Genomic DNA, 130,928 nt, shown 5'->3' with positions numbered 1-130,928 from the left:
CTTGTACCATCGGGGTTGCTCTACTCCTACTCCAACAGTGACCACCCTGGAAGAGCCTAGCAGTGGAAACGACACAAATGTCCAATACAAGAACAATATGGAAGCACTCACAATACAATGTAGCAGTAACTATAACAAGCAAATATAGCAAGTAAAGTAATAACAAGAACACGTCGAGATTTTAACGTGGAAAACCCTCTCAATGTGAGAGGTAAAAACCGCGGGTCGTCCAGACCAATGAAATAGCTCCACTATAATCAAATGAGGTACAAGAGAGTCTCAAACAAAGCACAAAAATGTGCAAATAACCAGCCAAAACATCAAAGCACCAAAGCTCACAAATAAGAAGCAAGAAGATGAAATATACCCAAAAAACAGAGCTGATGTCAAAGCCAATTTCTCCCTCTGCAGACCTCCAATTAAAATCTCCACCGTTCAAAATGAAGAAAAAGATGTGAAGAATCTATAGTTTAAATTTCACGTTGATCTAACGGTGAAATAATTAGAAATTGCCGTTCCAAGATTGCTGCTCTGTGTAAAAACGGAAAACCGAATTTCTCTCTTGCGAAGTCAATTTCTCCTACTGCAAACCTCCAATCAACATCTCCACCGACCAGAATAAAGAACAAGATGATAGAAATATGCAATTTAAATTTCAAGCCGATCCAACAATGAACAATTGAGAAGCTGCCATTTGAAATTTACTGCTTTGGGCAAAAACGGAAATTCTGTTTTCTCCCTTCTTTCTCTCTTTTGGTAGCTACTCTCTTTCTCTCAAAAAACCTCAAAAAACTGAATTAGGGTTGTAGCACTAGGGTGCAAGAATACACCCCTAAAATGTTGGGCTTGGGCCTCACAAAGGAGAGAAAAAACCCAACAAATCTCCCCCTTCTCGACTAGGTGGAGGCCCTCGCCATACCGGCGATCAAACAACATGTTTCAAACTTTTCTCTTGACAATGCTTTTGTCATCATATCAGCACCATTGTCATCAGTGTGAACTTTCTCAAGTTCCAGCAACTTGGAATCTAACACATCCCGTATCCAGTGATACCTAATATCAATATGTTTAGATCTTGGATGAAAAGTAAAATTTTTGGCAAGATGAATAGCACTTTGGCTATCACACAACAACACATAACGGTCTTGCTTGAAACCAAGTGCTGCAAGAAACTTCTTCATCCACAACAACTCTTTACATGCTTCAGTTGCTGCAATAAACTCTGCCTCTGTGGTAGAAAGTGCAATACACTTCTGTAGCCTTGACTGCCATGAAATAGCTCCCCCTGCAAACTTGACCAAATAACCTAAAGTATACTTTCGAGAAACAATATCTCCTGCCATGTTTGCATCAGTAAAGCCAACTAGCAAAGGTTTCTCACAACCAAAACTCAAACTCAAGTTAGTTGTACCTTTGAGATATCTCATAATCCATTTAACAACATTCCAATGTAATTTACCTGGATTAGAGAGAAAACGACTCACTGTACCAACCGCATGAGCAATGTCTGGTCTAGTACACACCATAGCATACATCAAGCTTCCAACAACTGAGGCATAAGGAATTTCATCCATTGCTTGTTTCTCCTCATCAGTGGTTGGACACTGCTTGGTACTAAACTTAAAATGAGGAGCAAAAGAACTAGCAACACATTTGGCATCATTCATGCCAAACCTTTGAAGCACCTTCTTTATGTACTTCTCCTGTGACAAATAAAGCTTCTTGGAATCTCTATAACGAGTAATAGTCATGTCCAAAATCTGTTTGGCAGGACCCAAGTCCTTCATAACAAAGAACCTGCTCAACTGTTTCTTCAACTCATTAATCCTCAAAGCATTTTTGCCCACAATCAAAATATCATCCACATAAAGCAAAAGAATGATAAAATCATCATCAGAAAATTTTTGCACAAATACACAATGATCTAAAGTTGTCTTACGGTAACCATGCTCCCACAACAGATTCAAACTTCTTGTACCACTGTCTTGGAGCTTGCTTCAACCCATAAAGACTCTTCTTAAACTTGCACACAAAATCTTCCTTTCCTTTAACAACAAAGCCCTCCGGTTGCTCCATGTAGATCTCCTTATCTAAATCACCATGAAGAAAAGCTGTCTTCACATCCATTTGCTCAATCTCCAAATCAAGAGATGCTGCTAATCCAAGCACAGCACGAATGGATGACATCCTCACAACAGGAGAAAAAATCTCCTCATAATCAACACCTTTTCTCTGGCTAAAGCCTCTAACAACCAATCTAGCCTTATACCGAGGCTTAAAATTGTGTTCTTCATTCTTGATTCTGAATACCCATTTGTTCTTCAAAATTCGTATACCCTTCGGTAGCTTCACCAACTCATAGGTATCATTCTCAAGCAAGGACTTCATTTCTTCATGCATAGCTTCAAGCCACTGAGCTTTGCTTTCATCTTCAACAGCCTCTCCAAAGCATTTAGGTTCTCACCCATCAGTCAACAAAACAAACTCATGTGGAGAATACCTTGACGAAGGCTTCCTCTCTCTTGTAGACCTTCTGAGTGCATTTGCAGGAATTTCCAAAGTTGGTTCTTCATCTTGATCATCATCACCAACTTCATCAAGTATCGGATCAACTGTTCCATCTTCACCTACACCTGTATCATGCTCATTATTTTTAGCTTCAACTCTACCATCTTCTACCATAGTCATAGAGGGAGTAATATCCAAGTCTGAAAAATCATTACTAGGCTGAACCATTGGCTTCTCTGCATGATCAACATCCTTTAATGTTTGGTCTTCAACAAAGACAACATCTCTACTTCGAATCACCTTCTTGCAAGCAGGATCATAAAACCTGTAACCAAACTCATCCATGCCATAGCCAATAAAAATACACTGCCTAGTCTTTACATCAAGCTTAGATCTCTCATTTTTGGGAATATGAACAAAAGCTTTACATCCAAAGACTCTTAAATGATCATAGGAAACATCTTTACCTGACCATACCTTCTCTGGCACTTCAAATTGCAAGGGAACACATGGTGTCCGGTTCAAGACATGAACAACAGTGCTCAAAGCTTCACCCCAAAAGGATTTTGCCAATCCAGATTATGACAACAAACACCTAACTCTTTCAACCAGTGTTTTGTTCATCCTTTCAGCCAAGCCATTCAACTGAGGAGTCTTTGGAGGAGTCTTCTGATGTCTTATACCATGCTCTTTATAATAAACATCAAATGGACCTGAGTACTCACTACCATTATCAGTACGAATGCATTTTAACTTCTTCTCAATTTCTCTTTCAACAGAAGCTTGAAATTGCTTGAACACATTCAAAACTTGATCTTTGGTCTTCAAATTGTAAACCCATAATTTCCTAGAATGATCATCAATAAAGGTTACAAAGTAGATAGACCCTCCAAGTGTTCTTGTCTTCATCGGCCCACATACATCAGAATGCACCAAATCAAGTATATCCGGCTTCCTTGAAGGTGGATGGCTCTTGAAAGAAACCCTGTTTTGTTTTCCAACAAAGCAATGGTTGCACTTTTGCAAAGCAACCTTACAACCAGATAAAAGATTCTTCTTGGATAACATATTCATGTCCTTCTCACTCATATGACATAATCTCTTATGCCATAAATCAGTTTCATCAACAAACTCAGCAGCATTAACAACATCTTTCACAATCTCTGCTTGAGTTAAATAAAGAGTAGAGTGTCTTGTACCTCTAGCAACAACCATGGAACCCTTGGTGAGCTTCCAACTATCACGAGAAAATGAACTATCCAAGTCTTCATCACACAACTTACCAACAGAAAGTAAGTTCAACCGAATATCTGGAACATGCTTCACACGCTTCAAAGTCAACTTGGTACCGTTGGAGGTTTCTAAGCAAACCTGTCCAACATCGGCACATTTTGCAACACCTTGATGAGCCATTTTCACATCACCAAAATCACCAGGAGTATAAGATGTAAACAAATCCCCCCTAGATGTAACATGAATAGAAGCACCACTATCAATCACCCAACTAGTGCTATTATCAACAAGGTTAACAGATTCAAACTCCTCAACAACAAAAAAATCATCATGAGTTACACTAACCTTGTCTTCCTTGCTACCATCATCTTTATTTGTGCTCTTGACTTTACTTGCCTTGGCTTTCTCCTTCTTTAGCTGCCAACAAAATCTCTTCACATGTCCCTTTTGACCACAATGATGACACTCAATATTCTTATACTTTCCTCGAGACTTGCTTCTGCTTTGATCTCTACCTTTAGGACCTCGACTTTTGCTTCTCCCTCTAGACTCAGAAACAAGAACATCTGAATGTGTAGTCGATGTACCTTGTGACTTTCTTCTCATCTCTTCATTCAAAACACTGCTCTTGGCAAGATCCATAGAGATTATACCATCAGGAGCAGAATTGGACAATGACATTCTGAGAATTTCCCACGAGTCTGGTAAGGAGCCAAGAAGTAACAATCCTTGAACCTCTTCATCAAACTTGATGCCCATGGAAGATAACTGATTCATAATTTCTTGGAAATTATTCAAGTGATCTGTCATTGATGTCCCATCTGTATACTTCAAAGCCAACAACTGCTTGATCAAAAACATCTTGTTATTCCAATTTTTCGAGCATACAACTGTTCAAGTTTAATCCAAAGGGTCCTAGCATGTGTCTCTCTAATAATATGGTTCAATACATTATCATCAACCCACTGCCTAATATATCCACAGACTTGTCTATGCAACAAAGTCCAATCATCATCAGATTTATCATTAGGCTTCTCTGTACCAAAAACTGGTTGATGAAAATTTTTGACATAAAGCAAATCTTCCATATTTGACTTCCACAAATCATAATTAGGACCATTAAGAGTGATCATCCTACTAGTATTAGTATTAGCTTCCATTGTTCACAAAATCACAAGCCTAGAAAAATACCAACAAGCTCTGATGCCAGTATGAAAGAGCCTAGCAGCAAAAACGACACAAATGTCCAATACAAGAACAATATGGAAGCACTCACAACACAATATGGCAGCAACTATAACAAGCAAATATAGCAAGTAAAGCAATAACAAGAACACACCGAGATTTTAACGTGGAAAACCCTCTCAATGTGAGAGGTAAAACCACGGGTCGTCCAAACCAATAAAATAGCTCCACTATAATCAAATGAGGTACAAGAGAGTCTCAAACAAAGTACAAAAATGTGCAAATAACCAGCCAAAACATCAAAGCACTAAAGCTCATAAATAAGAAGCAAGAAGATGAAATATACCCAAAAAACAGAGCTGATGTCGAAGTCAATTTCTCCCTCTGCAGAACTTCAATTAAAATCTCCACCATTCAAAATTAAGAACAAGATGTGAAGAATCTACAGTTTAAATTTCACATCAATCCAACGGTGAAATAATGAGAAATTGCCGTTCCAAGATTGCTGCTATGTGTAAAAATGGAAAACCTAATTTCTCTCTTGCGAAGTCAATTTTTCCTACTACAAACTTCCAATCAACATCTTCACCAACTAGAATAAAGAACAAGATGATAGAAATATGCAGTTTAAATTTCAAGTCGATCCAACGGTGAACAACTGAGAAACTGCCATTTGAAATTTACTGCTTTAGGCAAAAACGAAAATTCTGTTTTCTCCCTTCTTTCTCTCTTTTGGTGGCTACTCTCTTTCTCTCAAAAAATCTCAAAAAACTGAATTAGGGTTGTAGCACTAGGGTGCAAGAATATACCCTTAAAATGTTGGGTTTGGGCCTCACAAAGGAGAGAAAAAACCTAACACACCCTCCACCGCCTTTCCACCCTTCTAAGCTTTCATTCCAACCCCATTTCTCCATTTCTCTCTCCATCATTATCAACTGACTTCACACAACAGAACAAAGCAACGTATCCAACCCATTACAGTATTTCCTGGGTTCCGATTCTTACTAATGAAATCAAATGGTGAATCAAACGGTAAAGAACCAGCACCTGATTTGTCCACAACTGGGTTCTCTCAGTCTCCTGTTGGAGTTTGGTTCTCATTTGTCAACCATTCTCCTTAGCCTTTGTTGACTCTTTTTTCTTTATTTTCAATTGGAAGGTTTAACGCTGCATGAACTGAGTTTGGGGAATTGGTGGCAGGGGTCTAGGAATACAGTCAACAGTTACAATTGGTTGCAAGGGCTTAGTCAGCAAAATGTGAGCAACTAAAATCTTTACATGTATTTCCATCCGTAACGAACCCCACACTATAAAAACCCCTCTTTTCATCTCATGTGGTGCATTCATCTCACCAAATATCTCGCTCTCCATATCTACCACTAAATTTCTATAAGGATCTTTGTGCTTCACAGTTTTTATCATTTTAATCTTTTAATTCAAAATTTATTGCACTAATTCTCGAGATCTAATTTTTGGGCACTATATTAGTCTCTAGACTCATTCAGATATTGAATAAGTGGATATAGTGTTGAGTTGGCTCTAATTCATCGTGTTGGACACATGACTAAACGACGTTATTTCATTTTGATGGTTAAACAGGTAAAATGAGGGTGTTTTAGAAAATGATAAAAGATAAAACAGTTTGCATATTATATAAACTCTTTTTTATTTTTTTAGTTTTCTTTATTTAAGCGTTAGAATGAAACAACACCATTTATTCCTGTGTCAAGTGTGGCAAATCAGAGTATGCTGACCATTTGAGAGATTTAGTCCTATATCTACTCTCATTTTTCATTTTTTTTTGTTATGATAACTAAAACAGTTTTGCTTGATAGACAATGATTTTTGTAAACAATGTGAACAATAGGCTCTATAATTAACCTAATAAAGTAAAAAAATACTTCATTTCTCAAATTACCTCCTAAACCTTAACGTTAAGATAATCATCTGCACATCTAGTGAATTGAACATCCAGTCATTGTTAACTGTGCATGAGTAAATCAAATCAAAAGAAATAATCATCCAATTAAAAAAAATGAACATAATCATCTGCATACTTATTGAATTGAACATCTGACATATTTATTATTCACATTGTTTAATATTCTCATTGTCTACCTATACTTTTCCTAACTAAAATCATCTCAAATACCACTCTTATCAATTGATTACAATAGAAAAATGATAAGAGATCAAAATGGATCTAATATATTTAATTATTCTCAAATAATATTTATATATATCTTCTTACTGAAATTTGTTGCTTAATAAGTTTGAAAAACACGCAATTAACAAGATACGAAACAATCGAAAAAAATTCACTACAAAAATCCCACATAAGTTAATGATACTTTTTAATATAAAATGTATTATATTAAAATCTTTGTTAAATTTTTTATTAGGGTTTAATATTATATTAAATTAAAATATAAATATTATTTTTTTATATAATTATTTGTTAAGAAATGATCATGATGTTAAGCTGGTATTTACACGTTTGAGTTTCTTGAATGCTTTATTTCTATGTTTAGCAACTTTTTTATTCTCTAATGCGATGCGAGAGTGATTTTACTTCTAAACACACGACGTGGAACTAAAAATTATAACTACTTTCAGGTTTGCGTTTTAGCTTCTTACCGTTGAGAAATTAAATGAAAAAATTTATTTCTTTTCTACTAACAATCTACGGTAGTTTGTAATTTTTATATACTATATTTATTATTAAAATTTTGTATAATATGAATTATGATTCTATTATAATTATTAGACATTATCAATTATATATATATATATATATTTAATATTATGTGTAATTTATTATATGCATATAATATTTAAGATAATATTTTATATAATAATATGTTCTAATTTAAAATTCTGTAATATAAAAATTATTAAAATAATAATATTAAAAGTTTAATCTAATATTTATGCTTTTGGTAATTTTACATTTAAATTAATTTTGGTTATTGTTATTCAAATAATATTTTATCTATTATAATTATTTTTTAATCAAAGTATTTAAATATAAATCAAGTTGAAACAAACACAATTCTAATATAATCAAATTGAACTCAACTCCAATTTTAAACTGAACCAAACACACACTGAATCTCTCAAATTCATAAATCTTATTAAGTGAGACGTAGAGGGTTTCTTTTGCAGTTTGCTTTTAGGATTTTTTGGTCATGCTTTTCAATTAGTTAAAAAAGTCCGTTAGAACAGTTACAGCCCAACCCTACTAAAAAGACTATTGCCCGTTGGTTTTCTATTGGTCTCTTTTTTTTTTTGGACAAGGGTTTTCTATTGGTGTCTTATTTTGTAGGATGTTACTAAATTGGTCCCATTTTAAGTACCATTTTTGGTGCAGCCCATTTTTACTTTATAGGTTATTTTAGTATTGTCTGAACTCTGAAACAAAATAAAAGAGCTCTTCATCTGAACTTTTCAAAAGAGGAGTCGTTCACTTGTTCCGTGGGTGGGTCAGGATCTTTGTTCCGGTGCGGGTTGGGTTTTCTGCCCAAGCCTGAGCCTAAAAGCTTTAAAAAAAAAACTTCATTTTCAAAATAAAATAGCAATATTATATACTAAAATACGTTTTTTTAAAGAGAATAAATCAGAAAAATGGTTAGAAGTTAGAATTTCAGAGACGGTGTGATGAACAGAATAAGTGAATCCTTAAATGGGATATTTATATTCGAATTTGGGCATATTCAAACATATATTTGTGCTATTTGATTGGTTACTAACACCAACATCTAAAGAATTTTCTTCTATCACATTCTTTAGGAAATAAATAACTCCAACATATAACTTACTAGAATGCTAGCGAAATACTTTTTTATATTAAAAAGTATCATTAACTTATATGGGTTATTTGTAGTAAAGTTTTTTTCAATTATTTCATATTTTATTGATTGCATGTTTCTTAAATTTATTAAGCAATAAACTTTAATGGAAATATACATAAATATTATTTGAGAACAACTAAATATAATAGATCGATTTCGATTTCTTATCATTTTTAGGGATAAATTGTTTTGGTCCCTAAAATTTAGGATTAAAATAAAAATTATTTCTAATCTTATTTTCTATTCGAAATCGTCCCAATATTTTATTTAGTATTAAAATAATTTTTTAATATTTTTTAGATAAAAATATTTCTCACTGACAGTGAGACTAGAGTTTTAATTTCTCTTTCTCTCTTCTCAACACTCATGTGGTTCTTTTTTCCTTCTCCAATTTTTGATTCATTTATTCAATTTCCTATGGCTCCTGCTGCCACGTCACTGGCGCGGTTGGCCAAGAAGCTTATCGACTTCATTTATTGAATTGTCTTTCTCTGTCTTACGGCGTGGTCTTTCTTTGCCTCTTGTTCTCTTGTCTTTCTCTCCAGCAACGGTAACGACTTTTTCGTAAGCGGGAGCCGTGCTATCATTCTCCTCCTTTTCTTCTTTCTTCTTTTTTTTTCTTCTCCGTCATTCATTCATCTCTTTTATCTCTTTTTTATCTGTCCTAATTTTTTCTTTTTTTTTAAAAAAGTAAATAAATATTGTGCGTTGAATTTGATGTTGTTGTTGTTGAATTTGGATGATGTATTATTGTCAGTAATTCATAAAATTGATAATTATTTGAATTTAAATATTCAATTATTATTGTTGAATGTTGTGTTCTTGAATTTAATTTTTGATATTTAGTGAGAGTAAGGGGGTGATAATGTATTAATGTTGCAAGTGTGAGGAGTGCATAAAGTTAGTCGCACGTCAAAGAAAGTAAGGAAGAGTGAGAAATTTATAAGATGAGAAATTCATTAACTTTGACACCTTAAAATTTTGAGTTGGATGTGATGCCTCCTTATCTTATGTTCTCTCGTTTGATTCCTCTCCGATGATTGAGAGCTTCCCACGGCGGCCAAATATACATCATTATATTTGTTTACTTCTTCAGGCATTTTTTCCACTTTCTTATATGAAATATTTTTAAAAAAAATTCTATAAATACTAAAATTCAGATACTATATATTTATGTATATTTATATCTATTTTATATTTTTTACAAAAGAACAATTAACTACAAAGTTGATCAAATTTTTTACACAAAATGACAAAACATTTTCACAAATAAATAATTAAAATTTCAACTAGAATAATCAAAATTTTAAATCGACATGGAACTACATCCAGTAAATCTAGTCGTTCTCCAACTTGGCCAACAAGTGACAACCGAAAAAATGAGTGTTTTAGAAAAAAAATATTCAGAAATTAAAAAATATAATAGTTAATTGGTAGTTGATTTGTGATGTATTGTTGGCTTTTTTATTTAGGTGAATATTACAATGAAAACTTTATAATTGTCTTTATATAAAAATTTTTTTTTTGACCTTTAGATGATGGATTGAATGGTTAGATTTTGATATTTATAAAAGTGTTGTCTTTGTTTAAAGTGTAGCTAAATAAATAAATAACACTTTTTAATAAAACATCTTCATAAAAAGATGTTTTTGTCATCTTCGTTTGAGTAATTGCCTTTTATTAATTGGTCACTTTTTTCAAAATTTAATAACAGTGTCTCTCATTTGAAATCAATTACTAAGATACTATCTTTTTTATATTACTCTAACCAATCATAATTAAAAATAACATAGTAAATCAATTACCATTTTAGCAAAAAAAAATGACATTTAGGTAACTAATTTAAAAAGAGTGATAGTTTAATAATAAATTTTAAAAAGATAGCACATTAGTAAAAAAAAAAAGTCTATATATTCATATAGAACTATCTATGTTTTTAATTTTTTATTTTTTACAATATTTCTCACTTCAGTAAATTAAAAATTAATTCGTTGCTGAATTCTATTATAGAGTTTATTGTTGGCAAATAAAATTTATATTATTATTTGTCTATGCACAAATCAAATTAATTTTTTCTGAGCCTTGTATAACTATAAATCTTAATTAGTTTACGTTTTTTTTTATTTCATTAAATGTAAAACGAAAAATATATATAAAAACTTACTTTCAAGAACTTCAACTAAAAAACTGAAATAAAAATTAATCTTGCTCTATGTTAAATTAAGATGTCTGCTGTTTAGGGTGAATGCACATGTATATACATATAGCATTCTTATACACATACATATATGAATTAATGAACATGAACATATACGTATATATATATATCATGATGAGTCTGTGACTCAGTGTCTTTTCTCTTCAAACAATCAGCAAAACGTAAACAAAATCCAAGCACACTGAAAAGCTTGCTTGTAAGTAGTAACTTTACAGAGAGGGAAAAAAAGTTAGACATATTATTTCCCTTCAAAATTTTGGAAGCTGGCGATGAGATGTCTTTGCTTCACTTCCAGCTGGAGATTTGAGGGAACCCAACCACTTTCGTACTTAATTGCCCCTAACTTTTGGTAGTAGGTGCATAGCTCGTCCTACCACATTGTCTTTCTAGCCACCTACATACTCTATAACATATTTAAATCTTTTTACATTAACGGTTTAATTCAAAACTGGCCATGCACATTTATTTATAATTTTGGTTAATTTAATTATTACATATGTCACACAGATTACATACTTTAAGAATTTCTGATTCTGGTTAAAGAAATATTAGGGTTAGTTGCATCACATCTTATAAAGATATTGGTGGAGGACTTATTGATGAAATCACCAAAATAAGGCATGTAACATGTGTTGGAGATTCACACCTACCAATTTGTAGCCTAATTTCGTTCTATTTCTTGTGGTTTAAATTGTTTGTGGGCCAAAATAATATAGGTATTTGCTCGCTCTATTATTAAAGAAAAAATAATAACTTTAATTTTTCAAGCATATATATAGTCATCATACTTTGTTTTCAATTATTGGTCTTTTATTTAAATAACTTGGGTCTTCCTTAAAGTCAAGATATGCCTCTAACTATGCTGCACCGGCCACCATCTTCGTTTGTAAATTTTATTCATTGATAAAGTTATATTATTTCATTTATATTGAGAATATATATAAAATTATGTAGTCAATCAAGTATATGATTATTACATTACAAATAATAGTGGTAAATTTGTCATAAACATCTCTTCTAAGATTTTTAATGTGGATTATGCATAAGTATACATTTCTTCTTATATTAAAATTCTCTCTTATTTTGAACAATAATGTAGGGTAAAACATATTGAACCCTATGAATGATACATGTTTAATAAATTAACCATATTATTTTTCTTTAAAAAAATTTAAATATACATAGTTAATAATGTGATTAAATATACATAGTTAAAGAATTTAACTAATATATACTCTAAGAACACATGTTAAAATTATAAATTAAAAAAAGATTTTGTAGAAAATATACAAAAAAAATTAATGATGTACTTATTAAAATAATAACTTTATAATACGTATCAAATAAATCCTAAAATTAAAATATCTATCTGGTGCAAAATTTATGATGCATAGAAAAAAGATGTATAATGAAAGTGAAGGGAAAGGGAATGGCGTCCTTTATTTTTGTTGATAAAGGGTCCCATTTTGTTGAAAATAAATATGAATAGAGTTAAAGTAGAGATACTCCCTCGAGGTTTTGACCATGAAAAAATAGGGTAAAGGATCTTTCCTTGCACTTGCATATTTTTTTTCTTTCTAGTTTCTACTATCTTCCTCTTCTAGATAGATGTGAGTGACTTAATTGAAGGCATTTTGGTCCTTCATGCCTTATGCAATTTACGTTTGTGAACTTCAAAGTCCAACCTAAACTTACGGCATTAATTTATGAAAACCATAATAAGTAGTACTTCACACTGGATTCATTTATTTTAGTTTGGTTCATATTGGTGCAGCACAAAGTGCCCACTAATAAATAACATTTAATAAAATACTAAAATAGTAATGGTGAATGTTTATAAATATTATATATATGAATAATGTTGGTTTTAGAGGTTTTTTTAATATTTTCAATGTTTAATAAAAGTACTGACACGTTTGATAATATGAGTCGTTTCTTTAAAATTTCAACTTGCCGCGTGATACTAAACAGTTTACATGAATATTTTACAAAAATTAATGTAATTTACAATTATCTCCACCGTCGAATTAAAACTCATATTTTACTTATTAATATTAGGATCATAGTTGATAATTAATAATAAAATTAAAATTTATATAAAAGTTTAAAAGTAAAATAAAAATACTTTTAAAATCATTATAAAAACGAAATAAAAAAAAGAAAAATAAAAGTGGTTGTTTTTGCAAACTAAAGACCTAGAAGAATGACTTTCTATTTTGATGGTGTAGTGACGTCAGCATATTTGACCAGAGTACTTCTGCATAGACACACCCGTGTCGCCAGCGCGGACTGGGTCCTACCAAGATCTCACACATGCCGTACCCTTTCCTTTTACGAAATAATAATATTTTTTTAATAAAAATTCTTGTGTAGTTTTTTTTGGGAAATTAATAGTTAATTATTAAGTGAAAACCCATGTGTAGTGGACTTCGTGTGAAATTGATACTTGAAAACCGTTAGATAATTTGACTAATTTGACTAAATTTTTATCTAACGAACTTTCAATTATCAACTTTACGTGAAATTGACTTCACTTGAGTTTATAAATAATAATTTAGTTAAATTTATTAAATTATTTAATAATTATAAATTATTAATTTTACACAAAAACAACTATATTGAATTTTTACAGTTTTTTTGTGTCTTTGTTTTATTATTTTTTTAATTAAAAATAGAAATTTAATTCTACAAATTTTTAAATAAATATAAAAAAAATTATATCATTTAAAGTATAATTTATTGACTTTATTTCATTACTTTAATTCAATATTTTACGAAACATTTTATATATTTTTTAATGTTTTTGGGTCAATTTATTGTTCATAGCACACGCAATCGTGACCCGCAGCCTCGTATCTTAACGCCTCCAAGTACATTTTATGATTTTAAATATAAGCATGCGTCCAATTCCTTAACTATATGTATGTTGGTATTGTCATTATATGATAGGAAACATTTCAAGTGCTCCAAGGAGCACCGGTGTATCAGTTGTTTTAACCGTTGATTTTAATTAATATATATTATATATATTTTTTATAATTCAGATCAACGGTTAAAACAATTGGTACACCGGTACTCCCGGTGCACTTGAAATGCTTCCTATATGATAATAAAATTCTTGTTTTCCATCACATTACCGTTTGACTAATCAATGTCACATTTTCCTATTTAAAAAAAAAAAAAAGTCCCCCTCACATTTCTTTTGCGTGTATTCGTTTGTTAACCTGTTAAGAGGATACAAAATACTAAAAATAAAATACAAAAAATAAAAATATAAAAATTAATATTTTTATGTTTTATTTTGATAATAAATTTAAAATAAATTAAATTTATACTTTTTAATATTTTTATATTTTTTTATTAGAATACAAAATATACTAATTTAATATTTTTAAATATAATATCTCTATTTATATTTTTATTTTTTTAATTGGTACTTTTGTTAGTGATTTGATAATCTAAAGGTAATTTTGTTGGTTTTTTTCATTATCAAATATAGGAAGATTTGAACTTGCAACTTCTTAAATGAGTATGGAAAGACTATGTCATTTGAGTTATAATTCATTGACAGATAATTTTGTTGGTTTACTCTTTTATTTAATTCCAAGTGTGTAGACATCATGACTCATTTCTTAATTATTTGAATATAAGTTCAAATTTTATTTTCTAAAAAAGTATAATTTTAGGAGACAATTTTATAAAGTATCTTAATTAGGAATATCCTTTCATTTCTGAGACATTTTCAAATTTGATTTAATGCTTAATGTCAAACTCATTAGTGATTTGAATAAGTTATTATAATTTCTTTATAATTTAGTACTAGCTAGCTAGAATCCTAAGATGCACGCCAGTTTGAAATCATAGCAGTAGTGCATGTTGGAGCAAGCATTAGGATCATTAATGAGAACAAAAGCAAAATTAAAAGAAAGTAACATTTAAGACATGAACACTAAAGTTGATATATTATTGATGTAGATTAAACTAAAGTAAAACGCAATTTGCATACTAAAATAATTTATCCCGCATAATTAAGAAAATAGCACTGGCTCAGTGAATATGCAGAATGAAGCTAATAAGCACAACTTGCACAAATTTGTTTTGAATGTGTAGACAGACGTATATATGTATTTATTGATACGGACAAGATTGAAGAAACAAATATGATTATTGTATTGACTAAATATGTGACACAATAATTGTTGTTTTCTTGCAAATTGATATTTTTGTCGATATATATCTATATAAGATGGATCCATGTACACTTTTTTCTGCTATTAATTTTGCTTTGATAAACTAAGATCGTATCAATGTGTAAAAAGAAAAGGGTGAAAAAGATGGTAAAAAGCTATACATTTATTGATTAGTCATTTTGCTCTAATAACAAACAAGGTGTCTATCATGAACAAATAGTGATTCGTTTAGAAAAAAATTAACTTAATTAATAATTATATTGTATTTATTATTTTAGTTGAACTTATTATTTTAATTAACGAGTACAAAAAATTTAAACTTGAAATATTTTATATTTATTTGTAAATTCGACACCAAAAAAAAAAAAAAACATAAGAAAATTGAGCTTATTATTGGTGGCAAAAGGATTCACTATCTGGATTTCATATGTTCTGATTTGTATTAGTTTAACGCACTATTATTCCTCTTTAATTTGTATCATGCAATAATAGCGGGACATTCAAACATGCACCTTAATTAGGTAGTTAGCTACAGGGATCAAATTTAAAGTAAGTATATATAGCAGAGTATGAATTTAACAAAATTAACCATCTCAGTTTATTGAGCTCATAATAAATTCGAATTAAAATTAACTCACAATTGATTTGACTTATTTCTAGTCTTATGAAACCAGCATTGATTAATCAAACAATTATTGCAAACAATACAGCTACCGCAAAAATTTATGATTATGCATATTTCATAAAATAATAAAATTGATGTGTGTGTACATACATAATAAACCGCTTATCTAGAGATGGTACATGATCAAATTATTTCATTAACTAATTTTAATTAAGTTAGTCTAATAATTAAAAAAACAAAAAATAAATAAAAATGTTAGAAACAAGAGACCAAATTAAAGAAAATGTTTTGTGTATATTCAATCTAATCAAAAGTACAATATATAAGAGGTATTTATAGGTGCTAAATGAATCAAAGTAATAAAGGCATAGAATCCTATAATTAATATATAGATATGCTATATAAATATAAACGATACTAATTGATCTAAATTGATTCTAATGATTCTCTAACATCTCCCCTCAAACTCAAGTGGGAGTTAAGGATACCAACTTGAGTTTGGATAACAAAGTTCGGAAACGAGTCGAGTGATGAGCTTTCGTGAAGATATCAGCAGTCTGATCTAGTGTTTCAACAGCAATGAGACAAACAACATCAATAAGGATACGTTGCCGAACAAAGTGACAATCAATCTCAATGTGTTTGGTACGTTCATGAAACACATCATTATGGGAGATCTGAATAGACTGCGGTTATCACAAAAAAACATTAGTAGGGGACGACTGAGGAGCACCCAGATCTTCGAGAAGCCAACGAACCGAGATAACTTCAGCAGTGGTGTCAGCGAGGGCACGGTACTCAGCTTCTGTGCTTGAGCGAGCAGTGAACGTTTGCTTCTTAGCACGCCAAGAAATGAGAGCGTCGCCAAGAAACAAATAGTAACCAGTAGTAGAACGACGATCAGTGGGATCACCAGCCTAATCAGCATCGGAGTAAGCCTGAAGAGAGAAAGAGGAATGGGCAGAAAAATAAAGGCCATGAAATAGAGTGCCTTTGATGTAGCAAAGAATGCGAAGAACTGTCGCATAGTGAGTAGTACGAGGAGCTGACAAGAACTGGCTAAGTACATAAACCGGATAGGCGATGTCTGGTCGAGTGACAGTCAAGTAGATGAGACCGCTAACTAACTGTCGATAGAGAGTCAGATTATCCAAAACAGTGCCATCCATAGGGGTAAAGCGAACATTAGGCTCAAGAGGAGTAGACTCAGTGCGACTATCTATAATCCCAACGCGAGTAAGAAGATCTGAAACATACTTAGCCTGGGAGAGATAGATGCCATCATCGGTGGAGATGACCTCGAGACCAAGAAAATAGCTGAGAGAACCAAGATCTTTCATCTCAAAGGTACGGTGAAGTGAGGCCTTGAGATTAGATATACCATCAATATCATCCCTAGTAATGATCATGTCATCAACATACAAAAGTAGAAGAACAACTCCACGTTCGCTTTTACGAATGAAGAGGGCATTCTCATGAGGGCTAGAAGTAAAACCAAGACTGCATATAGTAGTGTTGAACTTGTCAAACCGTTCACGGGGAGCTTGCTTAAGTCCATAAAGTGCCTTGCGAAGGAGACAAACCTTATTAGAAGGACAAGGATATCCCGGAGGTGGTTTCATATAGACTTTCATTTTCAAATCCCCATTAAGAAATACATTCTTCACATCCATCTGACAGAGAGACCATTTTTTAACCGCGACAATGGCAAGAAGACCTCGAACAGATGTAAGACGAGCGACAGGAGCAAAAGTCTCTTCATAATCAATACCATACTCTTGCGTACAGCCTTGAGCAACCAAGCGGGTGTTATAACGGTCAATAGAGCCATCAGAGCAAGTCTTGATCTTGTATACCCATCTACTACCTACAACTTTCTGATTAGAAGAAGGATCAACTAAATTCTAAGTGTGTGCTTTTTCAAGTGCCTGTATTTCTTCCTGCATTGCTTGTTACCAATTTGGGTTTGAGGAGGCTTCTCTGAATGTCTTAGGTTCATGTTAATGAAGAATAGTAGAAAAGCAATGGTAATCAAGAAGATGAGGAGGTGGATTCCTTATCCTAGAAGAACGAGCGAGAGGAGGAGGCATGATGGTAGGAGCAGGATCATCGTCCGGTCTGGAATCATCAGGAGATGGAGAAGGCGGAAGAACAGGAGGCTGTGGAGGGTCACTCAAGATAGAATCTGTAGAATCATCACTAGGAAAAAGATCAACATTGGGGGGATCATCGTCGGTCTGGAATCATCAGGAGATGGAGAAGGCGGAAGAACAGGAGGCTGTGGAGGGTCACTCAAGATAGAATCTGTAGAATCATCACTAGGAAAAAGATCAACATTGGGGTTAGTAAACAAATGTGACTGAGTAGTAGGAATGGACTCAAAGGATGAGAATTGAGAAAACATGTGGTGCTCCCAGAAGACAACATGACGAGATACATGAATACATTTAGAGAGAGGATCCCAACAACGATAACCCTTGTGTTCAGTTCCATAACCAAGGAAACAACACATACGAGCCCGAGGTTCAAGTTTACTATGTTCATGAGATTGAAAAAGAACAAAACATACACAACCGAAAACTCAAAGAGAACTATAATCTGGAGGGGTATGATAAAGACGCTCAAAGGGAGTAACATTACTAAGAATAGACAAAGGGAGTTTATTGATAACATGAACAGCAGTAAGAACAGCTTCACCCCAAGTACGCTCAGGACACGAAGAAGAAAGAAGCATTGCACGGATGGATTCAAGAATCTGACGGTGTTTGCGTTCAACTCTACCATTTTGTTGAGAGGTACCAGGACAAGAAAACTCAGACAAAGTACCATGTTCTGCAAGAAAGGCTAAGAGTTTGGAATCACGGTATTCCATAGCATTATCACGTCGGAAAACCTTAATGACCTTGAAAAATTGAGTTTTAATCATAGTAGCAAAGTTGATATAGATCTGAGGTAACTCATGGCGATTAGTCATCAAATAAACCCAAGTAAAACGGAAATAATCATAAATGAAAATGACAAAGTATCGAGCTCCGCCCATAGAGGCAGTGGGAGCGGGGCCCCAAACATTAGAGTGAATGCGATCAAAAGGAGAGCAAGCAAGAGATGAATTATTGTGAAAAGATAAAGCAGGTTGTTTGGCAGTTTGGCAAGAAATGTAATCAAAAGATTCATTTGGAACTTGACCTAAAACACCCTGAGATACAAGAGGATGCAATTTTCCTAAGGAGGTGTGGGTAAGACGTTGATGCCATAAGTGGAAGGTAGAGGGAGAAGAAGTAGCACAAAGATTTGGTACAGGAGGAGACGCTGAAGAAGAGATGCAACATCAGATAGAGAGACAGGAGACGGGTTGAGTGGATCAGAACGTGGTGGGCGAATAGGGCAGGCAGTAATTAAATGTCCAAAGAGCTTGTAGTAACGGCAGAACAGCTGTGAATAATGGTAGCTAATATGACCTTTTTGGTAGCATATGTGACATTCAATAAAAGGACAGTCGGAGAAGAGGTGCCCAGAACGGTTACAGTTTCGATAGAATTTACCTTTTCTGTCTGTGGCAGCAAAAATATCTGACTTTTCCATAGTAGTCACAGAGGTCAAGGAGAGGAAAGAAAACTGCAATTTTGGAGCAGAAAATGAGAAAACGGATGACAAAATCGGAAAGAGCTTACCAAAAAACCTTAGGGAGGGTCCCACTGTTTGACACGTCAGCTGCCACGTCATATTCCACGTCAGCAGCCATGTCAGCAAGAAAGGTGGCACGTGGCGACACCTGAGTGGAGAAGAGAAGCATCGTCAGCGCTGAGTCTAGGGGTGGCAATGGGTAGGGTAGGGTAGGGTTTGAACCCAACCCTAACCCTACCCGCGGGTTGAGTTTTTAACTAACACTCAACCCTACCCTACCCGCGGGTTGAGAAATACCCAACCCTAACCCTACCCGCGCTCAACCCGCGGGTATCCGACCCTACCCGCGGGTTGACAAAAAGAAACATTATAATGACACAAATATCTCATAAATAACACAAGTATGTTTGGTTCAGTGGTTGGGAACCTTTGTCACATGCTCAAGGTCCTTGGTTCAACTCTCATATATAGCATTTTTAAACATATATAACACATATTATGGGGGGTGCGGGTATGGCGGGTAGGGTTGAGGCTCAACCCGCACCCTACCCGCTCCGCAAGCCAACCCGCTCCGTGTCCAACCCTACCCGCAGCGGATCGGGTTGGCAACCCTATCCGACCGGGTTGGGTCGGGTTGGGTACCCGCGGATAGGGTTCATGCTGCCAGGCCTAGCTGAGTCAGCGGGTGCGGTGCGCGGGTCGCGAAGCGGTCCGATTCGGGCCGGATGCAGGCGCGGGTTGCTGAAGGCGTTGACATGTCGCGCGCGCTGAACGGGTGGATCGTTGCTGAAGATCGAACGGTGCTGGGTGGGCAAGCAGAGGCGCGACACATGGGAGCCACGGAATCGTTGATCAAATGCGCAATCTAACGGTCTGAAAAGAATCTGGAGAGGAGAAGAAGCTGGTGATGGCAGCGACTTCCGGCGGCACGTGGCGGCGCGTGTGGAAGCTTCTGGCGACGTTTCGGGACTCGTTGAACTTGTGACGACGAGATGAAGACGATGGTATGGGTGGTGACGAACCAAAGCGTCGAGAAGAAACGAAAAATCAAGGACAAAGAAGGCTGCTGGAAGAGAAAACAAAAGGATTATGGACCAATTGTGGCTGAAAAAAAATAATATAACCTAAGCTCTGATACCATGTTAGAAACAAGAGACCAAACTAAAGAAAGTGTTTTGTGTATATTCAGTCTAATCAAAAGTACAATATAGAAGGGGTATTTATAGGTGCTAAATGAATCAAAGTAATAAAGGCATAGAATCCTATAATTAATATACAGATATGTTATATAAATATAAACGATACTAATTGATCTAAATTGATTCTAATGATTCTCTAACAAAAAAAAAAAAGATTTAGTTACAAAATAATTTATTTATTTAATATTTTTAACACAATTATTCACAAAGAATTTAACTTAATTTATATTCATAAAATATTAATTTTATTTAACAAAAATATTCGAACATTAAAATTGTGTTAACTTTGTTAATAAATTAACTAATGTAATATATTAAATTTTCAATTTTTTCTACCATGTTTAATCTTTTATTTTCTTTTTTTCTACCTTTTGTAATTAATATCGTCATTGTCACTATGGCTGGAAAAAAAATCAAATGCATTTCAAAATGTATCTCCGATCCCAATGATATTATTAAAAAAGAGAGATGATATCAAATTTTTAAGTGAAGATAAAGACAGCACAAATTAATTAATGTGATATGTTAAATTTTTAAATTTTTCTTTCTACCATGTTTAACTTTTTATTTTTTTTTCCTATCTTTTGTAATTGACATCTTCATTGTTATTATAGCTAAAAAAAAAGCAAATACATCCTAAAATGTATCCCTCAATGATATTATTGAAAAAGAGAGATGAAAGGTATTAGATTCTCAAGTGAAGATAAGGAGAGAGAAAGAGAGTACAATTAATGTGGATGTTTATATAGGTGTGTGATTAAGCTATTGCTTTAACAGCTTCTGTTACATATGTCAGCTAACTATAACTAATTTATAATTAATCATAACTAACTTCTCTAACATACATTGATTTTTGTAATACCCTTTCATTTCCCTTCAAACTCAGGGTGGTGTTGTCTTCTCAGCCTGAGTTTGTCTCTAAATGCGAAAAACTTTGATGAAGAAATGGCTTTGGTCATTATATTAGTTAGTTGAACATCACCTGGAATATGACTGATTTGTAACCTCCCTTAGCAATGTGGTCTCAAAAAATTGTAGATCAGTTCATAGTGCTTAGACCTAGCATGTTGAACTAGATTGGTAGACATGAAGACAACCCCTTGATTATTACAATACATCATAGCACTATTAAAATAATGGAAAGCTCAAGTAACATTTGTTGGATAACAAGCAACTCCATTGCAAGGTTGCAAATCCCTTTGTATTCAGCTTCTATACTCGATCTAGAGACATGTGTCTATTTTTTTGAGGACCATGAGATGAGGTTAGGACCCATGTAGACACAAAAACCAGCAGTGGACTTTCTATCATCGGGGTCAGATGTCCAATCAGAATTATTATATCCGGTTATCTTTAAATTGGACGATTTCTGGAGATGTAACCCAAGGGTGCTGCTCCCCTAAAGGTAACGAAGAATTCATTTGATAGCTTTCCAGTGATGCTCTCGTGGGGATTGCATAAATTGGCATACCTTGTTCACTGAATAAGCGAACTCAGGTCGAGTCACAGTCAGGTACTGCAAACTTCCAACAATAGAGCAATAGAGCATGGGATTCGCGAAGAGCTCACCTTCATTAGCAAGTAACTTTAGGTTGGAAGTCATTGGTGTGGGTAGGGATTTGCAATTGTCAAGGCCTACTTTCTTCAGTAAATCCATGATATATTTGGTTTGAGTGAGTAACAAATCATTTGCAACTGGTATGACTTTAATTCCTAAAAAGAAATGCAAGCCATTCAAGTCCTTAAGAGCAAAGTTATCATTCAAACTTTTCACAACTTTAGAGATAGTAGTTGCTGAGGTACCAGTCACAATGATGTCATCAACATAGATAAGTAGAAATACTATGGCAGAAACATTTGATCTATAGAGTAGAGATACATCAGATTTAGTTGCTGCAAATCCCATTTTTGCTAGAGTGCTAGTGATATTCATGAACCAAGTCCTTGGGGCATGTTTAAGGCCATATAGAGACCTAGTTAGTTTGCAAACCATGCTGGTGTTGCTATTAGTTTCAAAACTAGGTTGTCTCATGCATACTTTTTCTTTGTGGTCACTGTTAAGAAAAGTGTTGTTCACATCACCTTGCTTGATTGGCCATCCCTTGGAGAGGGTAAGAGTCAGGAGAATTCTGATGGCTGGCCTTACCACTAGGCTGCAGGTTTTTTTATAATCAAAACCAGATCGTTGGTAAAAATCTTGTGCAATTAAGCGAGCTTTGTACTTGTTGATAGAGCCATTAGGATGATATTTGAGTTGAAAAACCCTCTTATTTCCTATGGTAGTTATGTTTGGTGGTAATTCAACAATTTCCCATGTGTGATTTTGCATTAGTGTAGTATATTCTTTATCCGTGGCTTGCTTCCAATGAGGGATGATCAAAGATTCTTTTGCTGATTTGGGTTTTAATGGTTGTTTCTGTTGAAAAGAGTTTTGGCTTTCTAATGCCATTATTGGCCCTAGTTGTCATTTGGTGGTTATTGTGAGGGATATGGGGCTGTATGAAATGAGGTTTGATAGGGGCCTGGTGATTTTCAGGAGTGCTATTAGTAGAGGATGACTGGGTGATGAATTGAATAGGTTCTTATAGGGGAAGTTGCTGTCGTGATTGGTGAGTGTAAGATTTTGAGGTTGGGGTGGTTTTGGAAATAATGGGATAGTTGTCATTGAAAGTTGAGGTACTAGTAATGCGGAGGGATCTTAGGATCCAGCTATGACAAAGCCAAACTTGCCTTCCTTAAAGAGAAATGTGCTCTCAACAAAAATAACGTTCCTGGTTACAACAATTTTGTCTGAGTTGAGCAAGCTTAAAACCTTTATGATGTGGGGAGGGTCCAAGGTAGACACATGGTTCTAATCAATACTGCAACTTGTATTTGTTGTAGGGTCCTGTGTGGATAACACAAACATCCGAATACCTTCAGTGTATCCATTTTCTAAGATTTTCCAAACAGTTTTTGAGCTGGGGAGCTGAAGTTGAGAGTTAGCGTCGGCAGCAAGTTAATCAGTTGAGTGGCATTCACAAATGCATCACCCCAGTATTTTATAAGAAGACCAGCCTCTGCTAACAGTGTTAGTCCCATTATAGTTATATGCCGATGCTTCCATTCGATTGTGTCGTTTTGTTTATGGACATAGGGACATGAGAACCTGTGTTTAGTGTTTTCATTGCTTAGAAAATTAGTTATCACAGTATATTCCTTGGCATTATCAAACTACAGCATCTTAATTTTCATCCCTAATTGTAGCTATAGCATTTTTTTAAATTGCAAAAATATTGTTTGTACTTGGGACTTGTGGTGCAAGAGATAAATCCATATAAATTTAGTCCAAGCATCAATAAAATACAAGTAATAGTGAGCCCCATTTATTGCTGCAATTGAGGAGGGACCTCAGATATCAGTATATACAAGCTCTAATGGACTATTATATGTTGTAAAAGAACTAGAAAAAGGAAGTTGTTAAGACTTTCCTAAACAACAAGAGACACAAACTGAATTGAAAACTTGAAAAGGAATATTGCAGTACTTCAAGACTATAGAAAAAATTTTTGAGGACGGGTGCGCTAGTCTTAAATGTAAAGCTTGTAATTGATTCCATTCTTGACTGAGGAGGTCAGTCCAGTTGGGGAATCTTTACTTTTATTGTTGGGGCCAAAGGAATATAGCCCATGTTTAACTGACCCTTAAAGAAGAGTTTTTTTGGTATATTGACATTTAACAAGACATTTGTCAGCATGAAATTCAATCCAGACGTGATTGTCACACATAAAGATGTGTATACTTAACAACTTATTTGTAACTTCATGGACATGCATAAGATTTTGCATTTTAAAAGAGTTCACGGATGAAAATAGTTTAAAAGGTGAGCTATTAATATTACAGATGTTGTAAACCCTGTTAAATTAGTAAATAATTAGCCAGTAAATTAATTTCTAATAAAGAAAATTAGAAATGTAAATATTATATCAAATTAGGATAGAGCTCATCGAAATAAGAATTTTGACACTAGTTTCAAAGAAAACGGTCCAAGATTGGACCGAACGGGACAAATCGGACCCAAAATGGGCCCGTGGGCCCAACCAGACCAACCTTTAAATGAACCAAAGCCCCTTCTCTTCCTCATTTCAGCTGAAGCAACGCTGAAAGCTCCAGGAAAGAAAAGAATGCCGAAACCCTTACAGCAAAATTCAACTCGCCGTAACTCCTCCGTCCGAGCTCCGATCGCCACACCGTTTGAGGCCACGCGACTACTGCGTCAAGCTCTACGTTTCTACCGGAACAATTTCATAGGTAACTCACTTTATTATTCTCAGCCACTTCTTCCCCCAATTTTCAAAAATTGAGTGGAGGTATTAAATTTCTTTGCTCTTTGATGTTTTAGGATCCAATTAGTTTGAGAAAAACGTTCACTCTTGCTTATGTGAAGCTTGGGTAAGGTGAGGATACCATAAATTTGATTTAAATTATTGAATTTATGTTTTAAGTATTAAATTGGGTATATGTGTGTTATGAATGTGTATTAGATTGTAAAAATATAATTGGAGCTTGAAATTGTGGACGTTGAATTTTTTGTGGAGGCTGGACATTAGTATTTTGTTGAGTTTTGGGGCTGTGTTTGTGTTGGGAGAATTGCTTTGGTCGCTACGTGGGAATCGGCCAAGGTATGGTTTAGGTTTCTTGCATTTAATATATAATGTTCTGTGAAAACTTAGGTTAGATGACCATAGAATAGGTTGGAATGTATGTGCATGTATATTATTAAGTATCTAGCTAATAAATATGTTTGATTGGTTTTGTTGGTTGGTTGATGAATTAGTGAATTATTGATTAGTTATTTGAGGCCACAAACACATAAGTTTAGGATTTGTAAACTATGGTTTTGGTTGTTGAATTTGAGAAGTGTTTGTGTAATTATTGCTGGTATGAGACATAATTGCTATAATGATTGAGTGTTAATGAAGGAGGACATGTTGTGTTGAAAAGTGTAGGTTGAATGATTAATAGCATAAGATTTATTTGATTGGAAATGAAGTTTAAAAGTTTGCAAAAGTTGGTTTTTGGGCCGAACTTCGGCTGGCTATAACTTAGCTTTCGAATCCTCAATTTGTTTCCAATTTGTTTTAAAATAAAAAGTGGGTTTGTGATGTTTATGCCATTCGAAGAACGGATGAAAAATATTTTAAATCGAAGAAGTTATGGGTGTTAGAAAATTTAGACTCAAAACTGATTTTCCTTCTCTCAATTCTGCAGCTTGCTACTGAATCTGTTTTTTTTTTAAAGAATGTACGTCTACGCGTACGCGTGGCATGGATTTTTCTTGGCGAAACGTACGCGATTGATTATACGCATACGCGTAAGGAGCTAGCAAGCATGTCCACGCGTACGCATGACCCACACGTACGCGTGACATGAGGTACTCACTTACGCGTACGCGTGACAAGGGGACACGCGCGCGAGCTGCATTTTTACATTTCCATGCGTGCTCACGCATACGCGTGGCCCCTATTTTAGCAAACATAGTTTTCAGAATTTTTAACCGCATTTCAAGCTTCTAAACCTCTATTTTCATTCCTTTAGTCATTAATAATAGTATTAAACTTGATAATCAGATGAAGTTAGGAAACGGGAATAGCTTTGAGATGAAGTAAAGTTGAAAAGTGATGAATTGATTATGAAATGTTATGGATGATCATGTATGATACTTGGCTTGATAATTAAATGAATGATCATGTTTGATACTTGGCCTAAATGATTAAAATGTTCTAAGATACGATATTCCCTGGATAGAGTACCGTGGCTTGCCACCACGTGTACTAGGTTAAAAACTGGATACTCTGTTGACCCTACAACGTAAGGGTGAGTGGGCACTTATAAATTCCTAGGAATGGTACCCCCATTGAGCGATTTGATATATATATGAGAAAAAGCTATGCACAGACTCATGGGGATGCACGTCGAGGGACAATCCAATAGTTTAACAAACCGAATTTGTCGGGTTGGCTGTATAACCAACAGATAAGCTCATTAGCCATAGGACAGGCATGCATCATGTGCATATTACTTGAATTACTTGTTTGTGCTCTAAATGAATTTGCCTAAGTGCATTTACTGTGTTAAGTGTATACCTTCTACCTGTAGTACTTGTAACCTTCTTGTGCTTGCCTTTATCTATTTATTTGACTGTGAAATGCTGACGGAGATGGAGGTATGGAGGAATGACAGTGCAGGACTTAGATTTAAGATTAAGTTAAGTTAGGTTTAGATACTCTTAGTAAACCACCTTTTATGGCTTCTGTTTAATACTTTAAGCTTTATAATCTGAGTGTCGGCATTCTAGGATTGCCTTTGGCATTCCCAGGACCTTATATCTTATGTGTGTGGCACCTTTAGCATACTGAGAACCTCTGGTTCTCACCCCATACTATGTTGTTGTTTTTCAGATGCAGGTCGAGAGGCATCTTGTTAGGTGTCTGGACTCCTGAAGCGAAGTGGTTACTGGGTTATCTTGTTGTACAGTGATGTATATATATGTACTTAGCTTTCTCTTTGCATAACTTGTTCTTTTTTATCCTCTTAGAGGTTTATGGAGATACATGATTTTGTTTATGTACATTTGCGTTTTGGATATGTATATATATACGTGTAAATATTCTCCGGCCAGCCTTGATTTTGCGGGCTGAGTTAGGAGCTTGTTATTTTGTATCTTTGGCACTCTATTCCTACTGTTATTATCTTATGTTTGATAGTTATAGTTTTCTTAGCACGCAAGTTAACTTGTTTCTTGAGCGTTGCGCTTTTATTTTGCGATTTTTATTTCATCTATTCTTCAAGGCTCCTAGTATATTATAATCCTTCTGCTATTATATGTATACATTATATTGTAGAGGTCGTAATACCACACCACCTTTATTTTACAACTTAAGCGTAAAGCTCAGTGTGGTAGGGTGTTACAGATGTAGAGGGAGTTACCATTACCAGTATTTGGACTTTTTTAGTTCCATGATATGGTGCATACTCTGAAAATTGAGATGCACCTGGCGTCATATGATGAGTTGCACCCAAATTGAGGTACCAATTTGGGTCATAAACTGTTGCATATGCTACAAATGCTTCAGTGGTAGTTGAGTTGGCTTGAGATCTGTACTGCGAATTATTAGGACTAGCAAAATCTAATAACTCTTTATTGAAACTGTGCCAGCAATCTAATGCAGAATGACCATATTTGTTGCAAACTTGACAGGTCATTCTTGCCTCTCCCTCTTGACAGACTATATCCACGACCTCAATTTCTTGCAAAATTCCCATTTCCTTGTCCAAAGAAATTGCTGCCACATCTGTTGTAGCTTTCATACTGGTGCCTTTATAGACTTTTGTCATTATTGTGCTTTCTCTGAGTTATATTCTCTTGTATAATTTGGGAGTCTGACTTTGAGAATTTCTCAATCCAAGATTCTAGTACTAAAAGTAAAGACTCTAGTGTTGCTACTGAAATTGGTGTCTCTCTAGCATTAATTACATCAATGAAAGAACTATAGTCTTCTGATAAACCTCCTAAGATTACATTGACATTTGTAACTTCATTCATTTCAACTCCTATAAAAATTAGGGTTTTGTTGATTTCAAGTAAGTAGTCTGTCATAGTTCCCTCTTTCTTTGTATTGTTCAACTTATTTTTTAATTGATTCTCTTTAGCTCTTGTTTGTGAAGCAAATAAAGTTTTTAACCTATTCCTCTTCTATATCTGACAAGAGAAGGTGTAACCAACTATACTTGTGGTAAAAGAATCTGACATTGAAGCTATAAGCCAGGATTTGAGGAGTGCATCTTACCTTTTTCAGATCTTGTATTTAGGTGTGATTCTTCTATTCATTCGATCTTCATATGAATTGAGTTGGTATATTAACTTAAAGAACATGCTCCATTAATTCATGACCTTTGATAGTGAATTCTGCTTGATCTCTCTAGGGTAGATAGTTTGATTCCAATTGGATTCAAAAAGCTACGAATTCCAGCTCCAACATTTGATTTAGCAGCTGCATTTGCCATGATTTAGGATCTTGTGATCTGATACCATAAAAGGTATTAGACTCCCAAGTGAAGATGAGTAGAAAGAAGAATAAGAGAGAATGAGATTATGGTTAATGTGCAGCAAATTAGAGTGTTTATATAGATGTGTGACTAAGCTATTGCTCTAACCGTTTCTGTTATACACGTCAGCTAACTATAACTAATATGTAATTAATCATAACTAACTTTTCTAACATACATTAACTTGTTATACCTTTTTAAGAGAGGAAAAAAAATTAAAGATGATAAAAGGAATAATTTTAGAATTTATCTCATTATACTGGCAAAATTTTTTATAAAATTAACATAAATTTAATGTTTATATTTATTTTTATCAAATAAAATTCATCTTTTATAGATATAAATAAGTTTATTAACTTAATTTTGAGTAATTTTATGTTAGTATTGTTATTTTTTAGAGTAAAAATAATAATTTATTCTAATGTTTTAATAAAAAAAGTTGCATATCTTTTTTTTTCTGTAATTTAATTAATTATTATAGAATTTAATTAAAAAGTACATTTCTTCTTATTAAAGTTTTCGAAACATTGTTAAGTAGTATTTTTGTTTACAAGACACAACTATTCTCGTGTACGCATAATTCACTTAAATCTACAAATATGTCAAACACACTGAATTAATTTAATTTGATTTGTACATTTTTATGATAAATAAAAGAAAATTTTTTCATTAATTTTTTTAGCTTCACCAGATTTTAGATCCATTGATAGAGACCATACACTAAATTGAAGCCTATGGAGCAACGGAAATGATTAGGAGTGTGTTTAAACCTTTAAGAAAATGGACAATATATTTTATCCTAAAATTTTTCATCAACCACTCAATATAAAACATTTCTCCCACTCTCATATAAGTACCTTACATATTACTTATGAAATTTAAATTTTTTTAAATAAAAAATTGATAAAACAAGATATTAATTATTATTAATTTTATAATTTTTAAAATATATATTATATTATCTTAACTTAAGAGTAATTAACCATTTTTTTATTATTTTACAAATTTTTTTTATTTTAGAGAATCATGATCTGTTACTTTCAACCATAGAATTAAAATATTTACTATTTTCACCCATTTTGCAATATTCTATTTGTTATATCATTTTATATCTATGTGTGTTTTCTTGTATATTTAGTATAGGTAATTACAATTAAAAAATAAATTAAATGTATGAAATATTTAAATGGTACTCTCTTCTTTTTTGTTTATATAATATACCATGTATACTCTGTACTCATATATTATTCTCTAAGATTAAAATATACATTATTTTAATCTATTTAATCAAAATATCTTTCAATAATTATTATAATATATATTAAATGATAATTATTTAATTGATTAAAATAATAATATATTATTAAAATAAATTTTGGTTATAAAAAGATATTTTAGTATAATAGACTAAAATTTATGTTTGTCAATTTAAAAAATATATCATTTTATAAATTAAAAAGAAAAATTTCATTTATATATTTATAGAAAAATATCATTTTCTCTGACATTAAACATAATATAATGAGGTAAAGTTGAACTTTCCATATCATAAAGATTCTCAAATCCTTAAGTTCAAACTTGAATTTTCAATTCTTACATAAATGGTAAATGTTTGCATGTCCCTCTCATTCAAACTTTCCAAATATTGCACTATTACTCTTAAGAAATTAATAATATTATTCCCTTAGTTTTAAAATAGAGAAAACTCATATTAAAAAATATAAAATAAAAATAATAATAAAAAGGTAAGCAGAATTATACACGCTAATTACTTTGTAACTGACGTTTTGGTTTTACTTACCACAGAATACAATTACAAATTACAATTTAACTGTTTCTTAATGGCATTAACTACCAAATTAAACTAAACTCAGTTAAGTAAACATATTTACCTAAGAAGAAATATTAAACATACTGTGACGAAAATGATGAAAAAATACGTAGATGGTTCCATATAAAATAATAAAAAACGGAATAATAACTTCATTTAATGTTGATTTATGTTTGACGCATGCTGAAATGTACTCAAATTATTTTAAAAAGATTATGTATTAAAATAATAAAAGTCTCCATCAATGAATAGACTTGTTCAGAAATACTAGAAGTACAAGCATTTTTTTAAATTAAATTTTTAACCAAGTTCACATGTATTTTTTTTCTTATTCTTCTACTGCTTCTTCAATTATTTTTTTATATTTTTTCTTTTTTTTATTATGGTCTTTATCATCATTATTTATTTTTTTTTTGTATTTTTTTAATGTTGTTATCATCATCGCTACTGGCATTGTTATTATTGCTGTCATTTATTTGACGTTGTTATTATTATTTAATTTCTTCTTTTCTTTTTCCGTTTTTCATCCTCTTTTATTATTATCATTGTCTTCGTCGTATTCCTCTTTTTTCTTCTATAAATATTCAAAAAAGTATATCACAAAAATTTTAATACACAATACAAAAATTTTAGAAAAAAGGACAAATAAGTCCTTGACCTTTTGTCTTATGGACATTTTTGTCCTTGACCATTGAAAAATACTTTTAAGTCTCTAACCTTCACAAAATTTAGACAGATCAGTCTCTCTGTCCAAATATCTCCGTCAGGGACTGTTCCGTCCAAATGCCTCTGTCAGGGACTAATTCGTCTAAATTTTGTGAAAGTCAGGAATTTAAAAGTATTTTTTAATGGTCAAAAACGAAAATATCAGCAGGTCAAAAGATTAGGAACCTATTTATTCTTTTCTCAAAATAATATACAACATACAATTTTTAGTTTCTTTGAAATATGGATTTTTCCTCCTTTACTTGTTATTATGCATTCTAATTGCCTACTTGAAAACAAGAGGAAAACATAATGGTGAAGGATTAAGTGTTAAAACTCAAAAATAGGGAAAAAGTCTCGAGGATGAACTCTATGTCTGAAATCGTGAGATTAGACACAAATATTTAAGTTTTTGTTTATTGTTCTTCTATATAAAAAATAATTGGAGAAAAAATAAATGCTTGTCAAGTTACTAACTTTTTGTTGGATTTTTTTTTTGAGGTTTAAGTTTAATTTTTTGGAGGTATATTCTTACATCTTTATGTCTCTATTCTAATCAAATATTTTTTGGAGTCTTTTGAGAGTATGAGAGAGTAGCCACAAAGTGAGAGAAAAGAGAAAAAATAGAATTTCCATTTACATGCAAAGCAGCAAATTTCAAATAGCAGTTTCTCATTTGTTCATCGTTGGATCAGTGTGAAATTCAAACAAAATGTATCTCTCATCTTGTTCTTCATTATGGACGGTGGAAATGTTAATTGAACGTCTGCAGTATGAGAAATTGGCTTCGCAAGAGAGAAAATAGGTTTTTCCGTTTTTACACAGAACAGCAATTTTTGAACAACAGTTTCTCCTTATTTCACCGTTGGATAGACGTGAAATTTGGAATACAGCTTCTTCTCATCTTTTTCTTCATTCTAAATGGTGAAGATTTTAATTAAAGATTTGAAGAGAGAGAAATAGGCTTCGAACAACAGCTCTATTTTTGAGTATTTTTTTTTATCTTACTTCTTATTTGTAAGTTTTGATATTATGATGTTTTGGCTGGTTATATGTACGTTTTTGTACTTTGTTTAAGACTTTCTTGTACCTTATTTAATTATAGTAGAACTATTTCATTGTTCTGGATCTCTCACATTAAAATTTTGATGTGTTTTTGTTATTATTTTATTTACTATATTTGTTTGTTCACAATTACTACCATATTGTGTTGTAAATACTTTTATATTATTCTTGTATTGAATATTTGTGTTATTTTTGTTGCTGGCTCTTTCATTTCTTTCTCCTTAAATTCTTCTATTTTACGGTTTCATAATTACCTTGCATGTTAATATCATATAGAGCTCAAATGAACCTATTTTGATGCAGTGATCATATTTTCTTTGATTTTCTATTTTTATACAGTGATCATATTTTCTTTCATTTTAAGGCTTTGATTTTTTTATAAGTTACATGTAAAATGAAAATGTCTTTATAATTTTTTATAGTTAATCTATTTATTTTTATCTTTTATTTGATTAACATTCACTTTTCATGAACGTGTTTAATATCCAGAGTTATTTACTTATTTATGAATATGGGGTTATATTATTTTTTTTATAATAAAAGGGGCCACAGACCCAACGACAAAAAGAAAGCTAAACAACAACTACTCTTGAAAATTTAATTCCCCTAATATCTGTAAGAAGATGCATCATCAACAGTGATGGGAGATGCCTAAAAACGGTGACTCCTTCTTCCATTATGTGTCTGAGCTTCGTCATTAAATCAGCACAAAAGTTTGATTCTTTATAGACATGGCTGATTTTTACCTTTTCCAACCTGGTTTCAAGTTCCTTGATCGAACGAGCCAGAGACGAGTTCGCGTGAGCTTCAACTGAAGGCACCCCAACAATGGTGATACCGTAGTGAGAGTCCGATTCCACCTTCAGGTTGGGGATATCCATCTCAACTGCAAGCTTGATCCCAAGATACATCCGCAAAGTTTCGCCATTGTTATGCTGTAGCAGCCTATATTCATGCAAAATCCTGCAATGAAATCTCCATTCAGGTCTCTAAGCACACCACCACACGCTCCTCTACTTCCTGGCTGGTACACAGATCTGTCGACGTTCAGCTTGACCCACTCTTCCTCTGGAGGTGTCCGCCCAACTTGAATTTCCTTTGTAAGTCTCGTATTATTAATTGAACCCTCTGTATTGCCAAAGACTGAGACATAATTTTCTGATAATCTAGTGATTAAATGACAAAGTTGATTACTTTGTATGTTCTGGTTGTCAAAGATAAGCTCATTCCTGCACCTCCATAGAGTATTGCAGGTTGTAACAAAGTGGATGGTCCAAGAAGTCCCATTTTATATATGAGAGATTAAATTCAGGTTTGTTCATAACCATTCCTTAAAGTTCTGGTTAAAGAAAAAACTCTGATAATCTCTATTTACCATGCTCTTCCAAATACTATAAGCAAAAGGACAGTCTCGTAATATATGGAGCAACGTCTCCTCCTCTCTATGACACCTCGGGCATCTGTCATTCTCGGTAAGGCCTCTTTTCTTTCTATTTGAATTTGTCAGAAGCACCTCATGGCTAAGTAACCAGGTAAAGGCTTTTAGCCTCTGAGGTAGTTTAATTTTTCACAACTGTTTGTATGAGAAATTCGTTTTCTCGTTGCCATTGTAGTAGAACTCGTAGGCTGATTTTATAGTGAAAACTCTATTAGGGGTCTATAGCCACCCTGTTGTGTCACCCCCAATCCTATCAGTGGGTGCTTTATTTATTCGAATATGGTCTATGATTTCTTCTGGTAACACACTTCGAATTGCCTCTCAGTTCCATTCCCTTTGGCTAGTAGCATAGTCTGTAACCTTCTGTCGTAGTTGTTCCTCACTAGGATTATTTAGAGCAACCTCTTCTAACCTGTGTATCCCTGGAATCCAGTGATTCTTCCAAAAAGATATCTTCTTATCATCTCCTATTCGCTAAATTAAGTTCTGTTGAAAGTTCTTCTTTCAGACTCTTGCAATTCCAGACTCTCTTTATATTATGATTTTATTTATTTTCTTCTTCTTACTTTCTATCTTTCTTTATTTATATATTTATTTTTGGTGATATTGAATATCAATAATTCGCTATTCTAGTGTTGTTTATGAGAAAACTTTTCTATTATACTATAATATGAACATTAGTGAAAGATTTTCAGTCATGCTAAGAAATATGTTTGATTATAAAGTAGCTATAATTTGTATTGTGTTTATGTTGACGATTTTTCTTTTAATCTATAGGCAACAGTGTCGGTAGATAGCAAAAATTGAAATGAGCCAGTGCTTTTATTTATGAATGATGAGATGTCCTAAGTTGGGCTTTTTTATTTATATAAATATTAAAAATGTTTTAATTTCCTAAATGTAAACTCTGATTAATTAGTAGATAATTAGTTAACAAATTAATTTTTAATAAAAAAAATAGAAATGCGAATATTATATTAAATTAGGATAGAACTTATCGAAACGAGAATTTTGATGCTAATTTCAAAGAAAACGGTTCAAAATTGGATCGAACGGACCGAACCGATTAAATCAGACCCGGATCGGACTGTCGGTCCAACCGGACCAGTCCTTTTAAGTGAACCCAAGCCTTCATCCCCTTCATTCCAACAGAAACGAAACTGAAGTGCATTTAGGGGAGAAGAGAAATGAACTTTACTGAAACCCTTATGGTAACCTTCCGATCCTCATAACTTCTCCGTTCGAGGTTCAATCGCCGCACCGTTTGTGGCCACGCGTTCACCGCGTCGAGCTTTATGTTTATACCAGAACAATTTCATAGGTAACTTGTTATTTTACCCCAGTCTCTTCTTTTTCCCAATTTTCAAAATTTGAGAAGGGATGTTGAATTTCGTTGATTTTTGATGTTTTAGGATCCAATTAGCTTGAGAAAAACGTTCACTCTTACTTACGTGAAGTTTGGGTAAGGTGAAGATACGATAATTCTATTTTAATTTCATCGAATTTGAGCTTTGAGTATTAAATTGGATATACATGTGTTATGAATGTGTATTAGGTTGAAAATAAATAATTGGAGCTTAAAATTGTGGACGTTGAAATTTTTTGTGGAGGCTGGGCTTAGTATTTTGTTGGGTTTGGAGTTGTGTTTGTTGTGAGAGAATTGATTTGGTCGCTGCGTGAAAATCGGCGAAGGTATGGTTTAGGTTTCTTGCATTTAATATATAATGTTCGGTGAAAACTTAGGCTAGATGACCATAGGATAAGCTGAATTGCACAGAATGGTACAATGCTTAGTATATTTGATACGGTTTGATTGTGGAATAGAGATGGTTGTTATGTGGACATTCCTATGAGGTATGAGTAATTAGATATGGCTAAGTTGATGATTTTATAGGTTATATGCTTAATGATTGAAGGCTTGATGGTTTTGTTGATTTATATATTATTGATGGTTGATGGTTGATAAATGGAGTAATGTTGTGTTGAGTTGTGTTATTGATATATGCTGTTAGATTTGGCATAATTAGTAAGGAATGGAATGGGGTTTAATTGAAAAATTGAGGTTTGAATATTCTTTGTAACAGTTAGTTTTGGCTGAACTTCAGTGAGGCATAACTTGGCTTCTGGATCTTCAATTTGCTTCCAATTTGTTTTAAAATGAAAATTTGGTTCGTAATGGTTATGCTACTCGAAGAACGGATGAAGAATATTGTAAAACAAAGAAGTTATAAGGATTGGAAGGTTATATCTATAAACTGTCCTGTTTTTAGGTTCCTACCACTGCTGCATCACTACTGCATCTGCCTCTGGTTTTTTAAAAGAACGCACGCCCATGCGCACGCGTGGCGTGGATTTTCGGCGATGCGTACGCGATGAATCCCATGCGTGCGCGTAAGGAGTAAACAAGCCTGTTCTCGCGTATGCGTGACTCACGCGCACACGTGACATGAAGTTTATACTCATGCGTACGCATGATAAAAGGACGCGCGCGCGAGCTGCAGTTTTACATTTCCATGCGCACGCGTGAGTCACGCGTGCGCGTTGATCCCATTTCAGCAAGCATGATTTTTAAAGTTTTAAACTAAATTTCAAACCTCTAAACCTCTATTTTCATTCATTTAGTCATGAATATTAGTGTTAAACTTGATAATCAGATGAAGCTATAAAATAAGGATAACTTGGAGGTGAAGTAAAGTTGAAAAGTGATGAATTGATTATGAGATGTTATGGATGAGTCATATATGATACTTGATTGGATGTTCTAATAAAAGATTATGTATGAAATTTGGCTTGAATGATTTGATGATATGAGATACGAGGTTCCCTGGATAAAGTGCTGTGGCTTGCCACCACATGTACCAGGTTGAAAATTCGATACTTTGTTGACCCTATGACGTAAGTGTGACCGGGCACTATATAAATTCCCGGGAATGTTACCCCCACTGAGCAATATTGATTATTTAAGATAAAGCTATGCATAGACTCCTGGGGATGCACGTCGGGAGACAGTTTAAGTACAATTCAGACTTGTCGGGTTGGCTGGATAACCGACAGATGAGCCTTATCAGCCATAAAACAGGCATGCATCATATGCATATTACTTGAACTACTTACTTGTGCTTTAATTGGGTGTGCCTATATGTACTTGTCATGTTAAATGTGTATTTGTTACCTGCAGTAATTGTAACCTTCTTGTGCTTGCCTTTATCTGTCTATTTGTCTGTGAAAATGCGTGATGGAGTTGGAGGTATGGAGGAATAGAAGTATGAGACTTAGATTTAAGGTTAAGTTAAGTTAGGTTTAAATATTCCTAGAAAACCACCTTTTATGGCTTATGTTTAATACTTTAAGATCTATAATCTAAATGTCGGCATTGTAGGATTGCCTCTGGCATTCCCAAGACCTTATATATTATGTGTGTGACACCTTTACCATACTGAGAACCTCCGGTTCTCATTCCATACTATGTTGTTATTTTTTTCAGATGCAGGTCGAGAGGCATCTTGTTAGGCGTCTGAACTCTTGAAGCGGAGTAGTTACTAGGTTGTTTTGTTATGCTATGATGTATATATATATATGTACTTGGTGTTCTCTCCGCATAACTTGTTCTTTTTTATCCTCTTAGAGGTTTATGGAGAGGCAGGATAGTGTATACGTATTTTTGGGATTTGGATATGTATGTATATATGTGTAAATATTCTACGACCAGTCTTGACTTCGCAGGCTGAGTTAGGAACTTGTTATTTTGTATCTTTGCCACTCTATTACTACTTCTATTATCTTATGTTTAATTGTTATGATTTTTCTTAGCACGCAAGTTAACTCGTTCATTGAGCGTTGCAGTTTTATTTCGCGATTTTTATTTCCCCTATTCTTCAAGGTTCCTAGCATATTATAATTCTTCTGCTATTAAATGTATTCATTTTATTTTAGAGGTCGTAATACCACACTACCTCTATTTTACGACTTAAGCGTAAAATTTAGTGTGGTAGGGTGTTACACTAAATATGGACAATAGAAAAATATTGTCAAAGTATGCATAGTCAATTTACGTAAAAACATTTGCAAAATCGATTTTGCTATCATTTCATACGTAGTGCTCGCGAAATAGATCCGATGTGTCAGAGCCATTTTTAATGTTTCGTCCACGAAATAGGAGGGTCACATTTTTGCTTTGTTGTCCGCGCAATAGAGAATGCCATTTTTGTTTCATCACCTGCAAAATAGGTGAAGCAAAAGAGCATAATAAACAAGAGTAAAAATATGAAAAAAGTTAGAGTAAAAAAATAAAAAATAAAATAAAGAAAAATAGAATAAATGAGATCAATTTTTTCTTTTTATGACAAACATGTATAACATGAATCTTAATTTAAAGAGAAAAAAATACATCTTAAAGAAGAAATGAAGAATAATTAGCGCTAGAAGAGAAAGAAGAAAAAAGAAAAAAAAAAAACTAGAACAACACATAATATAATGAGTTGTCATATATTAAATTAAATTAGACGCAATAAAAAATAGCTCTGACACGTCTAGATCTATTTCGCAGGTATTACGTATAAAATAATAACAAAATATATTTTACAAATATTTTCCGTAAATTGGTTATACGTACATTGACAATATTTTTCCATGATGTGTATTTAGAGAATTAAAACATTTTTAATATTTATATAAATAAAAAAGCGTCCTAAGTTGGACCCTTCACATTGGGGTCTATTAGAGAAGTGGTGGTACTTCTAAGACTCCAAATTTCTAATGTCTAAATTAACTTTAAATTGAAGTAATTAAACGAAGGATAAATTTAAACCTTGTTCACGTTGGCAAGATCTAGGTTCGAACCTTGGCTCATTATGGACTTACAGTTACAGATGGGAGATGGCAAACTAGGCCTTATTGAACTAGGTAGTATTAATAGAGTTAGGCGTATCTACATCGTAATACATTTAATGCAACCGATCAATCTCCATAACCAGTTTTCTTTTCATTGTTTAATTTAAAAAAAATTAAAAATTATTTGTTAGTATATAAAGAGTTTAATTTTGATGTATTAATAGTATAAAATATTTTACACATTCATACAATTATAATTATTTTTTAAAAGATTATTCACGCAGTTAATATAAAAGATAATAATTTTTACTAATATAACGATATGTGATTGAATACACGTATAAAATAGTTTTAATTAAATTTTTTTAATTTTTTCTTTTAAAAGTAATACTTTTTTCGATTTTGATCATTTATCAAAAAATTTTGCTATGCTAGGTAACTAATAAAAATTTAGCCAACAATAAGTCAATAAGTATTTTTAAATTGTACTTTATATTAATTAATTATTATTAATTAATAATTATTAAAAACTTTTTAAATATAAAATTAATAATTATTAATTACAATTGTTTAAATTTTTTTGTTAGTAATTATTTACCTATACTTTTTTTAATCTAAATGACAAATTTTTTTCTCATAATTCAAAATTTTTTATTGATTTTCAATTATTAAAAATAATGATGGTGTTACAACTTCATAAAGTAGAACTTTTTTCTTTTTGAAAAGAATTTAAAAATAATCTTAAATAGAACTATTCTTTATTTAAATCGTTTCTTTATTTTTTATTTTGTTTTTTTCTTATGTTTAACTTATTTAAGTTACAACAAAAAAAATTGGCTCCTAACATATCAATAGGTTATAGAGATTACTTAGATCAATTATTTAAATAATTAAAAATTAATTAAAAAATTTAAATCATAAAAAAAATGTTCTTGGAAAAATAGTGAGAAACCATAAAGAACAATTTCTCTCCTTTTAATATTTGCTCTACTTTTTTTAATCGGTTGATAGTTGGTTAAAAAAAAATAGCTTTTAGATAAAAAAAATATTCCTCTTATTACCCCATGTCATAATATATAAAATTTAACATGTTACATAATATGATTCATAATAATCTGTACATTTATAGAAAGAAATGTTAGGTACTTCAATTAGTATGTTTCATCCCTAGTTAATATAAAAGAATTTAACATCTTGATTAATCTTTCGGTAATTACTAGTTTATACATTAACAAAAACATAAATAAAATGCTATGAAAGCTACATACATGGATTGGATTTGAAGTTTAACAAGATTATTGAACCTCAAAATTTCTACTGTACCTGTTACTCTACGCAGATCTACGTGTCTGTTTGTTGGTTGGCCGGGACAATATGGGGTCATGGTCATGCATGAAGGCCCATCCCCATGCGGCCATGCCACTTCACCTCATCATGAGGCCATCATTCGTTACAGTGGACCCCACACTCCCTGACACGTGGGACCATCCTACAGGCCCTCCACGACAATCGCCACCGTCACCGACGACTACCACTCGTTCGCCCCCGTTCTCTTCCTCCCACCCTAATAAAACGACATACGTGGTGGGCCCCATCCCACAACGTGGCCACGTCGACATCGCCTCACATACACGTGTCCCTACGCGCTTCGCCGCCAACTCGCTCCGCCACGTGTCTCTCTGGCCCCACGCCCTTTCCAATGTGCCTTCGGTCGTTGATTCAATGCGCAAACCAATGAAATCAAATCTTTGCCCTTCGGATATTCAGTTATCAGTTACACGGTTACCACTATCCCTCTCCCACGCGCCGTGCGATACAACACGCGCCGTCGCCTTCGTTCTTTGGAATTGAAGCTCACGCGCTGGAAATCGAGATTGAGTTTCTGTATCGTTTTATTGTAATTTTATTGGTGGGGTGGTGGTGTTTCCTAATTCAACAACCGACGAAGGTTTCCTTGTAAAGCACGTTTCGTGAGGGTCGAAACGCTATAAATACGCCTTTCTGATTTAGCAGTGTTTTTCTCTCCTCTCTCTCTTCTTTTCTTTTCTATCTCTCTCTCTCATTCTGTTACGTTCTCTCTTTTTTAATTTAACACTTTCGCTTCTCTCGCCGCTTAAAAGCACACCGTTTTTCAGTACCACTCCATTATATAGCTTCGTTCTTGAACCCTAATTCTTCGTTCTTGTCTAGGGTTTGTTTGGTTTCGGTCTGTTATAATCATTAATCGTATTTTCAGGTAAATTTCTCTTTATTCTGCTTAACACATTGCCTTCCCCACTGTCTCTTTGTTTGGCTGCCGAGAATTTCTCTCCAAAAAGGGGGATTCTAGCTGATATTTTTTGCGCCGAACAAAGGTGTGGGTTTTGTGGTTTGTGTGGGTTTTCGGGGGAGGGGGGGTGTTCTTTCTGATTTATATTCGCTCTGTTTTGTTGGCTGCCAAACTCTGAATACTGGTGGTTCATTTTTTTTTGTTCCTTTTTAAAATTATCTTTCCCTTTTTTTTTCTTCTTCCAGCTAGATATCTGCATTATTATGAAAGAAGATTAATGAGAAACCTTGCTTCGTTGTTCGCGTGGTTGGAGCTCGTTTATTAGGTAAGCTTCTTCTTCGTCATCTTCATCTTCTTCTTCACTCTATATTCATGAGAAAAGGGTGTTAGCTTTCTGAAGGAAAACAAAAGGGTCTAACTTTTTTAACAAAGCTCTTACCGAAACCCAGATTCTGAAAGTTGGCTCCTTTTTGTGAGAAAGTTTCCTCTGTTTTTTTATTAATGTATATATATATATATATATATATATATATATATATATATATTTTTAAAAATGGTGATTGGGGGTAGTTGCTTGACATTCAAGAGGGTCGGTGGCATTTTGACTCGTGATTATTTCGCGTTACCTTCGCTTTTAATGATTATTATTATTATTAATAATAATCTAATATTTAGAAGATTTGGGAGCTAGTCAAAATCTACGACACCCCTCTTTTTTTATTAATATATTTAATATTGTTAGAAGAAACTTTTCTTCCTCCCCTATTAATTTCTTCCAGCAAACCATCGTTTACTTTGACTGATCGTTGCATGATTGGTTAATTCAGTTTTTTTCGGTTTTCTCCCGACCGGGAGATGGGTACTGTCGACTATTAATTCTGATTTGTCTCTGCCTTTAGAGCTGTTCTTGATTAAGCTGATGTGATGTTATTTGTTTCCACCTTTTTTTTCCTCTCTATTTTTTCTAATTGCTTTGTTGTGCTTCTCATTTAAACTGTTATGAACTATTTTAAAATGGATATTAAATATAATGGAAAAAATTTAAGCAAAAAGTCAAAATTTGAAGTAGATGCCGGTCCATATTCAGTTAAAGTGTTTAACCATTCATGGGTTGTTTCGTTCCTTCTGAGTATTTTTCTTTTGCACAGTGAGGAAATTACTTGTACACCAGAATTTACACACATTTTGTGGACTTTTTTTTTAATTATTATTGTTAGTTAGCAATTTTTATTTATATTCCATGTCAGTTTGTCTATTTCTTTGCAGAATCTTTATTTATTGGGACCCTTGTATTATTGACTGCCATGCTTTGTAGGGCCATTATGTGTGGTTGCATATGGTATTGTTTTGATGTTTTCTTTCCCATCCACTTGGTGGGGTAGTAGGGCACTACATTATGCACAAATCAGCATCTGATTAATTTGTTTCTATTAGCACAGTTCACCTGTTTATACTTTCTATTTTCCTCCGCTTCATATTGGTGGTTGGATTTTCTTTTCCTTTTCTTTCTTGTATTTGTTTTTTCTCCTGATATTTAGTGCAGTTCTCATTTGTTCTGATATTTTTCTCTGCATCGTGTACTAGTCATTCTTCCTGGTGATTTTTGCTGTGCTCAGTAAGTTTCTTGATGATTATGTTATGAAACCATAGCAGTTATTGTTATTAGCTTGTTCTTCTGAAATCAATATCAAGAATTGTTGTGTTGAATTCCCTTTGGTCAATATCTTTAAAGCAGCATCTTATGTCACTAACCATCGAATTGCTTTTCATGTTTTAATTCTTCTAAACTAAGTTTTTTATCTCTGAAAATTGGTAAAACTGATTTTTTTTTTTTGGGTAATACTTCACTCTGTATGAGTCTGCCCTGTGTTTGATATGTAGCATCTTTTTGTTAGAATGAATTTTTTGTTTTCTTTTTAATTTTTAAAGATGGAACTGTTGATAGTCAATGAGGAATGATGAGAAAACTGCACTAATACTTGGGTTTTTGTCAGCAGCTCCTGTTGTAAGCAATAATTGAGAATAAACCCACAAGTTGTTAACTTTTCCTCATCCCTTTATCTTCTATTACAAAATCATGCTAGAATGTTTGACTTTGATGAACTTGCAATAGATGCTTTTTCTTATGATATAAATACATGAATTTATATGATCCTATTGAATTACTTCGCCATGACTCATGGTCAGCCTCAGCGGTCAATAATGCAAATTTGGCAACTAATGCCAAGTTGTGCCTTGTGTATTTCACATCATTAGTTCACTAAAAGGAGGATGGGGTCTTTACTGTCTTTGGATTTTTGTGAACTGCAATTTTGGGCCAATCATTAATTGGAAGAGTCCTTCTAAATATGAATAAATAAATGAAAAGGAAGAATCAGCGTCAATTCATTGTTTTTCGCTTTCTTCTTTGTTTTTTTTTTCCTTTTATTCTAAAGATTTTATTTCTTCTTTACACGGATTGTAAAAGTTAAAGCTATATAATTAGGCTAGTGCTAAAAATAGTTTCTAAAACTGTCTCCTTTACCTCAACCTCCCTCCTCCCCTGCTTTGCTTGCTGGTTGCTTCATGTGACTGTTTAATATTCTAGACATCTCAAGATCTTTGTTATTTATTGATTTAGCATTGACCAAAGCGTTTTCACGTGCACTGTTTTACCTCATAGATGTCAGACCTGCAAGTAGTTTTTCCATTTCTATTGTAGGCTGCACACTGTTTTGAGTTTACACATTTACCATTTTTGGAACCCATGTTTGCTGTTTCAAATGGAAAAATCTCCTTCACTTTCTTTTAAAGGGTTGATAGTGAAAAGGTGGGCTCAAACATGGGTGCCGTTTATTTCAATTTATCTGTCACTTGATAATGACATCAATCTAAGGCAATTCATATTATCATTATTTTCAGGAGCTCAGCAGTTGATGGACTGTTACCCCAAGAGCAGTGACAAGATAACATTGAAGAGGTGGTTTTTCATTGATAAGAGAGTTGGGTAAAGTGGAAATCTGATACATAGATAATAATAGTTCAATTGGTGCTCGATACTCCTTAAATTTTCACACATTGTTGCCGTAATATCAAGTGGTTCACAAACCTGGATCCCATGGACTTGAAATCAAATCACACCCCTGTTCTTGCTGATGCTGCACCCATAACAAAGTCAAGACTGGGTGTGCATTCAAGTTTATTGCCTTACTCCCCAACCGGGGCGACCTTTCCACATGGTATGCTTTTGACTATCCCAAGGAAGAAAACTGGACTTCTTGAGGATGTTCGTTCTAGTAGTTGGTTGGATGCCATGAAATCATCTTCTCCTCCCCCCAGGAAGATAACGAAGGATGTTAGTCATGGCTTTGCGTCACATGAATCTGATGCTGCTTATTTTAACTGGCTGGTATTGCATACTTTCCTAGAAGTTAAATTCCAGACATTACAAATTGTGGAGGTTACTTATGCTATTTCTCTCTTTCATTTTGTTAATTTCACAGCTAAAGTATCCCTCAGCTCTTACATCTTTTGAGCAAATTACAAACTATGCAAAAGGGAAGAGAATAGCCTTGTTTCTGGATTATGATGGAACTCTTTCCCCGATCGTCGATAATCCTGACTGTGCTTTCATGTCTGACAATGTATGTAATGTTATCTGGAACTTGAATCGAAAAGTTATCCTTTTCTCATTCGTCACTTTCTGATTTCTGATCATACAAATTCTGCAGATGCGAGATGCTGTTAAAAAGGTGGCTGAATATTTCCCTACTGCTATTATCAGTGGAAGAAGTCGTGACAAGGTAGCTTAACAGCTGAAATATAAGAAAAGATTTTCTTCCTCATCAAAATATTTCTTGATATGTTGGTATTGATTCTAACTTTTATTTCACCCTATTGGCTCAGGTATATGAATTTATAGGACTAACAGAACTCTATTATGCTGGTAGTCATGGTATGGACATCATTGGTCCTGTCAGGCAGGCTGTACCTGATAACCACCCTAATTGCACCATTAGGTCTACTGACAAGCAGGTAATGGGGGTTTGTAGTCCATATGTATAGTCTCATTTTTCTTCTCAAGCTTTCTTCTAAACAGTTTTCATGATTATCTTTAACATGACAGGGTAAGGAAGTTAATTTATTCCAACCTGCTGCTGAGTTCTTGCCCCTGATTGACGAGGTAGGCATATTTCAAAAATACCATCATTATGTGCATTTTGTTTTTTTTTTTTTTTTTTCACTTTGTTAGGATGCCATATGCTGATTGGATTTTGTTTTGACAGGTGTTTGAGTCTCTTGTTGAGAGTACAAAAGATATTAAAGGAGCAAAAGTTGAAAACAATAAATTTTGTGTGTCTGTACATTACCGCAATGTAGATGATAAGGTACAGTCTCTCGTCCTCTAATGAGATAAACCACAGTTAGCAGTATCATTACATGATAATGGAGTAGCTTTTCTGCTTAATTATTTTGCTCTTCCAGAGAGTTGTTAATAATTTTCTTCTCTCAATTTAATATGCAGAGTTGGGATTTGGTGGGGCAGATTGTCCATGATATTCTGAAGGGCTATCCACGTTTGCGACTAACTCATGGGCGCAAGGTATATCTTTGGGTGAATCTTTCTACTCTTGCTTAGGGGGATTTAACTGTGACGGATCTTTGGCATGGAGTTTTCTTTGTCGTAATCTCTGCTTCACTATTTTTCAGGTCTTAGAGGTCCGCCCAGTGATTGACTGGGATAAGGGAAAAGCAGTCACGTTTTTGCTCGAGTCACTTGGTGAGTTCTATCCCCTTTCTTGAAAATCAGAGTTCTTTGTTTTCGCATTAATGACTGATAAAAATTTATCATTTTTCAGGGCTTAGCAATTGTGATGATGTGCTTCCTATATATATTGGAGATGACAGAACAGATGAAGATGCATTTAAGGTAATAATGAGCGCTTTCATGTCCACCTTTCTTTTCCATTTACTCTGGTGGTTTGGTTGGATAGTGATCTCAAATGAATTCATTTTTGTTCTAACAGGTTCTGAGGGAGGGAAATAAAGGTTATGGGATCTTAGTGTCCTCAGCGCCAAAAGAAAGCAATGCAGTTTACTCTCTCCGTGATCCATCAGAGGTACTTCTTATATTCTTCGTGATGTTCTGCTGCTGCACTTGTTTTGCTTGCAAATGCTGTCTTGGATCATGAGTTGTGATTCATTTGTTGTGTGTTTGCAGGTGATGGAGTTTCTCAAGTCTCTTGTGGTATGGAAGTCAAGCCCCCTAAAAAGCCTTATATAGTGTATAGAGTTGAATTATACTCTAATATATACTATAAACTATATAATATCATCATCATGGTAGTGATAATAAAGACAGCCTTATGTTTTCGATTTTGGGTTTTCTAGGAAACATGCCAAGAGGTTTCCTGCAGCAGGTTTGCGCACAGAAGACCTCTTATGGTAGCTACAACCTTGTCGCTACCTTGTTGTTTTGTTCAAACTTCAAATCTCCTTTGGCAATTGTAAATTAGCCACTCATGTTTATGTCTCTCAAAAGGATTAAAGAAAAATATGCAGAGAAATTTTTTCTTTCTTTGTTATTCTTTCTTTCTTTCAAGTCCAAAGAGTGTTTATATTTTTAGTTTTTACTCACTGGTGCCTCCAGTTTTGGTTACTGTATCTTAACCACTTAAAAGGGAGTTACATATGCAATTATTATTAATTTATTCTTTTTTTTTTTAATGTTCATTATTATTTTGGAACGGAATATACATGTATTTATGGCTGTCATGGCCTTTGCCATTTGCCAATACTATATCATTGATTATGAATGTTATTTTTCCGGTGTCCAAAAATCTGGAAGCGAATTCCATCATGGGTCGATGTCTTTTGAGGTCCAATAATTCAAACTTGTGATAGAAATAGAAAGCAAGCAATAAAGCTTTCTGGTATTTGTCGTTGTCTGTATGGCTATTTCCCGTCACATAAATATGATATGATTGGTAAAACCCAACAGGAAGCATTTATCACTATCAATATTTAATATAAGCTACAAATGCTAGCTTGGTTCATAAATATTGTGGAATGTGGAGTGTTGATCAAAACAATTGAAGCATAAACAATCAACTCGATGCTTGCTGCACATACTTTGATAAATGATAATAGTGAAAAACACAAACGCATAAGTAAATCCAAAAGCTCTTATTACAACCCAAGACGACAGAGTTCAAAGATCACACCATTGATTCAACTTTTAGTTGTTTTCTCAATAGGGTTTTTAAAATTCAAAGTTCAGTTTTTTTTTTTCCTTTTCTGGGTCTGAGGCCAGGTTTTTTTGGTTGTGTAATTTGTTTTTATTTCTCACAGTATCTCTTAGTCTGACTAATGAGTTGCTTAAATAGACTAGTGAGTTAACTATTAAACCAACTCACTTTAAACCAACTCAATTTAGTTGTCGTGCAGGTTCATACATACACAGATTCATTTCTGAATGTAGGTTCAAGGACCCAATACATTTGGAGTAGAGCCCAATGGAAAATATTCATTCTCCCTCTTCTCGAATGAAAGGATTTTGGACCTTTGAATCAAACTTTCATTTGAGGTGTCAGAACCATGTGAATTGTATAGAACTATACACGAAGAGTTATGCAGAGGCCCATATCAGATGGCAAATTAATTGCCTCTTAAAGCGTTGCACTTCTAGTCCAAAAAATAAAAAATAAAAGCACACGTCACACTCCGGTTCAATTTTCAGCTAAGACTACTTTGTGATTTGAGAATTCTATAGTGTGTGTACTTGGGGGCGTGAATAGTGTAGTAACGAATAAAAAAAAGACTAAGAGCAATAGGTTAGAATTTAAATTCTTATGAAGTTAGTAAAGCAATAAAATAAAGGTTAATTATACTTAAATTAATATTAAATTATATAATCTTGATTTATGAGAAATAAAAAGAAAAGATTATTAAAAAATTATTAAAATTTATTATTTTTTATTATTAATTAGTGATTAATATTTAAAAGTATGAATATATTGTTAAATTATTAAATTAAAAAAATTAAATTAATAATTAAAAAAATAAAAAAATAAATATTCTCTAAGATTTCTTACAATAAAAAATAACATGGTGATACCAATAAAATGAAATAAAATATGTGATTTAACAACTAGCAAAATGACAGCGGACAGACAAAAAAAGAGTAGTGCAACAGATTTGAATTGGAAAGAAAACTTCTAGAAATTATATGAGCAAGCATACTTATCAACAAAAATTGAAAGAAAGAGATAAAACATTGAACAAACACGTGTTTTGTGGGAGTCATTCTTCCTCTTTTTCACAATTAAGTTATTATTGCATATCTGACTATTATGTCATAGATTATTCTTGAGTCATATCTTAGATTATTTGGTTCTTTCTCATTTTTGTAAAAGAATGAAACTAGTATATCATATGAGAGAAATTAAGAGATTAGGAAGAAAAGTCACGGATTTATTTTCCGTTATATCTTGGTTTTTAGTACAACATTGGTTTAGAGTTAACTCAGCGTTTTAGGAAGCTCAAGTAAAGAGCTTCATTTCTCTTGGCGTGGAAATCAGGTTTTGGTTCCATTGTTTTTTTTTTTGATTGGTTAATGTATTCTAGATATATATTTAGTAAAATTTCACCATTATTAAAGTAGACACTAGATATAAATATATATTTACAAATGGAGGTTGAATAAGAATATATATTGGTGTCACATTCTTCCTTTTTCTATTATGTGTTTTTTTTAGTTTAAATTATTTTTGAGACAGAATAAAAAAATCTCCAATCTCAAAAAACCTACATTGTCGTTGAACTTAAAAAATGAGCTTGATCCAAATTTTCGTTTTCAAATTGATGGTTTTAGTGGCTAAGAGAAGGGGGGTTGAATCTTAGCCCCCTTTTTAATGCTGGCACTATTTGCTGACCTTCAGAAGAGACTTTTCTGTTTTTGCTCGTCACTTGACACGAGCAACTCAGTTTTGTCTCGTCCCTTGCCACGAGACTTTTTGTTTTGTCTCGTCACTTGGCACGGGATAATTCTGGCTTTTGCTCCTGTGTAATTGAAAACAGAATTGGAGTAGAAGGAGAAGAAGATTGCACCAAGATGTATCCTGGTTCGGCTACTAAGTGCAGTGCAGCCTACATCCAGTCTCCATCACAAACATGATGGAATTTCACTATAATCAATCTGATTACAACTTGTAAAGTGCTAACCCAACTTACAAGGGGATTCCCACAGAATCATGATACACAACAAAGATGTACAAAGGAACTCTAAGACATCAATGGCTTTTCTTTTAATTTTGCACTCTCTGCCTTTTTCCGCTCTATGGCTTTTTCATTACAAACCTCACTTGTTTGCCATTTACCATGAGACTCAAGACATGACAAAATTAAACAGAAAATTACAAAACAGAGAACATTGAAGGAGAAGAGAAAACTGTTAGCTCAGGTAGCTCTGAGAACTCTGTGCCTTGCACTCTCAAATTTTCTCCTTGCTTCAAACAGTGGTTGTTCCCCCTTTTTAAAGAAGAGGAAAGCCTCCACACTTGAAGCCAAAACCGAACCAACTTTCTTCCTCCTTCAACTAACACAGTACCGGTTCGGCCACTCAGAGAGAGAAGAGATAACCATGCATTAACCAACATGCAATTACCTCTAGTCCTTTCTTGATCATCAACCTTCATCAATCCGGGCTCTCCATCCTTGGCTTCCTCTCCAAGATGGATTTCTGGCCCTTGATGCCTCATGATGATGATGACTTCATCTGCTTCAATCCCTGCCTTCAACCATCACTTCGCCACTCTAGCTACTCCCTGTGGTGGTTGAGCAGAATCAAAGACAAGCCATGCTTCAAGAATCTCCTCTAGCTGGCCGAATCTTCTTCTTTCATTTTTGAGCATGAAAGGCTCAAGATAGCTTCACCAAATCTAACCACATTTGGTAAGCATCTTAGCCACAGCTCATCTTTCTTTTGGTATGTTTTCTTGCCATCATTAGCTTGATGGTCTTGATGCATGCAACTCTTTCTTTTTCTTCGTTGAAGAGCACGGCGTCCATGGTTTACTGGACAAAGACCAAAGAGAAAAGAAGAAAGAGATGAGAGAGAAATAGAGAATCTGAAGAAAAGCAATGTAGAGTGGTTAAACACATTAATTTGAAATAGCTTGCTTTTACTTCCCTATTGAGTGGTGTGTAAGTCATAATAACCATCAATCACTTCAGCTGAATTTCTCTCTCTCATGTTCCCCATGCATTAATTAACAATGTAATAGATTTTGAAATCCATCACATGGTTAACACCTTGGTTCCGTTGGAAGCTCTTGACTTTCATTTTTCCTTTTGTTTCGGACCAAGAATGGAAACATTCATCCTTTGTGAAACTTGGGCTTGTAATCTTGAAATAAAAGCTGGCCCAATTAGTAAGCATTTGCTTTCCTGATAAGTTGTGTAGCGGATCAAGCATAGGAAGCAAACAAGAAAACATTTGGTTGGGCTTGCAACATTAATATTTATTCTGGCCCATTTATAACTAGCCTTAAACACAAGGCTGAACCAAAATTGCAACAGTTGGGCTTTTTAATTTTCTTTTGTTTCGGCCCAACACAAAATCTGCACAACAAAATTATTAATTAAGCAAATATGAATTAAGATCAGAATTAATAATTTTGTAATTTAATATTTTAATAATGTTTGTTCATCATCAAAATTAGATAAGAGTTTTCCAAACTCATCAATCTCCCCCTTGATGACAAACATTATTAAAATTGAAATGGAAAGAAATTTAAAGATTGAGTAAGAAATACTCCCTTTTATTTGAATTTCTCCCCCTTTCAAAATGTCACATGGCTCCCCCTTAATATATGCTATTTTACCAAGGGAAGCATAAACCTGTAACATTTAAAATCAAGCTTCAAGTAACAATGTTATTTAGCAAATTTTATAATGCTAAATGCTTGATTTATGAGCAGTTTTAATTGATAATCAAAACTCATTTGATATCATAACTGATTTACTGCTCAAACTATTTCATACAACCCAAAGCTATCCAAATATTTTTCAAAAAAATATCCTGTTTAGTGCATCAGAGCAAAACAATATGATGAAAATTATTTGAAGAACAATACACGGCAGTTTTGATATTTTACACAAATAAAGGAACTGCCAAAAATAAATTTTTAAACCAACAAGTTTATCAATGATGAATCAATCAGCCAGGCATCAAAATAAATCAAACATTATAAACCAAATGCCAAATAAACTAATCATGATAAACTACAACATGCAGTTCAAACAGCAATGACCAAATACAATCAACATGCATTCTTTGAACAAGGGTAATCATGAATCTTCAAGACTGAAAATTTCAACCCCTGTTTTTCCAGCCCCTGTTTCGTTCCAATTTCAATTTTGGAACCTAAATTTCCTCCCCCTTTTGTCATCAAAGGGGCACCTGCACAAACCATGATAAACATAACAAAATATTCCAGATAAAGTAGCAGAAATGTATCAAAGCATCCTAGGGTTTATCCTAAAGCAGTGAGTATCAAGTCATGATTATACAAAAAACAAAAAAGATTGAGCCTAATGGAGCCAATATCAATTAGAGAAAAAATCACTAATCATCAGAGAATTGCATGTCCTCTTCTTCAGCGCCTCCTTCACTCTCTTCTCCCAAATCCTTGTGAAGATGTTCCAGCATCAAGTTGACCCTTTCTTTGCAGTTTTTCCAAGCTTTCTCATTCTCATAAGCCTGCTTCCGGGCTTCTTTATGAGACCGAAACATCATGTCAGCCATGTTTGAGAATTCTCCCAAGATCTGTTGAAAGGACCTGATGGTTTTGGAAGATTCTGGCCTTCCCTCATGCTCACTATCCGATTTTCTCCCTTTGGTTTCTTTAGTCACTCCTCCACCTCGGATTGTAGACACATCGTTTTCTACCTTCTCATTCAACAGATCAACTTTAAAGTACTCAAATATTCCAGTTAAAAACATACCATAAGGCAGGTTAGCCTTTCTGGTGCTTCTAACAGAATCCCACATGTGTCTAATCATAATATAACCAAAAGAGATAGGAGTAGAAGTAACCAAAGCAAACAATATGAGACAGTCAGAAAATGTTACTCGGTTATGTGAGCCGCTTTGGGGTGTCAGAATATGAGTGATGATCCTGTGAAGCAAGGAGTGGATCGGTCCAAGGGATTTGTGGGTTGGAATGGTGCCATGCAATCCAGAGAGATTCTTGCAAATGTGTTGGAGAACGGTATTGTGTGAAACACCAACTTGTGTGTCCCATTTTTCCGCCATATATGCACGCGGACCTTCATCCTTGAAGCCCAGGGCCGCTCCAATAGTCTCAGCATCAAGGGCTATTTGAACCCGTTTGACATAGGAATGAAGAGTTCCATCAATGAGTCGCATATTAGCATAAAATTCTCGAACAAGACCTGGGTACACTGGCTTTTTGATAAGGAGCAGAGGTTTCCAGTTGAGAAGTTCAAACAGAGAGGGAATGTTGGTGTTCTTGAGATTGTCGAGACTAACAAGATATGTAGTGCACAAGTGACGTTTCTCCACAACCTCTTTGTGAAACTCATAAGAGGTACATGAGTTGAATCTGCTTGGATCAAAATGGGAGTGAGACTTGACATACTTGTCTCGGAATTCCATGGATTCCAAATTCTGAGGTTCGGTTGTGTCATTTAGTGCAAACCCTTGATTTTTCTTTGAGCTTTTTCCGGGGGTAGTCTTCTTAGGTGATGATGGAGGAGGTGAAGGAGTAGGAGAAGTGTGAGATTCTTGCTCTTCTTCTTCAACTGCGGGTTGTTTGTTCTTTCCTCGGCCTGAGCTCTTGTGAGCAATCACCTTCTTTCTCATGGTGGTTGTTTGTTTGGATGGTGGTGAAGGAGAAGATGATGAGGTTGAATGAATGTGGATATGAGTGTGGGTTTGAGGTGTTGATGGTTTCCGAGATAGAAGAATTCTCTCACTTTTTCTTGGCGCGGTTTTCTTTTTCATAGTAATGGAGAAATGAGAATATGAAATGGGGTGGTTGATAACCGAATGGAGTGGGATAGAAGCAAGGTGGGTGACGCATTAAATGTGGCTTAGAGAGAGAGAGTGATGGAAATAATGATCATTAGTGGGCGGTTAATGACCATTATGGGCGGTTATTGCCCAAAAAAATGATTTCCCTTTTAACTTTTGAAATCAAAAACTGAAAAGTGGTTACCTTAAATCAAGGGATTAGATGGAGAGAAGGATTTGATTTGACAATAACCACTTCCAAGAAGATATTATGACACAAGAAGGAAGATTCTTAAGTACATAGAGAGATAAAAACTGTTAGGGTAGGGTTATGGAATTTGGTGGGGCCCATAAAATTTGAATTCTGCATTCCCTCCCTCTAGACCACAGCTCTTCCATTGTGCCATTTATTTTTATCTCGTCCAAACCTACGAGCAAAACAGAACAGAGTCACAAATTCACAGATTTTCAATAAAACTCAAATCAAACATTCCCAAACTTTTTCTCAATGAACAGAATCTGTCTTCACAGAGAGGTTTTGTAAAAATATCAGCAATTTGGTCTTCAGATTTTACAAATTGAATATCAATAGTACCCTTTTGCACATGTTCCCTAATGAAATGATATTTTATCTCAATGTGCTTAGTTCTTGAGTGCAGAACTGGATTTTTTGAAATGTTTATAGCACTCATATTATCACAAAATAAGGGTATACTATTGATTTTTAATTTGTAATCTTCCAATTGTGTTTTTAACCAAATTAATTGTGAGCAACAAGCAGATGCGGAAACATATTCGGCTTCAGCAGTAGATAGAGCCACTGTGGCTTGTTTCTTGCTTGACCACATGTTGAGTGAGCTTCCAAGGAAGCAACACATGCCGGAAGTGCTCCTCCTATCCACCCGATCTCCCGCATAATCTGCATCACAAAACCCTACTGCACAAAAGTCATCAGATTTAGGATACCATAATCCATAATTACAAGTTCCCTTAATGTATCTAATGATGCGTTTAACAGCCGTAAGGTGGGATTCTTTTGGATGAGATTGAAACCTTGAACATACACCCACACTTTGGACTATATCCGGTCTAGAGGAGGTAAGGTACATGAGTGAACCTATCATTCCTCTATACCTTGTTTCGTCCACATCTTGGCCATCATCATCTTTTTCAAGTTTAGTATTGGGATGCATAGGAGTGCCCATTGATTTGGAATTTTCTAGGCCAAACTTTTTGATAAGTTCTTTTGCATACTTTCCTTGGTGAATTAAAAGTACCACTAGGAGTTTGCTTAATTTGGAGGCCAAGAAAGAAAGTAAGCTCTCCCATTAAACTCATCTCAAACTCACTAGTCATGAGTTTTCCAAACTCTTCACACAAGGAAACATTGGCCGAACCAAATACAATGTCATCAACATAAACTTGAACAAGAAGAATATCATCATTAGATGCTTTAATGAATAAGGTAGTGTCGGTGGTTCCCCTTTGAAAATGATTTTCCAACAAGAAGGCACTAAGCCTTTCATACCAAGCTCTTGGAGCTTGTCTAAGACCATAAAGAGCCTTAGTTAATTTAAAAACATGATTTGGAAATTCTTTATGTTCAAAACCGGGGGGTTGAGCCACATACACTTCCCTATCAATAAAACCATTAAGGAATGCACACTTAACATCCATTTGAAACATTTTGAAACCCTTATGGGCAGCATAGGCAAGAAGCAACCTAATTGCTTCCATTCTAGCAACCGGAGCAAAAGACTCATCAAAATCAATACCCTCTTCTTGATCGTAACCTTGGGCCACTAATCTAGCCTTGTTACGAACAACTTGTCCATCCTCACCAAGTTTATTTTTAAAAACCCACTTAGTACCCGTTACCTTCTTACCATCCGGATGAGGTACCAAAGTCCAAACCTTATTCTTATCAAATTGAGCAAGCTCCTCTTGCATTACTTTGACCCATGATGGATCCTCAAGAGCTTGTTTGATATTGTTGGGCTCTATTTGTGACAAGAGAGCAAGATTGCTAGGTTCGGTTGGCCTTTTGGTGGATGATCTTGTTGTTACTCCTTGAGAGGGATCACCAATGATGAAATCTTGAGGATAACCCTTCATAGACTTCCATTCTCTAGGCTTTCGAACAGGTGTTGAGCTTTGATGAACTTCTGGTGGTCTCACTGTTTCAGTTTCTTGTCCCTGCTCAGGAGACAAATTGGAAGTTTCTCCTTCAATCTGACGAGACAAAACTGGACTGGTAGAATCTTCATTTTGGACAGATTTGTGATTTTCTTTGCTTGTTCCAGCTCCTTCTCCATCTGAATCATTGTCTATCACAGTACTGGGAATTAAGTTAGAATCACAAAAAGTAACATGTATGGATTCCTCTATTGTCCTATGTTCCTTGAGATAAATTCTATAAGCCTTGCTTGTGGTGGAATATCCAACAAACATTCCTTCATAGGATTTTGGATCAAATTTTCCAAGACTTTCTTTATTGTTAAGTACAAAGCATTTGCATCCAAAACATGAAAGTACTTAAGATTTGGAGGGGTTCCTTTCCATAGCTCATAAGGAGTTTTCTTTAACCCTTTTCTAATGATTGTTCTATTCAAAATATAACATGCTGTGTTCACAGCTTCAGCCCACAAAAATTTAGGAATTTCATTCTCACACAGCATAGCCCTAGTCATTTCTTGAAGGCTTCGATTCCTTCTTTCAACCACCCCATTTTGTTGGGGTGTTCTAGGGCATGAGAAATTATGAGAAATCCCTAAGTCATCACAGAATTTTTCAAAATCTTGATTTTCAAATTCTCTTCCATGATCACTTCTCAAATGGGCAATTTTCAAATCTTTTTCATTTTGAATTTTCTTACAAAGGGTGGAAAAAGCATAAAACGCATCATTCTTATGAGCAAGGAAAAGTACCCAACCAAATCTAGAGTAATCATCAACCACAACAAGTCCATAATGTTTACCTCCCAAACTTTGAGTCCTAGTAGGACCAAAAAGATCAATATGTAACATTTCCAATGGCCTTTTGGTTGAGATTCCATCTTTTAATTTAAAAGAGGATTTTACTTGTTTGCCCAATTGGCAAGCTTCACAAATAAGATCCTTATCAAACTTGATGTTTGGAATTCCTCTAACCAAATTCTTTTTGACTAGCTTAGAAATTTGGTACATGCTAGCATGTCCCAACTTTCTATGCCAAAGCCATTTTTCAGATTCAAGAGAGGTGAAACATGTTACATTTTGTTCCTTTAAATCCTCAAGAGTTAATCCATACACATTATTGCATCTTTTAGCTTCAAATAAAACATCCCCAGATTTCTCACAAACAACTAAGCAAACAAACTTCTTAAAGATAACATCAAAACCTAAATCACACAATTGACTAACACTAAGTAAGTTATGTTTCAAACCATTAACAAGAAGCACATCATTTATACAAGAAGAAAAGTTTTTACCAACTTTCCCAACAGCCACTATTTTTCCTTTTGCATCATCACCAAAAGTGACAAGTCCTCCATCATACTCATCAAGCTTTATGAAGAAGGTTGTCTTTCCGGTCATATGCCTAGAGCATCCGCTATCCATGTACCACATATTTTCCTTTTTCTTGGATGCTAGACAGACCTACAAAATAAACTCAAGTGACCTTAGGTATCCAAATTTTCTTGGATCCTTTCACGTTAAACCATCTCTTATGTCCCAAATCATTGTAATCAAAAACAACTTTGTAAACTTTGTCACCAATCATTCTTTCACCAAAGAAGCATTGAACTGGAAAATGACCACTTCGGTTGCACATTCTACAAAATCTTGGAGTTGTAGCTTTGTTAAAGTGAGTTGGGTCTTGATATGTTACATCATTTGAAGATGAGGCAATATTTTCAAAAGGTGATTTTTCAGATTTATAAAATCCCAACCCAGCTTTATCATAAAGAGGTTTTTGACTTGCCAAGATTTGGTTCAAGTTTTCAGAACTTTGGGTGAACTTGGCTAAGTCATCTTTAAGTCTTTTAACCTCTTTGAGCAACTCTTCATTTTGCTTAAAACAGTTTACATATGCAAGAACAGAATGATCACTTTCACAGCTTCTAACTTGGGCTTTTAACAGCTTGTTTTCTTCCACAAGATCACAAGCAGTTTCGGCCTCTCTTAGTTTTTCTTTGAGAAAATCATTTTCAGCTTTAAGAATAAAATTTTGCTGTTCAAGATCTTGGTTCTCATTTAGAAAACATCTTATTTTTTCAGAAAGGTGATCTATCATAAGATGAAGGTCTTCAGTGTTGGAGTTTTGAAATGATACCTGATCTATTTCATTTGCCATGAGACAGTGCTGTGATTTAGTCTCAGACTCTTCATCATCATCATCTAAGTCATTTTCCAAATCTTCCCATGTGGCCATCAGTCCCTTCTTCTTCACTTTTTTCGGCTTCTCTTCCTTTTTCAACTTGGGACACTCAGATTTGAAGTGACCCATTTTCTTGCAATTGAAACAGGTTACTTTGCTAAGATCTTTCTTTGTCCTCCTGGAGCCGCTGCCTTTGTTTTTGAGCTTTGCCATTTTCCTGAATTTTTTTGCAAACAACACAAACTCATTTTCAGAAGAGTTATCACTGGATTCATTATCCTGAGGGTTAGTCACAGAAGAAAAAGCAATTCCTTTCTTTTTTGAATCTTTTTTCAAATAGGAATTTTCAAAGGCAAGTAAGTTTCCTCTCAAATCATCAAGTGTCATAGAATCTAAGTTACTACTCTCAGAAATAATTAAGGCTTTTGTTTCCCACTCTTTTGTGAGACATCTCAACACTCTTCTCACTAGCACAGATTCTGAATGTGTGATTCCAAGAGCATCTAAGCCAACAGTGATAGCATTGAACCGTTCGAACAGTTCATTGATGGACTCTCCTTCCTTCATTGTAAACATTTCATATTCCCTGTTCAACATATCTGTCCGAGTCTTCTTTACAATGGTAGTTCCTTCATGAGTGATTTGCAACTTGTCCCAGATTTCCTTTGCCGTTGTGCACCGTGATACTCGTCGGTACTCCTCAAAGCTGATAGCACAGTTGAGCAGATTGGTTGCCTTGGCATTCAACTCCACCGTCTTTCTATCTTCTTCGGTCCAGCTTGCTTCAGGTTTAAGAGAGACTACTCCTTGATCACTTGTTGTAATTGGAAATTTAGGACCCTCCAAGATGATCTTCCAAAGTCTGTAATCCACGGCTTGTACAAATATCTTCATCCTTTCCTTCCAATAGGTATAATTTTTCCCATTGAAGAGGGGAGGTCTGTTGCTTGATTGACCTTCAGCCAGATTGTATGATACCACATTTGTGCCACTGTTTTCTGCCATGAGGATCTTTACTCCAAGCTGCAAAGCTTGATCTCTTTGAGACCAAGCTCTGATACCAATTGATGGTTTTAGTGGCTAAGAGAAGGGGGGGTTGAATCTTAGCCCCCTTTTTAATGCTGGCACTATTTGCTGACCTTCAGAAGAGACTTTTCTGTTTTTGCTCGTCACTTGACACGAGCAACTCAGTTTTGTCTCGTCCCTTGCCACGAGACTTTTTGTTTTGTCTCGTCACTTGGCACGGGATAATTCTGGCTTTTGCTCCTGTGTAATTGAAAACAGAATTGGAGTAGAAGGAGAAGAAGATTGCACCAAGATGTATCCTGGTTCGGCTGCTAAGTGCAGTGCAGCCTACATCCAGTCTCCATCACAAACATGATGGAATTTCACTATAATCAATCTGATTACAACTTGTAAAGTGCTAACCCAACTTACAAGGGGATTTCCACAGAATCATGATACACAACAAAGATGTACAAAGGAACTCTAAGACATCAATGGCTTTTCTTTTAATTTTGCACTCTCTGCCTTTTTCCGCTCTATGGCTTTTTCATTACAAACCTCACTTGTTTGCCATTTACCATGAGACTCAAGACATGACAAAATTAAACAGAAAATTACAAAACAGAGAACATTGAAGGAGAAGAGAAAACTGTTAGCTCAGGTAGCTCTGAGAACTCTGTGCCTTGCACTCTCAAATTTTCTCCTTGCTTCAAACAGTGGTTGTTCCCCCTTTTTAAAGAAGAGGAAAGCCTCCACACTTGAAGCCAAAACCGAACCAACTTTCTTCCTCCTTCAACTAACACAGTACCGGTTCGGCCACTCAGAGAGAGAAGAGATAACCATGCATTAACCAACATGCAATTACCTCTAGTCCTTTCTTGATCATCAACCTTCATCAATCCGGGCTCTCCATCCTTGGCTTCCTCTCCAAGATGGATTTCTGGCCCTTGATGCCTCATGATGATGATGACTTCATCTGCTTCAATCCCTGCCTTCAACCATCACTTCGCCACTCTAGCTACTCCCTGTGGTGGTTGAGCAGAATCAAAGACAAGCCATGCTTCAAGAATCTCCTCTAGCTGGCCGAATCTTCTTCTTTCATTTTTGAGCATGAAAGGCTCAAGATAGCTTCACCAAATCTAACCACATTTGGTAAGCATCTTAGCCACAGCTCATCTTTCTTTTGGTATGTTTTCTTGCCATCATTAGCTTGATGGTCTTGATGCATGCAACTCTTTCTTTTTCTTCGTTGAAGAGCACGGCGTCCATGGTTTACTGGACAAAGACCAAAGAGAAAAGAAGAAAGAGATGAGAGAAATAGAGAATCTGAAGAAAAGCAATGTAGAGTGGTTAAACACATTAATTTGAAATAGCTTGCTTTTACTTCCCTATTGAGTGGTGTGTAAGTCATAATAACCATCAATCACTTCAGCTGAATTTTTTCTCTCATGTTCCCCATGCATTAATTAACAATGTAATAGATTTTGAAATCCATCACATGGTTAACACCTTGGTTCCGTTGGAAGCTCTTGACTTTCATTTTTCCTTTTGTTTCGGACCAAGAATGGAAACATTCATCCTTTGTGAAACTTGGGCTTGTAATCTTGAAATAAAAGCTGGCCCAATTAGTAAGCATTTGCTTTCCTGATAAGTTGTGTAGCGGATCAAGCATAGGAAGCAAACAAGAAAACATTTGGTTGGGCTTGCAACATTAATATTTATTCTGGCCCATTTATAACTAGCCTTAAACACAAGGCTGAACCAAAATTGCAACAGTTGGGCTTTTTAATTTTCTTTTGTTTCGGCCCAACACAAAATCTGCACAACAAAATTATTAATTAAGCAAATATGAATTAAGATCAGAATTAATAATTTTGTAATTTAATATTTTAATAATGTTTGTTCATCATCAAAATTAGATAAGAGTTTTCCAAACTCATCACAAATTTTATAACCCTTGATTATTTTCCTTTGAAATTAAATTTAGATTAGATTTAGAGTTGAATTCGGTTTAATTTATAAATATTTTATTTAAAAAAAGGTTTATAATTTAAAAATAGACCCTTTTAACTTAGATTCATAATTTTGTGTATATATCTTAATTGAAAATTTATGTACATAATGCTAAACTTTTTATTAAGAACCTGCTTGAATATACCTGTAAAAGTTAAGGAATCACAAGGGTTGGGTGATTGGCATGAATCTCGCCATTTCATCACTTTCTTCCCTTGTACATATCAATTTTCACTTTTGTCATCATGAAATCCACACAATTCATGTTTATATTAACTAATTATTACTTTTTAAAACCTTTATTTTTTATTTTTTATTTTTATTTTTCCCCGTATTTTCTTGTCAATTACAAGCTACCACTATAGCTTTAACTACCATATCATATTTTATAAACTTTCATATTCATATTTTAAATAATGTTGACCCTACTCATTTGTTGCTATGAAAAGAGGTGGTCCAAACTCCACAGACATATTCAATCAAAATCTCTATCATCGTCCATACATGAAAAATAAGGCATTTTCTCCTGCTTATTGGCTTGTATTTTGAATTAAAATGCATGGATTTCTCTTTTCTTTTCTTTTTTTTTGTTATTTACACTCTATATGCTCTGTACGTTTTTATTCTGTATGAGTTGAATAAAAAATTTAAATAAAATTTATTTTCAGTACAACTTGGTACTTTTTTTTCTTTCTTGAATGAATTGGAATTATTGAAATTCCTATTATTCAGATAATCAGATTTTGCATTACAAATGACTTTTTTTTTTTTTTTAAATGAAGATCGATTATATAAAATCATTATTAGTAAATACATGAAAATTGACCTAAATAAAGGAGTTCTCTAGCATGTGAGTTTGATTTGGCTCTCTATAGCAAGGTTGCAAGAACCGGACCGGTCAATGAACCGGTAAAATTATTGGTTCAATGGTTTAATGGTTCGACCGGGGTTCAACCGGAGTTCAACCGGTTTAATTAAATATTAAATAAAATTATTAAAAAACCTAAAAATAATTTTAAATATATTAATTTAATAAAAAATGTTAAAAAATTGGCCGGTTCTACCGGTTTACCGGTTAACCGGCCGGTTCGACCGGTTTTTTACTGGTTTTTTGCTGGTCGGTTTTTGAGCTTACCCGGACTGGTTAACTGACCGGTTTCCGGTTTTTCCGGTTGAACCAGACGGTCCGGTCCGGTTTTCAGAACCATGCTCTATAGTCAAGGGGTGTCCGCAGTGCGATTTGGATCGATTTTGAGTAAAAAATTCATCTGATTCGAATACTATATTTACTTGCGGTGCGGTTTGGATTTGATATTTTTTTAAAAAAAATTGATCCGATCCGATCCAATTTCGAGCGGTTTGGATTGGATTGGATTTATAGTTTTGTAAATTAAAAAAATTATCTATATAACAAGTTTCAACATCAAATTTCAAATAACTAATAATAACATAGCAAGTCTTAACAATATCTTAAAAAATCAACAATAACATAACAATAGAAATAAAATTATAGATTACTTAAAATAAATAAATAAATTACATTTTGAACATAAAACATCTATTAAATAATAATAATACTGAAAAATATAAAAATGTATAACAAATTGAATATGTTATAAGTATAATTGTAAACATAATAATAAAATAATAATATTATAATACATTGTACGGTTTTTATTAGACTGAATCGATTGTGAAAATAAAATAGATTCGAAACTCAATCCGATCCTAATTTTTAAAAAATAAAATCCAATCAGATTCGAATGAATGCAATTTTAATCAATTTTTAATTTAAATTAAATTAAATATAAACGGTTTAATTTAAATCAATTTGAATTTAAACACCCCTGCTATAGGCTTTTGGGTTTCACGTAAATAACCTCTTTTTAAATTGGTTGACCGGCAGCTAACTAGGTAATCTAATTATTAACAATATAATTAATTGAACCACGTCAAAGAAGATCCTTATATATAATAGTATTATAATTGTTGATTAATTAACAATGAAGAAATCAATGCAAGCATAGGCTTGTTCCCAGATTGCGTGCAGCCCCTGTTTGATTGACGGTCAACATGATGAATTCCGATTGTGTGCAACCCATGCTTACACGTCCAATATTGTAATTATTATACAAATTAAAAGCATTATATGTTAATACAAAATTAAAAATATGATCACCAAGATTCGAATTTGTAAATTCTTAAGTGAGTATGAAAAAATTATGTCATTTTGAACTATAATTTATTGGTTTAATTTAATACTTATATAAATGATTTACTTCACGACTTCTTAAATTCTTAAACTTTAAAATGATATAATTTAAACCTCCTTCAATAATTATTAATGAAGTTTAATTAGAAAATTAATTTATTTTAAGTCAACTATTTTTTTATTTTAAATTTTAAATCCTAAATTTAAATTTTAAATTCTGAATCATAAATTTCAAATTTTAAATTCTAATTCTAAATCTCAAACTCTCAAAAAAGCATAAAATAAAAAAATATCATAAAAAATAACTAATTAAAAATTATTTCTCTATAATTATTAACATATATATTCACACACCATGAGAACCATAAATATATAATATTAAGGTACTTAGTCATATATATATGTTTGAATTTTCAAATTTGGATCCCAATTAAAATCCTACCTGTCCTTCCATATTAGCCACAAATATATCCATAGATTTCCATGTTCTTTTGTGTGGCCTCCAATTATGTTGGATCCAATCATCCAACTACCAATCCAACAAAATTCAACATGTGCTATTTTATATTATTATTTTATTATTCATTATTTTGTTACCTACATTTCAATACTTCCCTTTCTTATATAATATCTTCTACTTCTCTCTATTCATCACTACTAGTCATTTTACTTTACATATACATGATCATTTGCACTAGCTAGCAAGCTAAAAGATTCGATCATAAATGGAGGGTATCAAAGATGATGTAGGACATGTTCCTTTGCTAGAAGCTGAAGAAGAAGAAGAAGAAGAAGAAGGAAGGAGGCCCTTAAGGTTAAGGGGTAGTTACCTTGGCATATTATTTGGCTCTACTGTTTTCCTAGTTTCAATGGCTGCACTCATCATATACCAAGGCCATGATTATTATGATGAAGCCAAAATAGAAAACAAGGGTAACAACAACAATAATTACAACAAAGTCCCTAGAGGAGTAGCTGAGGGCGTTTCAGCAAAGTCAAACTCTTTTCTTTCGGAGACTACTCCTTCTTATAATTGGACCAATGCTATGTTATCTTGGCAAAGAACAGCTTTTCATTTTCAACCTGAAAGGAATTGGATGAACGGTAATAATATGCACAAAATTATTATTATATATTCTACGTGTGAACTATGCTTTTTAAACTTTAATTTTATTTAATTACCTTATGGAAAGGCCGGGTGATTAATTAAAAATTTCTCTCCTTCTTGGTGTACTGGGGTTGCTGCTCTTGTTGATGTTCAAATTGGTTGAGTCTTCTTCAGATCCAAACGGTACGTTATTTCTATCCCTTTTACATATGAAGTAGCTAAGAAAATAAAAAATAGAAAGAGAATGGATTAATGAGGATGACATGTTGAGATGCAGAGTTAAGAAGTTGAATACTACTTATCCATCAGATACAGCTGGTAGTGAGTATTGATTGACCTGACGATGTTGTTAATGTGAGTAATTAAATATTGAATACTAATAATGCTAACCGAGTGAAGCTAATGAAAACGAAGACAAACATTGGCAATAATGTAAAGGTGATGGTACTTTTAAAGATAGATGTTAGTTGAACAAAAGGGATCATTTAATTCATTAATTGTCTATGACTAGACCATTCCTAACTTTTGATTCTTGTGTTTTGGATGTGGCACATACAATACTCACTCCAAAATATTGCGGAAAAGTATAGGAAACTAATTACTATGCCAACTGCAAGCAATTAATAGTAAATTTAATTTTAAATTAAAAATAAATAAATTTTTACGCTCACGAAAACACACTTTATTACTCAAATCCATAGCATTTCGAAATTGCGATCTTTTTCTCTTCTGCTGCTGTGACGTCGCCGTCCCCTCTCTCCATGCCATCGGTCTATCCTGGTCCTCCGCCGATCGTCACGCCGCCACACACTCCTGCCTCCTTTTCGAAACGCTTCTCACCTCGATACCCCTCTCCTGACGTCGCCTCCCCCTCATTCTTCGCGCCTCCGTACACCCACACCACCTTCCAAACGCTTATCATCGCGGCGTCCATTACCTCGCGCAAGAACAGCGCGGCCAACCACTCAATTCCTCGCGCAAGATCTTCTTCTTAGTTTTAAATGATTTATTTTACTAATTTTGGAGGTTTCTTTCTATTAAGGTTAAATATTTTTTTAGTTTTTAGGTAATTTTTTTAATAATTTTAAATATTTTTTTAGTCTAATGCCTTGTTTTGTTAAATTTTAAATTTTTTAAACTAATTTTGGCTACTTCATTTTTTTTAGATTTTGATTTTTTTTATTATTTTTAAAATTTTTTTTATTAAGTTTTGGATATTCTTTTACAACAACATTCTTCTTTGTATTTGTAGATTTTAGATGAATTTTTTATTTGTTTTTTATATTTTTTTTTCTAGATTTTGAATGTTTTTTTTGTTTTAGATGCTTTTATATGCGTTGTCTTTTTCGATTTTGAATTTTTTTTAAATAATTTTAGATATTTTTTCTTAGTTTTTGAATTTTTTTTCTAATATTTTTAGAAGTTTTCTTTTGTCGAGTTTTGAATTTTTAAAAGCAATTTTGGATATATCTATTTTGTTAGGTCTTAAATGTTCCTTTTTGTTATATTTTGATGTTTTTTTTTGTTAGGTAAACAATGATTTTTATGAGCAATAAGCTCTAAAATTGGTCCAATAAAATAAAAAAAAACACTCCACTCTCAAATTATTCCCTAAACCATAAAATTGGGATAACCATCTGCACACCTAATGAATTGAACATCCACCTATTATTAACTGTGCATGAGTAAACCGAATCAAAATTAATAATCATCCAATTAAAATAATAAACATAATCATTTGCATACCTATTAAATTAAACATCCGACATATTTATTGTTCACATTGTTTAGTATTTTCATTATCTATCTATATTTTTCTTCTTTTTATTAGGTTTTGAATATTCTTATTTTAATGATTTTAAATGTTTATTTTTATTTAATTTTTAATGTTTTTCGTGATAATTTAAATTCATGTTCTTTTCGAAGAGAAAATTTAAAAAGAAAAAGTTGGTAATTGGCCAAAGTTGAAATTTTATTATTGGTTAAATAAGGACAAAAAATACACTTGAAGTATCTTGGCACTCACAAAAATTATCTCAAATTTTGTTACAGTAAAAAATATTCTCAAGTAATTTATAAATGTGTCAAAAATGTTCAACTATGATAAAAAAAACTTGCTTCGTTAACAAAAATACGTGACGCAACTCACTAATTTCAGACTCTTATTTTTTACATAAAAAACTACGTTGGTCACATTATTTCTTTCTATTAACGTAGAACAATTTTATTCATAAATATGTATTTTTGTCATATTTTTAACTAATTTAAAAATATTATTTTTGAATAATAAAATTTAAGAATATTTTTATCAGCCACGGAATAATTTAGATATATTTTTAAGGGTTTATCCGAAAAATAATAATGGCCTTATTATTCATCAATAATTATATTAACTTAAATCTTATCAACAAACTATATTAATAATTACAAAATAATATGGAATATATAGATACACGTTTATTCTATTATAGTTATACCTACATATCTAAATATTTTAATTAGATCAATTATACATAAATAACAAAAATCAAGGAATAACTTTTTCAACAATAGATGCTATATATTTTCAAATTTTTTTTCTATATCTACACTCATTATTATGTCCACATATAATGGCGAAATATCTCTCAGTCACATTTTTTATTGTTCAACTAACATTCTATTTCATGCAATATAACTAATTTAATGACAGTGTGATAAATTTATCCTTAAATTTTAAAGATATTTTTTTTGGTCGGGTATAAATTCTCTCGGCCATTTTAACCAACATATTTCAATAATATTATGGTTTGCCTTATCTTCTATTTTCTTATTTTTCTGAATAATGCAACTAAGATAATTAATATTTTTTATTATTAGAATAACATTTACTCCAATTTTATTATTAGAATAAGTTAATTAAAAATTTTAATTAGCCAATACAATTCCCTTTTTTCCCTAAATTTTTTTCAAACTTCAATAAAGATATTATTGTCTAATAATTAAATCCATTGATCTACTGTTTTTTATTTTTGGTTTAATTTCATTAACTACTTCAAAGTCTCGAATCTTTTTGGCCTTCTTATTATAGCATGTTAAAACTTATAGCTGGATGACGTTTAGAAATTATGTAGAGCAATGGATATGCATACATAGATCTCGAAATAATATAATAAAAAACAACGAAATTTTGTCAAACTCTCTAATTTAAATATATACGACTTCCTAATTCTTATAATGCAATGGTCGTATAGTAGTAGGGTACTTCTTGTACCATACGAATCCATGCATGTTTCTTGTCGTATTGTTCACTTGTGTACACGTGAAAATTTTGTAAGATTTTAATAGATTATTATATCATATTAAATAACGCAACTTAATTAGCCGTGGTCATTTCATTAACTACTTGTTTCCCGTATTTATCATTATTGTACCTATCTTGATTAATAATTGGTCAAATTATTATGCTTGTACTTTTAAGATTAAAAACAGGAGATGGAATTTGAATTTGTATTTGATAACTCTTGAATTTGTCAAAGGCTTTCAAATCGTAGCAAAACTTCTTAACGTTGAAGATTTGTTTAGCTTAGGTGATCAGATAACAAATGAAACAAATTCTATTTAGACCATAAAATATATGTTTGACTTTTAGTTAACACCTATCTTGTATGGTATATATGCCCAACACTTCATGTTTGCGTACTCAAGCTATGTTCAGTGAATTGCGTTCCATATTTCATACCCGCACGGACATTATTTTTTAATTATAATTTAGAAGAGTTTAATTTTAATGTATTTAATAGTGTAAAATTTATTTAATTATATTTATTTTTTTAGATGATTAATCATATAATTAATATAAAAATTAGTTATTTTTGTTTATATAGTCTAGCATTACAAGATTAAAATATACATGTATAATTATTTTACATCGAGAATATATTAAAATTAAATAATAATTTAAAAAGGTCAATTTAGTTTTATCTTTATAGTCATATATAAAATATAGCCAAAATAAACAAACACCAAGATCAAGTCTAATATTGGATTATCAATTCACCACATGAAATGTATAATAAAATCTTTAAAAAATCACCCATAAGAATTGACTTTTTTGTTGAGAAAATTCCGGACCCTATAAGAGTTTTACTTTGAAAAACATTCTCCATGTGAATTTCCTTACATTTTTTTACTCATTTTTCCTTAGAATTCAACTAAGAAATCTTTTTTTGGGTTAATATTAATCAATATTTTGAAATTATTTTTTTTTATCTTGAATCATAATTCCAAACTTAAATTTATCAAAAACATAAAGGTTAAAAATCAATTTTATAATAAAAAATTATTAAAGATTTACGTCCAATTATTTTTAATTTTTATATAAAATTAATATCTAAAAATAAATAATTTAATATATTTAACTAAATAATAAATTAAATATAAACTAAAATTAGTTACGAATATAAAATATATATTAAAAATTAATAAAATCACACATATATTTATATAATAATTAATTTTTAACATGTCCATAATATTTTTTTAACTAAATTTTCGTATAAATTTTTTTAACTATTAATTTTATATAAAAATAACTATGTAGGTCCATTGTTTCACAAGGGTTGGTACCATCTATTCTACCAATACAATCCATTTTCAGCGGTGTGGGGTAACATCACATGGGGCCACGCAGTATCAAGGGACCTCATTCACTGGCTCTACCTTCCAGAAGCCATTGTCAGAGACATGTGGTTCGACATCAACGGTGCATGGTCAGGCTCAGCAACGCTCTTACCAGGTGGCGAAATCGTGATGCTCTACACCGGCTACACCCACCAACAAGTGCAGGTTCAAAATCTCGCATACCCCGCCGATGCATCTGATCCCCTCCTCCTCAATTGGGTCAAATACGCCAAAAACCCCGTCATGGTTCCCCCACCCGGCATCGGCCCAAACGATTTTCGTGACCCAACAACGGCCTGGTTCGGCCCAGATAACAAGTGGACGCTCACGCTTGGCTCAATGGTCAATGATTCTGGCCTTTCCTTGGTTTATAAGACAACTGATTTTATTAACTATGAGCTTAATGACCACTTCCTGCATATGGTTCCGGGTACGGGTATGTGGGAGTGTGTTGACTTTTACCCGGTTTCAATAAACAGGTCGGTTGGGTTGGACACGTCAGCAAATGGGCCAGGTGTCAAGCACGTGTTAAAGGCGAGTTTGGATGATACAAAGCTGGACTATTATTCAATTGGGACATATTTTATTGAGAATGACACGTGGATACCCGATGACCCGGATTTGGATGTGGGTATCGGGTTGAGATTGGATTATGGAAAATACTATGCTTCAAAGTCATTTTATGACCAAAATAAACAAAGAAGGGTCCTTTGGGGTTGGATTAATGAATCGGATAGTGAGGTTGCTGATATCACAAAGGGTTGGGCATCTCTTCAGGTAAATTAATCACATTTTTCTTTTAAAAAAAAAAAATAGTTTTTTTCTTTTAATGATCAATTTAGACCCCACTATTTTACTCTAGATAGTGGATACTCTTTACTTTTAAGGTCATATGAAAGCACTTAAAATTTTAAGTATAAAATATTAGATTTGTGTCTATACAAAAATATTTGGTCCAAACTTTAGACACTAACATTTGATGGGTAGATCTTTGATTGGAACATGTGGCACTTTTAAACATGTGCTACTGACCTACTGTACCAATTTCAATATGAAAATAATGCCTAAATTCAAAGGAAAAGAAAGAAAATAAAAAACAAAGAACTTTAGTAGCACAAAGAGTCAATTTTGAAAGTTTGACACATTGTAATTTAATCTTATAGATGATGGGTAAATTAATTTAATTAGTAAGAATTTCTGATCCACAAATGTTTGTGTTTTGGGTGCCGGAATCAGACTATTCCGAGAACAGTATTGTATGACAAGAAGACTGGAACTAATTTGCTTCAATGGCCAGTGGAAGAAATAGAGAGTTTGAGACTTAGCAGTCATGAATTTAAGGAATTATTGGTTAAACCAGGCACAGTAGTGCCATTACACATTGGTCCTGCAACACAGGTTTGTCCATAGTTATTGGTTGCATTGTTACAACTTGTATCTCACATTAATCATGATTTTACTTTACATTTTCCTGATTTTTATTTATTTATTTATTTTTTGTTGTTCAGTTGGACATAATTGCTGAATTTGAAATAGAATTGTTGGGATCAGAAGGGATTGTGAATAATGTTGAAGGGTGTGGAGTTGGTGCTGTTGAGAGAAGTGCTTTTGGACCATTTGGCATTTTGGCTATTGCAAATGACCAACTTTCTGAACTAACACCAATTTATTTCCGTCTTTCAAATTATGGAAATGGAACCTCAACTACTACAACTATTACTACTTCTACTTCCTTCTGTGTTGATGAAACTAGGTACTATTAACTAATGAATCATCATCATTCATATTTGCCTCTTCCTTTATTAGGAGAAAGTGACAAAATATATATGAGTTGTTGTTGGATAATAATGCAGGTCATCAAAGGCACCTGATATATCAAAGCAAGTTTTTGGAAGCAAAGTGCCTGTTCTAAATGATGAAAAACTATCATTGAGAGTATTGGTAAGTGTGTGGTTTAATTTACAAGATAATATTTAAAGTGGATTCTCAAAAATCACACATAAGTCAATATGGTTTATTAAACTGATAAAAGATTCAATATTTTCAATTTAGTTCTTGAAAGATATTACAGTGAGTCAAGTTGGTATGTTAACTTTTACTAATGTGTCACTAATGATCGCTGACATATGAGGCTGTCACATGACATGTTAATGAAGGTGCCACATAGTACTTAATGGTGACATATCAGTAATAAAAAATTAATAGAGGAATTAACTTTATGCACATTAATATTTTTAGAAACTAAATTATATTAATTCTTTCAAAGACCAAATTAACAAGTGTGTGGTGGAATATTAACCTAATTTTCATGACAATTGAATGTCTATTTATATGATTAGGTTGATCATTCAATCATCGAGAGTTTTGCACAAGGAGGGAGAACTGTGATCAGTTCTAGAGTTTATCCAACAGAAGCAATCTATGGAGCTGCAAGATTGTTCCTGTTCAACAATGCAACAGACATTAACATCAAGGCCTCCCTTAAGATTTGGCAATTGAACTCTGCTTTTATACGCCCATTTCCCTTTCACGACACTCAATGAAATTAAATGCCAAAACTATATATATACATAATTGCATCCCATAAAATAACCACTGAAAAAATCATGTGGTAAAAAGTTTAAAAACCATGTATCAAATTGAGTTCCATGCTATTATTGTTTCACTGTTTCTTAGTTATCAGTTAATTAATCAGTATCCTATTAATTTTTATATTCCTTGATCCTCATAAGTCATAATCCTATGTGTATATCAAAAGGAGAACACTCAGATAAAAATGTCTAGAACGTCTTTTTTTAAAAATGTTTTCATGTTGTATTTTAATTGGTTTCTATATAATTTATTCAGTGTTCCTCATCACATATTATTAAATTCTTCAAAAGATTTTCTTTCCAAAAACAATAAAAAACATTTAATTTGGACTAAAATAAAAAAGGTAATAGATTAACTATTAGATTTTTTTTAAAAGATTATTTACATAAAAAAATATATCACATTCATCAAAATATATATATATATATATAATAAGTTCAAGTCTCTTAAAATTTTTATAAATAAAAAATAATTAATTTATATTCGTACAATATATAAAATAATTACTATATTATTATTATATTATAGATTAAGATTCACTAATTTAAATTTTTTTTATTTTTAATATAAGCATTAGAAATAAATAAAATTTTTATAACTAAATGTAGTGTAACAAAATATATATAATATTAATTAGTTCTTAAAAAATTCTAAAAAAATAATTTCTTTCATTTTAGTAAAATAACAATTTATTAAAGTAGACAAATTAATTATTTTCATCTCCTATACAGTTTTTTTAAGACATAAAAGTAATTAATTAAGACATTTGTTAAGATAATTAAAGTCACTATTTCATTAAATTTTTAATTTAAAGAAAAATCCTAGTTAATTTTAGTATAGAAATTTTGAATTTGAAAACATTGATAAAAATTATGTTGAATTTTGATTTATTTGACTCTCATTTAAATTAATCACTACATAAGTTAAAGTTCTGTTTTGAAGTTATATTCGAACTTTAATCTGATTTTTAAAGTTTCAATTTACTTAGTTTGATTTTTTAACTTAGGTATCCGTGACTCATATTAAGGTTTTAAGTGTTTAGTTAAAAAAAATAAGGTAAAAAAATTTCAATTGTCACATCAAATAATCGCTAGAATGTATAATGTAGCAGTCGTTAGTCCATCTCAACATGTCGTTAACGATTTTGTAAGACAGTGACAAAAATAAGATTAGGAACCAATGTGAGTCTCATAACTATTAAGTTGGGAAACTAAATTGAGTAAATCGAAATTTTTGAAATTAGATTGAAACATAGTTGTTAGAACCCAACAAGTGATCGAACCGGTCAAGCTACTGGTTCACTGGTTTATTGGTTCAACCGATAAATCACTAGTTGAACCGATAAAACCGGTCTCACGTAAATATAAAATATAAAATAGTTAAAAACTTAAAATTAAAATTTGAAATACATATCTTCACTAACATTTTATGAAGAATCAAGTCTCAACTTCTAAAAATAACTAATATAAAAAAATCATAAAATTTTAATACTACAATAGTATCTTATTTTGACACAATAAAAAAATAATTAATTCACAAAGTCTATCATCTAACTATAATATCAGTAAATTTTAACACTAACATCAAAACAAATAACCTTAATTACAATTCTAGCAATAAAATAGATCAAGTAAATTAATAAATTTTTAGTAAATTTTATATTTATATTAATAATGGCTAAGTAGCAAGTAGAGGTTGCTTTTGCTCCAAGGTTCTTGGTTTGAGACCTTGTGGAGACATTTTAAAATTTTTTCAGCCGATCCAGTTCAATTTTTATAACTATGGATTGAAATACGAACATAATTTTAGAGACCAATAAGTATTATCTCTTTGTTGATAATTAAGTTGTTTTAATAGTAATTAAGATCTAATAATGATTTATAATAAAAGAAGCATTATTCTTTTGCAACAATGAACATATAGTAGTAGTTATGGGTGTTCATAGATTAGATCATATCCATATAAATCCACAGTATTTATCCATATCTAATCTGTAATTTGAGGATATGATCTAATCTATAAGATGATCGGATCCACACTCTAATCAGATAGAAGTAAATATATTTAAAAAAGTAAACAAAAAAATTATTGACTTTTTTATAAAAATAAAATTTTTTAATATTTTTTATTTTATGGATATATTTGATATCTGATCCAAACATAAAAAGTGCGAATATCGAATTTGATCTAATGAGTTTAGTGCGGATTGGATCGAAATTTCAGTCATATCCCATCTGTAAACACCCTAGCAAGTACTAAATACAAGAATATTTAATCAAATATTAAAAAAAATTTACTTTAAAACAGTTGGACTTTTTTTGCTTATATATATATATATATATATATATATATATATATATAATGTAATAATAATAATAATAATATGATAATTGTTTTATATATCACACAAATATAAACATTTTTTTTCTATGATCTTAAGAAAGGTTTTGTAAGTCCCTAACCTTGTTATCGATTTTTTTAGTGTTAGCCCTCATATTATCAATTTGATTCATATATAATTCGGATGATAAATTATTTGGTGACGTGCTTCTTTTTTTACTGTGATATACTTGTTTATTATTATTATTATTATTATTATTATTATTATTATTATTATTATTATTATTATTATTATTATTATTATTAAAAAATAATAGGCCAAATTATTGCCATAACATAATAGAAGTATGGAAGTTTATCATTCTTCTCTAATGGAGGAAATAAAATTCTTTTCAATAGTTTATTTAACGTTCAGTAGAATAAAAATAAATTTTATTAGAATAAATTTTAGTACGAGTTTAATATTTTTATTCATCATAAAATATTTATAGAATTACTCGTAAATAAATTTTGAAAAAAAAAGAAAAAAAACCATGATTTTTAATTTTATTTTTAAATAAACTTTATTTTTAATTTTAAAATAAATTTTATTTTTATTTTTTAATAATATTAATTTTTACTACGAGTTTAATATTTTTATTCATCATAAAATATTTTATAATTACTCGTAAATAATTTGAAAAAAAAAAGAAAAAAAACCATGATTTTTAATTTTATTTTTAAATAAACTTTATTTTTATTTTAAAAAATTTTATTTTTATTTTTTATAATATTAATTTTTACCGTATATAATTATTCAATTATTTTTAATCATATCAAATAAATTACTCTTAATAAACTTTTTTGTGTTTCAATTATCTTTTTAAAAAATAATTAATTAAAAATAATTAAACTTTTCACAACAAAAATAATAAAAAAAATTATGAATGAAAAAAATTAACCATCCTGATAATTTTTTGTATTTTTATTCATATTTAATTATAATATAAATATAATTTAATTATATTATTTTATGAATGTGACTATAGATGTAGATAAAATTTAGTTATATTACTTATATATAGTTTCATTGTATTGTATTGCTTATAAGTTAGATTAATTATGACAATAGAATTGTTCTTGTATTTTTATATGTGTGACTAATTGGTGGTGTTAAAACATTACTCTTAATTATAAATAAGGTTTATAATTTAAAAATCAAAGACTCAATTAAAAAGATATGAAAAAATATGTTAAAATATCTAAACTCTTTAAAATAAAAATTCGAAATTCAATTAAAATAATTTAAAATTTAAACTCAATAAAAATGTATATTCAATGTGTTTTGTATTAAATATATTTAATAACCTATTATATCATATTGGTTGAAATTAGTTTTTATAATGTTAATTTTTTAATAATATTTTATTAAAAAACCATCTTTTCAGAATTTTTTAAAAATTAATTAATATTATATATAATTTGTTACATTACATCTTGTTATAAAAAATTTATTTATTTCTAATGCTTATATTAAAAATAAAAACAAAAATTAAATTAGTAAATTTTAACCTATAATATAATAATAATATAGTAATTTTTTTATATATTATACGAATAAAAATTAATTATTTTTTTATTTATAAAAATTTTAAGAGCTTGTTATATATATATATATATATATATATATATATATATATATTTGATGAATGTGATATATTTTTTTATGTAAATAATCTTTTAAAAAAAATTTAATAGTTAATCTATTACCTTTTTTGTTTTAGTCTAAATTAAATATTTTTTTATTATTTTTGGAAAGAAAATTTTTTGAGGAATTTAATAATATGTGATGATGAACACCGAATAAATTATACAGAAACCAATTAAAACACAACATGAAAACATCTTTAAAAAAAGACGTTTCATGCGTCTTTATCTGAGTGGCTTCCATATCAAAAGAATTACCAAAATCAGTCATTAGTATAAAATATATGTTAAAATATAAATACAAATTAAAAATAAATTAAACTACAGTTGTATTTATGTATAAATACAATAGTAGCTAATTGTGATTTGCGAATAACATTTTTAGAAAAAGATTTATGTCAAATACTTTATTATATATACACTTGGTGGCACTCAGCTTTCTTCAGAAGCAATAAAAGCTACTTTTTTTTTCCTTTTCTTTTTTGTGACTAATATAATTCTAATATTCAGTTGGAATGAATGACAGGACCGAATTCCAATGGCAAGAAAGAAAATAAAAAATTCGGATTTTGACTATATGCAACAATGATATTAATACTATATAATATGATTTGATTCCTCGTCCTGTAGTTCAGCTTAGAGTGCGCCAGAACTAATCTCATCAAAGTAAAAAAAAAAAAAATTAAAAAGAGGTATCAGGTTAAGATATTACAACAATTGAGCTTAAATTAAACCCGTTTCACGCTTTACAAGGTTCTACTTTATCAGATTCTTGATTATATTCCACCACGGTTTGGTAATTTATAATTTTTAATCTAATGTTAGTAACATGGAAAAAGCAGTTTCTAATAATAATAGGGTTCTAAGTGCAAAACAGAACAGAACAAAAACAAAACAGAGTGTAGCATTATGATTATGATTATTATAATTATGGAAGAGCATATATACTATGGAAAATTGAAATTGTGGGCTTGGTAGTTGGTATGCAGAGGGAGATTTTTATTTTGTTTGCAATATAATACAGGAATAAAGGCTGCACATAAATTATTTAAGTTGAAAAATGAAATGAACCATATTCTATGGTTGAAATGACCAGATCAACTTTGGTATCACATGCTTTGAGTGATGTGATCCATTATGAAATAAAATTGGAACCAATTGATGACTAAACATTAAAGAAAGGTTAGTGAGGTGTAAAGTAATAATATTAGCAATATAATGTAAGTGATGATTCTCTTGTTGATCATAAGGTGAGGTTATATAAGGGGTTGGAAGAAAGCAAGATTGAAGCAATTTCGTTAGAAAAAGTTTGAATAGATAAAGAGGTACTACGTACCTGGTTGCAGCAACCTCGAAGCTAGTTCAAACTAGTGGGAGGTTGTGTGCAGAGAAAGCGCACATCAATGGCTCGTGGAAGAATTCAGTTGAAGAGAATAGAGAACCCGGTTCACAGGCAAGTTACCTTCTGCAAGCGCCGAGCTGGGCTTCTCAAGAAGGCTAAGGAGCTCTCTGTCCTTTGCGATGCTGAAATTGGCCTTGTCATTTTCTCCGCACATGGCAAGCTCTATGAACTCGCCACTAAAGGGTATTACTCTTACTGCTTTTACATTGCGGTTACGGAACAATCTGTTGATAGTTGAGATCTGTTAGATGATTTAATAGATTTAATTAAATTATTATTTAACAATTCTCAACTATCAACTTTATATAAAAATAATTGCACGTGAGTTTTTACTATGTATTATTGTCTATTTAGAAGTATGTATGTTGACATCTATAAGATTCTTGCATGCATGCATATATTAATAGGTGGAAATTCAAGTGCAGTCGACTTCACGTGAAGTTGATAGCTGAAGTCGTTAGATGGTTTGAAGTCGACTTCACGTGAAGTCGACTGCATCTGAGTTTCCACTGTATTAATATTATGGTTTGTACATTTAACTTGTGTGATAATAATAACAATAATAATGATAATAATGTGTACGTACATGTTTATATGTGGAAAAATAAGAACCATGCAAGGAGTGATAGAGAGGTACATGAAGTTTACTGGGGCGGCTCAGCCTGAAGAACCACCAACTGAACCGCATCATCATCCTCTTGTATGCCTCATCTCTCTCTCTCTTTCTCTTTTATGTTAATTAAGTAGCTACTAAGTGTCATGTTATTATTGCTAGCTGCATAGACCAAAGGAGAATTAAGGAAATTAATTAAAGGCAATAAAGCAAATATGCTGTTAATTAAAGAGGGAAAAGAATATGGGAATATAGCAATTTATGGATGTTGTTCTTTAATTTTGTTTAGTATTATGAGGAGTGGTGTGGTATTAGATGCGGCTTGGTGCATTAAGTCATGGAATAAAAATAAAAATATATAATAATGAGTATAGTGATATGTGATTGCACTAAAATAATAATAAATACATATGTAGTAAAAGTTGTGATCATGGAATGTTTTCTTGTCTGCACTCTCCATTACCCTTTTGACACATAGGGCCTAATTATATTTTATTCTATAACCATAAAACCTTGTAATTCTATGAGACCTGCCATATTTTCTTACCACTTAAGTTAAGGTGGTTTCTAATTAAGTTGTCATGAATTCATGATATAAAAAGATATTAACAAATAACAATAATGGGAAATAAAGATATGTTATTTTCTCATGCATCCACTATATAATTTGATCTTTAGTGCTATACACACACATTTTATTTGTCACTCATTTTTTGAGCATATATATTATTACTGCTAAATTAACAGCTTCCATGAATCATAATCAACAACAAAAACCAGTAATTATAGCTAAAATCAATAACAGAAGTGTTTATGTTAAGGTCTCAAACCAGTTCTTACAGTTTATTAATTAGTTTATTTGGATCTACCAATCTAGTTTGCAAACCTAGAGTTAATACAACCAAGGAAAATATGCATGATTTGATGATATACTATGTCATTCAATTTTATATTATTCTTTTAATGCCTAGAATAATAGTTCCTAATTCAACTTTAAAACAATCTTTAGTTTCAATTTATTATTGCAAGTAGTGCACTTTTGTACATTATGAAGAGAGTTGCACGTAGTACTAAAAAGGAAGAAAAGTTTCATATTCATTATTATATATTAAATTAGACTGTTGCTTGTGTATATGTAGCTGGATCTTTTAAATAATATTGAGATTAACTAAACTACTAAAAATATCCCAGCAAAGATTTAGATGCTTATAAAATTATTTTTAAAAGATTAAAATAACAAAAATATTCACAAAAGATATGAAAATGTATGTGATCAAAATAATCAAATACTTGATATATATTTTAAAAAGGAATTTTAAAGATCGAATTTCGATATAAGCATAACCAAACCAATAAAATGTTTTCATCTTTAAATTTTATAGTTTTGACTTTTGAGCCAAGTGAATATTTTTTGCGTTATTTTAATAGCCATTTTTTTTAAAACAATAAAAAATGTTTAGAAATGAGTTTCGTTCTCACTTTTTATATGCATCTTCTAAATCATTGTCCATATATTTTTTTTAAATTTATTTATTAAATATAAAATTCATTTGTCGCTTATAAAAAAATATTTTTATATTTTAATTACGTCCCCTTGAATAAGAGTTTTTTTTGAGTTTGTATATATTTGATATAAGCATTCTTTTCTTTCTTTCTTTCTTTTGCCTTAGCATAGAAAAAATGTTAGGACTCACATATAATATATTTGACTAAATTACAATATAACAAATTTTAATTATTAATTATAAATAAAATTAATTGAAAATAAGTTTCCACTTATAAAAAAAAACTATCCATACCAAATATATATCTTTCATCCTTCATCGCCAGTATCATTTATACAAATTTATCCAATTAATCTCATACTTTTCCAATATAATAGGTGGATATACTATTCACTATATAAAGAAAAACGAGAGCCTTTTCTCTATTTAGATGGTATGTACTACTTATCATTTTCATTTGGCATTGATAGATGAATATAATTAGTTAGAACTAGGCTCCATATATTGAAAGAGAAAAGTTTGAAAAAGCAGAACAATGAAAGAAAGAAAACTTGCAATTCAAGAATGAATGAAAAGTATTGATACTAATCTCAATTACATTACCAATGAGTTTCTGCCTCTATATGATGACCTAAAATAACAGCAGATTCATAACACTAATGTTAATTATTTGAGCTCAGAATTAATGTGTCCGCTAATTAATTAACACGGTTCCCGTAATTAATGATTTAATTGTCTAGGATGCTAAAGAGGAAGCGGATGTTCTAAAACAGGAAATTGACACATTGCAAAAGGGAATCAGGTACCAAAGAATACCAAGTACTGTTTATTACACACGCGGATGAACAATATAATCATCAGTTAATATTGTTTATCCTTCATGAGATTTATATGTGCATGTAAATTTCATTAGATACAAAAATGAACGTTATTTTCATGTCTGTTGTCGTAGTTATTTGTTTGGAGGAGGAACTGGGACCATGACAATCGATGATTTACAAATCTTAGAGAAGAATCTCGAGACTTGGATTTATCAAATTCGCTCAATGAAGGTACTAATCAATAACAAGCACGTCCATGATATATTAAATTAACTATATATTAATTATTATCTATTAGTTAGCTTCAATTTTGATATGAAATGAGTAGTAATCCCCAGTTTGCATATATATGCACATCAGATGAACCTCATGTTACAAGAAATTCAAGATTTGAGAGACAAGGTTAGTGTAAAATCATTCAATTTCAACATTTCTTCCTTTTTATATTATTTTGAAAATAAAAATTTAAACAAAAGAGAAAAATTAAAGAAACGTGAATGTATGTGTATTATTAATAGTATATGTATTTTGTTAACTTGATTTGCTGAATCAAATTTTTTTTCTCTCTTTTGCATTTGAAGGAGGGTACACTCAAAGCAGCAAACAAGTTTCTACATGATAAGGTAATTAATTAATAACACGTTTTTCTATTCATTAAGCACAACTTTTCTTTAAATTGAAAAGCATGTGATGAATAATTAATTAAGGTAAAGACTCATATGCAACTATCTGTAAGTTTTCACGGTTAATTAATTATATATGATTTGGTCAGAGAAATCTAATACGCATGATATATTACATTATTATTTTACAGATTTTGGAGAATACAACTGCATTTACTAACTTTGCTCCATTTGCTACTGACTCAACTTACCCACTAACTATACAAGATGGGATTTTTCCAGCTCTAGGAAATGTACTTGGTTAATCAAAATTATTATGTCATATATGTTTTAGGACTTATTAAAGAACTAGATGAATATTAATGTGGTGTATAATTACTTAGACATTATTGAATAATGTTGTATGAACAATATATAAGATTTGCCCAGTGGTGTATGTATGTGCAACATTGTGTTGTTGCAATACTATATATCTAGAATAAGATTATCATGTGAAAAATAAGTATGGCTTCTATTATTTTACACCTTGTATAATTTCTTCAATAATGTCCTTTTGACTGTATTTGTGTATGTAAAATATTTTGCGTGGTATATGAGGGATCAAAGAAGTTAAAAAATGGTAGATAATATATACATGTAGTTCTTTTAGCCTTATATACGATGTACTTAATTATTTTATATTTTTCAATTTTTTATTGTTTAATTAATTATTATATATTGTATTATTATTTCGCTTTTTTATATATGTATATTTTCACATTTTGATATATAACAATAATATTTTCTTATCAGTACCTATTTTTAGATTGACAGGGATCTAACTATTTAATAAGTATTTTTCCCATCAATTTAAATTTTAAAAATAAATCATTTATAATATATATAGTATTAAAATTTTTATAATTTAAAAATTTAGAATTTATTTTTTTTATTTTATTCTAAAAAAATATTTTACACATTTTATGTAAATTTAAAAATAAAAATTATATGAAAAAATATATTAAACATATAATAATGAATATTCGTATGTTTTCCCTATCAAATAATAATTTTAGGACAAGTAATTTTATATTGTTGTCTAGAAAGTAGAAATACAGTGCTTTATGGGTCAATAATCTTCAGCCGATAACTTTACTGTATGTATACGTGTCACTGCTACTATATCCTAGAATTCCCTTAGGCTTTAGGCTGTGTTTGGAAGTTTTAATAAGGTGATTACTTGCATAAATATTGTAAGCATACATAAAATATAGAGGGTGAGAGAAATCAAACATGTAGACTCCTCCCTTTTTTTCTCCTTTGAAATGATGAACACACTTTTATATTGAGAAATTATTGAAAGCCAAAAGTTTTTAGTATTTTTTATTATTATTATTTTATTAATATAAATATTAAATTATTTTTAATAAATAAATTTTATTAATTTATGTGTATAAATTTTTTAAAAATATAAATATAAATTATATTAATTCATGTGTATAAAATTTTGATAAATATAAATATAAATTATTACTAATATAATATTAATAAAAAAATAATTATATTTACTGGTTACATAACATTGTTTTTTTATACGGTGTTTGAACATGTATGTGAGTATTTTTCGCTAATAAAAGATGCAAAAGAAAAAAAAAGGTTAAGAAAAGAAAAGAGAATAACTAAGGGAGTTTGTGTTTGAGGGACATTATGGTTATGGTGACAGAGCTTAGTAGTGGAAGGCCATGCAAGTTTTGGTGCTTGCGTGATCATCTCTTCCATGCGCATTAGATACCTTGCAGCCTAGCACCATGATTTCTGCATAGCAAGTTTGAGCACAAAATTCTATGAATGTATCATTGCTTATAAAAGTTTCACTTTAGGCCCAAGCTGCCAAGTCTATCCGTATATGTGAGAGATATATTTATAAGAATGGTGAAAAATCGTGTTCAAGAGTTATACTTTTTAAATTGATTTTATATATTTTTAAAAGTTGTATTTTATCAGTTTCATCTCATCAAAAGAGTTTTATATTTTCGGGAACCTTATATATATTTCTATGACGCTCATTTTTGTAAGAATTTTTGTTTTTGTTTTCGTGGACTTTCATATAATTTTTTTATTTATCTTATGTTATATTATTTTGGGTTAATAATAATTGAATTTTATCTTTCTAAGTCATTGTAGATATTTTGATAATATATCATCAAATTATTTTTCTTAAAAAATTAAATTGACAAGAAAAGTACATAAATTGTTATACATTACTAAAAAAATTATTTTTAGTAGTTATTTATTTTATTTTTAACAACAATAAAATAATTACTAATATATTTATCGATAATTAATTTAATCATCTTATGCTTTGTAATAATTAAAATGTTTTAGGGATAAATATATATAATTGCTAATAAAAACTTTTTTAATAACAGCAAAAAATATAGAATTACTATTATAAAATATATATAGTACTAACAAAAAAATTATCTAATTGCTACAAAAATATAAATGAAATAAAACATATAATAGTAATGATGTTATTTTTACTAAAGATTTTTCAACAAAAATAATTTTTGTTGTAGTGATATATATCTCTAACAATTCTCTAAAATAAGAAATTTATACAATTTTGTTTTTTTTTTATCTCTACACTTTTTGTAAGAAAAATGAAAGATAGAGAATATTATCTTATAAAATAAAGAATGATTAGTGTAACTGTGTAAGGATTTAATTGTATTTATGATTAAAAAATAAAATGATTTTCATTGTATTACTAACAAATTTCCCATTAAGCCTTTTGTGCCTATAAATTTGGATGGATAGGGTTAATTAAATTAGAAAAGTGTGTGTAATATATGCTTTGAATAATTGCACCAATTTTATATGATCTTTATGAGAAATGTTAAGCTATCAATATTTTTTTTCTTATATTTATTTTGTATTTGAGTCAATACTAGCCAATTCTATATTTTTCACTAAAAATGTTGATATCCCTTAACAATTAAAAAAAATAAAAGCAAATATTTAAGTTTTGATTTATTTAAATATTATATCTACGTTTTGTTACTAGTTTTTTAGTTTCTGTGAGCACTAACAAGTATTTGGGTATTACTTAGCACTATGTACATTACAAAATTGGTTACTCAATCCTATTCTATTTCTTATAATCCTTTCCTTATATAGCCATTAATTAGTTGTGGTTGTTAATTATTGTGTATTTATAAATATCTTAAGCACAACCTTTGGTGTAACTAATCCAATTCAGTTTTAGTTTGCTTCACTTTCTTCTCAACTTTTCTTACTCACTATTCTCTCAAATCACCTTTAATTTTTGATACATTTCATGGCATTAGTAGAGAAAAATTCTAATTTTATGACTGTCATGATTTTTTTTTATAAATAACACCACAAAAAATTAATACCTATTAGAAACAAATTAGATGAGTAAAATTAACTATTTTTATCATTGCTGTGTAAATAACTTGATAATCATCTAAAAGAAGACAAGATTCGACTAAAATTTGATGATAATAATGTTGGCAAGCTCGCTGAAACCGAATCAAAACGCTACAAAAAACAAAAAACGCATGATAATCAACTGATAACCTGATTTTTGACTTCTATGAATACATCTTTCAAGACTAGAATGATAGGATGCAAATATATGCGTATGAGAAAAGGGATAAGATTCTTGAATATTTTGGTTATCTCTGCTGCTAAATATCTCAAACAAATCAAACAGATTCTTTACTCTTTAGCTGCTATTGGTCACATTGTCATTTTTAATGATCATCTCGAAGCTATTATTAATGGTCTGATCTAAATGAAAAATATGATGTGAATCTCCTCTATTCGACTCAATGCAGATTATTCTTTATCTCTTATTTATGAGATTGAATGAATGTTACTTGATGACGTAATTTGAGTACAACACCAAATAGAAAGTGTATTAGTCCTTTTAAGTAATAAAAATAATGAGTAAAGTATTATATTTACAAAAAAAGTGTCAAATATTGAAATTATTTTTTTTAATTATTATTTAGATTAACAGAATTTAGTTTTATTGCTGATTTAACTGTGTGTTATAGAATGCAATAAAATATAAACAGAAATTCTGAGGGACCAGCAAATATATTAAGATCTAACCAGCAAATACGTTTTTATACTAGGACTGTCTCACGCGCTATCACAAAAGGCTTTCTCTCACGCTCCTCTCTGAGGAACTAGCCACGCTCTTCTACGATCGCAGTTTCGTTGACAAAGCTTGAAACTTCACTTTTTACTCTTGGATAAAATTTTTTTTTCTGTCGCTCATTCCTTTTCAGCTGCAGAACAACTCAGAATTTTACTCTCTCGCTCCATGTCAATGATGGAATCAGTGTTAGAAGAACAGAATATTGAAGTAAGCAATTTCTTCCTCTTATAATTTCATGATTTTTGTAATGATTTTCATAGTGCATCAATGAACACAATGATGATTATGATTATGAATTTCTGAGCTCGCAAAGCATGTTATTTTTGTTTTTCATAATAGAGTTTAAATTGAATGTATAGAATCCAAATTATATCTTATTCAATTTTGATTTTCATAATGCAACAATCCACAATTAACGCAAACCAACTGTTTGATGAAATGACTAAGACAGAAAATATAAAAAATGTTAGTGTTTCTTATTTGTTGTTTTGATTTTTCAGTGTAATTTAAGTTATGTGCTGTTGTTGTCTTTTTATATTTCACTTAGTTTGGCCTCCTAACAAAATAATAATTTATTAATTTATATGAAATAAGTATAGAAATAAATAAGAAAGAAAAATAGATAATAAGACGAGATGCATGCTCAATGAAACTGATATAACCTTAGCTGCTAAGAACCTGAAGTAGAAGTAGAAGCATCAAATTTGTACTTGTTCTATAAGAGTAAACATGTTCTATGATTTTCTTGGAGTTTGAGCTACATAATTTCCAAGGGTTAGAAAAGTGAGGCTAAGCTAGTTAATAGGTAGTGTTGTGTTTTATGTAGTTATTTTGTTTTAGTTGGATTTGTGATGCATTCAAATGCGGTCTGTTGTTATAGGTCCTGTTTTACATTCTCTTTTGTACAGTTAGTTTCATAAAAGCCTAAAAGTAACTAAAGTAAAAAAGTGCAATCAATAGAGAGATGAACAAACAAATATTTGGAGAGATATATAGAGAGAGAAGGAAAGAGACTAATATTTAGTACTTAGTAATATGACATGTTTCTTATGATCTTATGACTCATGATGAGTAGTTATGGGATTCAAAAAGGTATGCTATTTTTTTTTGACAAAAAGTTGTATTCTAACTTTACAAACTAGTTAGCAGTTAGAGAACATTATAATATTGTATGAACATTAAACAGGGGACTATCTTTGTAATTTTGCACACATGAATCAGACATTTTGCACTTATTTTAATCAGATTTTGCACATTTTACTCAGCATAGTTATGGCTTACATGTATATATGGAAAGACTCCTAAAGGCATTATAACAGACCAATGTCTCAGAATACGAGTTGAAATTGAGAATGTGATGCCAGAGACACGTCATAGGTTATGCATTTGGCACGTTACGAAAAAGATTCCAGAAAAATTCAAAAGACACAAGAGATATGAAGAGTTACAAAGTGATTTAAATAATATTGTTTGTGAGTCTATTTCAGAAGATACATTTTGGACCGTTGGAGCAAACTTGTGAAGCGAAGACATAGTGATATTAAGAGCAGCCATGATCCAAGTTTGTTGAATCCAAAAACAGAGAAGTTTGATGATTTATGCTCCCATTCGAACAGTGCTGCTCAATTTGCTTCCCAAACAAAGGAAACAAGTGATATCTTACATCGTTATCTTAATATGGCTATGGCGGAGTGTCAAAAGTATGTTGTTAACTCATCATCTAATGCCAATGAGTTAGATAATTTACTTACATTAGAAGACGGTGGTAAAGATGCATTGTCCATTTTTGTAGGAGGCTGTATAATAAGCATTCAAGATATTAAGAGCCCTCCTTATGTGTCCACTAAGGGTCGTCTAACAAATAAGCTAGGATCTGAAAAAGACAAGATGATAAAAAAGAAGACCGAGGCAAAGAAGAGGAAAAGTGAGATAACCGAAAAAGAGGCAAAATATTATTTTATTTTTGTTACCCATGCTATTTTTTTACAATTATTTAAATAGACTTTAGAGGTAGAAACTACTTCTTTAAGGTATATATAAAAGATAATCAGTTGTATTTTATAGCCATGCTGTTATTACTTACACTTGAATGATAGCTTTTTCTATTGTATATAAAGGATAATAAACATATTGAAAATAGTCAAAGTTTCTCTTTCAACGAACAGGTTCATCCAATAGTTTGTGATTTTTGTGATTTATACATATGAATTTTATACATGTGATCTAATATCTTTGTTTTTTCTTTTAAATTATTTCAGATTCAAGATGCTAACTACCATGTTAATAAGGAATTTGAATCTGATTCAATGAGAAGATCAATGGGAGAATTCATGTCCTTATTGAACTCAATCCATTCATACTAATTCTCAAATGTCAATTGATAGCAAAATAATGTCGAACCAAAAAGAATTTTATTTGGTAATACATTAAAGAGTTCAATTAGCTGATGATTCATGAGACAATTATTATTTTGGACAAGAAATAATAAAATTGATTAGTTTTATGTGTGCAAACTACTCATCATCATAGAATGGCAACTGATGATGATGATGATCCATCACTGCTTTCAAACTCCAATACAGCAACTTGCTGCTCCTGTTATTCTATTTATCAGTAATAATAATTAATGTGTATATATAACTATATTAACTAGTATCAAATTTATAGTTTGCTAACTTACCCAATTGGACAAACTGCAGTTTTCATCTTCCAAGATTTTTTTCTAAATAAATTAAAATAAGTACCAGTTGATATATTTTCTCTTGGATAAACAAAACGTAGCTGATAACTAGAAGTAAAAAGAATTCAACTTAGAAATGTGCATTAATTGAAAGAATTCTGGATATTATAAGCAATCATCAATTTAAAAAAAAATTATATTAAATTAACAAGATAAAATAAATAAAACAAACTGTTGGCCTTTGCTTTGATGACTCCTGTGTCAACTTCTTTTGAGTTTTTCTTTATCCCAATAAACAATTCATGGTGGTGGAGGCCCCATATAATTTTCTTTATCTCCGAATGTGTCTTTGTGGTAATAGATAATCTACAAGTAAAATAATAAATGTAATGATTATCATAAAAAAGAAATCAAAAAAGAAAAAAAGGATACGTACATTAGACTAATTACCATCAAAACATAAAGACAACCATCAATACTTAATGTATTTTTTTTGAATTTTTGAACCCCTTTCATAAGTTCATTATGTATAAATCTTGCCCAATTGTATCTTGTGATATTCTCTACATCCACAATGGCACGTAAGTGCTTTGGGAATGTGACAGCGTTACTTGTTGGTGCCAAAAATGAGCTAATAATGAACATTGTAAATGCTCTCCTAAAGTAATCTCTCTCTTTGGATGTTGAAATATTACATTCTCTTGAACGTAATACTTATTGTAACCATGGACTTGTCACAGACTTGAACGGGGCAACTAATTTTTTTTGCTCTGAAGTCCAATCTTCTTCTTCTGAAATTTTTTTACCAATTGAAGGTAATCCTAGAGTTAACCCAATTTTGTCTGTTGTCACATTGATATCCCCCACCACTAATTCCAGTTTGCTTGTTGTTGTGTTATATGTTTTAGCAAGTGCGAGAAATAATCGCCTTTCAATTTTCCAATCTTAAATAGCCTTCATGGATGAGAACCCCATTTTATCAACTTCAAGTTTTTGCTCTTTTGTATGAGAATTTATTGTTGTAAAAATCGAAACGGAAAAACAACGACATTCTATCAATTTCTGTAAACATAAAGTAAAAAATCTTCACCCAACTTTAACCATGGTTTGTTTGGAAAATAATAAGAAATAACAATAATAATAAATCTTATTAAATTGGGTACAAACTATGCTAAGTCATACGTGCAAAATCTTATTAAACTGGGTGCAAACTGTGCAAAATTTCTTTTTAAATGGGTGCATACCTGAGATTCTAGTTCTTCAAGAATTTTCTGCTACATTTTTCTTCTAGTTCCTGTTTCAGATTTCTTTGTATTTGTACTTTTTCGCGGCATTTTAATATCTGGATCTTTTTCCATTTCAAATAATCATTGCATATTATTAAGAAACATATTATTAACACAAACACATATAAAAAACCTAGTAATCAATTGTGCAGTAGTCATTATCAAAGCTCTACCACAACAAAGCTGTACTAACAACTGAGATAATAACTTAATGAATTTTTTTAAAGATTTATAAATTAAAAGTTTCAGTAATATTACTATTATGATTCATCTGCATTCAATGTCATGTGTTTAACCTTTAACACTCCAACATATTCTGGAAGCTTTAGTGTTCAGGCTAAAGAAAAAGTATCACCCCAGAAAAGTAATAATAAAGGTAGAAGAAGAGAAGAGTTAAGGATTGTTGGAGGGATAGGTTCTTTTGCATTTGCTCATTTCATTGCGGTAATTTGTCAAATAGGTGGTGGACAATCTACTCATGAAAATGATGTTGCTGCGTCTTATCATGTTAAACTTCGGCTTCAATTTTCAAAGCTCTACCACAACAAATCTCTACTAACAACTGAGATAATAACTTAATGAATTTTTTTCATAGATTTATAAATTTAAAGTACCTAAGTTTCATAAACAAAATATGATGAATCAAAATCAAAATCAAAAGAAATTTTATTATAGAGTACTTAAAGATTTTTCATGAATAGATAGGAAATTGGGTGCCATTATGAATTTTTCGTTGCATGTTTTGAATGCATACAGAATGATGGACAGCAAGAAGGTAAGAGTTGAAGAAAGCAATAAATGAACAAAAATCAAAACTCATTAACCTTCACGCATTACTAGAAACGAAGGAGAATGGATAGAGAGCTGAGAGATGGTGTTGCAGAGAGTAACGCTGCTGCTATTGGAGACGTTACTTAGGATGAACAGCGAGCTCAAAAATGCTGATTCGTGTTGAGCGTGTTGCAGCGCTGAGAGCAATAAAGATGACGCGCAAAAATGTAGAGGAGAGACTATGTAAAATTTTGGAGAAGAAGAAGAACAAGTGGTAAAGGAGCGTGAGTACACGCTCTTTATATGTATTTAGGCTTTATTTTATTTGAGGTATAAAATTATTAATGTTGGTTGTTTGCTGTCCAAAAGTTGGAAAACTGTTGTCCAACGGTGCTCAAATATAAATAGTAAAAAAATGGGTAATAAAAAAATATTTGTATGCAATAAATTATAGTTGTTAGGACATTTGATTCTACCACATTATGGAATTGAGTGTGTTTAATTTAGTGCTACTCAATGTATTTGATATGAATTTAAATTGGTCAAGTTTTTTAATGTAGTTTTTAGGAAATCAAAAAATTCTCTCTTTCTCTCTCTCATATATATATATATATATATATATATATATATATATATATATACTAATCTCTTAGCTATAACTCATGTGAGTAAAGGATTATATTTTTATGAAACTTTATAATAATTAAGTAAATTATGTTTGTCTATCTCTAATTTTCGTTTAATTTATAGTGTTTACAATTAGTGGTTTTATTTACAATTTCTTTTTCAAGTGCATTGTAAATCAACACATCATTTAAATGGTGATCAGGTATCTAAAAGTATTAATTTCGATTATACACGTGATTCATAACATATATAAATCATTGAATAAAATCAATTTAAAACATATCAATTCACATATATAATGGGCTACATCAATGTCCTACCCAATAAATTTAATTCATAATGAAATAAAATAAAATGAAGATTGAAATTAATTAAAAATGAGAAAAAAAGTAAATAATTGTAGTTGTAAAAAATTTGACTCTAAGTTGCGATTGCAATACTCTCATTACCTAAGAAATTATGAATTAACCATCAAATATATAGGAATGTTGTGTGTTTTTTTGGTTTCTCTTTCTGCCTCTCTTCCTCCCTCTTTTTCTTTCTTTCTTTTTTTTCCCTTTATGTGGCTTTCTTATATTCAAATGTTCAACATATTAATTGGTTATAAAACTCTATTCCTCGCTTAGTTGTCATTCTTCTAACTTTTAATAAAAAAGTATTTCAAAGCTAGCTTGATTAAAAGAAGGTTAAATTACACAGTTAGTCCCTACACTTTCAGTGAAATTACAAATTGGTCCCTACAGTTTAAAAGTTTGTAATTGGGTCCCTGAAGTAAATTAAAATTTGTAATTAGGTCCCTACCGTTCAAATTCCGTTTGATTTAACGGAATATTCTACAGCATATTCGCCCTTGAGCATGTGAGTTGCACATGTAGAAGCTTGACTGAGAAAATACTCGTTATTTCTTACTTCCAAATTTTTGTAATGACCAAAAACCCCACTGAGACCCTTCATTATCGTTACGCTTCATCTCCAGTAGAATTTCTCTCTGCTCAGGCTTCCCTTCCATTGTTGGAGTTGATCGTCGAGTGTGTGGTTCGGACTGTGTGGAGTTGCTTTATGGTTGACATTGTTGGCAGCTGAAGAGTGAAGTGTGCAAGAGAGCAACACTAAATCAGGTAAGGGTTCATAACCCCCAGTCCCTTCACAGGTGTGAGTTGAATGTTATGGTTTGATTTGGTTATTTTTTTTTTTCAGTGGATGCTAGAGTATCTAATGTAGTTAGGATTTCTCTGATGAATCTATTTTTTTATTTTTGTTGGTAGTGATGGGAGATTCTATGTTTACTCTCGATCTCTACCATGGTGGTCAGATGGTTAGCAGGAAAGGAGGAAAAGAATACCTTGGTGGGATGGTAGTGGAAGGGTTGCAGTTTGAGTTAGATGAGTGGTCGTTACAAGAAATTATTGCAGCGCTGAAAGAAGTTGGATACACAGGCAATGCTAAAATCTGGTGGAACGAACCTGGAGTTGCATTGAAGGATGGTCTTAGGGAGTTGAAGTCTGATGGAGATGCAATGAGAATGGGTAAGTATGTAGTGGAACAAGAGATTAAACACTGCCATGTGTATGCAGTTAGCGGATGTAGACAAGGAAATGGGGTTGAGATAACCTCAACTGATGAAGACTATATACCCTCTGATGGTGAGTACAGTGCTAATGATTTAGTTGAAGTAGAAGTGGTAAGTCAATCAGAGTCTTCAAGCGAAGATAACAGATTTGATGACAGTGCGGACGATGGTGATCATGAGGATCATTTTGGCTTTAATGTTGAAAAAGAAAACCAACAAGGTCAGCATCCAAATGCCTTCGGAGGTAACAGTGGCTCATTAGGAACAGATGCTAATAATGTTGATGTGGGAGTTGGTGTTGAAAATAACACAGGAGGGGTGACTGAAGATGGAGCAGAAATTGATGTTGGTGATATTTCTTCGGGTTATGATACAGAGTCATTGGACAGCTATGATGGAGATTCTGATGAGCCCGTAAGAAGAAAGAGGTATCCTAGATATAATGAAGCTGACATGAGTGTTGATTATGAGTTTCGGCTGGGGACTGAGTTTAAATCTATTGCTGAGTTTAAGGAGGCTATCAAGGAACATGCATTGTTGAATGGACGGGACATTAGATATGTCAAGAACGATCAGGTTAGATGCAGAGTCAAATGCAAGGGTTTAGGCGGAGAGTGTCCATGGATGGCATTTGCAAGTAAAGTAGAAAAATCTGGATGTGTTAGGCTGAAGACATTGAACAGTAAGCACACTTGTGGGAGGAACTACAGTGGCCGTCTTGCGTCCAGCAATTGGATTGCTAAAAAAATTACTAATAACATAAGTAGAGGAGAAGATATGAAGCTGGGGACTGTAATTCAAACTATTCAAGAAAAATACATGGCAAATATATCTGTGTGGAAAGCTTACTGGGCAAGAAGAAAGGCAAGGGAAGTGGTGCATGGGAAGGCAGTGTAGCAATATGGGATGATCAGAGACTATTGTGCAGAGGTCTTAAGAGCAAACCCAGGATCGACATTGAAGCTGAAGTTGGATAGACCCTCTCCAACAATCCTACCAAGGTTTGTACGAATGTACATGTGTCTTGATGCTGTGAAGAAAGGATTCCTGGCTGCTTGTAGGCCTATTATTGGACTTGATGGTTGCCATCTGAAGGGTGATCATGGACAACAATTGTTGGTTGCTGTGGGTAGAGATCCCAATGATAATTATTTTCCCCTAGCAGTTGCAGCAGTAGAGGCAGAGACTAAGGATTCATGGGCCTGGTTCTTGGACTTGCTACTTCATGACATTGGAGAGTTGACAAATAAGAAATGGGTCTTTATGTCAAACCAGCAAAAGGCAAGATATTAATTGTAGTTTTCTATGAACTTAGTTTTATTAATTTCTGTGAATTTTAATCTTACTTCAGCTGACCATTGACCACTTGGCAGGGGCTGCTTCAAGTATTTCATGAAATGCTTCCGGGAGTGGAGCAGCGGTTTTGCCTCCGACATCTCTATGCCAACTGTAAGAAGGCTTTTGGTGGGGGAACAGTTTTAAGGGACTTGATACTTTCTACTGCTAAGGCAACTTATGTGGAGGAGTGGAATAGAAAGATGGATCGTTTGAAAGAGGTAAATAAAGAGTGTTATGACAAGTTGGCAGCCCTGGATCCTAAGGTATGGACTAAATCTCACTTCACTCCATATGCCAAGAGTGATATGCTAATGAACAACATATCTGAGGCTTTTAATGGACGAATTATGGAAGCTCGTGACAAGCCCATTTTGACAATGTTTGAATGGATTAGATGTTATTGGATGGGGAGGTTTGCTGAGAAGAAGAAAAAGGGAGATAAGTTCATGGGAAAAATACTAAGCCTAGAAAGAGGTTAGACATCATATGTAGAAGGTCCATGGAATGGCAACCTAGGTGGGCTGGGGATTTAAAGTATGAGGTTTCACATAAAAATAGGATGATTCAAGAGAGGTTTGTGGTGGATTTACTGGCCGGTTCATGTAGTTGTAGGTTCTGGGGGTTGGCTGGCATGCCTTGTATGCATGCTTGTTCTGCAATATTCATGAAAGGAGACAACCCTGAGGACTACTGCAGTAACTATTACACACCAGCAGCATATATGGCATGCTATGGGACAACACTTAATCCAATTAATGGTGAAAATATGTGGCCAAAGGTCGAACTTGAGACAATTAGACCTCCAATCTTCAGAGTCAAGCCTGGAAGACCTAGGAGAGTAAGAATTAGAGAGCACGATGAGGATAGATCACAAACAAAACTAAGAAGGAGTGGAACATCAGTTACCTGCAACAACTATGGCCAATATGGACACAATAGGAGACATTGTCCCAATCCAGACATAACAGGTATCTGCCTTTATTTCTTGGCTTCCTCATAGTTTGGTAGTCTTGTACTCTATCACTAATCATGTGTGTTCTTCTCTTCAGGAAATAACCCTGGATCTGAAACTGCTGCTCCTTAGGGTAGTGCCCCTGCTCCTCATGGTAGTGCCCCTGCTCCTGCTACTGTTGCAACCTCCACCACTAGATCTGCTAGTGTTAGCCAAAGAGAAAGGGGAAGGGGACGTGGTAGAGGAGGATCCAGGCCTGGAAAATCTAGAGATGCTACTCCTTCTGCACCACCAGTGACTGCTCCGGCTCCACCACTGCCTCCACTAGTGAATGCACTAGATCCACCACTACCTCCACCAGTGACTGCACCAGCTCCACCACTGCCTCCACCAGTGACTGCACCAGCTCCACCATTACCTCCACCAGACCCAACAACTTTCACAGCTCCACCAGTGCCTCTTCCAGCAGATCCACCACAACCTGCACCAGCTCCAACAAGGTCCACAGCTCCACCACTGCCTAAGACAAAAAATTTTAGTGTGAGGCGCAGTGGGAGACTTAAGATAGGTGTGAGGAAGGCAAAATCTGGACCAACTGAAACCGTAGACCTCACAGAAGATTAGTTTTTTTAAGTAATTAGGACTTGGTGGTATTTTTTTTTGGCTGTGACTGTGAACTTTATTGTATCCTATGTCCATGTACTGTCAGTGGATTATGAACCACTTTTGTTTTGTTTTGTTGCTTTTGTTATATTGGGCATGTGGCTAGCTGTTTTGGAGGGACCACATTGACTATTAATTAATATGAATGTTAACTACTTTACTCTATATTATGTCTACTAGAGCTTTCTGCTATGGGACCAAATGAATGCAAATAATTTTTCAGATTCACTTGTCATTGATAAAAAATAGATGATTACATTCAACACTAAACACTATTCAAATGCACTGCAAGCACAATTTTTCTCCTATCTCATCAAACTTAGTTAAACCAATACACTGCAAATATTACAACCAACACACTGCAGATACACTTTTTCTCCTATCTCATCAAACTTAGTTAAACCAATACACTGCAAATATTACAACCAACACACAACTCAATATCATCTTCTGCAATTGTTTCTGCTTCTTCATGTCACTCTCTACTCTGCCATTTTGTTGTTGTAGCAATGTAAAATCAGAACGCAATCTTCCTAGACTTGCTTCCATGCGTCCTATCTCTATATGTAATCTATCTATCTTTCTTTCTTGTGCCTTTAGTAGTGCAGCATTCATAGATTCATCCAACCTTATAAAATCTCCACCATGCTTTGAGCATCCCTCCGTTTGAGATCTGTGTTGGGTGCATTGAGATTGAGCCGCAGCCATGTCTTCTTCATCAATCCATTCAAAAAACTTGCATCTTCTAGTGGGACAGGATATAAATCTTCTATTTGGGTTCATCACAGTACTGGAGGTTCGGAGTTTTAGCAGATCTCCACAAAAGCAGTGAGTCCTTCTCCCCTTTCCCATCACCTCTTCCTCTCTATCAATCCACTCAAAAAAAAATTACACTTTGGTAATTTACAACAAGCAACAAATCTCCTACCTGGGCTGTTCATTGACGACGACGAGAGCACCACCATCTCTTCCCCACAGAAGCATCGATATCTTCTCTTGTTCATACTCCTAGATGTTGAGCTTCCTTCGGACAACTGGGTTGACTCCATCACAGCTCGAAGAAACCCTTCTTCACCCCTAACAAAGGGATACAGATACTGGAGGAACGCTGTGAGAGATCGTCATCTTCTCTTTCACTCTGACTCTTAAGAACGTTATGAGATAAGGGCATTCTGGTAAAATAACAACATTTAACGTCTCTATTCACGCTAAACGTTAGTGGGGACCCAATTACAAATTTTAATTTACTTCAGGGACCCAATTACAAACTTTTAAACTGTAGGGACCAATTTGCAATTTCACTGAAAGTGTAGGGACTAACTGTGTAATTTAACCTTAAAAGAATGATGGGATTCTTGATGGATAATAAAGTGTGATATCTCACTTTTAATTTTATAAGTGGGACCACAATTAAATAAAAGAGAGAGCAATGAATGGTAAGATTGAGCATTGGACACGATCCAGTTTTTTTTCCACTGGAGAGAATCCATTTCCAAAATATCATGGGGAGTAAGTATGTGCTACTCCTTTAATTTTCAGTTTTTTTTTTAATGCTTTTTTATACCTAAAAATAAGAAGAAAATAATATAATAAAAGTGAATAAAATAAAACAAAAAGCAAGTGCTTTATTAAAAATTCTTTAAATCTAAAAGAATTATTCATTATAAACATGATAAAAATTAATTTATTTAAGAGTTATCACTTGAGCATGCAGTAACCATGGACAAATTTGCAAGAAAACTGAATTACCTGCCATCAAAGTCGACTTCACTCAAACAAGCTTTCAATTTATTCATGTTTACGGTAGAAATCTTGGTGGTCAAAGAAAAAGAGGTGGCATATTACAAAGAGGAAGATCCTCCAATTTTTCTTGCCCTCAGAGTTAGGTTTGTGCTCGCTTTATTTCCATCGATTTACTCAGAAGTTTAGCTTTGCTCTTTTACCTTTTACCTTTCATGATCCAAGAGATTTTTTGGCTAAGTAAAATACAAAAAAAGGACCATAAAAAATTATGATACTAATAAATTTGATCATGAAAAAATTAAAATTAACTTGTGATAAAAAAAAATTTCTATAAATATTTTTTATTAAAGTAATAAAATAATTAATTAGCATGAGAATAGAATAGCACGCGGCGCAGAGGAATAATATAAGGATTGCTTTAATTTCATGCATGGTGGGACATATATTAATAGCACTCACATGGAGCTGCTTAATCTCTCTTCTGGGTGTGAATGAATGAATGTGAATCTGTCAATATAATTATATATGTTTATATTCCTTAGCTTCCATTACAAACAACAATAACATATATATACTTATTAAATAAATTCACACTCTGTAAACCCTAATTATTGCAATAATAATAACATGAAGGAAATTGTCACGCGAACAAGTTTAGTTTATACGGTCAAAAATAAAAAAATCTCTCTCTGACTTAGAACTATACTACTACTTTTGATACCTTGGAATCCACAACTTAATGATCAGCGGTTCCTCCATTTCTATGGCTGGTTATTACTTTTCTTTATTTAGGTTGTTGCAGCCACCTGGAACATGATTCATGAGTGTGTTGGTGCTTTAAAGAGAAGAACACCATGTAACTTCACTTCACAACAACTAATACCATATATATAATTCAAAAACTAAATCAATAAACTCTTATCTCTATCTCTATCTCTGCAATGCTTCTTCTCTCTTGCACATATATATACACTACTCTCATCTCTAGCTAGCTTATATAGTTCAATTGTCATTCATATTTTTAGAGCTATCCATATATCTCCATTCAATGCTTCTGTTGTCTTCTATGCCGAAAATCTCTATGTCATCTTTTCTGTATTATACTTATGACTCTTAGTATACTATAACTACTAAACCATATGTGTGGTCTTAGCTTCTTCTTTATATGTTTTTAGAGATAACTAATTTTGTCGCACCTGATTCATTGTTTTCATATATTGTTGCCTTAATTTACCAGGCCTAGTAATAAGATTTCATGTTTTCTGAACCAACTACCATATATATCTTAATTTCTTCAAATAATTACATGCATAATATATACACATACATTTCTACTCTGATATTATTGCCATTTAATAATTTTATTTGTTAAAATTCAAGATTTTTACAAATATTAAAGAGCAGGTAAATAATAAGAGATACGAATAACGTAAATAACGAGCTGTATTTTAAATTTAATAATTATTTAAAATAAGAATATATTTAATTAATTTAAAATTTAATTTTTAAAATTAAAATTTATTTTTTTAACTTATTATTTAAATTATTAAAAAAAAAACAATGTTTTCTGTACTTCTTCAAACCCTAAATATCATGACTCTAATAATTTCTTTTCGATGATATATTGGCAATTGGAATAACTATAAAGCTAACTTCTTATATAATATAATATATAAAAACCAATTTCAAGCTTAGGCTATACATATAATATCTTCGATATTGCTTGCCTTCTAAATCAAACCTCAAAGATTTAATTGAAGGCACATGCGAGACTTGGCAGCAAAGAATAAGTGTGGTACCGAGCTCCCTCTCATTATCTTGTCTGATCTATCTAAAATATAATTCACTGTCGTTTATTATTATTATTATTTTGCTTCATCATCAAATATTAGCACACAAGGCATATTGATAAGGATCTTAGGTCCCTAATGTGGGGACAATGCAACATTCTACGGTTTAGATATGTGATTCTTCAATTCCAACTTTTTGAGAATATATATAATAATCATACTGAATATATATTAAAATTAATCACCTAAATTAGTTACGAATGTAAAAAAATATTAAAATATAAAATATATATTAAAAATAAAATAAATTACATATGTATCTATTATATACAAATAAATAAACTAATTTTATTATTTTAGTGATTATTTTTTATGTGTAAATAATACTTTTTATATATATTATATAATTAAGGTCTCGTTAACCTTTTGTCTTAATTAGCATATAAGATCTTGAGTCTCGATGCTCGAGAGCTGAGGGACCATCTATCAATCATCATTATACTTTTTAATCTTTGTTTCCAAGGAAAGGAACCATGCGACAAATATGCGGCTATATATATGATAGTGAAGATCAAGAGTAATTATGGATTCAAATATTATTAATCAAGGTTAATTAACATTTTCATCTCCTGGCCTTTTTATTTAATATATAATAATCCTTAGCCCAAAGATAATATTTTAATTATTCTACCACTTCCGAAGAAAGCCAAACCATATTCAATGAAGAAACAATAAGTTATATATTATTAAACACAGGTTTTACTAATATGGTGTAACTCAATTTGACAATAGTTTAGGTTGGTGGATAGATAATAAGAGTTTAAGGACGAATTGAAAATCTTTAACAATGAATATGCGTTAAATAAATTGGATTAGTCAGTCTCTTGTATAGGATGAAATGTTAAATATTATTAGAGATATAATTATTTAGGTATTTTTTATTAATTTAATTTTTTAGAAAAAATAATTTTATAATATAATATCAAAATTTTGATAACTAAAAAATTTTGATTTAATATTTGTTGACTCAAAAAAAAAAAAACTTTTACTATGAAAAAAATATATAAAATTTGCGTAAATTTAAAAAAAATCTTATATAAAAGATATATATCTCTTCTTATCAACAAAAAAATTTGTAAAAGAAGTAGTTTTATTACAACTATAAAAAGTTAATTTGCAACAAACAAAGAATACATAGAACAATTTATTTCTCTTAATTGTAACATACAAACACAAATACGATGCAAACTCAGGTCAACAGTAATCAAATAAAAACAGCAGGTGTTGCTGTTTGAGTAGTTTTGACTTAGCACAATGATAAAAACAAATTTAAGTAGTGCCCATCATAATAATCCGTAGCAAACAATACAACTTAATTCAAACCCCGCAAATTAAAACTAAGTAAGGTGAATATATGTCTTGTTACTAACTATTTAACTGTCCTAATAATTAAAAATGGTGGAGGCATCAGAATGAAGCTAATAGTTAAATTCATGCATGCCCTCCATCCCATTATATATTAGCAGGTTTATATATGTACATGAATTTAAAGAGTAGTTGCAGTTGAAGATTTAATTGTATCTAATATATATGTAAAATAATGTAATTAGTAAGTACCCAAAATGAGGAATTTATAATATGGTGGAATCCATGATGCTATTTCCACAAATCAATTGGGCAGGTGAGGGAGTTTGATGTTGATGCAGGATCATTGTGAGGCACCATAACAATTTCCTGTGTGAGATCTTGTACAATACTATTAGAGGATGCATGATTATCATCTTGACTAAGTTGTGAAGCAACAAACTTGTCAAGAACTCTCCAATCAAGAACTCCTACTTCTTGTTGTTCATTATTGAAGAATGACTGAAAACTAGGGACTTGTTCTCCTCCTCCAATTGGTGGTGGCATGATGAGTTGTTCAGAAATGGAGGAAGGTGCAGCAGCAGATTGTTGATGAGACTCTAAGAGTGGAAGCTGAAGGAAGGGGTATGATGATGATGGGTGATGAAGCTCTTTCTTGATGAGAGGATATGGTGGTAGCTGCATCAAATTGGAATGGTTATTATTGGTGGATTGATGAAGAAGAATAGAGGATTGTTGCTTTGTTGGTGATTCCATCATCATGAATTCTTGCTCATCGTACCAACAAGAAGAATTAGGAGACTCATCATGCTCTCTCATCATCACTTTACGCATCGTTGTTACTCTCTTCTTGAATACTCTACACACCACCCATCCTTCTTCCTGCATCCATGCATGCATGCATTCATGTGTATATGTATGTATGCAAATTAAATATTTGTATGACCAAAAAATATAGAGTTAAACTTGCCTGTGGTGCGGCATTTTCATCGGTTTCAAGGCGATATTCGTGCATAATCCAATCCGATTTTTGTCCATTAGGAGCTCTTCCTTTATAAAAGACTAATGTCTTCCTCATCCCTATGAGATCATGCTTTGAATATATAGCTTTGTCTCTTCCCGTTGCTTTCCAAAACCCAGCTGCTGTTGCCCTATTTGTTCTTGTTCCTGTTGGATACTTCTTATCCTTGTGGCTAAAGAAGTACCATTCATTCTCCTCTTCTCTTCCTATCCTGCATATCTCTTCAAAATTTGAACAACTTATTCATTAATTAACAATATATATGTTCCCATCCTCACAATACAACATATAGTATATGCATGCATGTGTATTATACCTTGAAGGTCCCATGGCTCAATTTTGTATAGATCCACATCTTTGATTACATCAAGCTCAATCTTCCTTGAACTAACCTTCTTCCTAAGGTAGTAATCAACAAGTTCTTCATCCGTGGGGTGGAATCTAAAACCCGGGGGAACATGACAAAAACTATTCATATTCTCCATGCAATTTTTCACTCCTGCACAAAATTTATAGTAAGATACTTCCATCCCTTAATGCATTGTGGCTTGCCCAATTTATTAGTGACAATGCAAGAACACCTTTATAATAAGGTGAAAACTCACTTAACTTCAACTTGAAGTTGATACATGAGAGCCGTTAGATGAAAATTTAGTCAAATTAGTCAAATCATTTAACGGCTCTCAGGTATTAACTTCACGTGAAGTCGATTGAGTTTCCACCTTATAATAATTTCTCTACAAGTTACTTTTATCCTCCTTGCTTTTTCAATCCCTAACTATTTCATAATAAGGCGAATTTGGACATTTTCCAAATATTCACAGAGTAGCGTCTTTTAAGCGATAAACTTACACCATCTAATATTTACTTTTGATTATATCAACAAGTGCCAACAATAATGAAAAACAATACCAAATTAATTACACCTCCTACAGTATGTAGTAGTATAATGACGACATAATTAATCCAATTATAAGCACAAACAACAATGCTTAATTAACCTAATTTCTGATATTGGAAGACGGAAATATAACAAATTATATTGTATAAAAAAGTGTCTCATCAAAATGTGCACATGTGGCCTATAACATATAAGAACCATGGAAGTGAAAAATGTTGTAAAAGAAGAACAAGAATTGATATCCAATATGGTTTGTCGTTATAAAGTGTAGATGGAGAAAAAAGCAAGACCATGATGATATGATTATGCGTGTGAAAATGTTCACATAGTCAACACACATGTGATAATGGACATGCACACACACAATACTAACTAAGTATGTTACTAGATCAACATATATATACACAGAATATAGTGCGTGTCACTCATTGTGATTCCCACTGATTTATGTGACCCATGCTTCTAAAGAATAAAGTTCATGAACCTTCTTATTATGTGTCACAGTATGTTTAGCCTAATAAGACACAACATCCGAGATCATCAACCATTCAAAATATGAATATGGAAATCAAATCTGCCCTTTAGTTTTTTTAATTAATTTTGATCACTTTTAAGTATTGCTTGTTTTTAACATCTCCAAATTAATCTAAAGAAAAGTTTCAATACCTCCATCTTATAGAACAAACTGCACATAATAATGATTTAAGGTATTATTAATTAGTCAGTATTTTAAGAGAGTACTAATTACGAAGCCAAGGTTACTAAAATTAAATATTTGAAATAAAATAAAGAATCAAAATATCAAAAGATATGCTACTTTCTGTGATTGAAAATGTTAATAATTACTTTAAGAACATTGGTTGTTAACAAAATTCATAAATAAGCATGCTCTATTTAATTAGTGCCACAATACATGTCATACAAATATTAGAGACTCTGTATATTTAATTTATAACTCAAGATATGATGAATGTGTGAAAAAGAAAAACTAAAAAAAGTAATGAAATGAGAGAAAGTGTATGAGAGCTCACAGAAACAAGTGTTAGGTTGCGTGGCAGAAATCGATAATCTTGCTCCGGAAATGGTGAGTTTGAGTTTGAGTTTGAGAATGAGATGAAAAGATAGTAGCAAAGACAATAAGTCCGTCGGGCCGGGAATGGAAAGCGTTTCAGATCCCGAGGAGAAAGAAAACACAAGAAGTGAAGAAGGCACAGAAAGCAAGGTGTGATGAGGAATAAAATAGAAACCCTAATGAGTGGATGCAGTTTGGTTGTGTTGGTTATGTGGCAAAGAATAAGAATATGTCACTGAATTGGTGCAAAAGTTTTGAAGAGAACTAACGCCGAGATTAAAGATGGCAGATAGAGCCAAATGGTTGGATCTCTCAGCTGCCACCTCTACCACCATCACCTAACCATAAACCAACAGAGGACAATGCCAGATTTTGCTCTCCCTCTCTCTCACTCAATAAGCTAAATCCATATCTGTCTTGTGTAGAAGCTTGAGAGACAGAGAGAGAGAGAGAGGAAGTTAAAGGGTTGAATGTGAGAGGAACTAACTAAGAGGACAGACACATGAAGAATCTTAAAGGGATTTCAGGAGTTACTAAAATTAACAATTTTTTTTAAAGGATATTATTTATATATCAAAATTTGCTTATTATTTATATATACATTAATTTTTTATAATATATATTTTATATTAATAACGGATTTTAGTATGATGTATATATAATATGATTATATTTTTTATATCGATTTAAAATTATTTTTGTTAGTCAAATATTAATTAATTAAAAACAATAAATTTTATTAGTTACATATCATTGCTCTTTGTAATATATATAATATTATCATCTATTGGAACTTCTAAATTTATTGTATTAATTCTTTTGTTAATATATAATATACTATTTGCTATTGCAATTATTTATAATAAGCTATAAAATTTTAGGAGAACTATTACTACAATAACTAGTTTATATAGTGAAAGAGTTTGAAATTTTATAAGATTTTTTTTTATCCTTAGCTTGATATAAAACTCTTTTTTAGATGTTAATCCCACAATACTCATAACATAATATTCTTTTTAAGAGCCAGTATATATTTCAACGATTCTATTTTGTGATACTTCATTTGGCCTTTTGCTAATTTGAACTCTATGCAAATTGTCCTTTTTAATTGGTTAGTTCTCAATGTTACAAGACCTTAAGAAAAATATTATCATTACAAAAGTTAATTGTAAAACTCTTTTTCAAGTGTTGCCTTCGAGATGAAATCTTTTCTAAATATTAGCCCCACGAAATTCATAACATTGCTCAATTTAATTTATTGGTAGAATTTTTTTTCTATTCTTAAAAATGAGAGTAAAGAAATGTCTAAAAAGGGTGTGTATGTTGGTGGTGACGTAATGGAACAGCCAACGCCCTAAAAGAAAAAGGAAAAGTTACTACGCTAACGCTATGTATGAGGCATGGTGGCCCCTGTTTGGCCCCATTCCAATTCTTAGTCCCTACCATTTTTCACCATCTATCCCCTTCTTACTTGCTAGCTAGTACTGTAATTGATGAATCAAATTTTGTGATCATCAATCATGAAGTGACACTATAGATGTTCTATTGGGACACTGGACATACATGTGCCAAATCTTGATAAGCTCCTTCTTCTCTCTTATTCTTGTCCCTTTCTAATTAATTCTCTGAGATTCATAAGCTAAGTGATGGTTGTTCAGCTTATTATTAAGCTAATGATACAATCCTTGCAGGCTTTGTATCTGTGTGTTAATGTAAAAAATTCTGATCATCTTAACCAACCTAGCTAATTAGACCACATATATTTAGACACCTATAATTCTATAGTAGTTGTTTGTTCACTATACAGCACTAATGACAATAATGTAGCTCTAATAATCATCAAAGGGTAGTAAAAGTGCAAGGCAAAAGTACGTATGTATGTCCTCAATGTTAATTATTTCATTTGTCTTGAGGGATACAAAAGAAACAAGATAAATAAACTTATATTATATATATATATTTGAAACTTTAACTTGTTGCCTATGATTAAATAGTTGACGGAATAAACATTAAAAAAATAATCAATGTCATAGAGATTCAAGTATGTTTTTATGTTGATTGTCAAAAACTTTACACAATCTTCCTCTTTTATCTGAATTTAAAACTGGTTATATACGTGTAACATACGTGAAGTTTTAAAAAAAAATCAATGTAAAAGAATATTTTAGCAAAAAACGTTTAAATATATTTTGATAATTATTAATTATCATAAAAAGCCTATAATATTATTGACGGTCAATGATAATTATTTTAAAAAATATTCAAAGATATATTTAACAGTCACTTAATTATATATAAAAAAAGGTGTATAGTCATGATCTCCACCTAAGCTCTAGGTATATAACCGATCATAATTAGTTAGAAATGAAATCATTCTTAATCACTCTTTACGGGAAAATAAACTATAACATTAAATAGGGTTACAATTGAGAAGCTTTGGAGAAGATTACAAATATACATTGTTATTAACCACTTGTTCACCTTTATTTAGATAAAAAAAAATTTTAAAAACTTAATTAGTCTATATATTTATCCAATCCCAAGATACTGTAGTTGTTTATTTATGGCATGATTTATATCTTTAACAAATTTGTATTATTAACATAATTTTGTTGTGCAGCATGAACAATGCTGTAGAGAGTCATAATTGAAGGCATATATATATTTGCACGTCTCGCTGTCACAGAGTGCGGTGAACTCATTACGGAACTCAGGCTCCGTCCCAACACCACAAAATTTATTCCGTCCTGTTTTCACACTTCACACTTCACACTTCACATGTACTCTAATTCATCAATATCTTATATATTATTAAAAAAATTAAAAATGCACTGCTCTTTAATTTATTTAGACACTGGTTTTTTGCATTGCTCTTTTTTTTTTACCAACACAACCAGAATTTATAATAGTTTAATGCGAAGTTTAATTCATAACTATTGACGAATTAAACGTCTCTATTAATTTTTTTCTAAAGTTAGGAGATTCAAACTCGCAACTTTTAGGTGAATATGAGAAAATTATGTCATTTGAGCTATAGCTCGTTGACAAATGTCTCTAAATTTATTTTTTTATTTATTAGAAGTGTATGATCTGCGCATAAGCCGTAGCAAGACGGAATATATGGAATGTAAGTTCAGTCTGAGAAGGGAAAACCCCAATATAGAGGTGAAGATTGGAGAAAACATCCTACGAAAAGTTAAAAGTTTTAAGTATCTTGGGTGCATCATACAGGATAATGGAGAGATTGAACATGATATAAATCATAGGATCCAAGCAGGTTGGTCAAAATGGCGGAGTACATCTGGTTTTATATGCGACAAAAAAGTGCCTCTAAAACTTAAAGGTAAATTCTATCGCACCGCTATAAGACCGGCTATGTTGTATGGTACGGAGTGTTGGGCGGCTAAAGGGGAGCACGAACATAAGCTGAGTGTGGCAGAGATGAAGATGTTGAGATGGATGAGTGGTCATACGCGATTGGATAAAATAAGGAATGAAGATATAAGGGAGAGAGTTGGAGTAGCACCCATTGTGGAAAAGATGGTTGAATCACGTCTCAGGTGGTTTGGACATGTGAGAAGAAGACCAATAGAACATCCAGTCAGGAGGGTGGATGAGATGGAAGATGGTCAAAGGGCGAAAGGCAGAGGAAGACCTAAGAAGACTATCTATGAAGTGGTCAAACGAGATCTATATGTAAACGGTCTCTCTATAAACATGATACATGACAGAGTACAATGGCGTCGTTTGATTTATGTAGCCGACCCCATTTAGTGGGATAAGGCTTTGTTGTTGTTGTAATATATGTATAAATATATAATAATATGAAATTTGTTAAAATGATAAAATACTTTATATTATAATTTAAAAAAGTAGTCTGCATTACCTAATTCCTCTCCCGTTCCCGTTATATATACAAATGCCGTAACTTTTACCCCTATAAATGAAAAACAAAAAGTATTTTAATGATTGTAGTACCAAACTTGTATTATTAAGCTCCTAACTCCTAAACTTTTAGTAACTTTCTAAAAGTTTTTAGGGATTAGATATTTTCATACTTTTTATTAGTACCAAATAATTATAATACAGACAGTGTAAATGAGCTCGAAATATATACCCTTTACAAAATTTAATAGAATATAGCTGGGCCCAGTTCAGAAGCCATTTACTGACAGGCTAAGCTTTTGAAGCTAGCCGGCTAGAATGAAACTGCAGTAAGCCAGTAGCCACTAAGACACTGCTAATGTGGGACCCAATTGCTGAGAAGTGTATGTAGCGGCTCGCTGTCCGGCGTGGGCTACCCAACATCATTAGAATTGCAAGTTGGGCTCAGTTTTGTGGGAGCCCACTCATCTTGGTGGGCCCTTAGTGTGGTCCGTCTTCTCCTACTTGTTTGGAAATTAGGTTATTTATCATCCTCCTTCCACCTTCCACACACCTTGCTCTATTTTTTTTTCTCTTTTTTTGTTTTTCAACAACACGTGCAATATATTGTCGGAGTTGGGCACGGGCAGCTCCTAATAATTATAATTACAAGCTTATTACTCACAACCTAATTGTTAAGGCAAGTGTTTTCCATTTTTTCCTCCTTTAATAACCAAATTATTCTTGCGTTTTCTTTGTGGCAAGAAAATAGTTAGTTGTAGGACAATATAAATGTGTCAAATTTAAAGTACTAGACATGCAATGATGCAATGATACTTGCGAAATATGGTTTGTAGAAGAGGCTTCAATTTTGTGGAGAAAAGTAGGCTGGGCTATATAACGGGGTACTTTTCGAAGTATGAATCGGATATTATTTGCAGCTACATTATTCTATATAATATAATATGTGAATCTCGCTACATGTATATTCTTTGGAGCAATGGGGACAATAACTTTTGTGATTGTTAGCCATCAATTAGTTATCAATGATGATTTGATAGTATGAGATTGGTGTGAAATTTTATCCAATGACTTACCTTTCTCTACTGATTATATGCTAGCCAAAATTCAATAAAATTGCTGGCTCCCTAGACTTTCCTTATTCTTTGAACATATTTTTATAATTCACCATTGATATTTATTTTCATGTTTTCTTGATTAATCCACTAGTTATTTATCCGATTTTTTATTTAAATCAAATAAATATAACATTTATGAAAATGAATAAACGTGAGATAATTGCGAAAATGTATTCTGAGATACATCTCGGATGTTGAGAGTGTAACCACACCATGGATGTATCTCGAACACTGTGTTATGGTCACTGGTGAATCACATTATGAGTACATCCGTAATATATACACATACTATACTGATGTAACTCACCATGACCCATCACAATGCACGAGGTCACAACATTCAAGATACTTCTATAGTGTAGTTATTCCCTCATCCACTACCAGAAACACGGTCATTAGCAACAGAAAGATATTTACGAACAAAAAATAGTGATAAATTTATATGATCGTGTTAATCGATTGCAACGTCTTATATTTTTGTGGTCAAATTTTGTATAATTTTTGGACGATTTTATTTATTTGTGGCTAATTTGAGATAAGTTATCTCGTTAAATTAGAATGTCAATTAATTTTATATTATATACATTTAATTATATATTACTATGTTAATAAAAATAATGAATTTTTTTTATAAATATCCTATAAATGGTATTAGAAAATGATGTGATAGAATAATTTTGTAAAATTATTTAAACTTATATAAAAAATAAAGACAAATACTAATACATTTTAGAGAAAATAAAATGTATAATATTTTTTAAATTGTAAAGTGTAAATTTTAAATTTTAAAATTTAAATTCTAAATAAATAATATTATATGTTCAAGTATTTTTGTTAACTAAGTTTAATTAAATTGGTTTAACATCAACAAAAATTAATTATAGGTAATATTACTCCAAGTTTTATTGTTTAACTTGATTGGATTTGGTTCATAAAAAAATTTAAATGTGTAGCATTATTCATTTTAAACCCTATATCTTAAATTTTAAATTTTAAATTTATTGTAAATTTTAAATTCGAGTAATTAATATAAAAAATAATGAATAAAAAGTTAAAATTTATTTAATTAATAAAAAATAAAATATTTTTTATTTAATAAAAGCATTTAAAAATGAACTACATTAAATAAAAAATATTAAAAGATCATAAAAATTGATTATTTTTTTGGTCATTATTTAACTATTAACTCAATTTATTTAGTTTAATAATCTAACAATAAATTTTTAAATAATAATGATTAATTAATAACAAAAAATAATATATTTTAATAATTTTTTAACACTTATGAAACTAAATTATATATATAAATTTAATGGAGATAAATAATGCGAAAAGGTTGAAAGATGAGTTGACCTTAGAAAGTGGGATTGATAAATGATGAATGATGAATGGTGAGTGATGTGGCAATGAAAGCAATGGGGATGCGGATTCTATAATACAAAAGGGGCCCCACTGCTGATATCCCCATATCTCATTCCCATCATGGATGTTCTTCTCTTACTCCATTCCCTTCCCCAGTTCTCTTTCTATTGCTCTTCCTTCTCCTATACACCTTTTATTCCTTCCCAAAAGACAATCTTGCCCTTCAATATTTGAGATTTTCATAAATAGGGATATCTGAGCGAAAGAGTATATATAATGTAACACCTACAATGAGTATGGAATAATGTTCTAGCTGTATTGTGAGTATGAATACAGGTATGGCATGTGTGTTGTCAAAATGTGGTATGTAATCATTTTTTGTACAGAAAACTAATGAATGGATGAATGGACATTCTATCCACTTTTACTTTATTCTCCATTCAAAATTAGCCACCGCTGAATTAAGCAAGTACTCAACAAAATTTAAATAAGAATTTCAGATCACGCCAATTTATTCAAACATGTATCGTTTTCTAGCTTGGTCGGTATTATAATTAGGAAATTCTAGCAGTCAAAACTTTTAACTTGAAATTAGATAATCAATTAATGTTGAAAATATTGGTTACTTCACATTTTTCTTATAATTATTGATTTTTTAAATCTAATGTGAAGAGAGAGATCAGACATCTCGTTCATGTATGAGATATTGGTAAATCCGATTCGAGTGGCTAAAAACTCACCATAATTACACTACTAATTAACACTAGGTAATCGAGTTGAAGGTTAGATTATAGGTTAGTTAATTAGTTGGATAGCTAGTTAAAGAAGTGTACATATATGAATAGAAAGTTGGCAATTAGAGATTTAGAGTTTAGTTACTAGGCTGTAATTATATTCCAACTAGTCATGGTTGCACAATTTTCTTTTCTATTCTTTTTATTGTAGATTCTGTATCACCATTTTTCAAAGATACCAACAAAATCTCAAAATTGGCATCAAGTTTTGCAATAAATATTGAGCAATGTTAGGGGCAGTACTACTTTTGTGATTTGTAATCATTAAATAGTCATTAATAATAATTTTAATAGTGTGAGATTAGTGTAAAATTTCATCCAATAACTTACTTTTTTTGTTGGTTACATACTGGTCAGAATTTAACAAAATTGCTAACCCCTAAATTTTTCTTTAAATATTTATAGGAGAAATTCTAGGTAGCTTTAGTGCATTGTACAGTTACTGGTCCATTCAACTCTTTCTGTGGTTTAATTTTCTCTCATAACAAGTTAATTTAGATTTCTCTCTTTCACAATTCTCACAAATTCTCACTTTTACATACATCACTTTTTTATGTATTTTTTGTGTACACATTCTTTTCGTAGTATAAAAGATATATATTTTTTAAAAATTTTTCTCACTTCTTATCAATCATTTTCAATATAAAAGATGAAAATGTACACAAAAGTAATACATATGCCATTCTTCGTTAAGTAATTAATTAAACCGTGTATGCAAATTCAACACGTTTTGTTTCACATGACTTTTACTCTTGTTGAATAAATAATGAGTCTTGCATTCAAATGGAGATAAGTCTGATCTCAAAGTAGTTTTGAGATTAATGTTAAAATTGTTTTTGAGAATTTAATTATATCAATTATGTTTTTAAGGTTAGTAAAAGTGTATTATATTAATCTTTAACTTATTTTTCGTTAATAATGTACTAATGTGATTCGATACGTAGATCATTAGTGACATGTGTATGTTATTTTATGAATTGATCACGTGTAATAACATGATGATAGATCGATCAGTGGTATGCACTATAAGAAAAACACCAGTTACAGTCGGATTAATCAAATAAAACTGTCACCAAGTAGCTTATCATCGGATTTACCTTCGTCCTATAGTTGACGGTATAAACGTCGCCAGAAATCACTTACCGGCAAAGCGATTCTTGTGGGGTTCAAAGGTGATCTCGCGCCAAATCCTATCGGGATCCACGACTGAGGTCTCGGAGCCGGCTTCGTCGGCTCCACTAAGCGGCTGAAATTGCTGGGTCGCGGCATCTAACCTCTGCTGATACTCCTTTTGCGTCACACACGTTAGTTGTGATTAGGATAATAGTTAAATAATTGACTTTAAACCAAATAAAACTGAAATTTAGGATTAATTTAAACTCACATAATGGGTCGCCGACTGCTCGTCAGCAAATCTCTCCTTATTTGCCTTTAAAGTATGGGTATATTTGAAGGTCTCAACTAGTGTTGCCTCACGATGCAACGACTTAGACTACAAATTAAATATATCAACTAAATAATAAAATAAATGAACAAATTAAACAATGACAGACAAATATATATGAAGCAGGAAATTTTAATTCTAATTTTGAAAAAATAATTTTGATTTTTTCGATTTAAATAAAAATCTTATAAAAATTTTAATAGAGTCTCCCCCTGAAATTTAGATTTAGCCACCCTTGAAGGGTTCCATCCAAACCAAATTAACATCATTATTTTCACAGTCAAGCATTTTCTAAACAATTTTAGTAGCAGAAATAAGCAAACAGTTAAATATCCAACATTTTTAATTTGCAGCAGCTTCAGAGTCTAATCTAACCTATCTTAATCACTTAAATCTACTAAAACTGAAAATTAAACACTCTAAATTCTACTAACTACTTAAGTAACTTGATAATGAATAAAATGAAATTAAACACTGTAAACTCTACTAACTAATTCAAGTAACTACTATAACATAAAACAGTGCCAAAATTCTTACCAGTCTCGTCTTCATCTTTATAAAGGTCGCCGACCTACCTGTATACCTCGACGACTTGGGCGAAGCCCTGTTGACGATGTTCGTCAGACGTCGACGCTTGAACCCATCGATATCTCTAAAGTGAGCCTCCAAATCATGCTTGATGTTTGGATGGATCCATGAGGTCAGGTGGCCTTTCCCCTGACGAACATCGCTCATCATCTGCTGAAAATGTTTAGTTGTCCGGTGGTCGTAGATCTTCTGGATAATGAGGTTATGCTCTGCATCTCATATGAATTTCAACTGCACACTGTGATTTGCCAACAACATTAGTTAATTAGAATAAAATACAATTCAAATACAGCAACTCAATTCTAACTAAATTGGGATTTTACCGCCCACTTCTGAAATCAACGTTCTCTAGTCTCATTCAGGATCTATGTGTATGTCGGCCACGGGTGGTTGTACATGGACTTAATGACCTCGGATATCTCCTATGTGTAAGTATCGGGGTTCGTGAAAACTTGTCAGAGAACAAATCGCACATTAACAATCACATAAGATAAACAAACTTAACATAAATAAACTGAAGATAAAAAAAATTAAGATAAACAAATTTAATATTAAAAATTTGAATTTACGACTGCATGCCATCAGGCGAAATCCTTAGCCTGATGATGGGCGGTGGTGCAAGGGCATCCTGCTCGGAGACATTGGAGGAATCACCCACTACAAGCTCTGTCAACGGGGCCGCTGCATCTACAGGGAGCGTAGCAGTAGGAAGCACCCAATTTGAGTTTGGGACCATGATAAATTGTTGGTCCGATGAACCTGCTTGTGACGTCAAGGGGTCAACGGGGTAGTTGGGGTAGAGGGCGATGACTGGCAACCTTGGGGGATTCGGCAGAATCCCGCTCTCTACCATGACCACGTGATGACCCACTCGACCTATCTTTACTACCTGTCGTCATGTCTATAAAGAGAACATATTAGTAACATATTAATACCATAACAAACACAAATAAATAATAATATAAGAGAAAACTCAAGAAATAAAAACTAATTCTAAAAGTGTTCTAGTTTAGTATTTTTTTTTTTAAAAAAAAAGAGAAATTACATAGTGTTTTAATTCAAAATAATTACATTAGAATGAATAAATATTTTCGTTAGTTTAGCATAAGAATAATAAGAATGATAAAACAAGCATTAATTTCAAGAAATTGACCAAAATTTGTAATAAAAAGCTCTTTGAGACATATAGACAACACATGGCATGCACAAACACAAACATGCACAATCAATGCAAGCAAGAAGTAAATGATGACCAAATTTAGATTAACGTCATTCAATCTAATTCTCATCAATTTTTCAATAAAACAAGTATGCTTTCAACATTAGATTATCAAGAACGACAAAAAATCATAAGCACATCAACCTTAACGCAGGGAGTTCACAATTATCTAAACAATCAAAACAATTCCAACAATCAAACAGGTAAGAGTTAAACATCATCCAAACAATTTCAGCATTACAATTTATCAAAATTGGTAGTAAAACAGTGAATTTTTATACAATCAATTAAAAAGTTTCAACCAATCTGAGTAATAATTTTTAGCAATTCAATCAACAATTCAGAAGAATTCCAAACAAATCAAATAAATTGTATGATAGCAAATCAACTAATTATTTTTAGCTAATCAATCTGACCACATTTACAAACTAAATTAACCAAATTACATTTTTTTTATGAAAAACAGGTTAAAAAAAAGCAAGCTAAGAAAAATTAACTAACCTATACCTAGCGGACAATGACGAAGCTATACCTAGCGGCGGATGAAGCGTGATGGACTAGGGAAAGAAAGTGCTGATGCGAAAAACGACTCTCGTCGGTAGTGAGAAAAACGTGACTGCAACGGAGGTTGGAGTTTGCAATAGCGACTACAATGGAGACGTCGCGGAGAACGTTCAGTGCAAGAAGAGGAGGGAGGCAGCGATTAGAAGGGCAGGTGATGGGGGGTTGACGGTGCGGCAAGGTTCAAAGGTGGCTAGCTAAAGAGAGAAAGAGAAAAGAGATGTTAGAGAGAGAGAGAGAGAGTAGTTTCGAATTGAAGGGGGAGAGGATTCACGGACTATCAAAACGCAGTGTTTCACTAGAATAGAATTACCAGTGGATTGTTCTGACGGTAAATTCTGCACTAAATTTGGCGCATATTTTCTCCATTTTTCCTCCAAGTATTACCGGCAAATTTACCGTTGAAAACGAAAAACTGTTGGTAACGATTTGACTAAATGAATTCCACATCAAAACCGTAGGTAAATCTGCTGGTAAAGTTGACGCTAATGTGCGATGCTAAATCCGACAGTAAATTCAATGGTACTCAACATTTTTCTTGTAGTGACGTGGCATGCTGACATGGACAGGTATGCCATGTGTCACAATACTATTTGACAATGTGTCACAAAACTGGTGAATGGACTAATTTGGTGTACAACATTTAATTTTAGGAACTAAAATGAGTTACTTAATGCAAAGTCAAGGACCAATTTGGTGCATCTACAATAATGACATAGTGGATGATACGTGAACGAATAATGTTGCGATATATGACTCAAGCTGACACATGGTCGAATAGTATTGTGACGCGTGGCACACTCGTCCATGTTGCCATGCCATGTATCACTAATCGATCCGTCATTATATCATTATACGAGGTCAAACAATGAAGTGACACGTGTCACTAATAGTCTACGTCATCAAGGCATATCATCAATACGCCATTAACATAGAACATGGCTTTGGAACTAATGTAGTATATTTTTACCAATCTCAAATATATAATTGGTGCAATTAAAATTTTAATGATTTTAATATACGACGTCAATCTTAAAAACCACTTTAAAATTTAACTCCGTCAAAATGAGATAAGAGTGATATATATTAATATATACGTGGAATGTCAAAAGATGTTAACAATAATAAAACATGATTATTAATACATAGTATGGAGGATTTGTCAGCGGATTTCTTCATCAATGAAACAAAAGCTCGTGGAAACAACATTTTTGGAGATTAATGATGTTAATAATTGTGCTATTTTTCTAGTTTTCCATTGTGTCATCGATCACCTTGTTTTCACAAAATGGTAATTCATGCCTTATAAAGTTAGACGTTACTATATTAGAAAAACCGGGGGGCGTACATGATTACATTTTGGTTTATGCGGCCTTAAAAAATGATAATACCAATTATAACCATAATAATGCCATAAGAAAATGGAAACAAAAGAAGAAAACCAGAAGGAGAAGTAGTGTCTTTTATGAAATCATATTCACTTAATTAACTTTTGTTGTGACTCGCAGTTAATTATGCTATAAACTGCTTCTAGTAGGGTACTTAATTACGTACCCACTATTGGTTATTTTCACATGGCAAACCCATGTTTAGATATGGATGACATCTTCATTATGTCATGCTTTCGTAATAAAATATACATGGTGGTAGGCTGGTAGCTAGAACTAACCTTTTATTAATTTTGTTCACAATGTGCATATAGAGTTTAATAAACCATTTTGTTTCAAATACTTAATTACATTTAATTTGTTTCAGCTTAATCTATAATATGGTATACCTTGTGGTTCATATATAGCGATATGCAAACAAGTGGGAAGTGGCACTATTGAATCCAAAGCCAGAGAAGCTTAGCTTTAATTTATTTATAGAGGTGTTGATGTTGAATATTGAGTAGTTATTGTTTCCACTCCAACCGACAGCAGGTAAAAATAGTTGCACTTCATGGACTCTAAGAATAAGGTACACTTAATTAAACTATTCATCAAGTACCATCTGTATACGGCAGCTTGGTCAATGGATTCACATATGCATATTCTTACTTGATTATAGTAATTAAACAGAGTAGAAAAATTGGACTTATTAGATTATTAATCACGTACTCATCATACGTATGATCTCCATGTGAACTCACAGAGAGAGTTTAATATAATATGTTGTTCGCATCGTATTGAACTATTCATTACATAGTGTGGATGAAAGTAAAACCAAATTCAAAAGAAAAATATTGGAAGATCAACGCACTTTATTATTAATATTAGTCAATATTTTTAATTAATACATTATTTTGAATAAAACAATACTACTGATCAATAAATATTATTGTTTTTGTCAAGTATTTTGTTAGCAATAATTTGTAGCAGTATTTATAAGAATTTTACATACAAAAAAAAATATAATTTGTACATATATTTACCCGAATTTATAAACATGATCAATGAATATAGTTTTTACTCATTTTTTAGAGTTTTAATTTTCACATATAAATTAGTAAAATTTATTGGTTAAAAATAATTTAGTATTTACGCTGGTTAAATAATGACAAAAAAATACTAAAAATTGATTATTCCCGAGAGTTTTTCTTTTGGATATAGTATATATTTTTTAAAATTTGTCAAAAATTTTAAAAATACTCATAAATCTTATTTCGCTTTAATTTTGCCTCAAAGTTTTCAGTTTAAATTAAATATATTCCTGACAACTAATTTTTCAAAAACCTTAAAATTAATTGAGTAACAAATTTATAAGAACAACTTTTAATACAAACAATTTAGACACAAAGTTGTGTGATCGACTATTAGTTATTAAACATTATAGTTGAATTAGTTTTAAGCTTGTTGAAAATTTAATTATCCGAAAATACAATTGATTTAAGTAAAAAACTCTTACGATAAAATTAAAATAAAATAGAAGTTAGAGATATTTTTAAAATTTTTGATAAATATTAAAAATAAAAAATATATTTTGTTCTATTATTGTTATACTATTAAAAGTTAAAATTTAATATTTAAAATTTATAATTTAATATTTAAAATATAGAATATTAGTTAAATAACAATCAAAATTATAAATTTTATTAGTCATATAAGATTGTAAAAATTCAAATCATCACATAATTCTTCCATGAGTTTCAGAATCAAAATAAACATATGTGTTCCGAGGGTTACCTGAAACTATAGGTCGATCTCGGACGAGATCTTCTGTGCTGGTCGGAGCTGTTGTGTCCGACTTTGTTGGACTTGATGGTGGTGCTGATCCTTCGTCCCCGGAGGGTGGGGGGTACCTGCAAGGGACTCCGATACTTAAGTTAGCAAGGGTATTAAGCAGGTATTGAGTAGAATCAGAGTATGAGTTATACCTGGGTGCTCCAGTGTATTTATAATGGTGTAGAGTGACCTCTTTAGATGAGATAAGTTAGTTATCTTATCTTATCTTATCTTTATCTTATCTTTAACTGGGGTCCTCTTATCTTTTAAGGGAACTGCCTTTATCTCTACGGGCTTGGGCTGCCCTCGGATTAGGGACGTGTTCCTCTGTTTGGGCCCTTTGTTTGGGCCTTCATGTGACTTGGCCGAGCTCTTTGAGAAGAGGTCGGGTTGTCCTGACCTGAAGAGGTCGGTCGCTTTGTCTGTAGAACGTCCCAGGTCGGACAGCTTGACCCAGAGTATGAACAGTGCCCCTGCTCGAGCTCGGTCTTCCTCTGGAGGTCGATTCCTAGACTTCGAGCCCGCTCGGGTAAAGCCAAACTCGAGCATTTCGTCGCTTTATCTTTGTAGAGCTCCTTTTTGAATGCGGAACATTTCGCTTCTTTTGAAAACACGCGCTTTTGGATTAGCGTCCTGGCCTTGGGAATGTGCGATGGTTTTTAATGCCCCATTAATTGGCTTTTGATGCTCCGTTTCTCTTGGCTTTTATTTTGAAATTTACTATCAAAAAACGTTTTTCTCCTCTCTTGCTTTTGCTGTGACTTCCTTTTTTCTCCTCTCCTTCTGTTTTCTTTTGAAAACTTACGTTTCTTAGTGTTTCTTCTTGCAACGTTTGTTCGGCGATCGTTCGGTGTTGCTTTTGGAGTGCGATTCTGGTTTCCTTCTTTCTTCACTTTCCTCAGCGCTTCCTCCTTTTCTCAGGTTGGTTCTTTTTCCCTGCTCCTTTACTTGCTTTGGAGTGTGATTCTTCAATAAAGTTTTGTTTTTGCCTGCATCTATGTTGGAAAGCTTGAATCTTTTTCATATTGCCATGCTTGACTGCCACTGTGATGTACGTGTTCTGGTCTTCTTTTCGCCCTTTCGTTTTAGTATCTCTAGGGTTTTGCATGTTTGTAGCTGCTTGAAAAAAGGTTGCTCCTTTAGTTTGCTCTGTTGATGGTTGATGGTTTTTCTTTGATGGGAATGATGATTTTCTTTTGACTTCCGTTTTTTCTTCTCGGGACGTTGTCTGTTGGAAGAGGGTAGATTATTTTCTTTTTCTGAGTTTTTACTCTGCCATTGCCTCCAAAGGATGCCCCTGGACCTTGGGCTGTGTCCTGGGGTTTTCCTTTTTATGCTGTCCGAGTTGTTTTGGTTTCTTCTGGGATGCTTTTACCTTTCTAGTAATCCAATCTTTTTTTTTGTTTGTAGGATTAGTTGGCCATGTCTTCCCGAAAAAATATTGTCGAGGCATCTTCTAAGGTTCTCGAAGGGATGTCCGATTGGCTGGACTCTCTTTTTTTGCTGTGTGTTTCTTTGGCTGATTTGGAATTTTGTGTGACGCTAAGAAAGCATTATCGTGTCTGTAGCAGCGAGGATCAGGAGGAAAATTATGAGTTGGTAGCACCTGATTCTGATGATAGAGTTTGCTTCCCCGTTCTGGTCCAGGGGGAGCGTCCCTTCTTCTATGCTTATGACTTCTTTTTTAGCCAAATGAACATCACCTTCCCTTTTACTTCTTTTGAAACCGAACTGTTATGGTCTTGTAACGTAGCTCCTTCGCAGCTCCATCCAAATTCATGGGGCTTCATCAAGATTTTTCAACTTGTTTGTCAGGAATATGGTGTTACGCCGAGCCAAACTCTTTTTTTGTATCTTTTTGTGTTGACCAAGCCTGGGACTACCAAGAATAAGGCTTCTTAGGTTTCTTTTAGGTCTGCCCAGGGGCATAAAGTTTTTTCCATGTATGACGAGTCTTTCCGGGATTTTAAGAACTACTTTTTTAAGGTCCGGGCTGTTGAGGGAGCCCGACCTTTTTTTTCTGAAGGAAAATAACGAGCCCTGCTTTCCCTTAGAGTGGCAGAGAAACATAGTGGTATCCCGATATACGTGGGAGATGCTGGATGAGGTCGAGCAGGCCTTGGTAAATGTCCTGGAGGATATTTGGGGGGAACCTCCTCACTTGGATACTAAAAGATCTTTGGGAGACCCGTCCCTTATTCGAACTGCCTTGGGTATTTGTCTTGATATATTTTGACTTCTTTCTCCTGCTTTCTTCCTGGCGTGATGATTTATTGTTTTCCATTTTTCAGAGATGGCAAAGAACAATGATGCAATGAAGGCTTTCAAGAAGGCGAGAAAAGCTACTGCAGCCCAAAACATCTTGGCTCGGGCCGAGGGAGAGGGAACTTCTCAAGCTCATTCGAAGCCACCCGTGCCGAGCTCTCCTGGCCCTCGGAGAATGATCCCTACTCCTCGGGTCCGTTTAGTAGATCCCCCTCAATCTTTTACTGCTGCTGTGATTTCTTCCTCGGCTGCTCCTCCTCCTAAAAGACCTTGAACCGTCGAACCTTTCAATCTAGATGCCCCAGATTTTGATCCCATTGGCTTTGTGGATCAGCAGATTGTCCCTTATGGTTGCCTTTCTATGGATGATTTATCTCTCCTTCATCACTTGGATTTCATAACTCGGAATAGTGTTAAGATGGCTCATATGGGAGCTGCTTTGTATCGGACTGCCCAAAATCTGCCCCTGCATGCTACTAAGGCTTTTATGGATGAGGCTAAGCAAGAGTTTGATCGGATGAAGAGTCTGAAGAAGGAGTTTGAGGCGGAGGTGGCTAAGCTGAAGAAACAATTGGAGGCGGAGAAGGCTAGTTCAGTTGCCTTGGCAGCTTCTGTGTGGTTGGCTGAGGACACGGCTCTGAGGCACAAAGAGAGCTATGTCACCTCCTACCGGGAGGTGATGCGTCTTCGGGAAGAGTTGGAGTCGGCCCGGGTTGATTATTCCGATCTCCAGGGTCATCTTGTGGGCAGCGTAACTGCTGCTTATGAGAACCTGAAGGAACAGGTTCGGGTTATTGCCCTAGAGGCTGATCTTGCCTTGTTTAGTTTGGATAATGTTGTAAAAGATGGCAAAATCGTTCCCGAGGACCCTGATGATGATGATGTTGAGCCTCATTCTGTTCCTTCTACCAACGTCTCAGTTGTGCCGCCCTCTTATTCTCAGGCAGCTGAATTCGTTCAGCTTAAGTCTGATCCTGATGTCCAGATCCTGAATCGGGATGATGGGACGGTAGATGCAGTGCCTCTTCAGACTCGTCCTCCTTCACCCCGAGATGCTGCTACTGGGAAACCTTTGGATTCTCTCTGATTTTTGATGTATTTGTGTATAGCCCGGCTTGTGGGCTTTGAACTCTTTTATTTTGTAAAGGGTATTTTGATTGTTGATACTTCCGTTGCTTGTTTAGCAACTTATTTTGAAAAACAAAGTGGCTTTTGAGCTTCCTAGGCTGGTCCTTGATGGCCTATGGAGCTTATACCGTAACTCGGTAGTTTCTATATTATGTCTGTTTGCACTTGTCTTGGCGCCTTCGTAAGTTTCTATCTGACACAATTAACTTGATCTTTTGGCCAGACGTTGCTCTCATCGATCTTAAACTATCGTTTATCGTAATAAGTCCTTTCTTTCAAGGATTACCTTTGTGGTTTTGTGTCTTGGGCTGACTTTGTCATGTCGAACTTTTGGTCGAGTTACTTAATAATCCTCTTTTTGGACCTCGTTCAGGTCTCTTTCAGGGATTTATCTCTGTAGCTTTATCTTTTCGGGCCGACTTTGTCATGTCGGACTTTAGGTCGAGTTACTTGATAATCCTCTTTTTGGACCTCGTTCAGGTCTCTTTCAGGGATTATCTTTGTAACTTTATCTTTCTGGGTCCGACTTTGTCATGTCGGGCCTCGTCGAGTTACTTGATAATCCTCTGTCTTGGACCTTGTTCAGGTCTCTTTTAGGGATTGTCTTTTGTAACTTTTATCTTTCTGGGCTGACTTTATCACGTCGGGTTCTGTCGAGTTACTTGATAATCCTCTTTCTTGGACCTTTGTTTAGGTCTCTTTCAGGGATTGTCTTTTGTAACTTTTATCTTTCCCGGGCCGACTTTGTCACGTCGGGCTCTGTCGAGTTACTTGATAATCCTCTTTCTTGGACCTTGCTTAGGTCTCTTTCAGGGATTATCTTTTGTAACTTTTTGTAGGAGTCCGACTTCGTCACGTCGGGCTCTTCGAAGTTATAGTAATCCTCTTTTATAGGGTTGGCCAGACCTCTTTCCAGGGCTTTACTTATAACTTGGTTTGTTGGGGCTGGCCGACTTTAGGTGTCGGCCAGCCTTTAAGCTATTTTATAGCAATCCATTTTATTAGGACCTCGTCAGGTCCTTTCTATGGATCACTTTCTATAGCTTCTTGTATTATTCTATTTTCATCTTTGCCGATTTTGTAGAATTTTGGGTTTTAACCCTCGTTTTCATTGTGATCGCACAGTGAATTTGGTTTTCACTTTCTGTTGATCTGTAGCTTTATAATTGGGCGATGATTTTTTTTAGAATAATACGACTTGAACGTTTGTAGAAAATCTGAAAAAATTTTATTAAGAGAAATGCAAATATATACACGCGGGGTTTAGTTTGTAGGTCTTGGGCTTGGCACCTCGTTAAAAAATCTTTTTAGGAAAAAGAGTGTGCCTTGTCCCAAGATCCCTTATCCTCCCTAACTATAGTACCTTCTTAAGTTGCAGGCGTGCCATGACCTTGGCAGCTCTCGCCCGTCGAGTTCGGAAAGCCTGTAGTAGCCCTTCCCTAGCACTTCTATGACTCGGTAGGATCCTTTCCAATTTGCAGCCAACTTTCCTTCTCCAGGTCGAGTTATTCCAATGTCATTTCGGATTAGAATGAGGTCATTCTCCATGAAGGTCCGCTGTAGTACTTTTTGATTGTATCTGGAAGCCATTTGTCGCTTCAATGCTTCTTCCCTTATCCGAGCTCTTTCTCGGACTTCTGGGAGTAATTCGAGCTCTTCCCTTTGAAGTTGGGAATTGGCTTCTTCACTATAGTAGATCACTCTAGGGGATCTTTCTTCAATCTCTACTGGGATCATTGCCTCCATTCTGTAAGCTAATCGGAAAGGTGATTCCCTTGTCATGGAATGCAGAGTCGTTCGATATGCCCATAGGACTTGTGGGGAGCTCCTTAGCCCAGGCTCCCTTTGCATCCTGTAATCTCCATTTTATCCCTGCTAATATAACTTTGTTAGCAGCTTCGGCTTACCCATTGGCTTGGGGATGCTCAACAGAGGTGAATTGTTGTTTTATATTCAGGTCGACCGCTAGTTTTCTGAAGCCTGCGTCTGTGAACTGGGTACCATTGTCTGTAGTGATGGAGTATGGAACTCCGAACCTTGTGACGATATTTCGATACAAGAATTTCTGACTTCTTTGAGCTGTGGCATTGGCTAGGGGTTCTGCCTCGATCCATTTTGTGAAGTAGTCTATTCCTACTATGAGGAATTTGACCTGTCCGGATCCTTGGGGAAAGGGTCCGAGGAGATCGAGTCCCCATTTTGCGAATGGCTACGGTGAGGTTACGCTGATGAGTTCCTCGGGCGGAGCGGTGTGGAAGTTGGCATGCTTCTGACATGGCGAACATGTCCTTACGAAGTCTGTGGCTTCTTTTGTAGGGTTGGCCAATAGAATCCGGCCCGTAGTACTTTTTTGGCGAGTGCTTGTGCTCCGAGGTGATTGCCACAAATGCCACTGTGTACTTCTTCTAAGATGTCCTTAGTATTGTAAGTCGGCACGCATTTTAGCAATGGTGTTGAAATCCCTCTTTTGTATAAAGTGTTATTTATGATGGTATAGTATTGTGCTTTCCGTTTCAACTTCTTTGCCTCTTTCTCATCTGTAAGGAGGGCCTCTGTTGTGAGGTAATTAATTATGGGGTCATCCATCCCTGATCGTGACCTGTTATGGCTAGGACCTTTTCTTCTTCCGAGATTGATGGCTTCTGTAGAATTTCTTGGATAAAGCTTCTATTGTTACCTCCTAGTTTGGTGCTGGCTAGTTTTGAGAGTGCATCGGCCCGGGCATTCTGTTCTCGGGGTATGTGTCGAATCTCATACTCTCCGAGTTTTCCGAGCTGTTCCCTGGTTTTGTCCAGGTACTTTTTCATAGTGGGATCCTTGGCTTGGTAGCTGCCTGTTATTTGTGAAGTGACTACCTGTGAATCGCTGAAGATGATAAGTTTTTGAGCTTCGACCTCCCTAGCCATCTTCAAACCTGCTAGTAGTGCCTCATATTCCGCTTGATTATTCGAGGCGGGGAACCCAAATTTGAGGGAGAGTTCGATCTGGGTCCCCTGGTCGCTTTCGATTATTACGCCTGCACCGCTTCCTGTTTTATTTTAGGATCTGTCCATGTATAGATTCCATTCTGTGGGGACTTCCGGTGTGTCCGTAAATTCCGTAATGAAGTCGGCCAGGTATTGAGATTTGATGGTCGTCCGAGCTTCGTATTGAAGGTCAAATTTGGACAACTCGACTGCCCATTGTAAGATTCTGCCTGCCAAGTCTGTTTTCTGTAAGATCCCTTTCATGGGCTGGTTGGTCCGAACTTTAATGGTGTGAGACTGGAAATATGGGCGAAGTCGGCGAGTATGTTATTATGAAAGTGTAAGCAAATTTTTCTATTTTCTGGTAGTTTAGCTCGGATCCCTGTAATGCTTTGCTGATAAAGTATATGGGTTGTTGTCCGTTGTTGTCCTCTCGGACCAGTGCTGAAGCTATTGTCCGATTTCCCACTGCGAGGTACAAGATGAGTGGTTCCCCCTTCCGAGGTTGACTTAATATAGGTGGTTGTCCCAGAAATTTATTGAAGTCTTGGAAGGCTTGCTCGCATTCGACTGTCCATTCAAATTTCTTTCCCTTCCTTAGGGTGGCGTAGAAGGGGAGAGATCTTATTGCGGATCCCGCCAGGAATCTGGACAAGGCTGCCAGCCGCCCGTTGAGTTGTTGCACCTCTTTGATACAAGTCGGGCTTTTCATGTCGAGTACGACCCTGCACTTGTCCGGGTTTGCTTCGATTCCTCTCTGTGTGATCATAAAACCCAAGAATTTACCGGCTTCTACTGCGAAGGTACATTTTGTGGGATTGAGTGGCATGCCGTGTCGTCTTATGGTGTCGAATACTTGTGTCAGGTCGGCTAATAACATCTCTTCATTTTGCGTCTTCACTAGCATGTCGTCTACATAGACCTCCATGATTTTTCCGATGTGATCCGAAAAAACTTTGTTCATTAATCTTTGCTAAGTGGCTCCCGCATTTTTGAGACCGAAAGGCATAACAATGTAACAGTAATTTGCTTTTGGGGTTAAGAAAGAGGTTTTTTCTTGGTCGGGTGGGTACATTGGGATTTGGTTATATCCCGAGTATGCATCCATAAAGGAGAGGTATTTGTATCCAGAGGAGGCATCTACCAGTGCGTCGATGTTTGGGAGTGGATAAGGATCTTTTGGGCAAGCTTTGTTGAGGTCGGTATAGTCGGTGCACATTCTCTACTTTCCATTTGACTTTTTTACCAAAACGATATTAGCAAGCCATAGTGAGTATTTGACTTCTCTTATGAAGCCTGCCTCCAGTAGAGCTCGTACCTGTTCTTCCACCGCTTGAGAGCGTTCTAGTCCTAGCTTTCTGCGCCTTTGTTGTATCGGCCGAGATCCTGGGTAGACTGCTAGCTTATGGCACATTAGTTTGGGATTTATACCTGGCATGTCAGCGGCCTTCCACGCAAAGAGGTCGGCATTGTCGCGTAGGAACTGTATGAGTGATTCTCTTGTGCCCCCTTTTAGGAGTGTGCCGATGTTGGTTATTTGGTCCGGGGTGTTCCCAATCTGGATTTTCTCTATTTCTCCTTCAGGTTGTGGGCGAAGCTCCTCTCGCCTCTGAGCTCCACCAAGCTCGATTGTGTGGAATTCTTCACCTCTGCCTCTGAGGTTTAGACTTTCGTTATAACAGTGACGCACCATTTTCTGGTCTGCCTTCTGCGGTTGAGAATTTCATGCATAGATGCGGAGTCGAGATTATTGCTCCGAGTTAATTTAACGTTGTCCGACCTATTAGAACATTGTAGGCTGAGCTTACGTCAACGACGATGTAGTCTATTTTGTGTGTTCTTGACTGACTTTCCTTTCCAAAAGTTGTGTGGAAGGGAATGTATCCCATTGGTTGAATCGGGGTATCTCCTAACCCGAACAGGCTGTCCGAATATGCTCTGAGTTCTTTTTCTTCCAAGCTGAGTTTGTCGAAGGCGATTTTGAATAAGATATCAGCAGAGCTCCCCTGGTCTATCAGTGTGCGATGGAGATTCGCGTTTGCCAATATGATTGTGATGACCATGGGATCGTCATATCCTGATGTGATGCCGGATGCGTCTTCTTTGGTAAAAGTGATCGCCGGGATATCATGTGGACGTGTCTTTTTGGTGTTTGGGATGACCACATAGTTGGTCCGACATCTTCTGCTCTTCTTCTATTTCTTTGTTCATCTTCGTGGGTGGCCAGGTATCGATCTAACCTTCCTTCTCGTACGAGCTTTTCTATGACGTCTTTTAAGTCAAAACACTCATTGGTGGAGTGTCTGCGGATCCGATGATATTCACAGTATTCAGCCCGGTTTCCTCCTCCTTTTTAGCCTTTAGGTGGTCGAGCTGGTGGTATTTTTTCTGTGTTGCAAACTTCTCTGTAGACATCCACAAGAGACACCCGAAGAGGGGTGTAATTGTGGTACTTTTTGATTTTTTCTCCATGTCGATCTTTCTTTTTTCTGGAATCTTTGTCTTTATCCCAAGGGGTGAATCCTGGTTTTGAAGTCTCTCCTAATCGAGAGTTTTCCTCCATGTTGATGTATTTTTCTGCTAGCTCCTGCACCTCGTTCAGAGATGTGGGATACTTCTTTGATATGGATTGACTAAAAGGCCCTTCTCGAAGACCGTTAATGAGACCCATGATGGCAGCTTCTGTTGGAAGGTTTTGTATATCCATGCATGTTTTGTTGAATTTCTCCATGTAGTTTTGCAGGGTTTCCCGCTCCCCTTGTCTGATCCCTAGTAAGCTCGGAGCATGTTTTGCTTTGTCCTTTTGGATGAAGAATCTGGCCAGGAATTTTTTAGCAAAGTCATCGAAACTTGAGATGGACCCAGGAGGGAGACTGTCGAACCATCTAATTGCTATTTTTGTTAAAGTGGTTGGAAAGGCTTTGCAACGAACAACATCTGAGGCATTCGGTGAGGTACATTCTGCTTCTGAAGTTGCTGAGATAATGGCTGGGATCCGTTGTGCCATCGTACAAGGACATGTCTGGGAGTTTGAAGTCTTTTGGGATTCTTGTTTTCATGATTTCCCTGGTGAATGGATCTGGTTCCTTGCGGGTGCTATCTTCGGGGGTGGGTTGGCTGGCTTTGGTCTTGACATCGGCTTCAAGTTTTAGGAGTTTGTTCTCCAATTTCCGGCGTCGTCTTATTTCTCTTTGTAGATCCTTTTCGGCCTCTCGTTGACGTAGAGCGTCTTTCTCGAGTTGTTTTAACCGACTTTGGAATGCCTCAAAGGCTCCCTCGTTTGGGGAGTTTTTATCATTGACTTGAGGAGTATCCTTTGGTGTTGTGCCCACATTTTTGTGCGGTGTTCTTTCTTCTAGATCTGAGGTGTGATCGTTGTCATGGTCGTCCGCCATGGTAATGGGATGACTTTCAGGTCCCCAGCAAAGGCGCCAATGTTCCGAGGGTTACCTGAAACTGTAGGTCAATCTCGGACGAGATCTTCTGTGCTGGTCGGAGCTGTTGTGTCCGACTTTGTTGGACTTGATGGTGGTGCTGATCCTTCATCCCCGGAGGGTGGGGGGTACCTGCAAGGGACTCCGATGCTTAAGTTAGCAAGGGTATTAAGCAAGTATTGAGTAGAATCAGAGTATGAGTTATACCTGGGTGCTCCAATGTATTTATAATGGTGTAGAATGACCTCTTTGGATGAGATAAGTTAGTTATCTTATCTTATCTTATCTTTATCTTATCTTTGACTGGGGTCCTCTTATCTTTTAAGGAAACCGCCTTTATCTCTACGGGCTTGGGCTGCCCTTGGATTAGGGACGTGTTCCTCTGTTTGGGCCCTTTGTTTGGGCCTTCCTGTGACTTGGCCGAACTCTTTGAGAAGAGATCGGGTTGTCCTGACCTGAAGAGGTCAGTCGCTTTGTCTATAGAACGTCCCGGGTCAGACAGCTTGACCCAAGGTATGAATAATATGTAACAATGATATACTATAATTTTTGAGTAGTTATTATTATTACCATGTCTAGAAATAGCAGATTTCTAGATATATAAAGGAATTCCTCCATAACTAGGTAAAACACATATTAGTGAGATTTGGAACAAATTATGGCATGATTTAATTAAGCAAGCATAGAAATATGAAATATCCATATGCTTAGCTTCTTGTTCCTTACTCCGCAAGTTCTGAGTTCTGACCAGCCAATTATCACTCAGTATTGTCAATTACAATCTGGTGGCAATAATAATTAAACATTGTCATTCTCAATATGCAGCACAAGGCTCAACCACCTTAAAAAAATATAAAGCTTCCATTCTTTTTAGTTTGTTCAACAATATAACTACTATAAGTTAATAGTCAAATTAATTCCTAAAAAGATTATTTTTTAAATTTGTTTTTAGTGTTGTTATATTATATTAGGTTTAGGTATATATAATTAAAAAAATAGACTAAATTAATATATTTTCGTAAACATATTTGTTTAACATCCATTTTTTTTCAAAGGTAACGTGATATTTTATTTATTAAAATAAAATAAATAAGAGATATGGGTTCACCTTGGACAACCATACAGTAATGTAATAGAGGAATTCCAAGTAATTAACATTTCTTTAACTAAAGCATGACTAAACACAACTAAGACCACATATTATGACTCATTTGTCTTCTGCATCTCCTCCATGGCTTCATGCATTGAAGTGACAATTGAATCTGGTGAAGTGCTTTTATTTTCAAAGACCAAAAGGTTTCTCGCGATCCAAATCTTCCATAGAATCACGGCTGCCAGTGCTGAGCTCTTCCTCCAATGGTGTCTTCGTCTTGCTCCTTCCATAAACTGGCTCCATCGCTCCCAAAATTTTCCTGAACTGTTTTGCATCAGGTAAGCTCCTAAATCTGACTTCTGCCAAACTTCTTGTGACCTTGGGTAATCAATTAAGCAGTGATTTATATTTTCCCCCAAATTGTTGCATCTAGGGCAGATTTCTGGGACTGTTGGTATCCTTTCGTGAAGTCGAGTACGAACTAGGATGCCGTCATGCAGGGCTTTTCACAGGAATACCTTAATCTTCGGCGGACATTGAAGTTCCCACAATGAATTCCAGAGTCTCTTTTTCCTGCACAAATCAAGTAATTGGCTGATTGGAGAATGCACCATTTGAAAAGCTGTATTATAGCCTGAAGCCACTGTGAACCTGTCGTCCCTCTCATTTTCCCAGGTAATCCAATCTTCTCCAACTTCCATAATAGAAGTTTGTAAGATTTCTGATGCAATTTCTAGATTGAAATTATTCCTGATTATATCCTCCTTCCACTGTCTATTATGAATGAGTTGATTAACCCAAATTAAATTAGGGTCTGTAACTGTTTGCTGTTGTTCGGATATTGACTTTACATTTTTAAGCCACCAATTCTCCATAATTCTAATCTGACTGCCTCGTCCCACTTGCCAACGAGTACCTTGTTTGATAATTTTTCTTCCTTCTAGTAAGCTTCTCCAGGCCCAAGAAAGATTTTGCCCTGTATCCGCCCGTAGGAAAGAAGAAAATTTAAAATATTTGCTTTTGTAAATTCTGCTGATTAGAGAATTAGGTTTCGTGATGATTCTCCAGCCTTGTTTAGCCAACATGGCTAGATTAAACGCTTTCAGGTCTTTAAACCCTAATCCTCCATACTTCTTTTCTCTGCAAATTATATCCCACCTGATCCATTGTAATCTTCTTTTTGACCCCCTTTGCCCCCACCAGAAATTTATCATCTTTCTCTGAATCTCGTCTAATAATATGTCCGGGAGCTTGAAACAACTCAAAGTGTAGGTCGGAACAGTCGTAGCTACTGCTTTAATTAAAACCTCTCTCCCACTGACCGACAATAATGATCGCTTCCAAGCCTGTAGTTTCTTATCAACTTTCTCCTTAATAAAGTTAAAGGTCTGAGTTTTTGATCTATTAATCACTGCCGACAGTCCCAAATACTTATTTTGTCTGCCTACGTGTGGAATCTGAAGTAGTTGAGATAAGAGTTCTCTGTTCGAACTAGGGGTGTTCTTGCTATAGAAAATAGATGACTTAGAAAAATTAATTGTCTGCCCACTAATATCACCATAGCACTCCAGTATCTCCATCAGCTTGTTGCATTCTACCTCGTTTGCCTTGCAAAAGAGAATGGAATCATCTGCAAAGAATAGGTGGCTGACTATAGGGCATCTACCGTTGAGTCTTAAACTTGAGATTTCTCTCCTCTGTTCTCCTCTGTGGAGCAGATGGGAAAGTCCTTCTGCACAAAGTAGAAAAAGGTAGGGGAAGAGGGGATCACCTTGTCGCAATCCCCTACATGGTTTGAAAAAATCATGTGGTTGTCCATCCACAGTAACAGAGTAGGACACTGTGGTAACACACTCCTTAATCTAGTCCATCCATTTATTGCAAAATCCAAGCTTCTTCATAATCTCCCAAACAAAAGACCATTCAACTCTGTCGTAAGCCTTACTCATATCGAGTTTTGCTGCCATCTCATAGTCTCCATAATTTTTGTTTTTCAGAAAATGCATAAATTCATGTGCAATTAGGATTTTATCACTAATCAGGCGCCCTTTAATAAAGGCACTCTGATTATTACTAATAATTTTATCCAACAGACCCTGCATTCTATAAACAAGAATCTTAGAAATAATCTTGTAGAAGACACTGCTAAGGCTAATCGGACGAACCTGGGGCATGGATTCTATATTTGGCACCTTTGGGATTAGACATATATGAGTATGATTCATTGCTCGCAGCATCCTTCCCCCTGCAAAGAAACTCCTTATGGAAGCATTTAGATCCTCTTTAATTATCTCCTAGAAGTGTTGGTAAAATTTAACAGTGAATCCATCATCACCTGGGGCGGAGAATGCATTGATAGAAAATGTTGCTTTTTTTATTTCTTCATCTGTTACTCGTCTAGTAAGTCTTTGATTTGTTTCTTCATCCACCTTAGCCTCCAAGTCCTCTAGTTCGCCCGTGGCTGGTCTGGGGTTTGAAGATGTGAACAATTTCCAGAAGTACTCAGTAGCAATTTGAGCTATACCCGCCGTGTTTGATCTGAAATTTCCATTACCGTCTTGCAGCCTATAAATTTTATTTTTCCGGTTCCGAGTTTGAGCCTTGGCATGAAAAAATTTGGTATTTTGATCACCTCATTTCAACCATTGAATTTTGGATTTTTCTCTCCAATATCTCTCCTCTTTTAAATAGGCCTCGGATAACTCCTCCTCTAATTGAAGAATCTTTATTCTGTCTGCTCCTGTGCCTTTGAGTTTTTCTTGTTCTATTTTGATTCTTAATTCTAAAATTTCCTTTTGAGAGTTGTTTGAACTTGATTTTTGCCATTCCACTAGTCCATGTCTACATTTCTTTAGTTTGGAAAAGAACTTGAACATTGGAGAGCCTTCAAATTGTGAGTGCCAAGCTTCTTCCACAATATGCTGGTGCGGTATTTTTAACCCACACTTACTAACCGGCAAGTGCACCAGGTCGTACCAAGTAATACCTTATGTGAGTAAGGGTCGATCCCACGAGGATTGATGGATCAAGCAACAATAATTGATTGATTGGCTTAGTTAGGCAAGCAAAAATTGGTTTTGAGATGTTTAAAAGGTTTAAGTTTGAATTCAAAATATCAAAAGTATAGACAATTAAATAAATTGGGAATAAAATATGGATAAACAGTTAAGGCTTCAGAGTTATCTATTTTTCCGGATTAACTTTTTCTTACTAACTATTTTAATTATGTAGGATTTAATTTATGGAAAACTATATGTGACTAGACCCTAATTCCTTAGACCTTCCTAGTCTCCTTTAAAATTCATTAACTGCCAATTCCTTGGTCAATTAATTCCAATTAAAGGGTACATGATCAAATTCCAGTTTGCATGCCACAAAAACTCTAATTACCCAAAGAATAAAATGATTATATGTCACGTATCCTGTTAAATCTAGATAATTAGAATTTAGGAGAATATATTTTCAAGCTGTTGTTCAAGTATAGAGCTTTTCCAAGTTATACAAGAACTCAAATAGAAAGAGGGTCATACTTCCGTTCCACCCAAATTCATAAGATAAAGAACGAAAACAATTCTTAAATATAAATCCAAAACATAAATTAAAATAGAAAAAGTAATAAAATCAATCCATACAAATAGACAGAGCTCCTAATCTTAACAATGGAGGTTTAGTTGCTCATGGAATGTAGAATGTAAATTTGTATAGAATTCCCTATTGGAATCCCTCTAATCTAATCTGTTGTCCTAATAGAAGAGAAGTCTCCCCTTTTTATAACTAATCCTAATTAATTTAAAATCTAATTATCTAAAAATAAAAATAATATCTTTTCCTAAAAGATAAGATTTGAATTTAAATTTGAATTAATTAACAGATCTTCAATTGATGGGTGGGGACCACTTGATTTGTCCATTCTGCAGCTTTTAATCTGCATTTTCTGGGCTGGAAACTGGGTTAAAACAGCCCAGAATTCGCCCCCAGCGTCATTTGTATTTTTGCAGATCGCGCATGTGACGCGTCTGCGTCATCCACGCGTTCGCGTCATTTGTGCAGATTCCAGTCCACGCGTTCGCGTCAGGCACGCGATCGCGTCATTGCGATTTCT

The 130,928-nt window shown here is 33.1% G+C and overlaps 8 protein-coding genes across 12 annotated transcripts; 5 read left to right on the top strand and 3 right to left on the bottom strand.

Moving 5' to 3' along the window:
- Positions 1-32,894: 32,894 nt before the first annotated feature.
- Positions 32,895-33,789, bottom strand: LOC130965568 (uncharacterized). Its single transcript, XM_057890336.1, has 2 exons — positions 33,698-33,789; positions 32,895-33,267 (listed from the first exon to the last, which is right to left on the bottom strand). Exons 1-2 carry the CDS (start codon positions 33,787-33,789, stop codon positions 32,895-32,897), a joined length of 465 nt encoding a protein of 154 aa, XP_057746319.1.
- Positions 33,790-40,580: 6,791 nt separating this feature from the next.
- Positions 40,581-46,565, top strand: LOC130968606 (trehalose-phosphate phosphatase A-like). 4 transcript variants are annotated; one of them, XM_057893960.1, is made up of 14 exons: positions 40,581-40,826; positions 41,105-41,184; positions 43,761-44,247; positions 44,342-44,482; positions 44,570-44,641; positions 44,745-44,873; positions 44,965-45,021; positions 45,125-45,226; positions 45,364-45,441; positions 45,549-45,618; positions 45,698-45,768; positions 45,866-45,958; positions 46,060-46,086; positions 46,230-46,565. In XM_057893960.1, the coding sequence occupies exons 3-14, from the start codon at positions 43,957-43,959 to the stop codon at positions 46,347-46,349; spliced, it is 1,251 nt and encodes a 416-aa protein (XP_057749943.1). In that variant the 5' UTR covers positions 40,581-40,826; positions 41,105-41,184; positions 43,761-43,956; the 3' UTR covers positions 46,350-46,565. The 4 variants fall into 4 exon arrangements, with proteins under 4 accessions (XP_057749943.1, XP_057749944.1, XP_057749945.1 ...); XM_057893961.1 differs by having other exon boundaries at positions 40,608-40,944; XM_057893962.1 differs by lacking the exons at positions 40,581-40,826; positions 41,105-41,184 and adding an exon at positions 42,078-42,474.
- Positions 46,566-63,069: 16,504 nt separating this feature from the next.
- Positions 63,070-71,093, top strand: LOC130969916 (beta-fructofuranosidase, soluble isoenzyme I-like). 2 transcript variants are annotated; one of them, XM_057895834.1, is made up of 7 exons: positions 63,070-63,568; positions 63,747-63,755; positions 68,155-69,011; positions 69,471-69,632; positions 69,743-69,987; positions 70,088-70,175; positions 70,574-71,093. In XM_057895834.1, the coding sequence occupies exons 1-7, from the start codon at positions 63,190-63,192 to the stop codon at positions 70,775-70,777; spliced, it is 1,944 nt and encodes a 647-aa protein (XP_057751817.1). In that variant the 5' UTR covers positions 63,070-63,189; the 3' UTR covers positions 70,778-71,093. The 2 variants fall into 2 exon arrangements, with proteins under 2 accessions (XP_057751817.1, XP_057751818.1); XM_057895835.1 differs by having other exon boundaries at positions 63,365-63,568; positions 63,658-63,755.
- A 5,040-nt stretch (positions 71,094-76,133) lies between these two features.
- On the top strand, positions 76,134-80,338 carry LOC130969968 (agamous-like MADS-box protein AGL12). The gene is made up of 7 exons (XM_057895891.1): positions 76,134-76,437; positions 76,864-76,954; positions 79,113-79,174; positions 79,325-79,424; positions 79,554-79,595; positions 79,775-79,816; positions 80,008-80,338. The coding sequence occupies exons 1-7, from the start codon at positions 76,256-76,258 to the stop codon at positions 80,119-80,121; spliced, it is 633 nt and encodes a 210-aa protein (XP_057751874.1). The 5' UTR covers positions 76,134-76,255; the 3' UTR covers positions 80,122-80,338.
- A 10,280-nt stretch (positions 80,339-90,618) lies between these two features.
- Positions 90,619-91,818, top strand: LOC130965567 (uncharacterized). Its single transcript, XM_057890335.1, has one exon. It carries the CDS (start codon positions 90,619-90,621, stop codon positions 91,816-91,818), a length of 1,200 nt encoding a protein of 399 aa, XP_057746318.1.
- A 940-nt stretch (positions 91,819-92,758) lies between these two features.
- On the top strand, positions 92,759-93,343 carry LOC130965565 (uncharacterized). The gene is made up of 2 exons (XM_057890333.1): positions 92,759-93,227; positions 93,309-93,343. The coding sequence occupies exons 1-2, from the start codon at positions 92,759-92,761 to the stop codon at positions 93,341-93,343; spliced, it is 504 nt and encodes a 167-aa protein (XP_057746316.1).
- A 5,382-nt stretch (positions 93,344-98,725) lies between these two features.
- LOC130970360 (NAC domain-containing protein 7-like) lies at positions 98,726-99,627 on the bottom strand. Its single transcript, XM_057896427.1, has one exon. The coding sequence runs from the start codon at positions 99,604-99,606 to the stop codon at positions 99,064-99,066; it is 543 nt and encodes a 180-aa protein (XP_057752410.1). The 5' UTR covers positions 99,607-99,627; the 3' UTR covers positions 98,726-99,063.
- A 4-nt stretch (positions 99,628-99,631) lies between these two features.
- LOC130965564 (NAC domain-containing protein 7-like) lies at positions 99,632-102,194 on the bottom strand. Its single transcript, XM_057890332.1, has 4 exons — positions 101,726-102,194; positions 100,110-100,292; positions 99,739-100,014; positions 99,632-99,654 (listed from the first exon to the last, which is right to left on the bottom strand). The coding sequence occupies exons 2-4, from the start codon at positions 100,276-100,278 to the stop codon at positions 99,632-99,634; spliced, it is 468 nt and encodes a 155-aa protein (XP_057746315.1). The 5' UTR covers positions 100,279-100,292; positions 101,726-102,194.
- Between the last annotated feature and the right edge of the window lie 28,734 nt (positions 102,195-130,928).

This window comes from Arachis stenosperma, chromosome 3, assembly GCF_014773155.1.
Source record: "Arachis stenosperma cultivar V10309 chromosome 3, arast.V10309.gnm1.PFL2, whole genome shotgun sequence".
Taxonomy (NCBI): Eukaryota; Viridiplantae; Streptophyta; class Magnoliopsida; order Fabales; family Fabaceae; genus Arachis; species Arachis stenosperma.
This window is presented reverse-complemented; position numbering and strand designations above follow the sequence as displayed.

Coding starts and splice junctions, on each gene's coding strand:
- LOC130965567 (XM_057890335.1), top strand. CDS start 90,619: ATGGGAGATTCTATGTTTACTCTCGATCTCTACCATGGTGGTCAGATG.
- LOC130969968 (XM_057895891.1), top strand. CDS start 76,256: ATGGCTCGTGGAAGAATTCAGTTGAAGAGAATAGAGAACCCGGTTCAC. Junction 76,955..79,112: donor AACCGCATCATCATCCTCTT/GTATGCCTCATC, acceptor TTAATTGTCTAG/GATGCTAAAGAGGAAGCGGA. Junction 79,817..80,007: donor ACAAGTTTCTACATGATAAG/GTAATTAATTAA, acceptor ATTATTTTACAG/ATTTTGGAGAATACAACTGC.
- LOC130965568 (XM_057890336.1), bottom strand. CDS start 33,789: ATGACAGATGCCCGAGGTGTCATAGAGAGGAGGAGACGTTGCTCCATA. Junction 33,268..33,697: donor ATAGTATTTGGAAGAGCATG/GTAAATAGAGAT, acceptor GCATGAATATAG/GCTGCTACAGCATAACAATG.
- LOC130969916 (XM_057895834.1), top strand. CDS start 63,190: ATGGAGGGTATCAAAGATGATGTAGGACATGTTCCTTTGCTAGAAGCT. Junction 69,012..69,470: donor AGGGTTGGGCATCTCTTCAG/GTAAATTAATCA, acceptor TGCCGGAATCAG/ACTATTCCGAGAACAGTATT. Junction 70,176..70,573: donor AACTATCATTGAGAGTATTG/GTAAGTGTGTGG, acceptor TTATATGATTAG/GTTGATCATTCAATCATCGA.
- LOC130965564 (XM_057890332.1), bottom strand. CDS start 100,278: ATGGAGAATATGAATAGTTTTTGTCATGTTCCCCCGGGTTTTAGATTC. Junction 100,015..100,109: donor TGAGCCATGGGACCTTCAAG/GTATAATACACA, acceptor CAAATTTTGAAG/AGATATGCAGGATAGGAAGA. Junction 99,655..99,738: donor AAATGCCGCACCACAGGCAA/GTTTAACTCTAT, acceptor GCATGGATGCAG/GAAGAAGGATGGGTGGTGTG.
- LOC130968606 (XM_057893960.1), top strand. CDS start 43,957: ATGGACTTGAAATCAAATCACACCCCTGTTCTTGCTGATGCTGCACCC. Junction 44,483..44,569: donor GTGCTTTCATGTCTGACAAT/GTATGTAATGTT, acceptor CAAATTCTGCAG/ATGCGAGATGCTGTTAAAAA. Junction 46,087..46,229: donor AGTTTCTCAAGTCTCTTGTG/GTATGGAAGTCA, acceptor TGGGTTTTCTAG/GAAACATGCCAAGAGGTTTC.
- LOC130970360 (XM_057896427.1), bottom strand. CDS start 99,606: ATGCGTAAAGTGATGATGAGAGAGCATGATGAGTCTCCTAATTCTTCT.
- LOC130965565 (XM_057890333.1), top strand. CDS start 92,759: ATGGAATGGCAACCTAGGTGGGCTGGGGATTTAAAGTATGAGGTTTCA. Junction 93,228..93,308: donor TCCCAATCCAGACATAACAG/GTATCTGCCTTT, acceptor TCTTCTCTTCAG/GAAATAACCCTGGATCTGAA.